This window comes from Suricata suricatta, chromosome 2, assembly GCF_006229205.1.
Source record: "Suricata suricatta isolate VVHF042 chromosome 2, meerkat_22Aug2017_6uvM2_HiC, whole genome shotgun sequence".
Lineage (NCBI taxonomy): Eukaryota > Metazoa > Chordata > Mammalia > Carnivora > Herpestidae > Suricata > Suricata suricatta.
In genome coordinates, this window is record NC_043701.1 from 152,509,490 (window position 1) to 152,645,203 (window position 135,714).

General features: G+C 37.3%; 1 protein-coding gene across 3 annotated transcripts; it reads left to right on the plus strand.

The window, feature by feature from the left end:
* The first annotated feature begins 6,953 nt into the window (after positions 1–6,953).
* BTAF1 (B-TFIID TATA-box binding protein associated factor 1) lies at positions 6,954–116,514 on the plus strand. 3 transcript variants are annotated; one of them, XM_029932224.1, is made up of 38 exons: positions 6,954–7,269; positions 22,079–22,202; positions 27,022–27,136; positions 28,831–28,977; positions 30,710–30,873; positions 33,307–33,443; positions 37,215–37,344; positions 37,595–37,663; positions 38,740–38,829; positions 39,484–39,579; positions 39,677–39,853; positions 41,138–41,278; positions 42,232–42,356; positions 44,854–44,974; positions 62,130–62,234; positions 63,764–63,913; positions 64,220–64,362; positions 64,623–64,797; positions 66,265–66,468; positions 75,643–76,069; positions 77,215–77,405; positions 78,921–79,074; positions 79,155–79,264; positions 80,939–81,140; positions 82,143–82,291; positions 89,663–89,815; positions 90,043–90,164; positions 90,291–90,458; positions 99,259–99,336; positions 99,461–99,590; positions 101,478–101,619; positions 101,700–101,830; positions 103,675–103,800; positions 105,111–105,263; positions 110,916–111,127; positions 112,542–112,701; positions 113,033–113,203; positions 114,970–116,514. In XM_029932224.1, exons 1-38 carry the CDS (start codon positions 7,256–7,258, stop codon positions 115,111–115,113), a joined length of 5,550 nt encoding a protein of 1,849 aa, XP_029788084.1. In that variant the 5' UTR covers positions 6,954–7,255; the 3' UTR covers positions 115,114–116,514. The 3 variants fall into 3 exon arrangements, with proteins under 3 accessions (XP_029788084.1, XP_029788085.1, XP_029788086.1); XM_029932225.1 differs by lacking the exon at positions 22,079–22,202; XM_029932226.1 differs by lacking the exons at positions 80,939–81,140; positions 82,143–82,291.
* The last annotated feature ends 19,200 nt before the right edge of the window (positions 116,515–135,714 follow it).

Sequence of the window (135,714 nt, forward strand, 5' to 3'; positions counted from 1 at the left end):
ACTGTAATAAACTTAAAGTGGAAACAAACTAATTATCCATCAGCAAGTGAGTGGATTAACAAATTGTAATAAGAATCTGTTTAATACTCAGCAATAAAAAGGAATGAATTGCTATAGCATGCAATGATGTGAGATTAATCTCAAAACCATAGTGTCGATTAAATGAAGCCAGACAACAAAAGACAGACACAAAATATATGATTGCATCTATACGAAGTTCCTGAGCAAACAAAACTAATCAATGGTGTGGGAAAAAATCAGAATAGAGCTGCCTCTGGGGCATGAATGGTGGCTTGTACTAGCCAGGAAAGGGTGTAAAGGAACTTTCTAGCGGTTAGGTATTTCTGGGGCAACATATTTTATTTTGGTAAAGGTTACGGTAACACCTATGGTTTACATATTTTATTGTATGTCACTTTTACCTAAAAAAGAAGCCAAACCTGTAAACAATCATTCCACATAAGTTAATGATTCCCAGGTTAAGTGCTTAGGGATATAGTGTATTGATGCTTGCACTTGTTTTTAAATGTATAAAAAATCTGGATGATATGAATAGAGAAAAATGAGTAGTAGATATGTTATAAAGCAAATATAGTAAAATATTAATTGTAGCATCTAGGTGGTAGGTATATGGGTGCTCAATGCATAATTTTGTCAACATTTTTGTACTTTTGAAAAATTTTATAATAAATGTAAAAAACAGAAGAAAACAATTCAAAAATTATATCCTTACAATTAAGAATTAACATATTAATGTCTTGTTATATATGTGTTCCATAATTTTGGAAAGAAAAAAATGTTGCATAACTCTTATACTTTATTATCCCTATAATCCCATTTTCCTCCTACCCCATGCCCAGCCAGGGTAACCAGCATTATTATCATAAGTTGGGTATATTCTTTCAATCCACTTGTAATGTCTTTTTATTTGTTTATGCACATATATGTAAAGTTCATGTCAAATATAGTCATTACTACTTTCTTTATAATAATGCAAAACTGGAAAAACCTAAATATCAGTCAGTAGAGAAATGAATAAATTATGGCTTTTCATATAATGGACTAGATCTTAGAAACATAGTGTTAATTAATTGGTTAGTTAAAAATGAGCTTATAAATGATACTTTTATTGTTGGATACACATATATATAGCAAAATGATAAAAACAGGGACAGGAAGTATACACACAAACTTTCTAACAGTTATTTTTGGGAAGGTAAGGAGGAGAATGGGATAAGAGAGGAATAAAAGACCTTGATTACATCTTTCATTTCTTGAAAACGTATCTGAAGCAAATATGGTAAAATATTAACACATGTTAAAACCAGGGGATAAGTACATTGGTGGATTTTATTCTCTATATTTTTCTGTATGCTTAAAAGAATTCATAATTTAAAATATAGATAGTATTGCTTTGTAAGTATAGTCTTTAGAATTTATAGAAATTTTATGATATTGAACATACTGTTTTGTATCTTGCTTTCTTTACTTATGGTTTTGAGCCTTGCCTATTTTTTATGTTTATTTATCTATTTTTGAGAGAGAGAGCAGGGGAGTGGCAGAGAGAGAGGGAAGGAATCCCAAGCAGGCTTCGTGCTGTCAGAGCAGAGCTCTACATGGGGCTCAATCTCACAAACCATGAAGTCATCATCCCTTGAGCCAAGATCAAGAGTTGGACACTTAACTGACTGAGCCGCCTAGGCACCCCAAGCTTCATCCATATTGCCATATGTAGATCTAGTTAATTCACTTTAATTGCTGCTGTTGGTATGCCACTATATGGCTATATTACGTTTAATTTATCCATCACTCTACTGATGGACATTTAAATCATTTCCAGGTTTTCTAGATGATAAACAATGATGCAGTAAACACCCATGTAGAGATATTCTTGTGTACAAGAGTGGTTCCCTAGAGCAGTGGTCTTTAACTAGAGTATATGGGGGTGCCTGGGTGGCTCAGTCGGTTAAGCGGCCGACTTCGGCTCAGGTCATGATCTCACTGTTTGTCGGTTCGAGCCTTGTGTCGAGTTCTGTGCTGACAGCTCAGAGCCTGAAGCCTGTTCCAGATTCTGTGTCTCCCTCTCTCAGTGCCCCTCCCCATTCATGCTCTCTCTCTGTCTCAAAAATAAATAAAACTAAACTAAACTAAACTAAAAAACAATAAACTAGAGTATATGTACCGCTAAGGATACCTAAAAACTTTTCAAGCAACGTATAGGCCTAAGATTTAAAAAAGTTTTTCAATTTCAAGGGCACCTGGGTGGCTCAGTTGGTTAAGCCTCCGGCTCTTGTTTCCACTAAGATCATGATCTCACGCTTCCTGAGTTTGAGCTCCACATTGGGCTCTGCACTGATGGTGTGGAGCCTGCTTGGGATTCTATCTCTCTCTCTCTTTCTGCCCTTCCCCTGCTCATGCTCTCTCTCAAAATAAATAAATAAACATTAAAAATGTCTTTAAATAAAAGGAAAAGAAAAGAAAAACAGAACTCTAATTTTAATCAGGAAAATATATTGAAGAATTTTTGACCTTGGGGTAGGAAAGGATATCTTAATGCACCTCTTATCATATTTACCATGAGGAAAAAATAGGTAAACTTGAATTCACTAAACCATAAAACTTGTATATTACAAAAGCAAAACACACAAGGAAAGGGGACAGGGTGGGGTAGGAGGAAGATTGATTTCATGAGTCTCTTTTTTAAAGCGGGAAAGGACTTTCTTAGAAGCTGACAGCAAACTTCACAACAAATTAGGTCAACAAATTAGTGCAGAATTAGGTTACACCCTCATAACTAAACTAAGCATTGGCAATGGGAATGGAATTATCCTTAGACCACCCAGACGATGAGAATAGAGTCAACTTCTTCTGAGACAACCTTTTCTGAGAGAGCTGGAACCATGGCTGCTTCACCTCCACACAGCATACAGCCAGGAAAACAAAGGAGAAGAAGTAGTGTTTGTCTCAAAAAAGCAAACAAAATCTTCCCACTAATTCTTAGCAGACTTATATCTCATTGGTCAGAACCATGTCACGTGGCCACTGTAACTGCAGGGGATGCTGAGAAGACCGTGGAATGATACATCCACCAACTTATCCCTCCTTCTCATGTGATCAAAGGACTTTGATATGAACATAAAAATATAGATTAACCAGTTAAGTAATCTAGACTTTCACATCAAAGTTATTAGGACTACAGTTATAGTGTTGCCTCATGCTTAGATTCTTAAAGTAAAAATATAGGGGGGCCTGGCTGGCTCAGTCTGTAGAGCATGTGACTCTTGATCTCAGGGTGTTAAATTCAATCCCCACATTGGGTATGGTGAAAAAAACCTAAAAATAATGAAAATAAATAAAAATATAAAATTTACATGTATTCAATGTTATTATATAAAATCTCAAATGAGATTTGAAATGGATAACTATGCCTTTCTTGGCATAGAACTTTTTCTACATTTAGTAGAAAAGTGTTTCACTTTTAGAACTTTAATCCATCTAAGATTTCTTTTGGAATATGGTAGGAAGTAGGGATTCAATTTTTCCCGGCACACGGAGAGACAATTTTCCAACATTTTTTGTTCAATAGTTTGTTCTTTTTCCATTGGTTTTTGAAATCACCTTTCTGGTGGTAAAAAAAATAATAGCTAATATTTATTTAGCACTTAATATTTTTTGAGTGTATCATGTATCACTCATTTAATCCTTACCATAACTTTACAGAGTACAGGTTCATAATCCATTATATACAATTCTGAAACTGAAAAGGGTCTAAAAATCATACTTTAAAAAATTCATTTGGCAGCAAAACCTGACCTGACCTGGCATAGAGCTATTTACAATCTTTGATTTATTCCTGTTTTTTTTGAAATTTTAATGCTTTTTATTTATTTTTGAGAGATGTAGAGAGACAGTGCGATCAGGGGATGGTCAGAGAGAGAGGGAGATACAGAATCTGAAGCAGGTTCCAGGCTCTGAGCTAGCTGTCAGCACAGAGCCCAACGCGGGGCTTGAACTCATGAACCGTGAGATCATGTCCTGAGCTGAAGCATTAACTGGCTGAGCCACCCAGGTGCCCCTGATTTCCTCCTGTTAATATGGCTATCCATACATTTTGCTGCAGAGCTATGAATGTATTTGATTATAGGGTGCTGCCTTAGGAGCTGTTGGGGTGTGACATAATACAAGGTATATTCATTGCATTCCTAAATCCAATCAGAACCTAAAATCTAAATCTAAATATTAAAAAACCTTTAAATTCAGAAAACCTGTCAGGGACTTCATATATATGTTGTGGATCAGTACAATGATCATTCCCATTTCACAGATGAGGACATTGAGACCTAGAAGTTAAGTCTCTTGCTCAAGGTCACATAGTTAACAGAATAATTAATGTTGTTAATAATACTTTTGCATGCTTACTATGGCAGTCACTTGGGAAAATGCATTTTATTCATTATCTCATTCAATAGAACCACCTATGAGGTTCTATTATTATCCTCATTTCCCAGATGAAAGAATTGAAGATTAGAAAGGTTATGCAACTCCCCTGGACACACAGCTGTTAAGTGTGGTGAAGAAGGATTTAAAATCAAGTCAGTCTGAGATCAATATATTTATTACACCATCCCTTACAAAGCCATGATATTAGTCATTTCCTCTCTTCTAAATGTCATTTAGAACTATATGTCTACTCAGCTCTTGGATATTAAAGAGTTTTATTTTTATTTTGTTTACTTATTTTATTCATTTTTTAAATGTTTATTTATTATTGAGACAGAGAGAAACAGAGCATGAGCAGGGGAGGGGCAGAGAGAGAGGGAGACACAGAATCGGAAGCAGGCTCCAGGCTCTGAGCTGTCAGCACAGAGCCCAATGTAGGGCTCAAACCCACAAACCATGAGATCGTGACCTGAGCTGAAGTCAGACGCTCAACCGACTGAGCCACCCAGGTGCCCCAAGAGTTTTATTTTTAAAATGTGTGTCAGATAATTTTATTCACATGTTAAAACTCTCCTATGACTTTCTACCACATCTAGAGTAAAATCCAAATTCTTTACATTGGCCCCTTTCTATCTCTCCCATTATGTCTCCCAACACAGTAGGCTTCTCTTTGGCTTTTACACTAGCTGCATCTTCTACCTGGAAGGCTCCGCCGGATTTCACACAGCTGGCTCCCACCTGCCATTCATGCCTCAGGTTAAGTGCCTCTTTCGTTTTTGCCTAATTACACAGTCTAGAGTCTAATCACCCTATTTATCCCATCAGTCTGTTTTACATGGAATATAAACATGATGTTTTCTTGTTTATCTGTTTACTCTTTTTCTTTCCATTAGAGTGTAAGTTCAACTAGAGCAGGCACCCTGTCTGTTTTGGTTCCTTTTGAAGCTCCAATCTCTAGTAGAGGTCAGCAAGTGGTAGGTACTTAATTTTGGTTAAACAAATGAATGTAGAACATAATCAGTTAAGTAGGTACCTCTTGTTAGTTTCAGTGGTGGGAAATACATTGAAAAGGCGGGTGTGAAAAGACTATGAAATGTGAAGACATTTGAACATTAGCTTAACCAGATGTTGTCTAACAGTACAAACAGTGCTGAGTGGGGGCGCCTGGGTGGCTCAGTCCGTTAAGCGTCTGGTTTCGGCTCAGGTCATGATCTCACGGTTCATGAGTTCCAGCCCTGTATCGGGCTCTGTGCTGACAGCTAACTCAGAGCCTGGAGCCTGCTTCAGATTCTGTGTCTCCCTCTCTTTCTGACCCTCCTCTGCTCGTGCTGTCTTTCTCTGTCTCTCAAAAATAAATAAAAAACATGAAAACAATTAAAAGAAAAAACAGTGCTGAGTGAAGTGTCTGACACACAGCAGGTGCCAAATGAATATTTGTTGAACGAACAGTAAATATTACTAGCTTGGATCTTGGGAAAATTATTTTAACTTTCTAAAGTTCGTTTCCTCACCTCTAAATTGAAGATTAAAACTTACTTCACAGGATTGGCCTAGGAATTATATGAGATAATGCATGCCAAATGCCTACTGCATAGCAGGTACTTAAGTCAGTTTCATTTCCCTTAATTTACTAATTTATGGTTTACAAATTTCTTGTAAGCTCTCCTAGATACATAACCTCATTTTATTTCCATAACCTTCTACAGTACTTCTCACTAGCTTCATTTCATATAGACTCTTCAGGTAATAAGAAGTCAATTCACATTGACTCTTGTCAATGGACAAGTTTTATATGCAGAGTAACACGGTAAACGCAGTGTTTTTGAATATTCCATCTTTGTGGCCTCTAATATTGGCTCCACTGAGGAAGCTGGAGAAATACTTTGACCACTATCCTAAAAATCAAGTTTAAGCGACAAAAAAAGTTTAAAATCAAAACGAATTAAACAACTGAATAGCCATGTTAGGAAAAAAAAAAAAGAGGGCTGGGAATTTTCACCTCTGGTTGAGAAAATTATGGTAGCTACAACATAAACACGTAAGAAATCAATCTTGGTCTGGCAAAATGGTTGGCGGAACACCTTCCCTACATCAGCTATGCGGAACTTGTGGCAATGTGGGAAACACTGGAGTCGTGTCCTAAGTGCAATGGCAGATCTTTATTGCTTTCACCCCTCCCACTGACATCGCCACCTGGAGTAGAGCATCCTAAGGTCTTTTGAATCCTGCTTTCTCTAGCAGTCTGCAGGGATGACGGTCAGGGCAGTAAAGGAATTAGAAACCAAGTTTTTCAACTTCCAGAACCTTGGCTAAATCGCCCTTTTTCCCTTCTTCAGGAAATAAGGGGACCCTTATTTTTCTTTCCTGCCCCGTTAACGACAGACAGATGACCACAAACATTTCATCGCAGGCGCCCGCAGCCAAACAGAAACTGCTCGTACTCCTCGGCCTCACCCGAGAAGCGGAGGCCGGGGCGGTGAGCTGACGTCACTTCCGGCGCGCTGACGCTCAGTCCGGCGTGCCGACGCCTGCGTCAGCAAAGAGCGGGGCTGGGGGCCCCCGGTTTGAAGTCGTGCGGGTCGGAGGACTGCCGCCTCCGCCGCCGCCTCAGACCCTTGTTCCCCGGCCGCGGCGGAGACGAGTTCGGGCGGGCGGCGGGCAGATGCTCGAGGGCCCGCGACGGGACGCCTCGCGCCGCACCGGCCGCTCCCCTCTGACCGCGGCCTGGGCCTGCGCCGCTCTGCTCTCGGGAAACTAGCGCCTCGGCGGCGCGGCGCGTAGCTCGCGAGGAGCTCCGAAACGCCGGCGCCCGGCCATGGCGGTCTCCAGGTGGGTCTCGCTCCTGACGAGCGGACGGGAAGGTGGCCCAGGCGAGGCACGGTCTCCTCTCGGTGCCTCCACTCCTGGAAAGGGTCGGTTCCCATTGTCACTGGCCGCGGGCGTCTTCTTCCACAGACTTCGGAGTTCGCCCCTCCGTCTGCGAGGGTTTGGGCTTGAGTTACTCCTCGTAAATCGGTTCAAAATGTCTTTTTGCTTGTTGAATAGACCTCGTGCCACGTTAGAGCCAGTGTTTCTCTATCCTCACCATGCTTCTCTTCTCTGGTTTCTCTTCCCTCTTTCAGTTCTAGAGCCTGTTACCTCTCTTAGTGTTCTAAGGCAGACGCCTAACCTCCATTTCATGGGAAAACTTGGTAATTGTCGAAGTCTGGGAAATTTGAACTACTATTGTCTAAATGAACCTCTAATTATGTCAGAAATTATTTATGCCTTTGGAGATATGTTCTTTCCTGAGGACTTTCTTCTTACAGTAGAATTCTTTTGTTTAACAGCAAACGTTCAGTCGTCAGTAATCTTTGGCGAGTTATTCTTTGAGTACCGTCTGAACTAAGGCGTGAAAGTTATCACGATCTTCCTATCACCGGGAAAGACCAGGAAAACTACAGCAAAGCCAATGAGATAGAAGGCTGTGGGAAGAAAGCCCTTTCCTTCCGTGTGACAGAATGGGGGGGGGGGACCACTTTTTGTTAGAGGTTTGGTTTTGGAAGTGTAGGTAGGGATAGACCCTGTGGAAGCAGCCAGGAATCACCACGTTCACCAGAGGTGATGAAGTAAGTTTTCATAAGAACTGCGTCTTGCTACCACTTAGGCTAAAGGAAGCAAGGAGAGTTCAGAAAAGTTTTCATTCCATTTTTTCGCAGTTAATTGAACACATTCCTTGACACCTTAGGTGCTCAAGCTCTGTTTTGCCAGTGAAGAGAAAACCCACCTCTCACAGGCTCCCCAGATAACTGATGAAATCGTGTGTGGGAGGAGTCCATGGGAGTTGGTTTAAGGGGATTGCTAGGCACCCGTAGTGTGGAGCGACTAATTTTTATTTCGTAGCTTCATTGAATCCATTCGGTGTGAGGAAATTCTTATTTTGTGATATATAAAATTGCCTCGGAAGAATAAAATAGCATTTAAAATTTTTGTAAGTACTGGAAGGTGTGTCTTCTAATTTGTTACCTCCCATGTAAATATATATGTTATAAATACATAGATATGTCCACTTGGTATGAGTTTTGTTTATCAGGTGATACAGTGTTTAAGAGAATGAGTAGTTCCTGAAGTTTCTCTCTCTCTCTTTAAAATTTTTTAACATTTATTTTTGAGAGACAGAGACAGATCCTGAGCAGGGTTGGGTCAGAGAGAGAAGGAGACACAGAACCGGAAGCAGGCTCCAGGCTCTGAGCTAGCTGTCAGCACAGAGCCTGATGCGGGGCTCGAACCCACCAACCGTGAGATCATGACCTGAGCTGAAGCCGGATGCTTAACCGACTGAGCCACCCAGGCACCCCCTAAAGTTTCTCTTCGAGCAGACTACATTTTCACAGTATTGGATATAGTTTTATAGAGACAAAATGAAAGTTTTTAAAAAGAGACCAATCTGTTTGGCCTGTGCTAATTTATTTACAGAAGTTTGGGGCACCTGCATTTCAGAATGAATGAATGGGTTTTGAAAGCTGCTGTTGTTTATTCTTGATATTGGATTTCAAAGAGTGGTGCCCTTTTTTTAAATGTAGATTCTTTACCAAAATTCTGTTAAATTCTACTTAAAAAAAACAACAACAAACCTGTCCTAGTTTTATGTAAAAGCGACTCCTGTGTATATTTTGATAATATCATTCAAGGAAGAAACTTTTGAGGCACCTTCTGTTTTGGTAATACTATCTGTTCTTTTTTTATTTGCAGATTCACTTTGAGTAGCAAAATTTAAAAAAAATTTTTAATGTTTATTTATTTTTGAGAGAGAGAGAGAGAAAGAGAGAGAATGAGGGGCAGAGAGAGAGGGAGACACAGAGTCCGAAGCAGGCTCCAGGCTCTCAGCTGTCAGCACAGAGCCCGATGTGGGGCTTGAACTCACAAACTGTGAGATCATGACCTGAGCTGAGGTCAGACGCTCAGCTGACTGAGCCACCCAAGCACCCTGAATAGCAAACTTTAATTTCACGCCGGCCTTCTCTGTACACTAAACACGTTTCTTTACTAATTCAATTTCCTTTTTCCTCTCTTGGTGTGTGCTTGTAGAATACAGACTTATTTTAATACTTTATACAGAATCGGTGGAAGATAGCTCAAGAGATAAAAATGATATTTGCCAGAATCAAATCTAAAATATTTTTGGACTGTAATTTTGTGTGTGTGTTTTTATTTTATTTTTGAGAGAGAGACAGAGAGAGTGTGTGTGAGCAGGGGAGGGGCAGAGAGAGAGGGAGACACAGAATCTGAAGCAGGCTCCAGGCTCTCAGCTGTCAGCACAGAGCCTGAGGCAGGGCGCAAGATCACGAACTGGGCCGAAGTCAAGTGCATAACTGACTGAGCCACCCAGGTGCCCCTGAACTGTAATATTTTTAAGACCTTGTAGATATTTCCAACAGAAGGGAAATGATTAGTTGGTACCATTATTCCCTCTAATTGCTAGTTTTAGGAATCAGGGAATATTCCTTCCTTCATATAACCAGTCACCAAATCCAGTCCTATTAATCTGTCTTTCTAATCTTTCTCTCTCCAGTCTTTTTTCTTTCCATACCAGTTGCCATAATCCTGCTCCGTGCCACCGTCTTTAATCCACCTGCAACAGCAGCCACTTGCTCTTCCTGCCTCCCATGGCATTTATTCTCTTTCTTTTCTTTTAGTTTATTTATTTATTTCTGAGAGGGAGAGAGAGTGAATCCCCAGCAGCCTCCAAGCTGTCAGTGCAGAGCCCGATGCAGGGCTGGATTTCATGAACCATGAGATCATGACCTTAAGCGAAGTCGACGCTTAACTAGCTGAGTCACCCAGGCACCCCTCTAATTTACTCTTCACTTCAGCTATATTATTGCTAATATGCGAATTTTAATGTGGTCATTTTTCTGCTTGAAACCTTTTAGTTGTTTTCTTTTGCCTTAGCATGAAGTACAAAATAGACTCTTTGTGATCTAGTTCCTACTTCACCTTTTTAGCTTCACCTCCTATCAGGTTCTCTGCATCTCTCTCTTGCTCTCTCTCCTCTCCTCACCTCTTTCATTTTGGGTCTGTGTTCTCTCCTCCCATTCTTTGTTTTTTGGAACATTTCTTTCCTTCTCTCCCACTCCTACCCCAGGTCTGGCTAACCTTAGTTTTTGGGTCTAATCTTACATGTCACTTTGTTTGGGAAGCTTTTCCTGGTTTTACTTCATCTGATATACTTGTACCAATATGTACTTCTGTCAGTCATAATATCATCTTTTGTAATTGTTCAATTATTCTCCTCCCTGCTTGGATTTACATGCACTCTGGAGAGAAGTGCTGATCTTTCTATTCCCAGCAGAGTGCCTGGCTCTTAGTAAGTGCCCTATACATTTTTTTTTAAATGAATGAGTGTTTTTGTTTCTTGTTTTAATAGCTATCATGATTTTACCATAGTTTATGTATGTAGTAGATTATTTCCAGTGTTTTTTCAGTGAGTCCTTATAGTTTAGCTATAGTTTTTCTCCAGAAAACAAACTTTCACTATAGCTTTGAATATCATCCGTGATTATAATTTTAGAAACATAATGATATCAGAACTGTTTCTTTTTTGTAATTTTTAAATTTTATTAAAAAAATTTTTTTTAATGTTTTTATTTTTTGAGAGACAGAGAGAGACAGCAGAGAGCAGGGGAGGGTCAGAGAGAGAGGGAGACACAGAATCTGAAGCAGGCTCCAGGCTCTGAGCTAGCTGTCAGCCCAGAGCCCGATGTAGGGCTCGAACCCACAAACCCTGGATCATGACCTGAGCCGAAGTCGGATGCTTAACCAACTGAGCCACCCAGGCGCTTATAATATAGTGCAGTTTTGTGATAGTGTGGCCTTTTATAATGCGAATTCGATGTAATACAACCTTGTGATCACGTTTTTTAGATTTATGTCGGACTTATAGTTTTGTAAAGTCCTCATTTTACTGTACATTGAATTGTAAGTCTGTGGCAAAATTATCAAATACATGGTCAACTCTTGATTTGTGGGAGAGTTAGGCTTTTCATATAAAAAAATTTTTTTTTATGTTTATTTTTGAGAGAGACAGAACACGAGGAGGCTAGGGGCAGAGAGAGAGGGAGACACAATCCAAAGCAGGCTCTGGGCTCTGAGCACGGAGCCCGACGCAGAGCTAGAACTTACAAACCATGAGATCATGACTCAAACCATGAGATCATGACCTGAGCTGAAATTGATCCCTTAAGATCACTTAACCAATGGAGCCACCCAGGCGCCCCAGGAGTTAAGTAAGTCTTACAAACAAGCTCTGAGACTCTAAAAATGGAAATACAATTTATAGTATTTGAAGTTCTCTGTAAAATGCAGTGAAGTATTACTGAAAAATGTGTGACTCCTTTAGACTCTTAAACGTTTTTATTTAGGCAATCTTTACACCCATCTTGGGGCTCGAACTCATGACCCTGACACCCCAAGCTCAAGAGTTGCATGCTCTTCCAACTGAGCCAGTCAGGCATCCCTTCCTTTAGACTTTTAATGTAGGAGTTGAGAACAATGTTGCCCTTAAGATGTGAATGCTGGAATGGCAGCTAAGCTCATTCATGAGCTACTTGCTCCCACAAAACCAACCTCAACCAAAAGACATTAATATACATTACAGCTTTCAGTGTTGCTTGCAAACAGCTGAAATAATAATTGTTAAGTCTTTGAATGTTCCTGTTTTGCCTTGTGAACCTTTCTCCCAGTAACATTTATCACTTGGTTGGGCCATCAATAGTAAAGGCAACCTTAGAGGAATTGTTAAGACTTAGTGTTCATTACTGAAAATGGTGAGCCTTATGAGTGTTAAGTTCCACGGGTTACTACAGGATTTTTTTCTTTAAGGTTGTTTATCATACCTTGGCCAGTTTATGCCACAGTTGGTTGAGCTGACCATTGTACTTTGGCTAGCTAATATGAACATACTTTTCCTTTGGTCATATAAATGTAAAAATATAATTTAGAGAATTTTTTCTCAGTGATCTAAGTTATAAAGGTCATGTCTAAAATGTCTAGACAGTAATTATGATTTGCCTGCATTATTAGAATCTGCAGTATTTGTATCTTAAGTCTGTGGCAAATTTTTACATTTGAAAATGGTACACTATCCAGAAAAGTTTCTGGAAAAAAGGGATCATACCCTCTTAAGAAAATAACAAATTACTACATTTGATCAGAACTTTGCTCAGTTTTGTTAATTCTCTCCTACTGGTGATACTTCAGAGAAACATTGTTTCAATGGTCCTGTTCTGCCAAATAAAAGGAAGTTTCTTGGGGTGCCTGGGTGGCTCAGTTGGTTGAGTGTCCAACTTCAGCTCAGGTCACGATTTCAGTTTGTGGGTTCAAGCCCCGCGTCGGGCTCTGTGCGGACAGCTAGCTCAGAGCCTGGAGCCTGCTTCAGATTTTGTGTCTCCCTCTCTATCTGACCCTCCCCTGCTCGCTCTGTCTCTCTCTCTCAAAAAATAAATGAAAAACAAAACAAAAAAAATTAGATAACATTAAAACATTTGAAAAAGAAAAGTTTCTTAATTTGGAGGAAATTCCAGTGGATCCTTCTTACTGACAGAGAAGATGCTAAAATGATATTCATGATTTCTAGTCCAGCACAGGTTTCTTATATTTGCTAGTCCTGTTCCTCCATTACTGCTAATTTCAATTCATTATAGGATTGACAGAAGGAACTATTGTAAATTGTAATATGTCGCATATTTCATACTTTAATAAAGTTAGGGACAAAAAAGCCAGGAGAGGTAGAACAGGTATAAAGAAGCATTTACATTTCAATACACATGGTTTCTTTGGTTTATTCCTCATTAGTACTTATATATAAAGGGTTTTGTTGTTAAATTGTGATAAAATTCACATAATCTAAAATTCACTGTTTTACCCATTAAAGTGCACAATTTTGTATGAACTTTTAAAAACATATTTCTTCTCAAGAACCTAGATTTTATCTTTAAGATAAAGTCATATAAAAGACCGTAGCCTGATGGGTGGATCAAGAACGGAGGTTAGAAAAAAATGTCCTGAAGAAAATAACTCAGTTTGGTTGTACTTTTTCAGCATTCATATGAGTATTTATGGAATGCATTCTATGTTATAGGTGTTAGATATACAGCAGAGAACAAAAATGGAATCCTCCTTTAAGGAATTTATGTTCTAGTGTGGTAGTGAGGGAATGCAGTTTATTCTGGCATGCACCTGGCCTTGCAGCTGGCTTTGGTTTCACATCTTCATGTTGATTCTCAGTTTTCTCTGTGGTATCTTACACTAATCTTTCTTGTTTTAAAGAACATACCATTAACATAGTTTCAGATTACCCACAATATGATCTAGAAGGTGTATATTTAAAAACAGCAGTCTAGAGAATTTCTTGGAAGTTTATTTTAACCATAACTTTCTTGCTTAATAATAATATGTGAGACTTTATAATACAGTGTTCATGTAAGATACTATTCCCTAAGTCACACAGAAAAGTAAAAAATTCAAATAGCTTGTTTTAAATTTTACAGCACTTTTGTTAAATATAAAAATGCATAACAAAATGGATGAACCTGACTGATCATTCTCTTCTTTAAGGTGAAGTATTCTCGGGGCGCCTGGGTGGCTCAGTCAGCTAAGCATTTGGTTTCAGCTCAGGTCATGATCTCACAGTTCGTGGGTTTGAACCCCGCGTCGGGCTCTGTGCTGACAGCTAGCTCAGAGCCTGGAGCCTGCTTCAGATTTTGTGTCTCCCTCTCTCTGACCCTCCCCTGCTCACAACGTCTTTTTCTGTCTCTCAAAAAAAAAAAAAAAATGGTGAAGTATTCTAGTGGACCTTATACTATTTTTCAAAGATATTAAATTTAAATTCTGAGGATCTTGAGATTGGGAGTAGAATGAAGAAGTTATTTTTATACCTCCCACCTTCCTTTTTTTTTTTTTTTAGTAATCTTTACTCCCAATGTGGGGCTCTAACTCAAAATGCCAGGATCAAGAGTTGCATGCTCTACTGGGTGTTCTGTGTAGGTGATGAATCACTAATTCTACTACTGAAATCATTATTACACTATATGTTAAATAACTTGGATTTAAATTAAAAACAACAAAAAATAGTGTTAAAAAAGATTGATTTGGGCTCAATGTCATGCCCCTAAAGAAACAAACAAATAGACATACTGGAGAAATAATAATTTACTAAAGTCTCTGGAATTGGGGAAGAAACAAAAAGAGTTGCATGCTCTACTGACTGAGCCAGCCAGGCGCCCCCATACCTTTTTTACCCTTTAATCCTCAAATGATCGAAGAGTTGGAAACACAACATATACTTGTTTATTTACTTATTTAAAACAATTTTTTAATGCTTATTATTTGTGAGAGAGACAGAGACAGAGAGTAAGTGGGGGAGGGACAGAGAGAGAGGGAGACAGAAGTGGAAGCAGGCTCCAGGCTCTGAGCTGTCAGCACAGAGCCAGATGCAGGGCTCAAACTCACAGACTTAACCAGCTGAGCCACCCAGGCACCCCAACATATACTTGCTTATTAACGATGAAGTAGTAACTTAGGACATAGTTCAAAATGCCTATGATATTTTCTATATCTTTTTATATCTTTACTTCATGAATTATCATAATGCAAACAGCCGAAGAGAAGAGGGGTTAGGTTGCAGCTGCCTGCATAACCTCTATAAACTTCCATGTACTCTTTTCTTTTTTCTAGGCAGTCTTTAGAGCAGTTACCTGCAGTCACAGGTTGGTCAACAAAACACGAACCATGTCTTGTATAATTCTCTCTGAATTAAAATCCTCATTGACAAGGGCTAGATTTCTTATCAGTAAATCCATAACCAGTAGGTATCGTCAAATATAGTTGCCTTATGTTTTATTTATTCTTCCAGTCTTTGAGACCTTTCATACAGCTTGACATCTATTACCTCTTTCTTCTCCATCTGTCTATCCTTCAAAGAATGAAGAATGGCATTTTCGTCCCCCTACTAGGTATTCTGGTTTAGCCAAAAGAAATATTGTGGGGCTTCTGGGTGGCTCAGTTAGTTAAGCATCAACTTTGGCTTAGGTCATGATCTCACAGTTTGTGAGTTTGCGTCCCGAATCTGGCTCCCAAACAGAAGCTCCACCTCTCCCTCTCCTTCCTTTCTCTCTCTCTTTTATGTCTTTATTTTGAGAGAGACAGAGACTGAGCAGCGTTGGGTCAGAGAGAGAGGGAAATACAGAATCTGAAGCAGGCTCCAGGCTCTGAGCGGTCAGCACAGAGCCCTACACGAGGCTTGAACCCATGGACCATGAGATCATGACCTGAGCTGAAGTCAGATGCTTAACCAACTGAGCCACCCAGGCGCCCTCTTCTCTTTCAAAAAAAAAAAAAAAAAAAAGTATTGTGGTAAATACTGTTTCCTTAAATAGCCCTTCTTTTAACTTCCTTTCTCTTCTGATCACCTAGCTTCCATCACATCTCCCCCTCACCAAGGGCCCTATCTGCTCTCCAAAATAGTACTGACACTGTCTCATGCCCCTTCCCTTTCCCCTACCAGTTCACTATACCAGCCTTTTCCATTGAGTCCTGACCCTGATGCTTACCCTGCTTGCCTCATAGCTGGCTACCCTGGGGTAGCAGGTCAGACTGCCCTCTTTTCAGATCCTGGTCTGCTCATCCCTTTGTTCTTCCTTTTGTGTGGTGTTTATTCTGCTGTTTTGGATAGAGGAAGGGAGAACTCCAAAAACAAACAAAAAATCCCAAGGAGACATTCTTTTATCCTTGGCCCTCTATTCAGGGAGGCAAGTTTGGCTACCACCAAAGTGTAAGATGTAAGAATAAATAGGCCTGGATTAAATGAGAGAGTGAGCTGACCTACTACCCTCTGAACAGTTGGCTGCTGAAAGAGCAGAGGTTACATGATATGGCATTGGGGTAAAAGGCTTCGCAGAAAGGAATAGCTAGAGGAACTGTGTGGTTTTCAGACAGGATCAGCATTAGTTAGAGAGGAATTGAAGGTCTTTGGGCAGGAATGTGGTTGTAATGAAGCTGGGTAGCCCGGGACTAAAGGAAAGTTAGAAAGTGTGGAGATTATTGAGGGAATACAGTACCTATTTCATGGTCTCTTTCAGCTTGCTATTTGATGTTGATGTTCAGAATGCTGAAGTACTCCTGTGCTGATGTTATCACATACTGAAATATTACCTTAGTGTCAGTTCTGTTATTTTTATGATGTATTTTCACATAGTGTAGGTATGTATTACAGATTAAGGGTATTTCTCAAAGGAAGCAAAAAAATTCTAATATAGCACCCCCCCCTTTATTTAGCACATACTTCTTTTTGCTTAAAAATGGTGCCTAAGCTTGGCCCCAAGAAACTTGTACTTTTCTTTATAATTTTAATTTTAGTAAATCCCAACTAAACAAGTATTTGAATACTAAGCAAAGACATTGCAGAGATACTGTGCAGAGCATTGTGGGAGACAAAAAGAATCACCGAAAGAGGTGAAGCCTAAGGAGCATAAGACATCATGTGACAAATTAATGTAAGAGGTGCCATAAATCAGAGCATAATAAATACCGAAATGGCTACTCAAGATGAGAATTCATGTAGATTTCAGAAGAAGAGTTCACTTATGTAATACAGTCTGAAATGGTTTCAAAAGGGTAAAGGATTTTAAATCTTGATGGATGGATCTAGTTCAAGAACTGAACCAAGAAAAGGCATTCCAAATGGAGGAAATGATATAGATGAAACTATGGAAACCAAAAACGCCCATGTTTGGGAAATTCCTTTTTTAAAATTTTGATTACTATCTGATGGGTAAGAGTGAGTCATTGACAGTTCTAGGGTAAGGTAGTAATTTGATCAAAGAGTAGTTTAGGAGGTAAATCTAGCAATAAGATGATGTTACTATTGGGTTATGCTCACCAGGCAGTTGGAAGTGTGGCACTAGAGTTCTTAGATGGACTAGATTTGGGGATTATTTGTACCTTGTTATAGTTTAAGCAAATAACCTAGTTTCCTAAGGGAGAAACTGGTGAGGTACGGAGCCAAGGATTGAGTATGGGAGAGCAGTAAGAGTTAGGGAAACCAGGGGAAAAATTGAGAATTCAGATAAGAACGGGGTAAAATAAAGTATCTTTAAAATGGGGTACTTACTGATGTCAGATATCATAGAAAAGTCAAGAAAATTGGACTTAAAAAATTGGATTTAGAGCTTACATGTTGATTGGTGACCCATCAGGTATGCTGTTTCAGTAGAAGAATAGAAACTTGACTGATAAGGATTAAATTGTGTAGACTGAGGAAAGAAGGGATTTCTTAAAATGTTTTATTTACTTATTTTGAGTTTGTGCGCATGTGAGAGAGTGTGCACACACATGGAAGCATGGGAGGGGCAGAGAATCCCAAGCAGGCTCCTTGCTGTCAGTGCAGAGCCTGAAGTGGGGCTTTAATCTCACCAACTGTGAGATCATGACCTGAGCCAAAATCAAGAGCCAAATGCTAAACTGACTGAGCCTCCCAGTATCTCTAAAAGAAGTGATTTTAAGCACTTGTTCTTTTTTTTTTTTTTTAATTTTTAAATGTTTTTTTATTTATATTTGAGAGACAGAGAGCGTGAGCAGGGAGGGTCAGAGAGAGAGGGAAACACAGACTCCGAAGCAGGCTTCAGGCTCTGAGCTAGCTGTCAGCACAGAGCCCAGTGCGGGACTCAAACCCACAAACTGAGATCATGCCCTGAGCCGAAGCTGGAAGATGGACGCTTAACCGATTGAGCCACCCAGGCGCCCGTAAGCACTTGTTCTTGATGCTTGGCAGGAAAAAAGAAAAAGTATACTAGAAGATGAGGATCAAGCAGTTTATCTTCTCTTTAGAGACACACTTTGGCATATTTAAAGATAGAAGGGAATGGATTAATAAGACGTGATTTAAGGTATTAGAGAAAGGATGATTGAATGAAGCTAGAAGGGGATGGTATCGAGGAAACAGTGGGACAATATCTAAGCCTTGAGGAGAGGTGAGGACTGTCTTTCCATTTGAAATAGGAGTGTAAAGAGCAATCTTTAGAGGTAGTGAGGAGAGAACTTGAGATAGTTTGTGTTCCAAAGTCTAGAGATCTGCTCAGTGAAGTAGTCCATTCCTTTTTAAGGAATGAGGAATGATAAGGGCTTGAGGAAAGTGGAAATGATTCGGGAAAACGTTGCAACTGTCCATTTCCTTTGAACTTTATACACTTGGCTATATAAACAGGGTAGTATTATCACTTTTACAGTGTTCATTTTGCAACCAGCTTTGCTTTTGGTCATAAAAAGCAGACTCCATTATGGAAAGGAATTAATGAAGTAGTTGAAATTTTTTCCAGAAGTTCAATCTAAGGAACTTGGCATCAAATAAGTCAGATATGATGAATATTATGTTACAGAGGGAAAAAAGGGAAAAATGGGAAAAATTCCACAGTGATATGAAACTGTAAAATATGCCTAAATTAGCTAGTTTTACCCTCCAAAATAAAAGGTTAAACTTCCCTGAGTTCCAGCATGTGACAAAACTGGGACTTCTAAAGGTCTCCTACCTTTCAGTCTAGTTTGTTTTCCATTTTACTGCAGTTTTCTACAGGAAAGTCTTGAGTCTACATGTAAGAGCCCAATATTGTTATAGAAAAAGACATGCAGGATGTACAAATATAAGTTCACTTATAGTAGCATAAATTTGACCTAAGACTAATCATTCTTTGTAATAAAACTTACTTAATTGTTGATATTTTACCTGCCATATAATATACAGAGGTTTTTTTTTTTTGTTTGTTTTTTTACAGTAGGCTCCATGCCCAACGTGGGGCTTGAACTCACAACCCTGAGATCAAGAGCCACGTGCTCTACCAACAAAGCTAGCCAGATACCCTTTATTTTTTTTTTTAAATATTTTTATTTATTTTTGATACAGAGAGCATGAGAGGGGGAGGGGCAGAGAGAGGAGACACAGAACCGGAAGCAGACTCCAGGCTCTGAGCTAGCTGTCAGCACAGAGTCTGACATGGGACTCGAACCCACAAACGTGAGATCTGACCTGAGCTGAAGTCGGAGGCTTAACCGACTGAGCCACCCAGGCGCCCCAGCCAGATACCCTTTAATATAGAATATTTAAAATGAATTTTTGTCTTGATAATTACAGAAAGTTGTTCATAGATGTTTAAAATTTCTTTTTGCAAATTTCTTTTTATTGACAAAATCATATGGTAATATCAATATGCAGGTGTTTATTGTGAAGGTTTAGAGATGATTTTCATGAACATTAATATCACAACTTGATTTAAAGGTGAAATTAACTCCATGGGCATCCTGAAAGTTATGTATGTATGGGGAAGGGATTTGGGTCTGATAGTCATAGAACTTTTTGTTAAATTGTTTTTAACGTTTTATTTTGTTTTTGAGAGAGAGAGAGAGAGACAGAGTGTGAGTGGGGGAGGGTCAGAGAGAGAGAGGGAGACACAGAATCAGAGGCAGGCTCCAGGCTCTGAGCTGTCAGCCCAGAGCCTGATGCACGGCTTTAACCCACAAATTGTGAGATCATGACCTGAGGTGAAGTTGGCCGCTCAACCAACTGAGTCACCCAGGCGCCCCATAGAACTTTTTAATAACACTAGCTGTCAGAATTTCCCCCCTCCTATTCTTTTGTCCCACTATTTTTGAGTCACTGTTCACCAAATCCTGTAGCAAAACCTGATGAATGAATGGGTAAGGCAAGTGTTTAGATAGGCTTGAATTAATAAGGAGAATAATGGTGTCATCAGGTGTATTGTGTCTATGCATAGTGTATATAAAAAGTAAATTTTTCTGTGTCTTATAAAAATAAATTTCTTTATAATCCTCTGTGTGCCATTCAGTAGATTGGAAGCAAAAACTGTTGAGTTTCTCTGTTTTTCTGTATGTCGTTGGCTTTTTTATTACCTCACGTTTTTCTTGAAATTTGTCTTACCTACATACCCTTAACTGTAAATTTGAACCTTAGCTCTTAGTGTTTTGTTCTGAAGCAGTTGAAAACTTTTCATAGTACTCCTAGTGTTCTAGACCAAAAAAGATCTGTTTTTTAGTTCTATTTCTTACTAGTTATAATGGTTTTGTGCTTATTAGTTACTGGCTAGTTTGGTAAATACTACCAGAGAAAAAGAAAAGAACAATCCAGCTCATTTCATTTGCCTCTTATAGGTTTATCTTATAAAAGACTTTCAGAGCTTTGTTGTGTAGGTTTTTTTTGTTGTTTTGTTTTTTGTTTTTTTGCTCTTTGTAAAAGAAAACTACCTCTATCCCCAGAAGTAAAATACAAGCTTCACTCTAGTTTATTGATGCTTAGTACTCATGGTTAGCTTTGGGACCTTACTTGCTTTTTCTTCCTCATTAAATAAAATTTGAATATGTATCATTAAATTTCTCTTCATGTGGGATTGGGCAGTTGATATAACTTTGTCATCCTGCCTATTTTTAAAGTACCCATTTATTCTATATGTGAAGTATGAAGCTCTTTTCATTACCTGTGGCATTCACTTTGCCTTATTGAGCCTGATTGGTAGTGTGGTAGAAGAGCTAGACTTATATATGATAGGTGGACAGCTGGTGGTAATTACTTGTAACTTTGCCTTTCTCCTTTCTAAAACCTTAGGGTTTTTCTGTATACCCAAACCACAAGAACATAGTGTTCCACTTCTCACCTGTTCCAGGTATAAGGCATTGTGATATTATTCCAAGCCTTAGTCATTGCTTAAATGGCAGAATTGAAGTTTGAGCTGTGGTGTTGTGACTCTAGAATTTGTGCCAATATTCTGTATGCCTTTGGAAACCCTTTCCTTGGAGATTTTATTTATTGCCGTGTTTGTCACTTCTGCACAGATGACCCCATATACCTATACACCTCTAGTCTCAATTTTTCCTGAACTTCAGGTCTCTAGCCCAACTCTCTATTCTGATCTCTTCTAGCTATCCTGTCCCCACCACTAGTAAGCTTGTCATCTTTTCCCATAATATTTCCTCCACTAGTTTCCATTTTTTAAAGTGACTTCTTTATTTTCTAAGAGTCAGTGTCTATGAGAAACCTTCATTTCCTTGACATTTCCTATTACACCATATATGTTTTACTTCTGCAGTATCTCTCTCAACTTCTTTCTAGGCTTCTTGTCGAGATGGTAGTTTAGGTCTGCACTGTCAGCCTAAAATTCTCTAAAAGTTTTTTTCCATTACATTGCATGCTTTGCACTGCTGCCAGATTAATCTTCCTAAAATAGAGCTCTAGTCCCATCACTTTCTTGAACCAAGACCTTCCTGATTGACTTATGAAGGTCCCTCCCATACACCATTTCTTTTATGAAGCTTTATCAGTATTACACAGTTGGGGATAGATATATAGTATTTGCTCCCTCATTCCCACTCCTCAAAGCACTTTGTACTTCTTTTCTGGCATATATGTTATTGTACCATGTATTCTAATTATTTGTGTACTTACCTTCCTACTCACCTTACCCCCAATTGCAAGTTCCTTGAGAGTAGAGATTCTCCTGCAACCCTAGAATAGGTCTCCTTTCATAAATGCTCAGTACATTTATTTACACCTGTGAGGAAACACATTTCAGAATAATCATTATATTTTTTGTTATTTTAGGCTTGACCGTCTTTTTATCTTACTGGATACTGGCACTACTCCAGTTACAAGAAAAGCTGCTGCACAGCAACTTGGAGAAGTGGTAAAGCTTCATCCCCATGAACTAAATAATCTTTTATCTAAAGTAAGAACCATTTTTTTTTCATTTAGTCTAATGCAATTATAGAAATTTGTGGATAGGAATATAACAATAGAAATTGTCGTATTTTAGTGACAATTGTGGTCTTCAGATTGCATTAAATATCTTACTATTTCTCCAAATATTTTTTTAAATTTCATCTTGTCTCAAGATTTAAAATATTTTGGGGTTTTTTTTTTGTTTTTTGCATCAGGTTTAATAGTCTAAGGGATTTGACAACATAGAACCTTTTGCCTGTGGCATGAATTTGAATCTGACCCAGTTTGGTAATGAACTAAGTTGTTAATCTAGTTCATTAGTGGTCTAACTTGTTTTTAACAGCTAGTAATTATAGTTGTCAGTCTTCAGATGATTGAGTACTCATGACTGAAATATATGAGAAGCGAGTTGACATTACATTTTTAGTTATCACCTGTTTTGAAACTAGGGGCTTTCTGCTTTGGTGGATCACTGTTTTCATAATCCTAGCCCATATTCTTTCCCTAAGCAATGACTGTATTTTTATTGAACTCTATGGACTTGTAGAAGTGTGCCTCTATGATAGCAAGCAATACATTCCACGTGTTTAATAATCTCTGGCATGCAGAGTAAAAACAGGAGTGCTTTGTGTATTGGGGAGCTTGGGTGGGGGAGCAATATGATAGCTCAGACATTAGAAATCCCAAGATAACTCTCTTTCTGCTGTCTTACCCCCTCCTTTATTCTCATCTGCCCCTTCTTGATTCATAGTTCTAAGCTCTTACGAATATACAGATCTGTACTATGTAGTTGCCACCATGAGGGCTGACAGTGCCTGTCTTTTCTAGTATATTTCCCACTTAGATATTATCAGTACTTGCTAAATAAATATGTAGACCAAGAGACAGTGGTTTGACATCCACAGGATCCATGTTCTCAGAATGGAGAAGGATGCATTTAAAAAAATTCTTTTAAATGTCCATTTATTTTGAAAGAGTGTGTGCAAGCAGAGGAAGGGCAGAGAGAGGAGAGAGAGCATCCCAAGCAGGCTCTGCACCATCAGCACAGAGCCCAATGTGGGGCACAGTCTCGCAAACCACATAATCATGACCTGGGCCAATATCAAGAGTCAAGACACTTAACCGACTGAGCCACCCAGGTGTCCCTGGAGAAGGAGGCATATGATATAGTATTATACTCATGTGCAGGCTAGGGGGATAGAGAGGCATACCCATTTCTTCTCATCCCAAGGGAAGAGATTGAGGACTGAATGAGCTGAAACTGGAAACAGTGAGCAAAACCAATTTGTGCTGAGCTGAGAAAAAGGTTTCCAGCCTTCCAGGTGAGTTCTGGTCTTAACTTAGGTCCTGGCTTGTTGGCTGCCAACCAATAATCCAAAAGAGGCAAAGTTTGTCTTTAGTACTTTCTCACCTCCTGTCCTCTTTTTTCTCCCCTCATTGTTTTCCTGTTGCCTTTTGGTTTAGTTTTTTAAACTGCTTGTTGAAATATAATTTATATACCATATGGTTTGCCCATGTAAAGTGCACAATTCAATTATTTTTTTAAAGATTTTTTTCTTTAAGATTTGATTTTTAAGTAACCTCTACACTCAGTATAGGGCTTGAACTTAGAATCCCAAGACCTACAGTCTCAAGATCCACTGACTGAGCCAGCTAGGTGCCCCCTCCATGATTTTAGATATGTGTGATCATCACTACAGTCTAATTTTAAAATATTTTTATTTCCCCCCAAAAGAAACCTCATGCCCATTAGCAGTCACTCTCTATCACTCCTCCCATACCCAGCCCTAGGCAACCCCTAATCTATTTTCTGCCTACAGATTCGCCTATTCTGAATATTTTATATAAATGTGACTGGGTTGTTTCACTTAAAATAATTTTTTTAAGGTTCTTTCATATTGAAGTGTGTCTCATTATTTCATTCCTTTTTATTGTTAAATAATATTCAGTTGTATGAATATGATATGAATATATTATATGGATATAACACATCTTATTTATCTGTCCATCAGTTGATGGACATTTGGGGTTGTTTCCACTTTTTGGCCTTTGATGAATAATGCTGCTATGAAAATCCATGTACAGGTTTTTGTGTGGGTGTATGTTTTCACTTCTCTTGGGTATAAACCTGCAAATAGAATTAGTGGGTCATATAGTAACTACATTTAACTTTATGAGGAACTGCCAGACTATTTTCCAAACTGGCTCCATTGCTTCACATTCCGAACAGAAGTTTATGAGAGATCTGATCTTTCTACATTCTTGCCAGTGTTTGCTATTCACTGACTGTGATTATTTCCATACTAGTGAGTGTGAAATGATACGTCATTATAGTTCTGACTTGCATTTTCCTGGTGACTAACGATGTTGTTTTATTTGTTTATTGACCACTTGTATATCCTTTTTATTCATATCCTTTGCCCATTTTTAAGTGGGATATTTGTTCTTTTAATAATTAATTTATAAGCGTCCTTTATATATTTTGGATAAAAGCTTCTTACCCAGGTATTTGATTTGCAAACATGTTTATTCGTATCCTTTGCCCATTTTTAAGTGGGATATTTGTTCTTTTAATAATTGCGTTATAAGCGTTCTTTATATATTTTGGATAAAAGCTCTTTACCCAGGTATTTGATTTGCAAACATGTTCTTCCAGTCTATGGTTGTCTTTTCACTTTCTTGAAGGTATCCTTTGAAGCACAGAAGTTACTAATTTTGGTGAAGTCATGTTTATCCACCCCCCCCATATCCCTGTGCTTTTGGGAGCATATCTAAGAAACCTTGCCTGATCCAAGGTCCCAAAGATTTACCCTTGTATTTTCTTTTAAGAATTGTATAGTTTTAGCTCTTACTGTTAGACTTATGGCTCATTTTGAATTAATTTTTGTGTATGGGATAAAGTAGGGGGTCACAATCATTATTTTATTGCCCCAGCACCATTTGTAGAAAAACTATTTGTTCCTCATTGAATTGTCTTGGTACCCTTCTTAAAAGTCAGTTGACCATAGACACAGTTTTATTTTTAGACTCTCAACTCATTTCCATTGATCTATATATACCTGTCCTTTTGCCAGTACCAAACTGTCTAGATTACTATCACTTTGTAGTAAGTTTTGAGGTCAAGAGGTATGAATAAACCAACTTTATTATTCTTTTTCAAGATTGTTTTTGGTGATTCTGGGTCCCTTGTGTTTCCTTATAAATTTTAGGATAACTTTCATTTGTGCAAAAAATCAGCTGGGATTTTGATAGGAATTTTGTTAAATAAGTAGATCACTTTAGGGAGTATTACTATCTTAACAATATTAAGTCTTTTTCTTTTTTTAAGTTTGTTTGTTTATTTTGAGGTATGCATAAGCCAGGTAGGGGCAGAGAGAGAGGAAGAGAATCCAGGGTCTGCATTGTCAACCTTGATGTGGGGCTTGAATTCATGAACCATGAGATCATGACCTGAGCCAAAATCAAGAGCCAGATAAGCGCTTAACCAATTGAGCCACCCATGCACCCCAACAATAATAAAAATCTGTATATCCATGAACATGAGGTATCTTTCTGTTTAGATTTTATTTAATTTCTTTCAATGGTATTTTGAAATTTTTTGTAGTGTTCAGCAAATGAGTCTTGCACTTTAAATTTATTTTTAAGTATTTTATACTTCTTAATGCTATTATTGAGATTTTTAGGGGCCTGGGTAGCTCAGTTGGCTGAGCGTCCAACTGTTGATTTTGGCTCAGGTCATTCATGATCTCATGGTGTGGGATAGAGCCCCATGGGTTAGAACTCCCAACAGGGCTCCGTGCTCAGTGTGAAGCCTGCTTAATTAAGTTTCTTTCTCCCTCTGCCCCTTCCCAGTTCGCACGGGTAGACTCTCTCTCTCTCTCAAAAAATGTGGGGGGATTTAAAATTTTTTATTTTCAAATTGTTTATTGAAAGTATATCGCCATACAATTCATTTTTTAAAATGTTTACTTACTTTGGGAGACAAAATGCATGCAGGCGCTAGTGAAGGGAGGGGCAGAAAGATAAGGAACTAGAGAATCCAAAATAGGCTTCCAGCTGTCAGTACAGAGCCAGACTCCTGCTTGATCTAGAAAGTGTGAGATTATGAGCTGTGTGAGATCATGACCTGAGGAACCAAAATCAAGAGTCAGAAGCTCAACTGATTGAGCTACTCTGGTGCCCCAGAATTGATTTTTGTATATTGATTTTATATCTTCCAATCTTGCTGAATTCATTTATTCTTTCTGCTAGTCTTTTTTAAATAGTTTATTATTTTGACAGAGAGAGGGAGAGAGAGGGAGAGAGGGAGGCAGAGAGCATGAGCAGGGGAGGGGCAGAGAGAGAAGGAGAGAGAGAATTCCAAGCAGGCTCTGTCAGAGCAGAGCCCGACACGAGGCTCCATCCCACAAACAGTGATATTATGACCTGAACTGCAATCAAGTGTCAGATGCTTAATTGACTGAGCTACCCAGGTGCCCTTATTCTTTATTGTAGTTTTTAAGTCTTTGGAATAAGTAATGGAACTTCATGAAAATACACATTGTACTTTTTAAAAAGTACGTTAAAATCTAGGTTGTTTTTAAAATATACTTAAGTATTTTTTAAATAAAAGTTTCCTGTTTTCTTTTTTAAGGTGTAGTGATATTTCCTATGAATGATAGAATCTTGTAAATAAAAATAATTCCAAGGTGTTTTGTATAAATTTATATATAAAGTCCAAGGGCTACTAAATTATAAATTAATAACAAGTAAATTTGTATTTCTCTGTTCTAGCTTCCTTGAACAAATTTTTTTTGAATAACTATTTTATCTTATAATTTTTTAAGGTGTTGATATATTTAAGGAGTACAAATTGGGATACCCGGATTGCAGCAGGACAGGCTGTTGAAGCTATAGTGAAAAATGTACCTGAGTGGAATCCAGTACCAAGAACCAAACAAGGTGCTTCAAAAAATTTTATTTTGTTTTTTATTTATTTTTGAGAGACAGAGAGACAGCACAAGCAGGGGAGGGTCAGATAGAGAGGAAGACACAGAATCTGAAACAGGCGCCCCCAAACAAGGTGCTTTTAAGTGGTAAAAGTAGTTTGCAATAAAAATCTAACTGTAGAATTAGTTATACTATATATATATATATATATATATATATATATAATACTATATATAATACTATATATTTTATATTTTAATAATTACAATTTTAATTTAAAGCCTTAATTTTCAGGTACAGCATTGTCAAGAAATGACATTGAATAAGGTGATTTTCACCATGCTTTAAAAAACTATTTGATAAACTGTGTTTTCATATATATTTTTTTAAGTTGTTAACTCTACAGTATGTTTGATTTATAGAGATTATTGCTTCCTTCAAGGAATTTATGTCCTAAAAAAAAAAAAAGAGGAAACTAAACCAATGCAGTATAAATATTTGAAAGTGTTTTATCTTGTTACTGAGGGAATAGTGTAATTATTTTTTAAATTTAAGCACAATTATGTATGGATATTTGGAATGGTTTTTAATTTCTTATGTGTCCTTTAGATATCTTGTAGTGGAAATTTTCTGCTTAAATATTTTGTAATATTTAATAATAGTTAAAAATGAATGTATGCTTTGGGAAATTTGTAAAGGTGCATATTTTAGTTGAGAACTTAATATGGTGCAACCTGATTTCATTTTCAAGTCACTTTGATAACTTCATTTTTTTTTCTTACACTTTATTTTGTCCAAAATTTTTGCTTTATCTGGCACCTATTATTTTGAATGATTATATTAACTTGTCTTTTCTCATTAAGTGAAATACATGACCAGAAGTTATAACTTGTTCTAGAAAAGAGCTTTTTCTTTTCAGCTTATTTCAATGTTTATTTTGGTATACAGAGATACTAGGACTCAGATTCTTTTACAAATAATAAATTAGTTACGCCAGCATTAAAATTTATGATAAGATTGCTTATCATCACTGGAAAACTAAAAGCAGTTATGCTTTAGTTTAATAGATGAATTATATGCAAATACCTGCTAAATAAATTATTAAGTCAGTGAACAATTACAATAGATTTTCAAATTCATAATGGCATAACCTTTTTGGGGAGGAATACAAAACATTTTACAGATACTTTGAGGCCTCAGATGGATATATGATTTTGGCAGTTTACCAGGAGATTATAATTCGCTCATATTAGGAGATCTTTGAATGAATAGTTGCTTTCTGTGATAGATATTCCTCAGGTCTAGGGAGGAATGATGCTTATTAGCTTATTATATATGAATATAGTATGTGAATTGTCTTCCAATTTAGCACTATAATGAACTCAGGGTATTACGTTGGTATTTTCAAACTGTTAAATGGTAAATGGAGACAAGTGTGGCATTTAACATACCTATTTCAGTAAGGGATGCATTTCTTCATATAATAATGTGCTTTTGATTTCAAAAATACCTATACATACACATTAACATTCTGATCGTTTGTAGAAGGGGGGCTGCCAACTAAGTTTATTTGTAAATAAGAGTTGATCATAAATCAATCCACAGAGCTTTTCTTAAAATGTTACCGAACCACCCCAGTAATGCTGTTTCTTTCATTCTACACTTTGGCTTTATAATCATATTAAATATTTTTCAACCTCATATAGAATCTACTTCAGAAAGTGCTATGGAAGATTCACCTGCTACAGATCGATTGAATTTTGACAGATTTGATATATGTAGATTGTTACAGCACGGGGCATCACTTTTGGGATCTGCTGGTGCAGAATTTGAAGTACAAGATGAAAAATCAGGTATGTAGTAGTCCTTTAGAAGAAAGTCTGAAGTGTGCATATTCAGACTAATTTATTTTTTGGCATGCTGTTTATCAGCCATGCAAAATCAAAATAGATGTTATAAAATGTAAATTGACCGATGTTTGCAGTTGGGGAGGTGGAGGCACTATGGGTGGAGAAGATAATAAAAAATATTTGGGTTTAAAACTATACCATCTGAATTTTCTTTCTTTTGTACTATATCTCTGCATTATTAATAGATACATACTAGTATTTGAGCAGGTATTTTATTATGTTATTAGAGAAATCATAAAGTGTGACCCAAGAGCCTCAGTTGAATAGATTTTTTTTTTTTTTTAAAGTTTATTTGTTTTGAGAGAGGGGGAGAGAGGGAAGGAGAGAGAGAGAATCCCTAGCAGGCCCTTTGCTTTTAGCGCAGAGCCCAATGTGGGGCTCAAACTCACGAACCGTTAGATCATGACCAGAGCCAAAATCAAAATGCCTAAAACTGACTGAGCCATCCCAGGTACCCCCAGTTGAGCAGATTTTAAAAGCCAGGATAATTAGTACAGATTGTGATACTGTTTTCACAATTCTGGACATTTGAGAGGCTATATGACAGTGCTCTTTTTTATCATGTGTTTTAAAATTTTAAATAATTGGATCTACTCATGCTGGTAACATTAAAAATGAAAGCAAACATTAAAAATGAAAAATCTTGGGTAGGTAAGCATCCCATTATCTTTGAACTTACAGAATCCATCTGGATATAAAATAATGTTTTGGCCATTCAGGATTTATGCTTTGAGGGGGAAAAACCTTGATGTTTTTTATGGAGTTCTGTAAGTAAATAACTTGCTCTTTTGCCTAAGACCAAAAGAGAATAGTGTTTGTTGCTAATAAAATTAATCATTATTCAAAGCATATCTATCTAGCCAAGTTAATGAAGTGATCTTCATTTGTTCATCTTAAAAAAGGCAAATGGGGTGCCTGGGTGACTGAGTCAGTTAAGCATCTGACTTCGGCTCGGGTCAGTGCATGATCTTGTAGTCTTTGAGTTTTACCTTTGAGCCCCACATCACGCTCTCTGCTGACAGCTCAGAGTCTGGAGCCTGCTTCAGATTCTGTGTCTCCCTCTTTCTCTGCCCTCCCCCAGTCACACACTGTCTCTCTCAAATATAAGTAGATGCCCCTAGAACACTATTTTTCAATCCTAGCTAGGTAACAAGAGTTTATGACACATTCAGAGATTGTGAGTATGGTTTGTTGTATTGTCAGGAGGGGTGGTTTTTGTTTGTTTTTAAATATTTATTTTGAGAGAAAGTGCGTGCATTAGCAGGGGGGTTGGGGGGTAGAGAAAGAGGTAGAACATCCCAAGCAGAGTCTGCACTGTCAGTGCATAGCCTGATGTGGGCCTTGATTCCATAAACTGTGAGGTCATGACCTGAGCTGAAATCAAGAGTTGGATGTTTGGGGCGCCTGAGTGGCTCAGAGCCTGGAGCCTGCTTCTAATTCTGTGTCTCCCTCTCTCTGTCCCTTCCCTGCTCATGCTCTGTCTCTCTCAAAAATCAGTAAACACTAAAAAAAAAAGAGTTGGATGTTTAACTGACTGAGTTACCCAGGCACCCCCAAGAGGGGTATTTTAATAGTTAAAATAAATTTTTTTTTAAATTTTAATCAAGTTAGAGCTTAATTGATGAGGAAACTTCTTACCTGATTTGGAAGAAATGTATTTCTTTTCTGTTTAAAGGTGAAGTGGATCCTAAAGAGAGGATAGCACGCCAACGGAAACTATTACAAAAGAAACTTGGCCTTAATATGGGAGAAGCCATTGGAATGAGTACTGAAGAACTCTTCAACGATGAAGATTTGGATTATACCCCATCTTCAGCAGCCTTTGTAAACAAACAACCTGTAGGTAAAATCTTTGGTTGTTTGACTGCAAGTAATACAAGGATTTTTGCTTCATTTTGCCATGCTATTGTAATGAAAAAACAAAACAGAAGAAAAAGCTGTTCTTAATTCTGCTCATTGCTCTTGTCCTACCATAATTTAGTATTTAGTCTTCATAAATTCGATTTCTGGTAACAGATTCTAAAGAGACAGAAGTTCTGTCTACCTTATAAACTCTGGATTGACTGTTAGATAAAAGCTGTGGTGGGTCTTTTAGGAGCCACTGCTATTGAGAGATGACAGTAGCACTAATCGCTTTTTTTTTGTTCTTTAGTGAAAAAAAAATGAGTAGAAAATAATAAGAGCTAGTGTGATGATATCGGAAATCTTTAGAGCTCTGATTTATTCTTTTATTTGAGAAAGTAACAGACATGATAACAAAACTTTCAAACAGTGCGAAAAGGTATACAGTGTGAAGTAAAAGAAGTTTTTAATAATTGATGGATATGCATGTCCCTGCCCCACAGGCAATCCTTTATGAATTTCTTGTACCTGTAGACACAAGTATTTGTGTATTTTAAGCCATATTTTTTTCTCATTCATGTAGCTGAATGTATCAGTATGTACAGATTGATCACGTATGTTTTTGATAGCTCTCATGCTCTTTTGTTTTATGGATGTACCATAATTTTGCTCTGTATTCCTCCTTTTTCTCTCTTCTTCCAATTCTCATTGGATACTTGCATGCTCCTGCTGCTGCTGCTTTTTCAATCTTCCAAACTGTTCAAGTTTGGAAGTTCACAGTAAAAGCTGTGGTTCTCTCCTTAGAAAACTTCACATGTAACTGAAATATTACCGTTCAAGGGGGTTGGTATTCTTTCCTCTTGCCCCTGCAGTATCTTTTTAGAGTTTCCTGGTCCTTATTAAGAATTTCAGCTTTGCAGTCATGAAATCCTACTCTTTCTTTTGGCCTTTTCTTTGCCTTTATACTAGTTCTCTAAACCATCAGAATTCGCAAACTGATTTTTAGGGTTAATGGAGTATGTGTTGATGAATAACTTTTGCAGACCAAAAAAAAAAAAAAAAAAGCATTCCTGAGGAAAAAAGAGTATAGAGGCAGAAAATATGACAACCATAAAGAAACAGAGAGAAATGGTATGCAAAGTGAAGCATGAGATGTAAATAAAAAAATAAAAATAGAATAAAGGAAAACAAAAATGTGGTAATGTGATCATAGTATGATTATTGTATATGGTATAAGAGAAAATATGGGCCAGGTATATTAGAGAAGATGGGGTATAGACAGAATAGTTGTATGGAGGATGGGAAACAGCCAGCCAATTAGTTTGAGGTTTGCAAGATCCAGGTTGGGTTGGCCTTAAATGTCATGGATCTTTGGGAGGAGTTGCTTAATGTTATTTGTTGCCATAGGTTCATCGTTGCTTATATATGTGCCATTGGTCCCTGGACCAAGACAATATACAAAGGCATCCCTACCACTGACCCAGATTGGTTGTCAAAGTGTGACTTTTAGTCAAATCTTAAATCAGCAGAAAGGATTTTTAGGTTTGAGCTGAACACATTCTATCTCACAGCCTTTATAATGTCTCCCATGAACGGGAAATACAGCAAAAGCAATAGACAGTGATGGCCTAAGAGGGAAGGAGCAATTTGCGTTGACTGTAGGATGCTAGATCACTTATGGCTATGATTTTTTTCAACAGATGATTATTTCTTTTATTAATGTTCTTTATTCTTACAACTTTAGGGTGGTATTACAGCTTTTTAAATTTTAAATCCAATATAGTTAACATACAGTATTATTAGTTTTGGGTGTACAATGTATTGATTCAACAATTCTATACGTTACTTGGAGTTCATCAAGGAAAGTGTACTCTTTATCGTTGTCACCTGTTTCACCCGTTCCCCCACCCACCTCCCCTCTGGTACCATCAGTTCTCTATGATTAAGTTCTGTTTGTTTGTTTGTTTGTTTCTTAAATTCCAGATATGAGTGAAATCATGGTATTTGTCTTTCTCTGACTTATTTTGCACAGTGTTAATCTCTACATCTATCCATGTTGTTGCAAATGGCAAGATTTTTTTTTAATGACTGAGTAATATTCTCTTATATCTGTGTACCACCACATCATTATTACTGTAGTCATTTTGAAGTATCACCTTTTCAAAACGCTCTCTGTGGTTTATGATCATACATCTATGACAAAAAAAGTTAAGAAATACACAAGCATCTGCTGGGAATTGGAAGAATAGTAAAGCAGGAATAAAAGAGTGAACTTATGGTAATAGCCATGCCACAGAAGAGCATGAAGCTGTCAAACTGGTCAGTTTGGATATAGTGAAATTTATAGACTTAGTTCTCTTCTAAGGCTAAGACTGTGGACATTTATTTTAACTTCAAGATTTCAAACTCAGCCTTCTTTTATTCTTTTAGACTCTCCAGGCAGCTGAATTGATTGACTCTGAATTTCGAGCAGGGATGAGCAATAGACAAAAGAACAAAGCTAAAAGAATGGCCAAGTTATTTGCAAAACAGAGATCCAGGGATGCAGTGGAAACTAATGAGAAGAGGTAGTAATTTATTTTTTGCTTACTCATTTAAAACAGTGATGTTTTATAGTTTAAATTTGTGTCTGCTTGATTTTTAAAAACATTTGCTGACATTGTCTTTAGCTGAGGGAGCACCATTTGGATTGACTTGCTCGATTGTCAGAGATTATTTACTATTCCTAGGGACTAGGATAGCTTCCCCTAGATAATCCACATACCCAGATTTTTTTTCTTACTAATTATGACCTTTGAAGGGGGCTGAAGATCTTCCAAGGGAAGTGCATTCCAGGCAGAGGGAACAAGTGTAAATGCCTTAATCATGGACTATTCAAGAAACAGAAAGAAAGGTAGTATGTCTAGGATGAGTAGACAGAGGTGAGGGTAGCACAGAGTAAAGTCAGAGAGATGGTCTAAGGGCCACAAGTTTTTTAAAATTCTTAAATTTTTATTTATAAAATTTTTTTAATTAAAAAAAAAGTTTATTTTGGGGGGGAGGGGCAGAGAGAGGAAGACACAGAATCCAAAGTAGGCTCCAGGTTCTAACCTGTCAGCACAAGTTCTGACATGGTGCTTGAACCCATGAACTGTGAGATCATGACCTGAGCCAAAGTCAGATGTTTAACCACCTGAGTCACCCAGGCACCACTAAGGGCCACATGTTAAGAATATTGATTAGTATAGAACAGCCACAGTATTACATCATCTGTCTTTTAGCCTGGGGGTTAAACTGAATAAGAAACAGTAATCCAAGTTTATTTACCTAATCTTGTAGGAAAGAACTCTGGATAAAATCACTGTCCACATTTTCTTAATGAAATAATAAAAGTGGTATCTGTGTGTGGTTGGGAACAGTAATTCTAAAAGAATAGTTCAAAACAACCTTGTTCAGAAACACTTTGAGGGTTGTGTTAAAATGCAGATGTCGGGGCGCCTGGGTGGCTCAGTCGGTTAAGCCTCCGACTTCGGCTCAGGTCAGATCTCACGTTTGTGGGTTCTAGCCCCGCATCAGGCTCTGCTGACAGCTAGCTCAGAGCCTGGAGCCTGTTTCAGATTCTGTGTCTCCCTCTCTCTCTCACCCTGCCCCTCTCATGCTCTGTCTCTTCTGTATCAAAAATAAATAAAGCATTAAAAAAAATTAAAAAAAAAACAAAAAAATGCAGATGTCAATTAAAATGCAGATTTTCATTTTCATTTAAAATGCCCCACTTGGCTCTGTTAAATCAGAAACTTTTGTGGTGTTCTAGAAATGTTTGAGTAAATGATGAATTAAACACATGAAAACTTATAAGGCCTTTTTTTTTTTTTGCAGATGACAAGATCTTTTGTTTTTTCTATTTATAAATACAAAGCTAAAATGTAAATGTTTATAGTGTGTATTTAAAAACTAGGTGCAAAGGGGAATAAATAATAAACATCTACTTGGTATAAATTTTTACTTGGGGTTAAATTGTTCAGTATGAAATTTTTATTAAGCATCATTAAACTACAGTAAACTAAAGTAAACAACTAGTTAGGATTGTGTACAGTAATGTAATAAGTTTCTTTTGGCTTTATTTGTATAAGGACTTTTACCCAAATATTTGGATTGAAATAATAGACTTTATTTTTCAGAGTTTATAGTTCATTAATTACACAGAAATTTACTGAATACTTTCTGAGTTCTGGATACTGTTCTAAGCCCTTAGGATGCACTGTTGAATAAAATAGACAATTCTGCCTTCATGAAGCTTACATTCTGGAGGGAAAAATAAGGAACAAGATAGATAAGTAGGGGTGCCTGGCTGGCTCAGTTGGTAGAGCATGCAACTCTTGATCTTGGGGTTGTAAATTCAAGTCCCATGTTGGATGTAGAGATTACTTAAGCATAAAACATAAACTCTTTTTTTTTTTTTTTTAAATGTTTTTATTTGTTTTTGAGAGACAGAGACAGCTTGAGCAGGTGAGGGTCAGAGAAAGAGGGAGATATAGAATCCGAAGAAGCCTCCAGGCTCTGAGTTAGCTGTCAGCGCAGAGCCCCATGCAGGGCTGGAACCCATGAACTGTGAGATCATGACCCGAGGCGAAGCCGGATGCTTAACCACCCAGGCGCTGCTGCTGCTGCTGCTGCTGCTGCTGCTGCTGCTGCTGCTGCTTTTTTTTTTTTTTTTTAAAGAAGATAAGTAGGAGCACCTGGGTGGCTCAGTTGGTTAAGCATCTGACTTCAAATCAAGTCATAATCTCACAGTTCATGAATTCTAGCCCCATGTTGGGCCCTATGCTGATAGCTCAGAGCCTGCCCCTCTCTCTGTCTCATGCCTGCTCATATTCTCTCTCTCTCTCAAAAAGAAATAAACATTAAAAAAGATAAGTAAATTTAGTATATTTATATACATACATCCTGTTAACGATAAGAGTTAAGCAAGAAAAAAGATAAAACAAGGAATGTGTGAAATGTGGGGAGGGAGTTTGAAATTTTAGATAATCATAGGGAGGGATTCACAGAGGTGACTTTTCTTTAAAGATCTGAAAGGAGTGAGGATATGAGTCCTATGTATATTTGGAAAATACATTCTAAATAGAGGGAACACCAAGGGCAAATGTCTGGAAGGAGAAAAATGCTTAATAAGTTCAAGGAAAGTAAGGTGGTCAAGCAATGTGTCTAGATTGGGGAGAATTAGGGGAAGAATAATAGAGAATGAGACTGAGGGAGGTCAGATTTCTTCCATCACATACGTTTATTTATTTATTTAAGTTTATTTTGAGAGACACAAAGACAGCATGGTTGGGTGAGGGGCAGAGTGAGAAGGGGGAGAGAATCTCAAGCAGGCTCCGTACTGTCAGTGAAGAGTCAAAGAGCCTGATGTGGGGCTCAGGCTCATGAACTACAAGATCATGACCAGAACTGAAACCAAAAGTTGGAAACTTAATCACCTGAGCCACACAGGCGCCCCTCTTTAATCACCTTTAGAAAAAATGGTTGGCCAAATAAGTCCCATTATTAAGATAGGGCAGATATATAATGCCATATGTAACTCAACTATGCTAATTGTCCTTTCTGTTAATACTGAATAAAGTGGTTTTATTTGTCTTCTCTTTTGTTATGTTTTAACAAAATTTTTTAAAATGTTTTTTTAATTTATTTTTGAGAGACAGAGAGAGACAGTGCCAGCAGGGAGGGTCAGAGAGAGAGACACACACACAGAATCTGAAACAGGCTCCAGGCTCTGAGCTAGGTGTCAGCACAGAGCCTGATGCAGGGCTTGAACCCACGAACCGTGAGATCATGACCTGGGCTGAAGCCGGACGCTCAACTGACTAAGCCACCCAGGCGCCCCATGTTATGTTTTATTATTAAGCTGGCCTCAATATTTTTGTTCTAGTCATAAAGTAACATTTCTTCAGATTTTCTGGACACAGTTTTTATTGGTCAATTATCTCTGTTTTTTAAGAGTTAAGATAGTGTGTCGCTCAGTATTTTAGTCTAGGCCAGATTTAGGTTGTTAGACCAAGGGAGTTTAAAATGAAAAGGAGAAGAGCTGGTTGAAGAGAGGAAGAAAGAAGGTTAAATTTGTGGTTCAGTTTGAAAGCAAGAATTCATGAATCTATTTTACATTCATCAATGAGAGGAGGGGAATATATTTTGCTCAAAACTTTTTAAGTAGTTAATCTTACTTATTTGATGCATGAGATTTTAAGTCAACCATGTAAGTAGAATATGGTAAAACATTTATTCACCTGATGTATTCTCTTATATTCACTGTGGTTCACATTATTCCTTATTCACCTTTTTAAATGGCAACTTTTATTTTTTAGCAATGATAGCACTGATGGGGAACCAGAAGAAAAGAGACGAAAAATAGCAAATGTTGTTATTAATCAGTCTGCAAATGATTCCAAAGTTTTGATTGATAATATTCCAGACAGTTCTTCCTTAATTGAAGAGGTACTATTAAAATGCCCTAAAGTGTCTTTTGAAATTGTTTATAATTCTTTCATACTAATGTGTCAGTAGATAATAATCTATCCATTGAGAGAAATTTTATTGTATCTTTACTTCATTAGTAAAAACTTTAATTATTAAAAAACTTAAAGCCTATTTTTACTACCTACAAATAAATACACTTTATTAAATTACTTAAATTGTTAGTATAAAACAGAACTTTTGAATTAGTAATTCTGTTTTCCTTATTCAGACAAATGAATGGCCTTTAGAAAGCTTTTGTGAAGAACTTTGCAATGACCTTTTTAATCCTTCCTGGGAGGTAAGATTTCTTCATTACAGCTTCTCTCAGCTCTTTTGTTTTTTGCTAATGAAGGGAACCATGTGAAGCATCATCTATTGTTTTGTTTTTTTAGGGTCCCTATTCTTCCAACTGATCTGGACATTTCATATCACTCACCTTCTAAGTGGAAAACTTTAGACTGATTTTCACCTTTCATACCATTTTTGGTCTTATATCTAGTGAAATATTCATTTCTTTTCATTTTTTTTTTAGCTGTGGTATAAAGACTTGCATCTCTCTCCATATAGTAAAAACTTCCTTTTTAAATGGACGATTTGACTAAGAGCAGTAGTTTCCAAATCAGCATTTTAGTCTCAGAAATATTTCTTCAAAGAAAATCTTGACCAGATCCCAACATGTTAAAAGAGATGAAAGTGAGGTTCCTCTGATTGAAGTTGAGGGTTGGTGGTCTCAAAGCATTCTGTCCTACTTCGGTTGGCTTCTGGGTAATTTCAAAAACACTTCTGTGGAATACAGACTTTTAGCAGTCTTTCTGCTCCTTGATGTACATCTGTTTAAAGTTATTCAAGTGTTAACTTGGGTCTTGACTAAGTGGGTAGCTGCAGTGTCAGTGGTCTGTTTCCTCCCTTCCAGATGAGGCTTCAGGATGCTACAGAGTAACAGTGAAGCGTTAGTCATGAGACAGTTGAATTGTCTTCCTTTCACATTTACCCTAGTATCTTTGGAACTTAGTTTTAATATATATTTCTAAAATATTGATGTTGGGGCTATAGGAAACATTTGATTTTTTCCTCATTTCTGCTGTGGATAATGCTAAATACAAGTAATGGGTAGGGAAGTTGTAGTGAGATAGATTAATATTGCAAAGGCTCTTAGAGTAGTTGTTTTCTTAGTTTGATTTTAGAAAAATTTGACATAACCAAAATTGTGAAACTAATAACACTTGTAATTTTTCTTGGATAGTAGAAGAGAAGCACATTTTTTTGAAGTGCCACTTTATTCTGATTTCTTAAAAATATAGTATCCCTTATTCATATTAAAGAAAAGTTTCTTAAGCATTTAACCTTTGACATTTGGATCTTGTTTGTTTTTAGGTTCGGCATGGTGCAGGCACTGGACTTCGGGAAATCCTTAAAGCACATGGAAAAAGTGGTGGTAAAATGGGAGATAGCACTTTAGAAGAGGTAAGTGTAGTAAAGGAGCAGTTATCAACAAATTGCAGTAGTTGGCTTCTTTTTTCAAGACAGGGAAGTTGCAGAGTTTGTGCCATGACATAGAAATGAGAGAGAAATAAATAAATATGGAAAGGTAAAATACGAGGAAAAATATTTAAAGGTTAGGAAGAAGTTTGTCTATTAATGGAAAAAGAATGAGTTCATGGGAAAGACTTGTTCAGAAACACTGGAAAATTATGTAGGAGCAAGATACAAAAAGTTGGGAAGTAGAGTAGGAGGTATGAGAGGATAGTTTAGAGGTCATTGAGCAATATGATTGGTGTAGCATGAGACAGGTAGTAGGATAGATCATAGATACATGACAGATGTAATTGAAATTAGAGCAATCTTGAGTAGTTTCTTAATTTCTCTTAGAGTTCAAGTAACATAATAGAATTCATAAATCTTAAAGATCTTGGTGTAGTGTATTTGAACGTAATTGATCAATAAACGGAATGTGGTTAATATTAAAGGTAGTAATTGGGACTCTTCTATATTTTGGATATTGTTCCTATAGCAAAAACAGTGTGTCCGAGTAGTTTAATCTTGATTTTGGACTTAATGTGTCCCCAGCCTCCAATACAAAGTATGATTTTGGTAATTAAAAAATTATTGTTTTAACAGATGATTCAGCAGCATCAAGAGTGGTTGGAAGACTTAGTTATTAGACTCCTTTGTGTTTTTGCCTTAGACAGATTTGGAGATTTTGTTTCTGATGAAGTAAGTATCACCTAAGGGAGGCTTTGTCTGATCAAATTTCAAATTCAACAAAGTAAGCCTTTTGTAAATATGAGTTTTCTTCCTTTCTTATTCATAGGTTGTGGCACCAGTTCGTGAAACTTGTGCTCAGACATTAGGTGTGGTGTTAAAACACATGAATGAAACAGGAGTTCATAAGACTGTGGATGTGCTGCTTAAGTTACTTAGTCAAGAGCAATGGGAAGTTAGACATGGTGGTCTGCTAGGAATAAAGTATGCTTTGGCAGTTCGTCAGGTAAACACTTCAGTTTTTGAAGCATGTATAAGAGAGTTTTTTCCCCTCTTAGTTTATTTTTATTAATTATATGAAATGGCCTTAGATTCTTAGTGTTACAGATGAATCAGCATTTCAAGACTTGCCTCCTTGGGGCACCTGGGTGGCTCAGTCGGTTAAGCATCCGGCTTTGGCTCAGGTCATGATCTCACAGTTCATGGGTTCGAGCCCTGTATCGGGCTGTGTGCTGACAGCTGGCTAAGAGCCTGGAGCCTGCTTCAGATTCTGTGTCTCCCTCTCTCTCTCTGACCCTCCCCTGCTTGCGCTGTCTCTGTCTCTCAAAAAAAAAAAAAAAAAAGATTTGCCTTCTTGAGGTAGTATCATAGAGATAGGTGGTGCTGTAAGAATTTAAGTACAAAGCAAAAGATGGTTCATTAGGTTTGAATACTTGTTCCTGTTTCATAGACCAATTCTCAGGGTGATTCCTTGTGTATGATCCCAGGAGTAGACTCTGGGGGCTAGCTCTATTGGGGAAATTGAAATGAGAATAGATTGAAGTAAGGAGAGCAGGAAGGGATGGCTTTTCCTGCCCTTTTCTCTCACACCTCTTTTGGTTGTCGGTAGTGTTGAATAAGAAATAGAAGTTGAGGTTCCAGCATAGTGGTATGTATCTTTATGTGTTCACGCAGCGGGTTCATAGTTTTACCTTGAAAACATTCGATGTTTTAAGTCACATTGAATAATAGAGTACTTGGTACTGTTGGGGTTTTTCAAATGGGATTAGTTACAAATAGGCTCCTACTGATATTATTTTTATTTTTGTTTATGTGATTTTTTTTAAAATAAAGATTGGGATTAAAAATGTTTTATTTTTGAGAGAGAGAGAGAGAGAGAGAAACAGACAGACAATGCACAAGCAGGGGAAAGGCAAAGAGAGGGAGACACAATCCGAAGGAGGCTCCAGATTCCGAGCTGTTAGCCCAGAGCCTGACACGGGGCTCAAACTCATGAACCGCTAGATCATGACCTGAGCTGAAATCAGATGCTTAACTGAGCCACCTAGGTGTCCCTAAAGATTGGGATTTTTGGGGCACGTGTCTGGTTCAGTTGGAAGAGCACATGACTCTTGGTCCTGGAGTCATGAGTTCGAGCCCCGTGTTTAGTGTAGAGATTACTTAAATAAATAAACTTAAAAAAAAAGATTGGGACTTATGCTTTCATATGGTAAATTTAATAAAAAAAAACATTTTAAGCACAGTAAGTGCATTACAGAAAATTAATCTATTTTGATGTACTGTTTTACAGGATGTAATTAATACTTTATTGCCTAAAGTTTTAAGTAGAATAATTGAAGGACTTCAGGACCTTGATGATGATGTCAGAGCTGTTGCTGCAGCATCATTAGTACCTGTGGTAGAAAGCCTTGTAGATCTTCAGACACAGAAGGTAAATGAAATATTTTTGCATTTTCTTCTATAGAGCTTGTTTACATTTGGGGTGTGGAGTATGGAAAAACATTGAGTACTTTTTTCTCCTTCATCCTCCAGTTTTTTTAAAGATTTTATTTTTAAGTACTCCTACATTCACTGTGGAGCTCAAACTTAGAACCCAGGATTGAGAGTCACATGCTCCACCAACCTAGCTAGCCAGCCACCCTGTCCTCCCATTTTTCTTATAACAGATAGTCCTCTGATGTGTACAATCTCAATTGTATATTATCCTTGGAGAAATGAATTTTGTCTATTAATCTACTTCCCCTTCATGTACAGAATACATAGGAATTGATTTGAGAAGAAAACATCCATTTCTTCATTATTTTGCTTCTGGTTTTCAGATGTATACTGTGTTTGTTTTGATTTTGGTTTTGGCTTTAAGTTGTTTTAATCTGGTCTCATTTTTTTTGAAATGCCTCTTTCAGAATTTGTCTGACTTTCCTTTTTAGTTTCAAGACCAGAACACGTATACAGCATTTGGAAGTGCAGCAAGCAGTATTTATTTAAAAACTCAAACACTAAATTTATCTTTTCATGATGATTAGTGTTTTAAATATATTACAGTTAGTTTTCAGAGGTTGTGCCTTGTGTGTGTACGCTGTATTGTTTTCCTATTTTAGTTTTTTTTTTTTTTAACATAAAATAAGAGCATTGGCTATCTTATTTCCTGAGTTCTCCCTCCCATTATAAGCCTGGCTATGAAGAGTAGTGCCAAAGTAGAGTTGAGTGACATTTAAGGAGGGGTAGAGAATTACTAAAGGTAAATAATGTCTCCTTAATTTTGCTCAAAACTGGCATTATCCAAGGGCATGGGGATTGTATATGTTTTTGAGTCAGTGACTGCAGTTTTGCATGGCATGTGAATATACTGCATAAATTAACTTTTCTTAATAACTGATCCTATAGGTACCATTCATTATAAATACATTATGGGATGCTCTTCTGGAACTAGATGACCTTACTGCTTCAACAAATAGTATTATGACTCTTCTTTCATCATTATTAACTTATCCTCAGGTCCAACAATGCAGGTAATTATTTGTAGTTAGTAGAATAAAGTAAAAAATGTTTACGTAACATTTCCAGATAATGAAACATAGTCTGGCATCTTTAAGTACAGCATTTAAAGTGAATTGGGAATGCCAAAGACTATTATTTTCAAAGTGGCCTTTTCTTCTTTACTCTCTAGCCACCAGGATAGTTGGGGTAGGAGCTTAAAAAGGTCATATTTACCGGTGGGCTACTTTGGTTATATAATTCTTCATTTTGTTCATCCTGTGATAGTTAACTTCAAAAATTCAATCATTGAATATTATTTTCATCTCCAGCCTGAATATAGAACTTAAGCCTTAGAGACATGTAGCTAATAGAATTATCGTTGAACATCAGCATTACATTTTTCAAAATTTGCTCCTCAGTGAACATTTTCTTTGTAATGTTCATTTCAGCTCTTGCTTTTGATTTCAATAATTACTCATCAGGAAGAGAATACATAATAATGTATTACAATGTCCAATGACAGAGATTGAGTGAAGCCAAAAACATAAAAAGTGTCACCTTTCCCTGTCCTAATATTTGAAATCAAGTTCAGCTAATTAAAGTATTCCCTACCTTTTAGATTGCCTCCTAAATAATACTGTTTCTATTAATAGTATCTTTGGCAATACAGAAGAAGAAACTCACATGCAACTTTAAAAATCACAGATGAGAAAATTAGTTACCATTCTTAGCCTACTGAGGGTGTTTGGTGAATGTTCATATGCTCATTATAAATGATTTCTGGCTATGTGAGTCTGTTTCCACTGAAAATCATAGATGTATTAAAAACATGTTTAGAATGCTTCAAATAACACTGACCCTGCTGAGAGTACTTCAGGGGTAAATTTAGGGCAGTGGGACAGCCTACAATTTGAATTAGCAAAATAAATGCTTATAAAAGCAAATGAAGAAAAAAAGTGGTAGTGCATGTATGGGATTTCCTAATTTTCAGGTACTTTCAATTAATATTGAAATCTATACGGATTACATGAGTTCATCTGTGTGAAAGCCCTTCTCAAGCTGCAGAATGCAAGTTTTTAATTACCCTAAATCAGAAGTTGGTAAACTTTTCTGTGAAAGCCCAGATAGTGGTATTTTTGGTTTTGTGTATCATGATCATTGCCAGAACTACTCAACTCTGCCATTGTAGCACAAAAGCAGCCATAGACAATACATAAGGAATGAACATGGCTGTTTTCCAGTAAAACTTTATTTAAAAAACAGGGTGGAGTGGGTTTCGATTATGAGCCTTTGTTAACAGTTATCCTTGTTAAAGGACTTAGGATTTAAAGAAAAAAGAAAAAAACTATCCTGTTAAAGGACTTAGGATTAAAAAAAAAAGAAAAAAAATCTTTGAGTAGATAATATCAGGAAAGCCAGATAATGTAAGGAAATGAAAGAAGTAGTGAAAATTCTATTAATGTGGAATAATGTAGCTTTACTTTTTTTTCAAAGTTGCCTTATTAAATTTACTTCACATATTATGATATTTGGCAGATACCTTCTAGTTATGTGAGAGGAAATGCAGGATGTCATTTGGAGCATGAACAATTACTCTATTAACAAGACCTTGTTACAATGCTTTTACATGGTTTGAGTTTGTTTTTTGTTTCTGTGTTCATGTGTTTAATAATTTTATAAGTAAGTTTACTAAATGTGTAAATAAATGTAAGAAGTTATGTTCATACAAACCCTCAAGTAATGAAAATACTGTTAAAATATAGACCTCGTAAGGGGAACCACAAAAGAACAGATAGTTAATACCTGCCATCTTGTTTTTTATTCATGCCTTTTTTCTACAGTTACATATTTTAAGTGCTATTTATACATAATTTCCTAATTCAAGGTAGTTTTTATATATGATTTCATGGTTGTGACAGGAATTCTATGGTCCCAAGTTCTTAGCCTAGATGTAGCTTTGCTTGCTTTTCCACTTAAATTCTAATTGTGAGAAGGAAGATAATATAATATGAGTTTTCCAAACTTCAGTAATGCTAAATCGGGATAACAGATTTCAGAGCTACTACCATACCACCTGTTGTTCATTTGATATGTGGCAGAGATGACTCCAAAGGGGAATGTAAGTTATATGCATCTAATGTTCATTCATTGGGGTTAGCCATGGGAAAGAAGAAAAAATTAATCTTGATTTTTGTGTAGCCTACAAGTTAAGACACATGTCCCGTTTTCCTAAGAATAGATTGAAAAAAAGGGTAGCTCTATTAGAAGGTTCTAATTTGACAAAGGTAATTCATGGCATTAGTACCATAGAACTTAATGTTAATATTTATGACTGCATTTGCTCTAGCTATTTCAGTGCTATAATAACAGTTTTGAATGATATTAAATGAACATTCATATGAAAATTATATTATTTTTTTAGAATTTATTCATCAAAAAAGATACGAGGTCTACAGGACATATTTAGATAATGTATCAATAGAATTTCAACTGAAAATGAATAAGACTAATTTGTGTCTTGTTTATTAGTATTCAGCAGTCACTCACAGTTCTAGTTCCACGTGTCTGGCCTTTTTTGCATCACACTATATCATCAGTTCGGAGAGCAGCATTGGAAACTCTATTTACGTTATTATCAACACAGGACCAGGTAAGAACTAATAACTATGTGTAGTGATATTGAAATTACGTAAAATAATTTTATAAAATAAATCTGACCACCAGGTTACCCTTACTACATATCCAAAGATCAGGAGATTGCTGGGCCTAGTGGAAATTGTATGGTGACCATGAAGACATAAAAATATAATCACCATGAGGGCAGAAATATTTTAATATTTTATTCTAGGTCACATTCCCAGCGCTTGGAATAATGTTTAACACATAGGAGGCCTTCAACAAATATTTGTTGAGTGAAAGATCGATTGAATAGTCCCTTTCTCTAAGAGACCTATGATTCAGTCTTCGCTTGCTTTGTGTGGTTGATGGCTAGATGGTTGGCAGAATTCATCCCAGGTTAGAAGGCTACATTTGGAGCTCTCCAGTATGAGTCCTAAAGACGGATGATGAAATTGCTAGGCACTTGCCTTTCTTAAGAATTAATCTTAAAAGAAAAAAAAAGAATCTTAAGCACGTGACGTTTCTAAGGATAGTCTATGTTAGAAGTCACACATGGAAGTGCCTAGAGAGATCATTCAGGTAATATCAGTGTGTAGATGGAGTCTGTGCTGACCTGAGGAGTCTGCCCTGTGTATAAAAGACTTAACATTTCTGTTTTTAAAATAACTATAGGTCAAACAAAATACTAGAATTTAGGAAATACCATAATCCATTTTTAGGACATGCTGTTATTTTTGGGCACTACAGCTTGAGCCAGTCATTTTTAAAAGCAGTGGTTGTGGCTTTGTTTTGTTTTTGTTTTCAGACAGATTATAGTATGGGTTAATGTCTTTCTTCTGTTCACTAACCATGCATTTCTGTGTGAATTAAAAATACTCCATGTAGACTTGCTTTAATCTGCAGCATGGTATTATTGTATTGCACTTCTGTGAATCAGTGTCTGTAAATTTTGTTTTGCTGTATTTTATTTTTTTTAATCTTATCTAATCAGAATCTTCTAGAAAACCTATCAGATCTGTTTTATAATAATCCTCAATTGATGAGGCATGGGCTGATAAGACACACTGGCATGGGTTCTGAATTTTCACTTCATTTTTGTTTTGTGGTTTTTGTCTAAATGTTTTTAGTGTAAGTATTCTTAAATTTGCTTTCATTAATCCTCTTGAAGTTACCAAATATCTTTATTGTGTTATTATTTTTCTAATAGATTTTACTTTTAAGAGCCGTTTTAGGTTTACCAAAATATTGAGCGAGAAGTCTGTAATTCTTATATGCCTCCATATGCCCTCCACCCACAATTTTCCCTATAGGTAACATTTTGCTTTAGTGTAGTACATTTCTTACACTTGGTTAACCAATATTGATCCAGTATTAAATTTACAGTAGGGTTCACTCTTTATTCTGTTTTGTATGGGTTTTGACAAATGCACAGTGGTTTGTAGTACCATTACAGTATCCTACAAAGTAGTTTAACTGCCCTAAAAAAAATGCCTGTGCTCCACCTAAGTACCCCTCTTTTTCTCCTTCTAAATTCTTAACAATCACTTATTTTATGTCTCCACAGTTTTACCTTTGCCAGAATGTCAAATAGTTGAGAGCCATGTAATATGTAGCTTTTTCAGATTGGCTTCGTTCGCTTAGCAGTTAAGGTTTCTTCATGTCTTTTTATGACTTTATAGATCATTACTTTTTATCACTAAATAATATTCCATTGTATGGACATACCACAGTTCATTTACTCACTTATTGAGGGTATCTTGGTTATTTTCTGTTTTGAACAATTATGAATAACGTTTTAAACATTCATATGTAGGTTTTATACGGGCACAAGTTTTCAGTGTTAGGTAAACACCAAAGAGCACTAGGAGATGTTTAATTTTATAAGAAAGTATCTTTCCAAGCGGTTGTACCATTTTGAGTTCACCAGCAGTGAATGAAAGGTCTTGTTGCTCCATCTCCTCATCAACACCGGATGTTGTCAGTGTCATAGATTTTAGCCTTTCTAATAAATGTCTAGTGGTGTCTTACTTAAATTTGCAAATTTCCAGTGCTATATGATGTTGAGCATATTTTCATTTTATTTGCCATCTGTTATCTCTTCTTTGGTGAAATGTTTATTTAGGTCTTTTCCCTTTTTTTTTTTTTTTGATTGTGTTTTCTTATTCTTTTTTTTTTTCTTAAATTTTAACATTTCTTTGTATATTTTGGATACAAGTACTACATTGTTCTTTTAAGCCTTTCTGTTCTTTATTGAGGTGATTAAACCACTTGCAGCCTCTTTTTAGCTTTTGTGGTTTTTAATAATTTACTTGGTAATTTATTTACTAAAGTTAGGTATTTTAGTAACTTATAGTATTAGGAAATAAAAGTGTTATATATAAATTGATTTTCAAAGTAAGTGAAACATACTTTTTAACCAAAAATAGTTAACAGTAAAATGATTGACGCACCTGATCATGATCTTCAACTTAATTTTTTTTAATTTTCTTTTTTTTAATGTTTTGATTTATTTTTTTGAGAAAGAGAGAGAGAGATAGATAGCACGAGCAGGGAAGGATCAGAGAGAGAGGGAGACACAGAATCGGAAGCAACTCCAGGCTCTGAGCTAGCGGTCAGCACAGAGCCTGATGCGGGGCTCGAACCCACGAACCATGAGATCATGACCTGAGCCGAAGTTGGACACTTAACTGACTGAGCCACCTAGGCACCCCTATCTTCAACTATGTTAAACATAAGGATATTTTTTTAATTAATCAGCCAACCAATATTATTTGTTGGTTATTAGTTTTTATATGGTGCTTATTATGGTATAGTGTGGGAGTATTGTGATACATAAGAGCCACTGCTGTCAGTGACTGGACTGTTCTTTTTAAATTGACTTTTCCTAGTTTATTTTCTCTAATCTGTTGATTGTGACTTCTCTTGTTAGTCTTATAATGTGGTGCTTCCTCATATTTCAAAATTTTTACAGTTTAGATAAGATAACAAGATTGTTCTAAATCTTCTGTATTTTTTAGCTCCTAAGTGATTGTTGATATTGGATATTAAAATAACATGGTTGTGATTTATATATTTATTTTTGCATTTTTGGAATGTAAATTTTAGTTAACATACATTGCAATATTGACTTCAGGAGTAGAATTCAGAGTTTCATCACTTCCATACGACACTCAGTGCTCATAACAAGTGCCTTCTTTTAGTATCCATCATATATCTAGCTCGTCTCCCACCTGCCTCCCTCTCTCAAGCCATAGTTTGCTCTCTCTCATCAAGAGTCCCTTGTAGTTTGTTTTCCTCTCTTCTCTTCCCCCCTTCCCATTGTTCATCTGTTATGATTCTTAAATTTGACATATGAGTGAAATCATATGACAAATACTTGTCTTTCTCTGATTGACTTATTTAGGTTAGCATAATGTATTCTAGCTCCTCCATGTCATTGCACATGGCAAGATTTTATTCTTTCTGATGGCTTAGTAATATTCTATTTTTAAAGACAGTTTTTTTAAGTTTATTAATTTTGAGAGAAAGAATGCATGTGCGAGAGCAGGGAGAGGCAGAGAGCAAGGGAGAGAATCCCAAGCAGGTGCCACTTAGAGCCCGATGTGGGGCTTGAACTCATGAACCACCATTGAGATCATTACCTGAGCCAAAACCAGGAGTCGGACGCTGAACTGATTGAGCCACCCAGATGCCCCAACTGTATCTTCTTTATCCGTTCATCAATTGATGGACATTTGGATTTTCTACATAGTTTGGCTGTTGTTGATAATGCTGCTATCAACATTGGGGTACATGTACCCCTTTGAATCTGTATTTTTGTGTTCTTTGGGTAAATACTTTATGTTGCAATTGCTGGATTGTAAGGTAGTCTATTTTTAGTGTGTCGAAGAATCTCCATATTGTTCTCCAAAGAGGCTGCATCAGTTTGCATTCCCACCAGCAGTGCAAGAGGGCTCCCCTTTCTCTACATCCTCTCCAATACCTGTTGTTTCTTGTATTGTTTATATTAGCCATTCTGACAAGGTGTGAGGTAGTATTTTATTGTGGTTCTGATTCACATTTCCTGGATGATGAGTGATGTTGAGCATCTTTCTTGTGTCTTTTAGTCGTGTGGATGTCTTCTTTGGAAAAGTGTCTATTCATGTTTTCTACCCATTTCTTAACTGGGTTAATTGTTTGCTTCTTTGTTCTTTTTAAAAAATGTTTTTAATGTTTTATTTATTTTCGAGAGAGAGAGAGCATGAACAGGGGAGGGTCAGAGAGAGAGGGAGAAACAGAATCCGAATACAGGCTCCAGGCTTTGAGCTAACTATCAGCACAGAGCTCGACGCAAGGCTTGAACCCACCAACTATGAGATCATGACCTGAGCCGAAGTTGGACACTTAACCAACTAAGCCAGCCAGGCACCCCTGGGTTATTTGGTTTTTAGGTGTTATTTGATAAGGTTTTTTTTTTTTTTTGTTTTTGTTTTTTGTTTTTTTTTTTTTGAGAGAGAGAGATGGAGAGACAAAGTATGAGTGGGGGATAGGCAGAGAGGGAGACACAGAATCTGAAGCAGGCTCCTGGCTCTGAGCTGTCAGCCAGAGCCTGATGCAGGGCCTGAACCCATGAACCGTGAGATCATGACCTGAGTTGAATTCGGATGCTTAACTGATAAGCCACTCATGGACCCCTTCTCTAAGTTCTAGAAGTTTTTTATAGATTTTTAATACTAACCCTTTATCGATAGGATAAGTTTGGAAGTTTTCTTTCTATAAGAGACTAGATGCAACCAGATGGACTTAACAGATGTATTCAGAACATTTCATCCTAAAGCAACAGAATACACATTTTTCTCAAGCACACATGGAATATTTTCCAGAATAGATCACATACTGGGTCACAAATCACCCTCAACAAGTACAGAAAGGTTGAGATCATAGTATGCATATTTTCAAGTCACAGTGCTATGAAACTTGAAGTGTACTGCAAGAAAAAAATTTGGAAAGCCCTCAGAAACATGGAGGATACAAAACATCCTACTCAAGAATGAATAGATTAACCAGGAAATTAAAGGAGAAATTTAAAAAATACACGAAAGCACATGAAAATGAAAACATGACAGACCAAACGCTTGGGGATGCAGCAAAGGCAGTTCTGATACACTGCTGCTTTAGGATGAAATATTCTGAATATATCTGTTAAGTCCATCTGGTCCAGTGTGTTGTCCAAAGCCATTGTTTCCTTGTTGATCTTGTTGATTTTCTGCTTAGATGATCTATCCATTGCTGTAAATGGGGTGTTAAAGCCTCCTACTATATTGTATTATTATTAATTATGTTATTAATTGATTTATATATTTGGGTGCTCCCAAGTTGGATGGATAGACTCCTTAATTATATAATACCATTCTTTATCTCTTGTTAAAGGTTTTGTTCTAAAACCTAGACTTTCTTGTATTAGTATGGCTACTGTGGCTTTCTTTTGACATCCATTAGCATGATAGATGGCCCTCCATCCCCTTACTTTCAAACTGCAGTTGTCTTAAAGTCTAAAATAAGTCTCTTGTAGGCAGCATCTAGATGGATCTTGTTTTTTATCCATTCTAATACCCTGTGTCTTTTGTGTGGAGTGTTTAGTCCATTTATATTCAGAGTGATTATTAAAAGATACGAAATAGGGCCATTGTGTTATTTACAGAGTTGGTGTTTCTGATGATGCTCTCTGGTATTTTTTAGTCTTTGTTGCTTTTGGTCTCACTCCCCCTCTCCCCCAACTCAAAGAATTCCCCTTAAAATTTCTTGTAGGGCTGTTTAGTGGTTACAAACTCCTTGAATTTTTGTTTGGGAAACTCTTTATCACTTCTTCTATTTTGAGTGACAGCTCTGCTGGATACAATATTCTTGATTCCATATTTTTCCCATTCAGTATATTGAATATACCTTGCCTCTTCTCTTTGTCCTGCCAAGTTTCTGTGGACAGGTCTCCTTCAAACCTGATCTGTCTTCCCTTGTTAGATTGATGATGTTTTTTCCTTTGCTGCTTTCAGGATTCTTTCCTTGTCTGTGTATTTTATGAATTTGGCTATGATATATCTTGGTGATGCCCGGCTTTTGTTGAATTTAATGGGAGTTCTCTGTGTTCCTTGGATTTTGTGTCCATTCACTTCCCCAGATTAGGGAAGTTTTCAGCTATAATTTGCTCACAAAAACCTTCTGCCCTTTATTCTCTCTCTTCATCTTCTGGGACTCAAATCTTATGAATGTTGTTATTTTTTTTTTATTTATATTTTTAGTGTTTTATTTATTTTTGATACAGAGAGAGACAGAGCATGAGAGGGGGAGGGGCAGAGAGAGAAGGAGACACAGAACCAGAAGCAGGCTCCAGGCTCTGAGCTAGCTGTCAGCACAGAGCCTGACGCGGGGCTCGAACCCACGAACGTGAGATCTGACCTGAGCCGAAGTCGGAGGCTTAACCAACTGAGCCACCCAGGCGCCCCTTGTTATTTTTTAAATGTTCATTTATTTTGAGAGAGCACACAAGATGGGGAAGGCCAGAGAGAGAAAGTAAGAGAGAATCCCAAGCAGGCTCCTTGTTAGTGCAGAGCCTGATGCAGGGCTTGATCCCATGAACTGTGAGATCATGACTTGTGCTGAAATCAAGAGTTGGACACTTAACCAACTGAGCCACTCAGGCGCCCCTGAATGTTATGTTTTAATAAATCACTGAGTTCCCTGTTTGCCTTCATGATCCCTTACCTTTGTTTCCCTCTTCTTTTCAGCTTCTTTATTTTCCTTATTTTATCTTCTATATTGGTAATTTGCTTCTCTGCATTGTCCAGCTTCGTTTTTATCCCTACATTTGGGTTTGCTTCTCATTTATAACATTTTAAATTTTGGCCCAATTAGGTTTTAGTTATTTTCTCTTTGTAGAGGGGGATTCTCTGGTGTCTTCTGTGCTTTTTTCAAGCTCACCTAGTATCCTTATAATTGTTTTAAATTCTAGTTCAGACATGTTACTTATATTTGCATTGGTTACTTATATTTGCATGCCTGGCCATTATTTCTTCCTGTTCTTTCTTTTGAGGTGAATTCCTCCATCTTGTTATTTTGGAGGAAGAAAAAACAATAATAGAATGAAATAAAAAGTTAAAAAATCAAATAAAGGAAGTTAGATCCTAGGTGTGTTTTGGTCTGCTTATTAAGAGAAGCTTGACAGAAAAAAAAGAAAAAGAAAAAATTGTTTTTAAGTAATAAAGTAAACTTTGCTCTTTCTGTATCCAAGAAAACAAAGAAAATAGCAAAACCAAAACAGAAGCAACAATAACAACACAAATGAACAAACAGAAAGCCCAAATGAAGCTAGATCCCCTTTGTCCTGGAATTGGAACTTTGCAGCAGTCTGTGGTCAGTAGACTAAGCTAGTGGAAGGAATTTGTGCTGACCTCTGGGGGAAGGGCCTGCTCCTCTGGTTTTCAGGCCCCTTGCCCTAGTGTGGAGGTGCCTGGAGGGCACAGGGAGGTGGGGCTTGGTGTAATGGCTTTGTTCTTCACTAGGTGGCGCTGCGTAGCTCACTGGGGTCCCTCACATTTGGTGGACTAGTGGTGAAAATGGTGTTTCTAGTCTCCAGAGCAGGGAGTTTACACTCTCACAGACACAGGACCAGTCATCCCTTCTGTGTCCCTCACTTCTGTTAGTTCCCCACCTACTCCCTGTGTCCAAGCTGTTCACCTACCAGCTGGCACCTCTCTCCAGAGTTTTATTTTAGGTACAGCTATGTTTTAAAACCCCACACTAAGAGACCCCTGCAGTTTGAACTTGGCCTGATCTTCTGGGAGAGGGTCTCCCCTGCTGTGGCTAGTGCCCAGTTGTCCCAGGAAACGGTTTGGTCTTGCCACCACACATTGGCAGTGGGTTAGAGTTTATGGTAAATTGCAACACACAGTGGGCGCCAGGGTTTGCCTCCCTGAGCCAGTGTCTTTGTTGCTATACAGGTGAACGTGGCTGTTTGATGGCACCTGCTGGGTCTTTCGCCCAAGGAGAGACCTTATCATCTCTACCAAATCTACTTCAAGGCGGGGAACTTTGTTTCCTTGCAATGCAGTGTATCTTCAGACCAAGCTGCCTGCTCCCAGGGCTGTGCCCTGCTTCTTCCCCAGACCACCACCAGGGTCTGACCTCTGAAACTTCAGACTCTGTGTTCTGCTGTTTATAAAAAAACAGCTGGCAGTATTGAAACCTTCTCGTTCCTTTTCCCCTGGTCAGTGGTTTTTGGGGAACAATTTTCTTGTGCAGTCCTCTCTACTTTTCACTTTCTCTGTAGCTGCTTTCAGGGGGAGTGCTTTCTTTTTTTTCTTTCTTTTTTTTTTTTAAAGATATATATTTTTTAATAGTTTATTGTCAAATTGGTTTCCATATAACACCCAGTGCTTAGGGGGAGTGCTTTCTTGAACATATCTGATGGATTACTCCCTCTCCTCTTTTTCCTCCACAAAAATGGCTCCCTTCCCTCTGCTGCCCCTGCAGCTCTTCTCTCCTCTAGTTCACCTCTCTGCACCACATAACTGCTGTGTTCTCCCCCTCAGATTATGCAGGTTGTTCTGTTAATGCTCAGATCGATTTCCTAGGTGTTGAAAATGGTTTGTTGTTGATTTAGACATGTTCAAGGGATGAGACAAGCTGAGGGTCCCCTTGCTACTCCATCTTAACTTCTCCCCCCTTCTCCTTATTTAATATCTAGTATCTTCAATGTGTACTTTTACAAACATATCATTTTTCTGAATAATATGTCCTTTTCAAATCAGTGCTGTAGAAAATGTTTTGGAACAAAAGAGCTTTTCCAGTCCACTCCCTTTAGGCATTTAAATGTATCTTGTTTGCAGATTTTTCTTCTAGTTATTCTAGTAATTTTTTGGGTTTTAATGTTGGGTTTTCTGTATCCTTTTATGTTAGTTATCTATGCTTCTAGCTTCTTTTTTTCTTCTTAAAAATTTTTTAATGGTATCACTAATGAAATTTCTGATTTCCCTAGCTTCTCTTTTTAGAGTGTCTCTGCTGAAATTTATGCTGTCAGTGAAACTTAATATTGATGCATATAGAATATTTTGTGTTTTGTAACCACCCTAAGCCTTGATCTTCGTATCCTCACTATTGAAGACTAATAGCTATGGAACTTAATACCCATTGGAGTACCTCCCAGTTTTGGCCCTCACATATATCCTTTCCTGTAATTGTTTGGTTTTTATTGTTTTTACAAATAGTAGTATAAAGCCGAACTCTTTCAGAAAACTTTTCTCAAGACCACCACCTATTTTTGGAGGAAATCTTTTAAATAGACAAAAGAGAAGGATATTAGAAAACACCATCTGTATATCTACCATCTAGTTATAATTCTGTTTTATTTTCAAGTTTTTATAATGAAAATATTAAGATTGAGATAAAATCCCCGCAGAACTTCACCTGCTTTCTAGTTTACCCGCATTCTTTTTTCTATATATTTATAAAAAATAAGATCCTACTTTCCTTAGTAGTTTGCTCTTTATGGTTTGGAATCATACTTTGTATCTTTTAGTTTATACATGTTACAGTATTTCAAAAAGGGGAGAGAGTTTGAGTTAAGGATAATTTGGAGGGACTGTTGTTTCAGTTATTTACAAACTGGTTAGTCATCTGTCATTGCCTACTATATTAGAATCAAATTCCTGTCTTTCTCTGTCTTCTGTTGTTTGACTCTTGCTTGTCAACCCTTTCCCCTGCTATTTCCTAATATATAACCTGGAGTCAAGAAAAATTTTCAGGTCCATCCCCCTGTATCCCAACTGTAACCATGTTATATTGTTATATTTATTTGATGAGAGTTTTTGTTTTGTTTTACTGTAACAGTATTATATTTATTTGATAAATCTTTTAAAAAACCAGTGTAGTTAACATACAGTGTTAAATTAGTTCTGGGTGTACAATATAGTGATTCAACAATTGTGTACATTACTCAGTGCTCATCAGGATGTACTCTTAAGCCCCTTCACCTGTCTTACCCATCGCCCCTCTGCTGACCATCAGTTTGTTCTCCGTAGTTCAGTCTGGTTTTTGGTTTGTCTTTTTGTTGTTGTTTGTTTTGTTTCCTAAATGCCATGTATGAGTGAAATCATAAGGTATTTGTCTTTCTCTGACTTACTTCACTTGGCATTATACTCTCTTGATCCATCCATGTTGTTGCAAATGGCAGGATTTCATTCTTTTTTTAATAGGTGAGTAATATTCCATTGTTTATACACCCCTCCCCATCTTCTTTATCCATTCATCTATCAGTGGCCACTGGACTGCTACCATATTTTGACTGTTGTAATGTTGCTGCAGTAAACATTAATGTTTTCATCTTCTTTGGGTTAATACCTAGTAGAGCAATTGCTGGATCACTTGGTAGTGTTTTTTTTAACTTTTTGAGGAAGCTCTATTGTTTTCCACAGTGGCTACACCAGTTTGCATTCCCACTAACAGTGCATAAGGGCTCCTTTCTCTCTACGTCCTTGCCAACACCTGTTGTTTCTTGTCTTGTTGATTTTAGCTATTCTGACAAGTGTGATTTACCTCATTGTAGTTTTGATTTGCATTTCCCTGATGATAAGCAATGTTGAGCATCTTTTCATGTGTGTGTGTTGGTCATCTGTATGTCTTTTTAGGAGAAATGTCTATTCATGTCTTATGCCCATTTTTAAATTGGATTTGGTGTTGGGTTTTTTGTGTGTGTGTGTGTTGAGTTTTAGAAGTTCTGTATATATTTTGGATATTAACCCTTTATCTGATATGTCATTTGCAAATATCTGCTCCCATTCTGAAGGTTGTCTTCTGGTTTTGTTGGTTCTTTGCTGTGCAAAAGCTTTTTATTTTGGTGTACTCCCAGTAGTTTATTTTTTGCTTTTGTTTCCCTTGCCTGAGGAAACATATCTAAAGAAAATGTTGCTGTGGCCAGTGTCAGAGAAATTACTGCCTGTGCTCTCTTCTAAGATTTTTATGGTTTCAGATTCACATTTATGTTCTTAATCCATTTTGAGTTTTATTTTTGTGTATGGTATAAGATGGTAGTGCAATTTCATTCTTTTGCATGTGGCTGTCCAATTTTTCCAACACTATTTGTTGAAGAGACTTGTTCTCATTGCATATTCTTGCCTCCTTTACCAGTGATCAATTAACCATATAATCATGGGGTCATTTCTGGGCTCTCTGTTCTGTTTCATTGATCTATGTGTCTGTGTTCCAGCACCATCCTATTTTGATTACTATAGCTTTGTAGTGTAACTTGAAATCTAGGAATATGATACCTCCAGTTTTGTTCTGTTTTCACAATCATTTTGGCTATTCAGGGTCTTTAGTGCCTCCATACAAATTTTAGGAATGTTTGTTCTAGTTCTGTGGAAAATGCTGTTGGTATTTTTTTTAATGTTTATTTTATTTTTGAGAGAGAGAGTGTGTGAACGGGGGAGAGGCCGAGAGAGAGACAAACACACACAGAATCTGAAGCAGGCTGCAGGCTCTGAGCTGGGGGCTCGAACTCATGAACCACAAGATCATGACCTGAGCCAAAGTTAGATGCTTAACCAACTGAGCCACCCAGGAACACCAATGTTTATTTTGACATTTATTTATTCTGACCATGCAGACAGTGCATATTTGACATAGGGCTTGGGCTCATAAACTGTGAGATTATGAGCTGAGCCAAAACTGAGTCAGGTGCTTAATTGACTGAGTCAGCCAGGCACTCCCTGTTGGCATTTTTACAGGGATTGTATTAAATGTATAGATTGGTTTGGGTGGTATGGGCATTTTCACAATATTTGTTCTTCCAGTCCATGAGCATGGAATATCTTTCCATTTGTGTTATCTTCAGCTTCTTTCATCAGTGTTTTATTTTTTAGGGTATAAGTCTCTCACTTCCTTGTTTAAGTATATTCCTTCGTATTTTAGTATTTTTGCTACAATTGTAAATGGGATTATTTTCTTCTCTTTTTGTTGCTTCATTATTGGTGCATAGAAATCCAGCAAATTTCTGTATATTAATTATATATCCTGCAGCCTTAATAATTCATTTGTCAGTTCTAGTAAGATTTTGGTGAAGTCTTAATAGAGATCTCTATATATAGTATCATGTCATCTGCAAATAGTGAAAGTTTTACTTCTTCCTTACCAATTTGGTTGCCTTTGATTACTTTGATGAGAGTATTTTTGGCACATTGGCTATCCCCTACCCCACACGTATTTACTGTCCTTCCAAAGTATTATCTCCCTTTCTTTGTCTATCTTTTCTTTCCTTTAGGGTATAGGGCAGTTCTCTAGTGCCACAAAACAATTCCAGCTTCTACAGCACACTGTGATTTTTTTGTTGTTGTTATTACCTGAAGTCATGATGCGGTGAAAACTTAATTGTTATTGTTACTCTTACAGCGACATTATTTGCTTTCTGAGAAAATATCAGAGTAAACTGTGTCTGATAGTTGTATCTGTTATTGTATTCTTCTTTACAACATTGCCTGATGGTTACTATTGACTGCTTCATAGCTGCCTGCAAACTGTTTTATAATACAAGTTCATGATCTCTTATTTGCAGTCAAAAAAATTTTTTTTATGTTTATATATTTTTGAGAGAGCATGACCAGAGGAGGGCAGAGAGAGAGAGAGAGAGAGAAAGGGAACATAGAAGCAGGCTCCAGGTTCTGAGCTTTTAGCACAGAGCCTGACATGGGGCTCGAACCCACAAACCATGAGATCCTGACCTGAGCTGAAGTTGGACTCTTAACCGACTGAGCCACCCAGGCTCCTCTCTTATTTGCAGTTTTGAAATCCAAGATTTTTTTTTGTAAAGTGGACCAACTTCTAAAAACTACTCATTTGGTGGAAAAGTCTGCTCATTCTGAAGAGAAACTTTAAGTCTTTATCCTAGCAAATATGCCCATTCACAAATTTTGCTTCAGAAATAAGAATTTTCTTTGGGGACTATTTCAGACCCTGTTGAGGATATTATATAGCATACAGTATATATAACCTCAGTATTGTTATAAAATCTGAAAATTTCTGTATTTCAAAATATTTTTGTCTCCAGGGAATTTGGATGAGAGATGACAGACATATGGTGATAATAAAAATCTATTCTCACTTGGGTACCTGGGTGGCTTAGGTGGTTAAGTGTCTAACTCTTGATTTCAGCTCCGGTCATAATCTCACTATTTGTGACATAAATATACATTAATAAAAAGATCTATTCTCACTCGAGCTTCCCTTTTTCTGAGCTGTTTTCTATCATCATTGTTACTTCAGTGGCTTAATGAAAAGATGTCTTAACTAGAGAATCTGGATCCTAACCTTGGCTCTACTGTTTGTTAAATGTATGATCTTCATCAAGTTTATTTAACTGATCTGGTGATAATCTCCACCCAGTCTTTCTTAGACTTATATGGGCTAAGTAAGATAATGTAAATTCTTTAAAATGTTAATGCTGTACAAATAATTAATAGCACGGATAAAATTAATACTTCAAGTTCTGGGACTTCTTTCCTAATAATGTGGAACTCTTATTTATATACTGAGGTATGAGAATGATATTTGATTATAGTAATAATCCTAGTTATTGAGGCCTTACTTTATGCTGTGAACCCTGGTAAGCATGTAACATTGGTGGTTACTGCCTTTCTGTGTTGCAGATGAAGGAACTGATGACCAAGGATTAAACTTTCCCAAGCTCTTGTAGCTACACTGCTCACAGTAACTGATTTCAGGCTCAGATTCTGTTCCAAGTGTGGCTGACTTTCAGTTTTAAATTTCACATGGGGACAAAATGGTTAAGTGTCTATCGAATTGCTTTCTCAGTTTTGTACATTAAGTCATCTTAAGTACTAAGTGAAAAAATGAACTCATCTTTAAATTACTGGTAGCTATATTTTGCCTTCATTTTCTAACTTCTCAATCCGTTCCTCTCAGTAACTACAGTGTTGAAGCTAAATCTGGCTGTAGCTTAGTGCATCAATATCTCTTTAAGGCTGATGCCTCTATTTCCTTGAAAATATTTTGATTATCTTAGTAATTTTTTTGTTTTGTTTTACTTTTATGAAATCAGAAGACTTTATAACCAAGATGCACTTAATCTTAAGATTTATCCCATTATGACAAGGTATGCAAACATACACATCTCTAAAATATCTTTAAATAAAACAATAGTTAATATAGTTATTTAGGAAATCTTACTACCATTAGACTTTTCTGTGACATACTGTGGCATTGTGACATTAACATGTGTAAGTATTGGCAAGTCTGGATTCTTAGGGAGCATGAAATAATAACTTTTAAGCATCCCAAACTAGTTTAAGGTAAGGACTCAAAATCAAGTGTAACCTTTTTTGTTAAACTAGTAGTTTGGCAATTAAAGTGAAGGAATTTACCACGTGATTTGCCTTTATGTTTTGTACCTTTAGCCTGTGACTGTGTTTGTACATGTAAGAGATCTATGGATCTCTATGTCTCTCAGTGAACTACTTTACTAGAATATCTAGAGTAATTAGTATTGTAACCAGTAAGTGTTGTAGTTAGAACTTACTCCTCAATCTAGAAAAATATGCTGGACATTAATCTTTTGTTCTGCTGACTGGGTCAGCTTTTCTATTGCACTTGTATCACAGCCACTTTATGAGTCATTCCAAAATTTCAGTTACATACAGCATTGACTGGTTTGAAAGGCAAGTTTTAGCATGAAATTCATATTTAGCATGAAGATATATATGAAATTGAGTTGTAATCTGGGGATCCAGGATATAAGAAATTTCACACATGCATATGTAGAAAGACCAAAAGAATACACTTAACTAAGATTGGCATTAGAGAACATTTGCATAATCAGATATTGGCCAGATAATAGAAAAATATTAAAAAGCAAGAGCAAAGGTTAAATATTTAGCTGACTTTCAATAAATATTGATTGGACAGATGAATAGAATAGGGCATTATGAATTGTGTAAGAGTGACATTGTGTGTGTGTGTCTTTTTTTTGGTGGTGGGTCAGAATAGGATTTCAGATCAAATTAGTGGAAGAACTCTGTGATTCATCACTTTGCTATAGCTTCTTTTCAAATCTCCTTCACTACAACCCCAAATCATTTGATATGGTTATAAATGATGATGAATTTGCCTGCAGGCAGGAGTCAGGTGTTCATGGTAGGGATGATCAGATTGCTGCTTTTTTCATATCTATTCATTTTGTTGGCATGCTTGTGGGAAGATAGAAGGGTTGTAGCAAAAGAGTAATGGCAGTATCTTACCCCGTTTGTCAATTTTGCCTGTTAGGGATTTATTACCAACTATATTTGTGGGAAATCTCATACATTACTAACTTCTCTCTGTGACATTGGACCATTTCCTCTAAGCAATATGGATTTATTCAAATATTTTAGTTTGTAATATGTGTTTACAATTCTGTAGATACTGACCAGTAAGAGACAAGGTCTCTCCCCTTCTGTAGAGCTTAAAATAGGAAACTAAACAAGACAGGAGAAACTCACAGACCACTAGACAAGCTCTAATAAAGTAATGAGGTGAGTGGTAGAGGAAGTACACAATGCTGCTCAGTCCTAGCTAGTGAGGTGAATGAAGATCAGTGAAGTCTAAGCTGAGGTCTGAAGGATGAGTAGAATTTAACCAGGTGGAGAGCAGGGAAAGAGGAGGAACAGCAGGTGAAACTCTGGAAGCAGGAGAGAGCATGATGGCGGTAAAGAGAAAGTGAAAGGAAATTGGATGGAGGATAGAGTGTGAGGGAGTATAGATGGATAGAAATTTGACCTTGATTTTCAGGTATGGTGAATTATCTCATTATCTGATTTCTGTGTCATCACTTCTCTTTATTCTGAGTTTCAGGAAGGCAGTACATAGCAGGGAACATCAATCCAAACAAAGCAACTGGGAAGAAACTACCCCATCTGTGGCACACTAAATAACTATCAGTTATTTTCCTCAGTAATTCCCAAGGGTGGATGATGCTCACTACAAAAATGTTGGGGACTACATTTAAGACTAACATGAAGTGCTAATAATTGTTATGTTAATTATTTAACACAAACCAAAACATTTTTTTCAAAAGCCATTCTTAAGCTTGAATTCATATATAACTTCCAGGTTATAGTTAATTTAAACTTGGTGAAGTAAACAAACCATGGCAGGAATTTTTCTGTATTTTACTTTACACTATTCTGGATTAATGCTAAATGGTCATCAAAACTGCAGATTTTCCCTAATAGTAGGGGGGAAATTTTGGATTAGCAGAGTCCTAATTAGTAGCATACTCCAAGTCCATTAACTACTTAAAAAAAGTTCCAGGAGAGGAATTCCAAGGATAATCTCAAAAGGACTGAAAATAATAATGAACTCATCACTGCATCCCGTTCCCCCACCAATCTAATTAAATAAACAGACCTGCAAATACAGAGTAACAGCATTAGATGTCCTGCCTAAATCATTGCCTACTGGAAGACAGGTGCAAAATTAATGAAATACATTGTCCAGCTTTCAGATCTGTAAGAGACAGGTTGGTCCTGGATGGGCCAAATTAGTGTATCTTATGATTTTTTAAGATTATACAAATAGTGATCTAAAGCCATATTGCTTTTTGTAACCATATTGAAAAGGAGATGGTTGCATAATTGTCCGGGTGAAGTGAATTTGGCTTCAAATGTTTTCTCAGCCTTATCTTATATTTTCTACTAAGCAGACTTTATGCTCTGCCACTATAGATTATGCATTTTTAAAGTGCTAGTTCCTTTGATGATATTTAATTCCTCCAAATCATTGGAATAACAATCTGTTGCTCCAAAATCATGTAAAAATTTATCACCCAGTTGAACCTTTTTGATAAAGCCATATCCTCTTTTCATTGTAACACTTGTATTACTTGACTTATAACTTTTTTTTTTAATGTTTATTTTTTAGAAAGACAGAACCAAGCAGGGGAGGGTTAGAGAGAGAGGGAAACATAGACTCCGAAGCAGGCTCTAGGCTCTGAGCTATCAGCACAGAGCTCAACATGGGGCTTGAACCCATGGACTGCGAGATAATGACCTAAGCCAGAGTTAGACACTTAACCTATAGAGCCACCAGGCACCCTGCCTTAAAACTCTTTAAATAAGCTAATACCCAAGAACTATATACTATAGATTTGATGCTGTTTTTGTTTTCAGAACTCTTCATCTTGGCTTATACCTATCCTGCCTGATATGCTGCGACACATTTTTCAGTTTTGTGTATTAGAAAGCAACCAGGAAATTTTGGACCTCATTCACAAGGTACACAGTGAATATAATATACCTGTACTCTCTTCCCTAGTGACTTGGCAGATTTAAAAAACTGTTCATAATCGCTATACTGTTGTTGGTCAGGGATTTTAAGAAATTAGAAATCAAAACATTTGAAAAGTCTGGAGATCTGTAAGATGTGACAAGAAAATCGTCTTATGGAATATAACAGTTGAGTGTACTAGGCGAGTGTGTTAAGCCCTTTCTGATAGCCTCAGTACAGAAAGTAGAATGAAGGAAAGACTTTTCTTTATCACTTATGTTGCTGTTTATCAGTATGCTTATTGATCCTATGAAGTATCTTTTGGAATTCATTGGTAATATTTACAGTCTGATTGTTTTAGTTTAGATTTGTACTTTTACCCCTTATTTGTAAGATGTGTTGGAATCTTTAAAGAAGAGCCATTTGATATATTTAACAGTGTTTATGAAGGGAAATGGTACTGTTTGACCTTTATAATCTGTTAATTCAGTCTTGAATTATTACCTCTGAGATGGCTCATGTTAACAGCCTTGGATTAACAGTCGTGTTATTTCTACATGCCTTTAAAAAAATTTTTTTTAATGTTTTATTTATTATTGACACAGAAAGAAACACAGCATGAGCAGGGGAGGGTCAGAGAGAGAGAGAGGGAGACACAGAATCCAAAGCAGGCTCCGGGCCCTGAGTTGTCAGCACAGAGCCCAATGTGGAGCTCGAACTCAGGAACCATGAGATCATGACCTGAGCTGAAGTTGGCTGCTTACTGAGCCACCCAGGCACCCCTCTACGTGCTTTTAATTACATTAATGTTAGGCATCAAGAAAAGTACCTTATTAAGTAAGATCATGAATCAAGACTTAAATCGTTCTTAATTTATACTAGTATGTTACCACTTCTAACTTTAGCAGAGGATGTCTGTCAGCAGCTGTTAGATGTTGAAATGTATATGTTGAATATAGGACTTCATTAGTATTGAGCTTTATGATATATGTAAAAGATTTCAGCAGCTGAGATTTTGACAACTCTTATTGTTACGGGTAATCATTATTTTATTTTACTTTAAAAATTTATTTTGGGTTTATTTTTGAGAGAAAAAGAGACAGCACAAGCAGGGGAGGGGCAGAGAGAAAGGGAAACACAGAATTCAAAGCAGGCTCCAGGCTCCGAGCTGTCAGCACGGAGCCTGACGTGAGGCTTGAACTCACAAACTGCAAGATCATGACCTGAGCCAAAGTCAGATGCTTAACTGACTGAACCACCCAGGAGCCCCTGGGTATCTTGTATTTTAAATGATTTTCATAAAATACTGCAGAAAACTCCTGTGTTCCTCTTTTTAAAACTTCCTTTTGTGTTTTCTAGTATACAAAACTATCAAAAAGAAGTATTTAAAAAAAGCCTTTCTATTGACTTTTAAAATTGATCTTTGTGCTATTTTCTTTTTTTTTTTTTTTAATTCAGTATCCCTAAAAATAAGTATTAGGTTTTATTAGCCTTACTAGAAAAATTTCACTTTTCGTGTTTCTCTTTCATTCTGTAGGTTTGGATGGAGCTGTTGAGCAAAGCCTCAGTTCAGTATGTGGTAGCAGCTGCTTGCCCATGGATGGGTGCTTGGCTTTGCTTAATGATGCAGCCTTCTCATTTACCTATTGACCTAAATATGTTGCTAGAAGTAAAAGCTAGAGCCAAGGTAAGTGTAAAGGGACATAATGTATTTGTATATTCAGCTCTAAATACTAATACAGTAAACTATGTGAGAAGCTTGTATTGCTTTATTTTAAGTGTGATTTAATTAATTTAATGGAAAGAGAAATTATTGTTTCATGAGGACCTTGACAAAACACATAGTAATTTTTATCCATTAAAATTTTATGAAAAGAACTGTATTTTATTGGGATAACAAGTGAGAGTATTTTTGAGTATAGAGGAGAGTTACCTATTAAATTTTAATGATTAATCTTTAATTATAGTTATTTTCCCCCCTCTTTTCCCCTAGGAAAAAACGGGTGGTAAGGTACGCCAAGGCCAAAGCCAAACTAAAGAAGTCCTTCAGGAGTACATTGCAGGTGCAGAGACTATCATGGAAGACCCCTCCACTAGGGATTTTGTGGTTATGCGGGCCAGGATGATGTCAGCTAAGTGAGTACACAGAAGTTCAGAAGCCTTTTAACCAAAATATTCTTCTCATGTGTTTGTCAATACTTCTCCATCACACTAGTTACAGAGTAAGAAAAAGTGTAATTAAACATTTTTTATTTCTTTGAAGTTTTAAATAAGGTTTATATCTTTTTACAAAGGTAAAATAGGAGTTATGTCTTCGTTGCAAAAAGTTATCGCTTCAATAAGGGAAACTTTACCTCAATTAAGTTCAATAGTAACTTCTTTTTTCTCCCTCATAGGTTGTTAGGAGCACTTTGTTGCTGTATTTGTGATCCAGTTGTAAATGTGGTAACCCAAGAAATTAAACCAGCTGAATCCCTTGGCCAGTTGCTGCTCTTCCATTTGAACTCCAAATCTGCTTTACAGAGAATTAGTGTTGCATTGGTAATCTGTGAGTGGGCTGCTTTACAAAAGGTAAGATTTTGCCCCCAGAGTACTAAAGACAAATTAATTAAACCAATATCCATTAGCTGTTAAGATTATTTTCATTATATTTTATAAACAAAAAAATTTCTCTGTATAAAAATCCAACATTCTTGGAAAAATATTCTAAATTATAGTGAAACATTTCTCTTCCAGTTGCTTTTAATCTTAGACTTTTTTCTTAGGACCCCCAGTTTCATACCTGAGACTATTAGCTATGACCATAGTTAAAGTTTGCTCTTGAGACCACAATCTGTTAAGAAATATCCCTTATAAAAAAATCATGTGTATGTGTGGAAGCCATCCAGAAACTGTTGGTCATTTATTCCTTAATATCTGAAAACTACAAAAGATAAGAGGCTTTGAGTTATAGAGATCCATTTGTATGAGTAGTAGCAAGGGCAGAATTTTCGGTCACAGGAAGAATAAAACCTCCACATTTAAACAAAAATCTTCATGTTTCCAAATAAGCCATTCTCTTGCAGCCCTTTAACTTCTAATAAGATGTGTGATTTTGTGTAAGACTTACTTCTGTAAATCAAAGAAACTTCCTGCTGGCTTTGTTTATTCGAATAAACATTAACTGGAATTCTGGAAATTTAACTGTCTGCACTTGCTGTGAGAGTTTCTTGTTACTGCCTCTTAGCAGTTTGTCAAAGCTATCTCTAAAAGTAATTGAGCCATGCTCCGCTGCATCTGAGACCCTAGCTTTGCCTCTGGAAAGAAGCAAGGCTCATCTGTTTTTAGGCAGGACTCGGTGTACTGGAGAGGCAGTGATGCTGTGTTTTTGTGCCTCTCAGACTCAGCAGCAAGTGTTGACAGTTCGGTTTCTGGACCCTCACAGAGCTTCTCTGGACTTACTCTGTGAAGCCCAGGCTGATCACCCAGATCCCACAGAACCCCTCATGGCTCACCACTAAGGCCATTCCCCCTCTGGTTTGGGCAGGCAACAACCAGAGAGAATGGGAAGGGTTAGTTAAATTTGGGGGCAGGTAAGTAGCTTTTAAATTATATATATCCATTTCTACAGTATGGCATGTGAAGCTATGAGTTCAACTGTTAAGAAATCTAATAATGAGTTTTTAAATAACATTTTTAATGCATGCTAAGTGTTCTTTTCTGACTGATTTCTTTTTACAGTTATATATTCTTACATCTGTGCTATATATATAAAAACTTGGTATAAATTCAGAGTAAAGTAAGAGTAATTAGGTACAAAATTTAATGGAATTAATAGTTCCACGTGCATGTTCTATAGTGATTCATATTACAATTTTATAGTAGTTTGGATGTGATACCTTTGTGCAACTAACGATGTGGTTTCTGGGAGGTAACAATATAGGTTCAAGATGAATAGGAATTTAGAACTTTGTAGTTTGCAAGCGAAGATGTATGTATACATCTCTAGAATTCTGTTTATATATTTGCCCTGAATATTTCTTGTCTGTTATATTTTAGGAGTGTAAAGCTGTTACCCTAGCTGTACAGCCACGTTTACTTGATATCCTTTCAGAACATTTATATTATGATGAAATTGCCGTTCCATTCACACGAATGCAGAATGAATGTAAACAGCTTATTTCATCATTAACTGATGCACATATTGAAGTTGGTAGTAGAGTAAACAACAATGTTTTCACAATAGATCAAGCTAATGACCTGGTGAGTAAAGAAGTAACTTTCTTAATTTTAAATAGATCATGAAATAAAGATAAGAAAGTTGTCACGTGATATTTACCACAAAAACAGTAACTTGTTGCATCTATCCATGGCTTGATAGCCTGTCACTCCTACCCTTCAAGAACAGTTATTTCATTGCATGGACTATTTTTGAAGTTAGAGGATGGGGAAGGAATTTTCTTTTTAAGTTTTTATTTATTTTTCAGAGAGAGAGACACAGAGCATGAGTGGGGGAGGGTCAGAGAGAGAGGGAGACACAGAATCAGAAGCAGGCTCCAGGCTCTGAGCAAATGGTCAGCACAGAGCCCGACACGGGGCTCAAACCTACGAACTGTGAGATCATGACCTGAGCTGAAGTCAGCTGCTTAACCGACTGAGCCACCCAGGTGCCCAGGAATTTTCTTTAAATCACAGATTATAATAAATCAGTATACCTTTATTAGAAAAAGCTGTTCCATTTTTTTGGTCATTTTTCAGTTTTGCTTAAGACTGGCAGAGTATAGAATAAACTGCTTCTATAGAAATTCCTGAGTATATCTCATCCCCTTCTCAATTTACAATGAAAATATTCAAATATAAAGAAAAGGTAAGGGAGGGATACTGGACTGGGTCAGTCAGAGCAGCATGTGACTCTTGAGTCATGAGTTCAATCCCCATATTTGGTGTAGAGATAAATAACTAAAATGTAAAAAAAACAAAAAAAAAACAGAGAAAGGTAAGAGAATTACACAATGAACATTTATATATTCAACTAGATTTCACAGTTAACGTTTTACTAAATTTGCTTTATCACATATATATGCAGCTGTCTATCCAGTCATCAGTCCATCTTATTTTTTGATGCATTTATAAATAAGTAACATATCAGTAAACTTCAGCATGTATCTGTTTCATTAGCTAAAATTCAGTATTTATGGTTTTTGCTCCTTTGTGAGATAAAATACTATGAAGAACACAAATCTTAAACTATTTGATGAATTTTAACCACTGACTATATCTGAAAACTAAACTGCTATCAAGATACAGACAGTACCATCACCACTTTGTAGTCAATCCTTGCCTGTCCCTGCCTCAAGTAACCATTGTTCTGATTTTTCCTCCATCATAGGTTACTTTTGCCAATTCTCGGATTTCATATAATTGGAATCATAAACTCTATGCTGTTCGGTTTAAGGGTTTCTTTCAGCATGATGTTTTTAAAATTCATCCATGTTGTTACATGTGTCAATAATTCATTTTTTATTGATTAGTTTTATTCCATTGTATAAATACACTGCAGTTAAGTCCTTCCATTGATGAACATTTGGGCTTTTCTAAGGTTTTGGCTGTTATGAAAGATGCTATAGACATTCTTGTACCAGTGTCTTTGTAGGCATACATTTTCATTTCTCTTGGGTAAATATGTGTGAGTAGAATTGCTGGGTTTTAGGGTAGGTGTTTATTTACTTTTATTAAAAAATTGGAGGCCTTTGCCCAAAGTGGCTATATCATTTTCCTCTCTTAATCAGCAATATGCGTGAGTTCTGGTTGTTCCACATCATGACCAACATTTGGTGTGGTCACTCCTTTTCACTTAAGCCATTTTGGTCATTGTATGATAGTGTCATTGTGGCTTTTACTTTGTGTTTCCTTGATGGCTTATATGTTCAACACCTTTTTATTTCTTATTGGCCCATTTGAAGACCTTCCTCTTTGAAATGTCTATAGAAATCATTTCCCTGATTTTAATTAGATCGTTTATTTTTGAGTTGTAGGAGTTTTTTATGTATATCCTGAAATACCAATCGTTTGTTAGATGCTTTCTGAATATTTTCTCCCTGTGTGTGACTTGCCTTTTCATTTTCTTAATTGTCTTTAAATGAGCAGATATTTTTAATTTTGATGAAGTCTAATGTATCAGTTGTTTTCTTTTATGGTTATTGTGTTCTGTGATGTAAAATACCTTTTCTTATCTCTAATTTGTGAAGGTATTTACATGTATTTTCTTCTAAAGCTTTGCAGTTTTAGCTTTTATATTTAGATTTATCATCTATATTGAATTAATGTTTATGTTTAGTGTGAAGTACAAATTGAATTTTGTTTTTCATAAAGATCACCATTAAAATTAAAAAAATATATATATTTGGAGAGATAGCCTGAATGGAGAAGGGGGAGAGAGAAAGGGAGAGAGAGAATCCTAAGCAGGCTCTGCATTGTCCACACAGAGCCCAGTGCAGGGCTAGATCCCATGAACCATGAGATCACAACCTGAGTTGAAATCAAGAGTCAGATGCTTAATCAACAGCAACCTAAGCGCCCCAACGATAACCATTTTTTCAAGCATCATTTATGGAAAAGATTTTCTGTTCCCCATTGGATTGCTTTGGCACCTGTGTCAAAAATTTGTTCAAGTGTAAGTGTAGATCTATATCTGTATTCTTTTCAGTACATTTGTCTCTTCTGCCATCACCAGTGTCTTGATTTCTATAGCTTTGTACTTACTAAGTTCTTGAGGTTAGGTGGTATAAATAAGTTCTTCCGTTTTGAAGTTATAGGATCAGAAATGGAATCACATATGTTGGTTCCTGTGAAACAACGGTCTTCAATTCTTATCCCCTTTTCTAATGAGAAAAAAATTATATACTTGAAATTGTTTTTTGTTTTCACCTATGGAGAGAAAGCTAAAATTGCTATTTTTTTCCCCTGAGTTGTTTTTCTGATTATTGTTTTTCTGTAGTTTATCCATTTTGCCTTTGCTTGCCCCCTTCCCTCCCTACTATTTCTTTTTTTTTCTTATGATGAAAACTTTAAGGTTTACTGTCTTAGCAATTTCCTAATATGCAGTGCAGTATTATTGTAGTCATCATACTGTCCATTACATCCCTATAACTTACTTATTTTAGAGCTGGAAGTTTGTACCTCTTGACCTTCCCTACCCATTCCACCTCCCCCCTACCCTTTTCCCCTCTGGCAACTACCAGTTTGCTATTAGTTTTATTTGTTCCTTTGTTTTTCAGATTCTACATGTAAGTAAAATCATAAGGTATTTGTCTCTCTCTGATATAGTTCACTATATTTTCATTATTTCATAATGCCCTCAAGGTCCATCCATGTTGTTGCAGTTGGGAAATTTCATTCTCTTTTATGGCTAAGTAGTATTCCATTGTAGATACATATTGCCTTCGTCCATCCATGGACATTTAGGTTGTTTCTGTATCTTGGCTGTTGTGAATGATGCTATAGTGAACATAAGGGTTCACATATCTTTTCAAATTACTGTTTCATTTTCTTCCGATAAATATTCAGTAGTGGAAGTGCTAGATAATATGGTAATTCTATTTTTAATTTTTTGAGGCACTCCATACTGTTTTCCTTAGTGGCTGCATCAATTTACATCCCTGCTAACAGTGCACAAGCGTTCCCTTTATCCACATCCTTGTCAGCACTAGTTATTTCTTGTCTTTTTGATAATAGTCATTCAGTAGGCATGAAATGATCTCTCATTTTGGTTTTATATGCACTTCCCTGGTGATGAGTGATAGTGAACATCTTTTCATGTACTATTGGCCATCTATATGTATTCTGAAAAAAATCTGTTCAGACCCTCTGCCCATTAAAAAAATTATTTTTTAAACATTTTAATTAATTATTTAATTTACATCCAAATTAGTATATAGTGGAACATTGATTTCAGGAGTAGATTCCTTAATGCCCCTTACCCATTTAGCCCATCCCCCCTCCAGCAGCACTCTGTTCTCTATATTTAAGAGTCTCTCATATTTTGTCCCTTTCTCTGTTTTTATATTATTTTTGCTTCCCTTCCCTTATGTTCATATGTTTGTATCTTAAATTCCTCATATGAGTGAATGAGTGGAGTCGCATGACACTTGTCTTTCTCTGATTTCATTTAGCATAATACCATCTAGTTCCATCTGCATAGTTGCAAATGGCAAGATTTCTTGTTTTTGATTGCAAGTAATACTCCATTCTCTATATACACCACATCTTTTTTATCCATTCATCCATCAGTGGACATTTGGGCTCTTTCCATACTTCAGCTATTGTCGATAGTGTTATGCCCCTTCAAAACAGCACCCTTGTATCCCTTTAATAAATATCTAGTAGTGTAATTGCTTGTTCATCAGGTAGTTCTATTTTTACCTTTTTGAGGAGCCTCCATACTGTTTTCCAGAGTGACTGCACCAGTTAGCATTCGCACCAGTGGTGCAAAAGAGATCCTCTTTCTCCACATCCTCACCAACATCTGTTGATACCTGAGTTTTTAATTTTAGCCATTCTGACAGGTGTAAGGTGGTATCTCATTGTGGTTTTGATTTGTATTTCCTTGATGATGAGTGATGTCGAGCATTTTTTCATGTGTCAGTTGGCCATCTGGATGTCTTCTTTGGAGAAGTGTCAATTCATGTCTTTTACCCATTTTGTCACTGGATTATTTGTTTTTGGGGTGTTGAGTTTGATAAATTCTTTATAGATTTTGGATACTAACCCTTTATCCGATACGTCATTTGCACATATTTTCTCCCATTCCATCAGTTGCCTTGTAGATTTGCTGATTATTTCCTTTACTGTTCAGAAGCTTTTTATTTTGACGAGATCCCAATTCTCCCTTGCCTCTGGAAACCTGTTGAGTAAGAAGTTGCAGTCAAGGTCAGAGAGGTTTTTGCCTGCTTTCTCCTTGAGAATTTTGATGGCTTCCTGACTTATGTTTAAGTCTTTCATTTATTTCAGTTTCTTTTTGTGTGTGGTGTAAGAAAGTGGTCCAGGTTTGTTTTTCTGCATGTTGCTGTCCAGTTTTCCCAGCACCACTTGCTGAAGAGACTATCTTTATTCCATTGGATATTCTTTCCAGCTCTGTCAAAGATTAGTTGGCCATATATTTGTGGGTCCATTTCTGGGTTCTCTATTCGGTTCCATTGATCTGAGAGTCTGTTTTTGTGCCAGTACCACACTGTCTTGATGATTACAGCTTTGTAATACAGCTTGAAGTCTGAGATTGTGATGCCTCCAGTTTTGGGTTGTTTTTTTTTGTTTTTTTTTTTTTCAAGATTGCTTTGGCCATTTGTGGTCTTTTCTGGTTCCATACAAATTTTAGGATTGTTCTAGCTCTGTGAAGAATGCTGGTATTATTTTGATAGGGATTGCTTAAGTTTTCTTTTTAGTTCCAGTTAATGTAGAGTTTTACATTAATTTCGGTTGTACAATATAGTGGTTCAGCAATTCCATGCATCACCTAGGGCTCATCATGACAAGTGTATTCCTTAAAATCTGCATCACCTGTTTCATCCATCTCCCCACCTGGGCAGGGCAATTTTATTTTTTTACTTATATTTTTTGGGAGAAGGGAAATATTAAAAGGTTAGTCTTATTAGCCTTGGCTAAGAGCCACTGCTTTTTAAATCTTTCACTGAATCCCTGTTTTTTTCTCTTACCTGCTGAATATAAGCATTTCCCTAAGATCTTTATCTCTCACCATTCTCACAATTTAGTTCTTACCCATGTGCTTTGCTATCTTCTCTTAATTTCTTGATGTTCTTCTATTAGGCAGTTTTAGTTGGATATCTCACTGTTACTTCAGCCTAACAGCTGAAACTTGAATTTTTTAAACTGTAAAATGCTTTTTTTTAATCCAAACAATAAAATGCCTTTTTTTAAATTCACAGCTGCAAATCTTGTTACCACTTCCTTCCAGAAAGCTTCATATGTTCATCTTTTCTCTGTTTTCATTACCAACCCAGTCATGGGCCATAGTACTTTATGACTAGGTCCTGACTCATCTGTGAGGCCCTGGGCAGTCTCTGATCCATGTCAGATCCGTGTCATCCTGCATGTTGTGCCAGACTTGTAAAGTCCTTTAGTGCCACTATGAAGACCTTCCTCCCCTGCTTAAAAACATTATTTTTGTTTTCCTTGATTAGCTTTATTTCCTTTCTTTTCACACCTTTAAATTCCTCATCTCTTTTCATTATTTCTCACACTTTCTCCACTTAAGTGTAGATTTCTTCTCACAGAAGTATACTATGCTCACTCACTTTCTGTGCCTCACTCATTCTCCCTTCTGAGTCTGAGTTCCTGTTTCTTTTGTCAGGAATTCCCTACCCTCCACCCTTTATGCTTATCCAAAATTCATCTCTTGACATTCCTCTATCTGTACCTTAGACTCAGGCCATGATTAGCTGTGCTTAGTTCCCTGGACAGTGCCTCACTTTTCGTTTCCACTTCAGTCTTATTTGCCAAGATGTCCCTAAAACTCCTGACTTACCCCATTCTTAAAAACCCATCACAAGCGTTAACTTCGGTGGGGCAGGCCTCCACTAATCTTATCACTTGATAAGAGTTAAGTATCCAGTGTGCCTCATAGCAACCTGCACATACCTGTTTTCTTATTACTTATATATCTGTTTCCCATATTAGTCTCTACATGTTTTTAGGTTTATGAAGACATTGAGTCTTACTCATCTTTTAGTACTTCTCAATAAATACTTGAATATTGAGTGAATGAATTAATGAACTTGGGGTTATTAGAAAGCTTTTCCTTAGCTGCTTAGAATCACTGAAAATTGACAAAAGCATAGTATATTTAGGACAATGTTTTCAAACTTTTAGCAGTGAAGTCCTGTTTCCAGTAAATCTTATGCAAAACTTGAATAAATAAAAGAGAACAAAGTGGAAAGGATAAGCTGGAAGTGACATGTGATTGTCTTTCTGTGTAGTGACCAAACTGACAAGGTCAGGCAGACAGAGCTCAACTTAACAGAGTTTCATATTTTATAATGATAAAATCTCGTGACTATTTTGTTTTTTAATTTTTTTTAATGTTTATATATTATTGAGACAGAGAGAAACAGAGCATGAGTGGGGGAGAGTGAGAGAGAGAGGGAGACGCAGAATCCGAAGCAGATTCCAGGCTCTGAGCTGTCAGCACAGAGCCCGATGCAGGGCTCGAACCCATGAACCGTGAGATCGTGACCTGACCGGAAGTCGGCTGCTTAACAGACTGAGCCACCCAGGCGCCCCACCCATTTTATTTTTTATAAGAGGCCAGCATTATCAGTCTTGCCCATAATATAATTGATAATTTCTTTTAAAGTTTATTTATTTTGAGAGAGAGAGAATGAGTGAGCAGGGGAGGGGCAGAGAGAGAGAGAGAGAGGGGGAGAGAGACTCCCAAGCAGCCTCTGCACTGTGAGCATAGAGCCCAACATGGGCCTTGAACTCACAAACCAGGCGTTCATGAGTTGAGCTGAAATCAAGAGTTAGACACTTAACTCACTGAGCCACCAAGGATCCCCAGAATTGATAATTTCTAAGTCTGAAAAATTAGGTTCTCCATTTACAAAAATTGTTTTTCAGTGTTACAGGCCTCTCTGACCAATATTCTTCAGACTGGACCTATTTATAAGGCCTCCTTATGATTATTGTTACCTGACAAACGAGAAGACTGTTTTTGTTATGTAAACCCTCACACAATCTTTAGATGGTAATTTAAAAACATGTCCCTACATGCGGTACTTATATGGCTCAGTTGGTTCAGTGTCTGACTTCAGCTCAAGTGATAATCTCACAGTTCGTGAGTTCAAGCTCTGTGTAGGGCTGGCTCTCTGCTCTCAGCATTGAGCCTGCTTTGGATCCTCTGTTCCCCTGCCCTTACCACTTTCCCGCTCATGCTCTCTCTCTAAAATAAACATACATTTAAAAAATGTCCCCACAAAAACTTGTACATTATTAAAAACTTGTGTATTATTATAACTATTCATAATAGCTAATGGGTGGAAACAACCCAAATATTCATCAGCTAATGAATGGATAAATACAATGTGGTATATATCCATATAGTATAGGATGTTAATTGGCAAGAAAAGGGAAAAAAGTACTACCTTCATTATTACAATACTGATGAACCTTGAAAGCATTGTGCTAAATGAAAGAAACCAGTCACAAAAGATTATATACTGTTTTAGTCCATTCACATGAAATGTCTAGAATAGGGACATATATAAAGGTAAAATATAAATAAATGGTTGCATAGGGCTAGAAGGCAATGAGGAATGATTGCTAATAGGTATGAATTTTATTTTGGGTATGATGAAAATGTTCTAAAATTGTCATAGTTGTACAATTCTGAACAAAATAAAAATCATTGAATTGTATAATTTATTTCTTTTTAATTGTTTAAATGGGTGTTTTGTATGTGAATTATATCTCAGAGTTGTTAAAGATGTATTGAGTAGTCTTTTAATGTGTCTTGTAAAGTAGTCTGATGTCACAAGGTTATAGCTTTAGATAGCTCTTGGTAAGTAAAATAATCCTGACTATCGTACCAATTTCTTTTCCTTTTCTGTATCCTCCTACATGGGCATTTTTCACTAGAAGGGATGTCAAAGAAAGAATGAAAATAATCCAGTTAGCAGTACTTAGCCAGTTATCAGTAACTGCTCCCAAAGTTTTAAATTGAGAAGAATAGTTTTTCCCTGAAAGGAAGTTTGTGAGTTTTGGTACTCATTAAATTAGTTTATATTTGCTGATAGTTTTCTCATTTCACCAAAATACTATGTTGGCATTCTGTGTAATTTTCTCTTAGACTTATCAGATATATGTGAAGGATAGGTGATTTTGTTGCTCTCAATAGACTTTGTGTGTATATAGCTAACACACAATAACACCTAAGTTTCAGGTTTACAGTGTAACATGTGACACTGTGTGACATGGAGACTGTCTTAAAGAATACAATGCTAATGTTAGATTTAGTCAGATTAAAATCCAAGTTTAAAGTTGGGAGGTTTTTTATTGTTTGTTTTTAATTTATTTTTGAGAGACAGAGAGAGACAGTGCGAGCAGGGGAGGGTCAGAGGGAGAGGGAGACACAGAATCTGAAGCAGGCTCCAGGCTCTGAACTATCTGTCAGCACAGAGCCTGATGCGGGGCTCGAACCCACGAACCATGAGATCATGACCTGAGCCGAAGCTGGACGCCTAACTGACTGAGCCACCCAGGCGCCCCGGGCGGTTTTGGACATTTATTTAGTTTACTGAACACTAACATAATACTAGATTTTGTGAAACTTAAAATTGGAAACAGAAAGCTTGCTTTTGCTGTTCGGTTTACAGACTATTTGTGATTGATGTCATTAATGATTTTTAATTTCTCTTTTTCTAATAGGTCACTACTGTTTTTAATGAAGTCACATCATCTTTTGATTTAAAGCCTCAAGTGTTACAGCAGTTAGATAGTAAACGACAGCAGGTCCAAATGACAGTTACAGAGACCAACCAGGAGTGGCAAGTGTTGCAGTTGAGAGTGCATACTTTTGCTGCATGTGCAGTTGTGAGTTTGCAGCAGCTTCCGGAGAAGTTAAATCCTATCATAAAGCCGTTAATGGAAACAATTAAAAAAGAAGAGAATACCCTAGTGCAAAACTATGCAGCTCATTGCATAGCAAAACTCCTTCAGCAGTGCACAACAAGAACACCCTGCCCCAATTCAAAAATTATTAAAAACCTCTGTAGCTCACTTTGTGTGGACCCATATCTAACTCCTTGTGTCACGTGTCCAGTACCAACACAAAGTGGCCAGGACAATTCTAAAGGTATATATCTAACCTTCATTTGGGTTAGAGAATTAACCATTTAAAATTGTTTTCATTTACTTGTAGGTATCATTTAAGCACAAATCCAGTTTATATTAGGGCTTTCCCCCATTTTGTACATATTGGTAATACATATAAGCATATATGTAAATATATATATTTCTCTAAACTCAAATAAAGTATTCATAAAAGACCTAAAAGATCTGATATTTCATATAAGATGACTGAAATGTGTGAGACAGGTGTTAACCCATAACCTTTCTTTCAAGAAATCATTATAGGATTTTACTGTTAATGAGGCTAGAAAACTTAATTGTATCCAATGTTGAATAAAAGTTCTTCCTATTAAACTCTGGTTTCTTTATTTTAATGCATGTTTTGTAAGATAAATGAACTCTATTACCTTTAGCAAATAATGCATAGCCATTCTGATTTCATCTGGAAAATAAGAATTGCTTTCTGTAGGCAGGTATCAAGGACCAGTGTTTCTTTCCATGCCTTAGTCCAATATGATTTACTTATTTATTTTTGTTTGCAAGATTGTGGAAAAGCAAATTATTCAAAAGATAATAAATTTACAACTTTGGAATGGTATATGTTTTGGAAAAATATGTGAACAAACTGGAAGAGGAAAGTGCATTTTGAATGTTAGCATCTTAAAACTGTAATAGTGTGACAGTCTTCCCCAGTCCCATGCCTGTCACCACCTTATGCTATTTGAGCCGGTAATACTTTGCAGTGGTCAGTGTCTCTGAATTTATGATGGCTATGGACATTTCTTTTAGGGAGAACATGCCTGCAATGTTTTTTAGTGTTTCTTTGTTTTGCCTAGAAGCAGTCATTCATTTTTTAAAATTAATATACTTTAAGTAAAGGCTCAAAACCATTTTTGCATGTTATAATTCTTGTTAACATAATTCTACAACTTTGTATTAAGTATAGTCCTATGCAGATATCAAAACATTTAATGTTAAAAATTATTAACTGTTTTGCTTCCATTTCATTGTCTAAAGAAAAATGTCATTGACTTAAAAATTGAGGCTTAAAAGACATAGTTTTAAAAATATGTTGTATCTCTTTTGAAGCAGGAAGCATTTGGTCATCTATATTATCTTTAAGAAGTTATTTAACTTTTTTCCTTTTAGGATCCAACTCTGAAAAAGATGGGATGCACCATACAGTCACCAAGCACAGAGGAATAATTACACTCTACCGGCATCAGAAAGCTGCTTTTGCTATCACAAGTAGGCGGGGTCCTACCCCCAAAGCCTTAAAAGCTCAAATAGCAGATCTTCCTGCAGGAAGTAGTGGAAGTATCCTTGTTGAACTTGATGAGGTAAGTAGTTTTTGTTCTGTTTTTGACTACTCTGGTTTTTAAACAAATATCTTACAGATTGAGAGCTAAATTGTCACAGGGGCTTCCACTATTGTATTTTTATATTTTTAAGGGAAAGAACTGGAATTAATAAACTTTCATAGTACTCCCACAACATGATCCAGAAAAACAGCAAGCTTCTCTACAAATATCTTTTGATACTTAGTTTGTGTCAAATAATTATAGCCCGTATGACTTTTAGTCACCCTGGCATTTATTCAGTGTGTGATGTGAGGTAAAGATCTAAATTTATTTTTTCATATGAACAGCCAGTTATCCCATTATTGAATCCTTCCCTCCCTGATTTATAATGGCACCATTGTTATAGATCATGCTTCATGTATGTATCTGTTTGGGCTTCCTTTTCTATTTGGTTTACTTGTTCCATAGTAGTATCTTCTTTAAAGATAATTTAAAACTTTTTTTTTTAATGTTTTATTTATTTTGATACAACCAGAGACAGAGCTTGAGAGGGGGAGGGGTAGAGAGAAAGAAGGAAACACAGAACCGGAAGCAGGCTCCAGGCTCTGAGCTAGCTGTCAGCACAGAGCCTGATGCGGGGCTCGAACCCACAAACGTGAGATCTAACATGAGCCGAAGTCGGAGGCTTAACCAACTGAGCCACCCAGGCGCCCCAGAGATAATTTAAAAAGTGTTTGGCTTTTGAAATTTTTGCAGTCCCATTGTTAACAGTGGAATGAACGTTCTAGGTAGCTCTTTTGGTTCTTACCTGAGTTCAACAATAAATTATCAAAGCTAAAAGACATGTGTTTAATATATTTCTGTATAATATAGACCTATTTTAAGTTTTTTTTCCAAGTCAAAATCTTATTACCTGTATTTCTTTTAAAATATTCTGAATGGTTTTTCACCCATTCTATTCATTACATAAATTTAATTTAAAAATTTACTCTAATTTTTATATTTATATCTCTATGGCTTACATAGTTCTTCCTTTAGTTGAAAATAATTATAAAAATATATGCATCTTCTGAGGGACAGGGCTTTTTTTATATTAGATTGAAATTATTGCTAACTAAGAGGCAATTAATCATGTTATTAGATTAAACAGATGCTCTTATTGGATCCCTTAAGTGAATATAATATAAGGACAGATCATCTTCTCTCCTTATCTTCTAACTGCTAAATGTCTTTGGGTAGGGAGAAGAACTAAAGAACATGTCACTTGGGACTTTGTCTAGAAATAGCACATATTTTTCTTTATTTCTAGCTCCAAAGAAGTATTTTACTTGGAATATAAAAATCTAGTTTGGGGTTTCGTGTTCATGCAAACTTAATTATTGAAAGGTGTTTATGTGTTAAATATGCTTATAATGATAAATATGTTTAGTTCCTTAATTGGTTAATAGTAACATCATAAATTCTTAGATGGTGACTTTTAAATTCTCTTAATAAAATTTCAAATGCATTATACTTTTTTCTGAAAGTCTTTTTTCAACTAACATTTCATTTTAGGCCCAGAAGCCTTATCTGGTACAGCGGAGAGGAGCTGAATTTGCCTTGACAACTATAGTGAAGCATTTTGGTGGTGAAATGGCAGTGAAGTTGCCACATCTCTGGGATGCTATGGTTGGCCCATTGAAGAATACAATCAACATAAATCATTTTGGTGTGTACATATTTTTCTGAGTTGGACTTTGTAAAATTATTTGCAAGGTGATATACACTTAAATCAATATATTTTATTAGATGGAAAGTCCCTCTTGGAAAAGGGAGATGGTCCTGCTCAAGAATTGGTGAATTCTCTCCAAGTTTTTGAAACCGCAGCAGCATCAATGGATTCTGAACTTCATCCCTTGGTAACTAGTTAATGCAAGTGTAGTTTTCTTCTAATAAAACAGATGTTTTATTAAAAAGCACTAAGGCTTAAAAAGTGTAACTTTGATGTTATCCCTAGTAATTGCATTTTATTTTATGTGTTATAACTAGATTCATTCTTTATTGACAGCATATTTCTTATGCGCTTTGAGGCAGAACTGGGTGCACAAATGTTATAGAAAACCCACTTTGGGAGCCTAGAATACAGAGCAGTGGGGATAGGGCTCTGATAACACAGAAGCCAGGTGTAAACAGGAAAGAAAGTTATTAATTTATGCTGTGTTAATAATCTCGCTCCAGTTAACAGGTGATAAAACTTCTTCCTAAGTGTAAAGGTAGAAGGAAATTACCTGCCTAAGATAAAGCTAGTCATTGGCAAAGAAAGCACACTGGTTTGTGGACTATTATATATTAAAATGAATATTTCTTACAAAAAAACTGTGACAGGGAGGAGAAAAATAGAGAATTAAATGTGTTTTTTTTCCATAGAAGAAAACCGTATTCTTTCCATATAACTGCAGTGGAAAACACTGCAATTTATAGCATTGTTAAGTGTGTTAGCTCCAGCTCTCTATTCATATTAACAGACCAGGGAGAATCTAGGAAAGAAAGAAGAATGAACTTTTTCTGTTTGTTTAGTAATGAACTTCTATCTTTTTCTTGTTAAATTTTGTTGATTTATCATTAGTTGAGAAGGGCAGGATCCGTCTGCATGCTCTCACCCTTCTATGATCAGCCTGACATTCATTAGAACTGTAAAGCTAGTCTCTTGAGCATGTACCTGGCTCTTAGCAACATTAATCCTGGTGTCCCATGCAGTAAGCTTTTATTAATGAGATATGTCATGCTCTTGTGATTATAATGCCTGTAGTAAGCCAGGAAGTTACAGTGGAAAGTACTTACCAAAGGATGGTGCTGAGTTCAGGATCACTCAATCCAGTGAATAGAAAGTATGTATCTAGGGGCACCAGGCTGGCCCAGTTGGTAGAGCATGCAACTCTTGATCTCAGGGTTATGAGTTCAAGCCCCATTTTGGGCATGAAGCTTACTTTAAAAAAAAAAAAATGTACTTAAACCTAAGCCAAAGCTACCAAATTGGGAGGGGACTGGTAATGTGTGGAATCACTTCCCCAACCTCAAGGGGGAGAATCTTAGTGCCTTCTGATGTGAACCCTGGTGCCTTAAGGGAAGATAATGAAGACTGAAGTTCTGCACCTTTTGTTTGTTTGTTTGTTTGTTTGTTTTTTAGAAAGAGCAATTGCGAGCAGGGGAGGGGCAGAGGGAGAGAGGAAGAGAATTTTTTTTTTTAATGTTTATTTTTGAGAAAGAGAGCATGAGTTAGGGAGGGACAGAGAGAGGGAGACAGGATCTGAAGCAGGCTCCATGCTGACAGCAGAGAGCCCGATGTGGTGTTCAAACTCACGAACTGTGAGATCATGACCTGAGCTGAAGCCAGACTTACAACTGACTGAGCTACCCAGGTGTCCCCTGCACCTTGTCCTTTAAAAAGAGCTTTAATACATTAGTTTAGATGTAGATTAATTTTTAAGTGAATCTAGAGCCATTTAGAACATCGAAAACCTCTGAGTATGGGCTATTGTAGTTCAGCATCTCTTAATGAATATTCTGATTGTCTTAAAACTTTTTGTTTTTAGTTGGTACAGCATTTGCCTCATCTTTATATGTGCCTTCAGTACCCCAGCACTGCAGTGAGGCACATGGCTGCTCGTTGTGTAGGTGTCATGAGCAAAATAGCTACCATGGAAACCATGAATATTTTTTTGGAGAAAGTTCTTCCATGGCTGGGGGCAATTGATGACAATATCAAACAAGAGGGTGCAATTGAAGCACTTGCATGTATCCTTTTTTTATTTGACAAACTTTAGAAATTACATTCATTTTACTTAAGAATGACTAAAATAAAATTGATTTACTTAAGTATGTTCATAAATAACCTTTGTTGTTTTCAAAAGAAAACTACTTAGATTTTATATGGAAGTATTTTTATATTACATTATAAATACATTACAAATATATTTACATTGTATTATGAAAGTTTTCCCATGGAATGTTTGAAGAATTACTATTAATTTTAAGAGATCTTTTTAAAAGGCAAAAATAATTTTATATACTTTATGAAACATTTCTAGTGACTGATATATTGGTTTATAATTAGTGTCTTATTAATACTAATCAGGTACTGTATATGTAGTCTGTATATTATAAACATGTTTTCAAAGTTCATTATGTGGGAGGGAAATGACTACCTGTACTAAGTAATAGAAATATACAAGTGAGCTTTTTGCTATGGGTGTAGCATCCATTGATGTTCTTTAACTCAAAGTGTCTGAAAGATATTTCTAAGAGCAAGAAAGATGGATGGAGACCAAGTCAGTAGAAACTCTGGTTCAGAAATGCTGAAGATTGCAGGAGGACTGAACTTACTGGGCCCTACTATGTCCAGTTTATGATTGTCAAGATCCTGGTGGGAAATTTGGCATTAATCTTTGACATTGAATTGTGCTCCCTGGCTGGCAATGTAACTCACTTTATTTTGGTTGGAATTCTAGAAACTTGAAAGAATTTCTCTATGAGAAAAACCTGATTAAAACTTCCTCTAGCATTTCTCAGATGAAAAACCCAATTTTATATCGTAAGAGACAGTTAAATAATGTTTACAAAACAGCAGCAGTGTACAAATTCTGTTACAATTGAATCCTAGATCTTGAGGGAATCTAGTCCCTCATGATATAGATGAGAAAGTGAGGAACCATTTTAGAAGTTACAATCTTGGTGTATCAAATTGTGAAAATAATTACCTAAGAACAGCTTGAAAATTTTCCTTAATAACTTAATCAGGTGTAATGGAACAGCTGGATGTTGGTATTGTTCCATATATTGTTCTTTTAGTTGTGCCTGTGTTGGGAAGAATGAGTGATCAGACAGACAGTGTAAGATTCATGGCTACACAGTGCTTTGCAACACTAATTAGACTCATGCCACTTGAGGTAAGTTGAAGATACTTGGTTTATGAACTTCATGTTTTCTGTATCTTCATCTGTGATAACCCTAAGTCTCTTAAAACAATGTCAGGTTAAGAAAAGACCCCTTGAATATGTTTACGTTACAAGTGTTAAGAATTTTATACTTTAATGGATATTTTTTTAACACAGGGTTTTAAGTAAAACTAGTTTCTAAAAGAATGATTATTCATTGATGCTATTCTAGAAATAGAATTGTTCCTAAGTATCCCTGGTAACAGCCAGGTAAAGATTCTGTGCTGATGTATACATGAAAGATAAGTTTGAGAGGTGATAATTGAAGGTGTAAAAAGCAAATGAAGTCTCCATAGGAGTGTGGAGAAAGCAGACTAGAAGGTCATTTGGAGAATTTTGGAGTATACTCATGGGCTGGAAATTATAAATGTAGCCAGTGTAGGGAAAAAAAGTAGCTCAAAGCAAGGGAAGGCGCAGGACCCTGCTGCCGAGCTGCTTAAAATATTTTGATGGGATATTTGTAATTGAGGAAATAAGTAGATACATAGTTCATCCATGTTGTAGTATATATCACTACTTCTGTTTTATGGCCAAATAGCATTCCATTTTATGGATATACCATGCTTTGTCTATCCATTCACCAGTTGATGGCAGTTGATGGACTTTTGGATTGTTAACCACCTTTGACTATTATAAGTAATGTTAATTGTGAACATGCACTTGCATGTCTTTGTTTGGGTATATGGTTTTATTTATTTATTTTTGTAAATCATTTAAAATGTTATGTTATTTATTTTGAGAGAAAGAGTGCTTAAGTTGGGGAGGGACAAGGAGAAAGAATCCCAAGCAGGTTCTGCACTGTCAGTGCAAAGCCTGATGTGTGCTGACGTGGGGCTGGATCTCATGTGAGATCATGACCTGAGCTGAGATCAGACTTAACCAGCTGAGCCACCCAGGTGCCCCTTTTAAATGTTTGTTTATTTTGAGAGAGAGAGAAAATGTGCCCATGTGAGTGGGGGAGAGATAGTCAAAAGAAAGGGAGAGAGAGAATGCCAAGCAGGCTCTGCTCAATCTCATGAACCTGAGCCAAAATCAAGTGTCAGATGCTTAACTGACTGAGCCACCTAGGTGCCACTATATGCTTTAGTTTCTTCTAAGCAGATATCTAGGAATGGGATTAATAGGTCATGTGATGTTGAAATTCTTAAGAAACTACCAAACTGTTTTCCAGAATAACTATACTATTTGATATTCCTACCAGCAAAGTATGAGCATAAGTTGGGTAACCTCTATGGAAAAAAAAAAAAAAAGGTTTCGCTCTATCTGCTGAAGTTGAAGATTCCCATCCCAGTAACCCAGCAAATCCATCCTAGATGTATAGCCTAGAGAAATTCATACACATGTACTAAGACATAGCTTTAAGAATATTTATCATAGCATCATTTATAGTAGTTTAAGACCACTCAGATGTTCACCATCAATGGAGTAGATATGTTAACTGGATGGTGATGGTGATGATGATACTGCAGACAAATGAACAAGGTAAAGACACAACAATATTAATCTTTAACATAATATTCCATTTTTATGAAGTTCAAAATTAAGTAAAAGTACATGGGATGCATAATTCGGTGATAAAGGTATAAAGAAAAGAAAGAGGTTGCCATGAAAGTTAGTAAAGTGATTATCTCTTGAGGAAAGGAAAATTGGTTATCACTGGAAAGGAGCATATGGGATCTTCTAGGATTATGGCAAGGCTATTTTTATTGATCTGGTAATGGTTACAAAGTTTATTTTATAAAACTGTACATTCATTTATGTATTTGTCTATATGAATGGTTTATTCTACAATAAAAAGTTATTTTTAAAATAAGTACCATGACCCAAAAAAAAAAAAACGAGACTACTATATTGAAAGACACAAGTCATTTCCAGAAAATTTCATTTTCTTCTTGTCTTCATAGGTCTTATCATATTTTTAAATTCTTAGGCCTTGCATCATCTTATTTGTAAACCAAATTGTTAGTCCCCTTGACCCTTTTCCACTTTGGAATCAATGAGTGATAGGAAACCACCATGCATTCTTTGAGCAAAGGAGTAGATGATGAAAAAATGCTTTAGGAACATTAATCTAACAGCTGAAAGCAGTGTAATAGCTGTTAGGAAAATCAGTTTAATAGCTGTTTATGGATTAGAATGGAAGTGACCCAAAACAGACCCTAATCCACTGTGAGGAGATAAAGTCTATTTTTTAAGGGGATACCAACAATATTTGATGAACAGATTGGCAAAGAAAAGAGACTCTGACCATTAAAGGTTGAAGAAAAGATCAAATTCTCTTTGATGTGAAAATGAGAAAAATGTGATCTATATTATACTTTTTGCCATGATAGAAAAACAGGGACCAGGGGCGCCTTGGTGGCTCAGTTGGTACAGCATATGACTTGATCTCAGAGCTATAAATTCAAGCCCCATTTTGGTTGTAGAGATTACTTAAAATTTCTAAAAAAGAAAACCAACAGAACCAGATATATCCTCCTACCTTGAGTAGAAAACTAGACAAAATGAATCAAACAGTGATTTTCACATACTGAACAGGCAACCCAAGATAGTAATTCATGAGAGAAAAGAAACAAAGGAAGTGCCCTCGCTTACTGTCTAAAGTTAGATTCCAGGCCACAGGACAGGAAAGGGAAACCTAAACAGAGTCTCACAGTTTTACCAATTTGAATAGTCCAGAGTTTAGAGTGAGGTAAAATAGGATTGCTAGAATTTGCAAGTACCCAAGAAGTAGCTGCAGAGAGGAAGCTCGAGATGTCCACACCAGGGCTGAGTATTCATCTGGGCATATGTGTGAGTATGTTTGAAACTGGGAGAAAAAATTATTGAAAGGAGTAGGTGGAACAATTCCCAGAGCTCACACATGGTCGGGAATAGTTTGTGTTTCCACCAAACTGAATCAGAAGACTTCCTACCATTTAGAGCATTAAGCACAGTTCTTAGAAGTATATTGCCTGAGTAGTAAGATCAAATTAGCCCTTGACAGAAGGCTGATTTGGATTTATCTTAACAAAGCTTAAAAATAAGCCTTAAAATAAGGAGGCGCCTGGTGGCTCAGTTGAGTAAGCATCCAGCTTCAGCTCAGGTCATGATCTTGCAGTTTGTGAGTTTGAGCCTCACATTGGGCTCTGTGCAGACAGCTTAGAGCCTGGAGCCTGCTTTAGATTCTGTGTCTTCCTTTCTCCGCCTCTCCCCTGCTCACACTCTTTGTCTGTCTCCCTCTCTCTCAAATAAATGTTAAAAAAAAAAAAAAAAAAAAGCCTTAAAAGGAGGATCGAATTGATTTCAGGTATCTTTAAACCACATTCCAGCAAATAACTCTTAAAAAATATTGAAACCAAAGAAGGGGTGCATGGGTGTCTCAGCTGGTTGAGTGTTTGACTTCAGCTCAGGTCATGATCTCGCAGTTTGTGAGTTCGAGCCCCCATGTCAGGCTTGCTGCTGTCAGCGCAGCATCCCCTGCTTGTGTGTGCATGCTCTCAAAAATAAATAAAAATATTAAACACCTAAAAATCCACCCAACAACATAAATGATGTTTAGCACCCACCAGAACATGGCCAGGTATGAAAATATATCCAACAACCAGCAGAAAAGTCAATCAATAGAAACAGACCCCGAAATGGCCCAGATAATAGAATTAGTAGACAAGGACATTAAAATATTCCCCATATGTTCAAGAAGATAGAGGAAAGCATGAATGTAATGAGTAAAGTGGAAGAAAGAAGAATAAACCAAATTCAACTTCTCGAGATGAAAAATATAATTACAAATAAAATCACACTGATTGAGATTAATGGGAGAAAGGACACTACAAAAGAAAAGATTACTGAATTTGAAGATGTAGCAATAGAAACAAGAATATCATCCAAGTATATTCCTGTTCTACTCTATCTTGATTTCCTGTTACATCTTCATAGGAAGAACATGTACTTTTTTGAAATATATATATATTGAGGATTCGAGTAATTTTGACAGAAGCTCTTTTAGTAACTATACCTGATTGAATACGAATTGGAATGAGGAATGTACACACAGGAAGAGCTCCTGGCACTGAATAATACTTAAGACTTTTCAGCTTAGAGTTTCATTGTTAGGAAATGGACCTCCTAATATGACCTTATGGCTGGTTGTCATTTATTAAAAATTCCATGAAGATAGATGTTTATAGTTTTGTTATTTCTTTGTAAAGCATTGTGCAGACAGAAAGGCCTCATTTCGATGACCATCAGAATGCTATTAGATGTGCTAAAGTGTTTTTATTTTATTAGATACAGTTGTTAATTCCTAAACCTTTTGAAAATATAATAGTCATTTTTAAGACTCAATGTGCATACCTCATTCCTCTAGTACTATTTCTCATGTGATATGGAATATATATATTTTAATTGACTTTTTAAAAAAATGTTTATTTTTGAGACCAAGAGAGCATGAGCAGAGGAGGGGCAGAGAGACAGGGGTAGAGGATCTGAAGCAGGCTCCACACTGATAGCAGCAAGTCCAGTGTGGGACTTGAACTCAAGAACCATGAGATCAGGACCTGAGCCGAAGTCGGCTGTTCAACTAACTGAGCCATCCAGGCACCCCTGTATTTTAATTAACCTTAATTGATACTCTGTTTCCCAGAATTTTACATCTCTTAACTTTAGATATACCAAATGGCAGTAGTTCTCAAACTTTTTGGTATGAGGATCTCATTACATTCTTTTTTTTTTTAATCTTTATTTTTGAGAGGGAGAGACAGAGTGCTAGTGAGGAAGGAGCAGAGAAGGAGGGAGATACAGAATCCAGTGCAGGTGCCAGGCTCTCAGCTGTCAGCACAGAGTCTGACATGAAGCTCGAATTCACAAACTGCAAGATTGTGACCTGAGCTGAAGTCAGACACTTAACCAACTGAGCCACCTACATGCTCCTCATTACATTCTTAAAAATTGAAAACCCCAGGGGCGCCTGGGTGGCTCAGCTGGTTAAGTGTCCAGCTTCAGCCCAGGTCATGATCTCATGGTTTGTGGGTTCGAGCCCTGCGTCAGAATCTGTGCTGACAGATAGCTCAGAGCCTGGAGCCTGCTTCAGATTCTGTGTCTCCTTCTCTCTCTGACCCTCCCCTGCTCATGCTGTCTCTCTCTGCCTCCCAAAAAATTAAATAAAAGACATTTAAAAAATTAAAAAAAAAATTGAAAACCCCAAAGAGCTTTTACCATATTTTCTGTAATAGAAATTAAAACTGAGAAGTGCAAAAAAGATTTATTATTTCATTTAATAAATCCATTAGATGTTACCATAAATAACATTTTTAAATGAAAAATAATTTTTTTTCTAAAACTTAAAATAGTAAGAAGAGTGACATTGTTTGACACATATGCACATTCCTTTTATGCCTGGCCTAATAGTAGGTAGCAGGATTGTTAAATTTGCTTTAGCATTCAGGCTGTTGGAACATGTTTCTTGGGTTGAGGTATGTGAAGAAAGTCAAGCCTCATAGAGATAGGTATTTGGAAAAGTGAGCAGTATTTTGACAGCCTTTTTAAATAATTGTGGATATTCTTTTATCTGATAACATACCAAAACTGAAAAAGAGAAAGGTTATTACATTTATGTGCAATGTGGGATCTAAAAATATTATCATTGAATATAAAATCTCTCTACATGAAAAAAAAACTGGTTTTTTAAAATGTTTACTTTTGAGAGATAGAGCGCCCAGTAGGTAGGAGGAGAGAGACACACACACACACAGATACAGAATCCGAAGCAGCTCCAGGTTCGGAGCTGTCAGCACAGAGCCCAATGCGGGGCTCAAACTCATGAGCCATGAGATTATGACCCAAGCCAAAGCTAGACACTTAACTGACTTAGCCACCCAGGCACCCCTCTCTCCCTTCAAATTTATTAGTTTATCTTACACTTAAGAGTAGATCTTTTATCCATACATGTTTTTTAACATAAGCATTGGTCATTTAGAAAATACTGAATCAGTGAATTATGTGTATCTTTTAAAGTTTGATAATGTTTTGTCATAAAATAGCAAAAACTAAGATTCATTAGGTCACCAACAGAAAATTCTTTTTGAGTATTGGGAAACTTATACTTAAGTTCAAACTCACAGTGCTGTTTCTCTTGGAAGGTTGAGTTTTATCATTGGCAGCAGGTTTATGTCAGTTGTTTTCTTTGAAGTGACAAATTTTTAAGAAAATATGTCAGCCAGACAGCCAAGTCAGAATAACAGTTTGTCAGTCCATTCAAGTAAAATGCTGTTCTGTGAAAAATGGCTCACTCAAGTCACGATTTAAACAATCTCACAAGTGCTTTCCCTCAACATACTGTATTTTGATATGCAACAAAAGTGCTTTATGTGTACTTCACATTTTTTTGCACAGAATGTTAAAAAGATGTGCATTCACGGGTTGAGGTCTAATGAAGTTATCTTTACCACTTTAAGGACATTGTTTTTTTAATGTTTATTTTTGAGAGAGAGAAAAAAGCTCAAGCCGGGAGGGGCAGAGTGAGGGGGACGGAGGATCCGAAGTGGTCTCTGCACTGAGAGCAGCGAGCCCAGTAAGGGGGAGGGCATCAGGGGGCTCGAACTCACAAACTGTGAGGTCATGACTTTCAGCCAAAGTTGCACATGCAACCGACACACCACCCAGGTCCCCCTACTGGCTTCAATAAGGACATTCTTAAGTGAAACTGGTTTTTTCAAAAACTGCTGGTGCATGGCTGTAGCACAGTGACTTATGTTGGTACATTTAGTGATATTGCCTTGATTCTTTTTGAGGCACAAGCAGTTTTGCCCACCATTACTTTTGGAGCCTCAGTACAAATGTCAGCAAAGTGAAAAAAAGCAAACACTGTTTTTCTTTTATTATGAAATAGTTTTGACCTCAATGATCCTTTGAAAAAATCTTGAGGATCCTGAGGGGTCTGCAGACTACATATTGAGACTAATACCCTAGGGCATCATAACACTGAAAGTAAGACGCTCCAGTAACAGCCTTTTATTTAAAATAAGCTGTACAATTTTATGTACCTCTTTATCAAGTAATGCCTGGTGTGGGGAAAATAAGTTGTAGGTGTATTCTTTAAAATACCTTACGTGTGCTTATTTAGTAGTCTCATGCTTTTAATACCTGTCAAATTTAAACTCTACTTGTTGTCCAGTCTTTAAAATTATTTATTATTACTTATTACTTATTTTAACTATTAGTATTTCTTGGTTATTTTTCTCCATATTTACATTTTGATAAGACTTGCAGTTGTTTCAGAATCTTGAGTATGAACACATTAACTGTGGTAAATAGTTTTAATAACTTAAAAAAAAATCACTTCAGGCAGGCATTCCAGACCCTCCAAATATGTCAGAAGAACTAATCCAATTGAAAGCCAAGGAACGACACTTTTTGGAGCAGTTACTAGATGGGAAAAAATTAGAAAATTACAAAATACCAGTACCAATTAATGCTGAACTCAGAAAATATCAACAGGTAAAGTTTTATACTTAATCTAATGAATAGTGACTATTCCTTTCAATGTACCTTGAAGCGTTTTTAAAATTTATTTAGTAAAATCTTATGTTTATTGTGTTTTACCCATTTACTATCCCCTTACCTATAAAAACACATATTTTTGGTCTGTGCATATGTGTTTAACAGGAAAATTTTTTTTATGATCTGTTCACATTTATAATTTTTCTTCTTTTTTCTAACCTCAGGATGGTGTGAACTGGTTAGCATTTCTTAATAAGTATAAACTTCATGGAATTCTCTGTGATGACATGGGTTTAGGAAAAACTTTACAGTCCATCTGCATTCTAGCAGGAGATCACTGTCACCGGTAATTTAAAATGTTAATTTTTTTGGAAAAGGGGTTTTAGATGCTGAAAAATGTAAAAAAACAACAACTCCGAAACAACAACAACAAAAAAAACTGGTTAACTATTTGTGTTTTATTGTTGTAAAGGGCCCAAGAATATGCAAGATCAAAATTGGCAGAATGTATGCCTCTTCCTTCCTTGGTAGTTTGTCCACCAACATTAACTGGTCATTGGGTGGATGAAGTGGGTAAATTTTGCTCCAAAGAGTATCTCAATCCACTACACTATACTGGACCTCCTACTGAAAGAATAAGGTAAGAACTCTACAACAAAAATACTTAATCTTCTGTTTTAAGAACTGTAGAAGAATAAAATTTATTTAAAATGATTTCTAGTTCTATTTGGTTGTCAGAACCTCCCTTGACTTATTTAACGAAAATGAATACATGTTATGAAGATACAATCAGTGAGACACTCGGAGTTTAGCGACATTAGCCATTGTTAATAGTCAATTAGATTTTCTAAGTATTAGACCTAGGAACCAAAGCCATTCACTGTTTTCTTCTTGGGAGCCTTATAATCACAGCATCTCTTTTTCTAAGAGCTTCTTCATCCCCAAAATGCTCTTGCTCCACAAGGGCTGCTCTGGCTGCCCTGAGACCATAGCAGTGCTAGAGTTCAATAAGCTTTGCCGTTTCTCTCTTAAACTAGTATACCCCTCATGTTCTTAAATACAGTTTTTAAAAAATGTTTATTTTTGAGAGAGCACAAATGTAGAAGGGGCAGAGAGAAGGAGGCACAGAATCTGAAGCAGGCTCCAGGCTTTGAGCTGTCAGCACAGAGCCTGCCACAGGTCTCAAACTCAACCATGAGATCTGACCTGAGCCAAAGTTGGATGCTTAACTGACTGAGCCACCCAGGCCCCCCCTAAATAACAAATTTTGAATAGCAGAGTTTCACTGATTTCAGTTTATCTTTTTTTTTTTTTAACAAATTTTTATTTATATTCTAGTTAGTTAACATTCAGTGTAATATTGATTTTAGGAATGGAATTTAGTGGCTTCTCAGTTACATATAACACCCAGTGCTCTCATAACAAGTGCCTTCCTTAATACCCGTCACCCATTTAGATATCCCCCGCCCATGTCCCTCCATCAACTCTGTTTTCTATTGTTAAGAGTCTTTTACGGTTTGCTTCCCTCTCTCTTATTTTTCCTTTCCCATGTGTTCCGTCTATTTGTTTCTTAAATTACACATGAGTGAAATCATGTGGTAATTTTCTCTGACTTATTTCGCTTAGCATAATACACTCTGGCTACATCCATGTCATTGCATATGCCATTCTTTTTGATGGCTCAGTAATAGTCCATTGTATTATATACCACTTCTTTATCCATGTATCATTTGATGGACACTTGGGCTTTTCTCCATCATTTGGCTATTTTTTTTTTAATTTTTTAAATTTATTTTTGAGAGACAGCGTGAGTAGGGGAGGGTCAGAGAGAGGGAGACACAGAACCAGAAGCAGGCTCCAGGCTCTGAGCTGTCAGCATAGAGCCTGACACAGGGCTCGGACCTACAAACCATGAGATCATGACCTGAGCCGAAGCCTGACACAACCAACTGAGCCACCCAGGCACCCCAATTTGGCTATTGTTGATAATGGTGCTGTAAACATTGGGGTCCATGTACCCCTTTGAATCTGTATTTTTGTATTCTTTGGATAAATACCTAATAGTGCAATTGCCAGGTTATAGGGTAGTTCTAATTTTAGTTTTTTGAACAACCAGTGTCCTGTTTTCCAGAGTGGCTGTACCAGTTTGCATTCTCACCCTTTCTCTACATCCTTGCCAACATCTGCTGTTGTCTGTTTTAGCTGTTTTGACAGGTGTGAGTTGGTATCTTATCCTGGTTTTGTTTTATATTTCCCTCAGGATGAGTAATGTTGAGCATCTTTTCATGTGTCTATTAGCCATCCAGATCTTCTTTAAAAAAAATCTTCTGCCCATTTTTTAAACTGGATTATTTTTTTTGGGTGTTGAGTTCGATGAGTTATCAACAGGTCTTGGATACTAACCCTTTATCACATACGTCATTTGCAAATATCTTCTCCCATTCTGTAGGCTGCCTTTTACTTTTGTTTTGATGAAGCCCCAGTAGTTCATGTTTGCTTTTGCTTCCCTTGCCTTTGGTGATGGGTCTAGTAAGAAGCTGCTCTTGCTGAGGTCAAAGAGGTTGCTGCATGTTTTACTCCTGTAGGATTTTAATGGTTTCCTGACTCATATTTAGGTCTTGCATTCATTTTGAATATATTTTCGTGTGTGGTGTAAGTAGGTGGTCCAGTTTCATTCTTCTGCATGTTGCTGTCCAGTTTTCCCAGCACCATTTGTGGAAGAGACTTTTCCATTGGATATTCTTTCCTGTCTCACCGAAGATTAGTTGACCATATATAGTTTTGGTCCACTTCTGAGTTTTCTGTTAAAATCCACTGATATGTAGGCTTGTTTTTCTGCTACTACCATATTGTCTTGATGACTAGCTTTGTAATGTAGCTTGAAAGTCTGGAACTATGATGCCTCCAGCTTTGCTTTTCTTTTTCAAGATTGCTTTGGCTGTTCGTGTGTCTTGATGTTCCATACTAATTTTACTATTGTTTATGATAGCTCTACTTTAAAAAATGCTGTTGATATTTTGCTAGAGATTGTATTAAATGTGTAGATTGCTTTGGATATTATAGACATTTTAACAATGTTTGTTCTTCCAATCTATGAGCATGGAATGCTTTTCCACTTCTTTATGTGCTCTTCAATTTCTTTTAAAAATGTTCTATAGTTTTCAGAGTACAGGTATAGGTTTATTACTAGGTATGTTATGGTTTTTGGTGCAGTTGTAAATGGGATCTATTCTTTGGTTTCTTTTTCTGCTCCTTCGTCATTGCTGTATAGAAATGCAACAGATTTGTATCTATTGGTTTTACATCCTGCAACTTTGCTGAATTCATGTATTCTAGCAATTTTTTGGTGAAGTCTTTTGGGCTTTATACCTTAAGTATCATGATGTCATCTCCAAATAGTGAAAGTTTGATTATTTGGATGCCTTTTATTTCTATTTGTTTTCCGATTGCTGAGGCTAAGACTTCCAGTACTATGTTAAATAGTAATGAGAGTGGAAATCCCTGTCATGTTCCTGACCATATCACTGAGGATGATGTGAGCTGTGGGTCTTTTGTATATGGCCTTTATGATGTTGAGGTATGTTCTGCCTGTTATTTCTGCTCTGTTGAGGGCTTTATGAAGAATGGATGCAATATTTTGTCACATGCCTTTTCTGCGTCTATTGACAGGATCACATGGTTCTTTTATTAATGTGTATCACACTGACTTGCAAATATTGAACTAGCCCTGCAGCCAAGGAATAAATCCCACCTGATCGTGGTGAATAATTCTTTTAATGTGCTGTTAGATTTTATTTGCTAGTGTCTTGAGAAATTTTTCATCTGTGCTCATCAGGGATATTGGCCTGTAATTCTTCTCTTTAGTGGACTCTTTGGTTTTGGAATCAAGGTAATGCTGGCCTTATAGAATGAGTTTGGAAATTTTCCTTCCATTTCTATTTTCAATATTGTGAAAAGAATATGTATTAACTCTTATTTATTATTTTAAAAAGTTTTCTTTTTTATTAGTGTGGCTAGGAAATTATCAATTTTATTAATTCTTTCGAAGATCCAGCTCTTAGTTTCGTTGATCAGCTCTATTGGTCTTTTTTTTTTTTTTTTTAATGTTTATTTTTGAAAGACAGAGCAGGAGCAGGGGAAGTACAGAGAGAGAGAGGGAGACACAGAATCCAAAGCAGGCTCCAGGCTCCGAACTTTCAGCACAGAGCCTGACATGGGACTCAGTCCCATAAACTGTGAGATCATGACCTGACTGAAGTTGGATGCCCAACCAACGGAGCCACCCAGGTGCTCCAGATTTTGTTTCTCTATTGTTTATTTCTGCTTTAATCTTTATTATTTTCCTTCTTTTGGTGGTTTTAGGCTTTATTTGCTGTTCCTTTTCTAGCTCCTTTAGGTGTAAGATTAGGTTGTGTATTTGTGACTTTTCTTATTTCTTGAGGTGGGTGTGTATTGCAATATACTTCCCTGTTCAAACTGCCTTTGCTGCATCCCAGTGGTTTTGGACTGTCACATTTTCATTTTCATTTGCTCCCATGTATTTTTAAATATTTTCTTTACTTTCTTATTTAACATTCATTCTTTAGTAGGATGTTCCTTAATCTCCATGTTTTGGAGGGCTTTCCAGTTTTTTTCTTGTGGTTGAGTTCAAGCTCCGTAACCCTATGGTCTGAAAATATGTGTGCTATGATCTCAGTCTTTTTGTACTTGTTGAGGGCTGATTGGTGATTGAGTATGTGATCTCTTCTGGAGAATGTTCTATGTGCATTCAAGAAGAATGTGTATTCTGCTGCTTTAGGATGAAACATTCTGAATATATCTGTTAAGTCCATCTGATCCACTGTGTCATTCAAAGCCATTGTTTCCTTGTTGATGTTCTGCTTAGATGATCTACTCATTGCTATAAATGGGGTGTCAGGGTCCTCAACTATAATTGTAGTATTATCAATAAGTTTTTTTATGTTTGTTATTGATTTATATATTAGGGCAATTCCAAGGGGGAGGCACAAATATTTACAATTGTTAGATATTCTTGATGCATAGACCCCTTAATTATTATATAATGCTTTTCTTTATCTCTTGTTAAAATCTTTGTTTTAAAATCTATTTGTCTGATACATATATATGGCTACTTTGGCTTTCTTTTGACATCCATTAGCATAATAGATGGTCCTCCATCCCCTCACTTTCGATCTGCAGGTGTCTTTAGGTCTAAAATGAATTTCCTGTAGCAGCATATAGATAGATCTGCTTTTTTATACATTTTGATGCCCTGTGTCATTTGATTGGAGCATTTAGTCCATTTACATTGAGTGATTATTGATAGATATGAATTTATTACCATTGTGTTGTTTCCTGTTAGGTTGATGTTTCCAGTGATTTTCTCTGTTCCTTTGTAATCTTTGTTGTTTTTGGTTTTCCACTCAAAGAGTCTCTCTTAAAACTTCTTGCAGGGCTAGTTTAGTGGTCACAGACTCCTAGTTTTTGTCTTTGAAACTCTAGCTCTCTTTCTATTATGAATGACAGCCTTGCTGGATAAAGTATTCTTAGCTGCATATTTTTCCTGTTCAGCATGTTGAATATATCAGGCCACTTCCTTCCCGCCTGACAGAACAGATTTGGTGCAAACCTGATCTGTCTTCCCTTGTAGGTTAATGATATATTCCCCCTTGCTGCTTTCAGGATTCTTTGCTTTTATGAGTATTTTGTGTATTTGTCTATATTTTTTTTATTGTGGGCCAGCTTTTGTTGAATTTAATGGGAGTTCTCTGTACCTCTTGAATTGTGATGCTGTGGCCTTCCCCAGATAAGGGAACTTTTTAGCTATATTTTGCTCCAGTAAACCTCTCTCTTCCCTCTCTTCTTCTGAAACTCCTATGATACGAATGTTATTTTGCCTTAAAGCATTGCCTGAAGTCTATATTCATGATCCAGTATTTTTCTCTTCCTCTCTTTTCAGCTTCGTTATCTTCCATATGTTTTCTTTTATACCACGGATTCATTCCCCTACTTCATCTGACCTTGTCATCATGCAGCCAGTTTTGCATCTCACTTCGAGCATTTTTTTTTTAATGTTTATTCTTGAGAGAGAGGGAGACTGAGCATGAGGAGGGTAGGGTCAGAGGGAGGGAGACACAGAATCTAAAGCAGGCTCCAGGCTCTAAGCTGTGAGCACAGAGCCTGACATGGGACTCAAACTCATGAACCATGAGATCATGACCTGAACTAAAGTCGTATACTCAACTGACTGAGCCATACAGGTGCCCCTCAGTTATACCATTTTAAATTTCAGCCTGACTAGCTTGGGGATTGTCTGGTATCTTCTATGATTTTTCTCAAGCCCAACCAATGTCCTTACTACTGTTATTTTAAATTCTGGTTCAGGCATTTAACCTATATCTCTTTTGATTAATTCCCTGGCCATTACTTCTTTCTGTTCTTTCTTTTGGGGTGAATTCCTCAGTCTTCTCATCTTCTCTAGATCACTGTGTGTGTGTGTGTGTGTGTGTGTGTGTGTGTGTGTGTGTGTGAGAGATAGAGAGAGAGAGAGAGATTATTGGGAAAGCCTGAAGTATTCGTGTGTGTGTGTGTGTGTGTGTGTGTGTGTGTGTGTGAGAGAGAGAGAGAGAGAGAGAGAGATTGATTGATTGATTATTGGGAAAGCCTGAAGTATTCCTGCTCCTGAGAGTAATGGCTATATTAAGAAAAGATCTTATACTGTTTTGGGCCTGGTGCTTCAGGAGGTATTTTAGAGTGTACACTCTACTGTTGTATTTTGGCTGCTCCTTTCCTCAGTTCAGTCCTCTACAGAGTTTCTCCTTGCCTGTAGTTGGTGGGTTTGGACCTTGTCTGCTGTGTGGCAAGTTTTAACTAGGTGTGTTTTGGTCTCCCTGTTAAAAGAAGCTAGATCTGTTTCCTCGAGAACTGAGGTTTTGCAGCACTGTGTGATCAGTAGACTTGGTCTATATGAGGCGTTTGTGCTGGTCTTCTGGGTGAGGGACCTGCTGTGCTGATTCTGAGGCAGACTTGCCCAAATGGAGATGCACCTGCAGGGCGCAGGGGGGTGTGCTTGGTGTAAGCAGCTCCAGCCTCTACTTGGGGGTGCTATATAGCTCACTGAAGTGGGTCAGTGCTGATGGGCAGGAGTGAAATGGCGTCATCCTGCTCTCTCGTCCCCTCAGCATGGAGTTCATGTCTGCCACTCTTCAGGAAGCCCTCCAGCAGAGCAAACAGTCACCCCTCTTACGTCCCCAGCTTCTGTCAAATCCCTGCCTTCACCCTGTGTTCATGCTATCTGCCTGCCAGTGGCACAGTACTCCTGTGTTTTATCTCAGGTGTGTGCTGAGTTTCACACCTCCAAATTTTAGAGACCTGCACCGATGCTCTGGGGGAGGGTCTTACCATGCTGTGGCCAGAGCCGGTTTATAAAGCAGTTGCATGACTGTGCAGTGGTTTATGGTTCATGGTTTATGATAAAGCACATCAAAAAGCTGGCACCAAGTTTGCTGCTCTTAGCAGGTGTCTCTGTTCCTATGCTTCTGAACGGGGCAGCACATCAGCACAGCCAGTTCTTTGTCCCCTGAGAGACTGTGCCATCATTTTCTTCCCCCCCCTTTTTTTTTTAGAAATTCAGTTTTTTAAATTTATTTATTATTTTTATTTTTGAGAGACAGAGAGAGACAGCGCGAGCAGGGGAGGGTCAGAGAGAGAGGGAGATACAGAATCTGATATAGGCTCCAGGCTCTGAGCTAGCTGTCAGCACACAGCCCGATGTAGGGCTAGAACCCACGAACCGTGGGATCATGACCTGAGCCAAAGCCAGACACTCAACCGACTGAGCCACCCAGGTGCTCCTGTGCCATCATTTTCAAATGCACTTCAAGAAGAACTGTTTTTCCCTGTGTGACCTGGGGCATCCCCAGACCACACTGCCCACTCCCAGGCCTCTAACTTCGCTCCCCACCAGAGCACTGCTAAGCTTCCCCAGGGACAACTCTGGTAATGGTGGGGACTTCTAAAAGTAGTCAGGCCCTTTCCTTTTCTACATTCAGTGGTTTGGGGGCGAATTTTTTGTGCAATCCCCTGTGCACTGCTTGCATCCTCTCTCTGTCTTCCTCTCTCCCCCTCCCCCTCTCCCTCTCATCTCTCCCAACCACTCCCCCCTTGGTGTTCAGGGCTACCTCCCCTCTGCAACACCTGCAGCAGTTTTCTCCTCCAGATCAATTCTCAGTAGCTCCTACCTTCCACAGTATGGCCATTTTTCTACCTGTAGATGTGCAGTTTGTTTCTCTGCCCTAGGATTGATTTCTTGGGTGTTCAGAATAGATTTGATACTTATCCAGCTGTGTTTGAGGGACAAGGCAAGCTTAGGGCCCCCTGCTTTTCCACCATCTTAACTCTAGTCCTTCAGTTTATCTTTTAAAGCATGGATAGTCATAGGTTGCTGACTAGTCCATAAGTTTGCTGCCACTCTGTATTCAAAATAGGTAACATATATTGAGCAGTTATTAGCCAGGCATTATTCTTAGTAGTTGTACATTTATGTAAAATTGTGTATTGTGTGTTTGCACAATTATTGCACGGAGTGTGGTTATTTATTTTGTTCCCTGTTTGCAGACAAGAGTCTAATAAGACATGGGCCTGGGTCTAAGGTCACTCAGCCAATTAAATAGATGAGGATTTGAACATAGGCAAATCAACAGCTTGCACTCTTAAATAATTTAGCATCTTTAGTTATAATTTATTCATTTATAAACTTAAGCAAATAGGAAGTCTATTAATTCACTAACTTGGGAATTTTAGGGGTAAATTCTTGCTTTAGGCACATCTGAATTGCTCTCGTTTGCCCTTCCTCCCCATACGTAACTTGTTTTATTGGTCTGTGCATTCAATGAATAAGACGACTACATAAACAGTCCAAGGCCCACATTCACCTAGCTTGACCACTGTGGTGCACAGAGATCTTCCCTCTCCCATCATGAATCTATCAATACTCGAAATGATTAACTGGCTTTGGGTCATGCCCCCAAACTAGTCTTTATGGTTAGGGGATAAAATATTGTGAATGGCTCAGTTTGATCCAGTGTTTCATTTCCTTGGTGATTATAGGGACATGTAATTGATGACTTCTCCTCACCCCCCAGCACAATATAGTACCTTTAAGGAAGAGGTGTTAGCAAATAAAGTTACAACATCCACTACATTTTGAATCAGGTACCCATCTCTTTTCTAGTCACACTGAGTTAAGCTAACAAAGCCAAGTCAAAAGAAGAATGGTCTTCAGGTATCAGGATCATAGATGTAGAATAAGCAGAAAAGAATTCTGGACTTAGTAGGCACATTGAAAACACCTTGTAAGATAGTAGCTGTAGTTTCACTCTTTGAAATTCTATTACAGACTTTGCAGGTTCCTCATTTTCCAATCTTATTTTTAAATACAGGTTACAGCATCAAGTAAAAAGGCACAATCTGATAGTGGCTTCATATGATGTTGTGAGGAATGACATAGATTTCTTTAGGTAAGAATTAAAATTTTTTTCTTTAGAAAAACTTAATACTGTTAATATTTTTCTGCCTGAAAGATTTTATAAAGTTCCTGCCATATACTAAAAGGTGCTAAATTTTTTGTTTATTCTCCCTTAGAAATATTAAATTTAACTACTGTATTCTTGATGAAGGCCACGTCATCAAAAATGGAAAAACAAAACTGTCAAAAGCTGTAAAACAACTGACTGCTAATTATAGGATTATTCTTTCTGGAACACCAATCCAGGTAATATTCTCCCCTACAGTTTGCCATGTGGAAAGAAGGTTTGACATTTGGCAGTGAATTAAAGACCTGTTTTTCCTTCTTTCCATCCTCCTTTCTTTCCTTTCTTCCTTCCTTCTATAGGAATAAATTCCATAATTGTGTTCATTTGGTTCATAATGGTTCCTTAGGTATGTAATAGCATCTGAGCAAACCAGGTTTTAAAATGAAGAGCACTGGATGGTGTATGGAATTTTTGAATCACTATATTGTACACCTGATATTAATAAAACACCATATGTTAACTATACTAGAATTAAAATAAAATAGTAAAATGTGGTTTTAGGCTATGTAAATAGAAGTCTTGTGTCCAAAGTATTGGAAACTAGTAAGACTTTATTCCATACTGGCCATTCTCCTTCTGTGGTATTACACCATAATCTGATTTAACGTTGAAAACTTAGAGCTGATTCAGAAGGGAATCATCATATAGTAGAGGTGCGAGTACCTGGAGTTAGGAGGAAATTGGAAAAGATTGTAGAAGGTTGTGTTGGAAAAGGAAATAGGTGGGTAAATTAATAGAAGTGTTCTGATACTTTTGAGAGATTCTATTATCTTCCAGGGGAACTGGTTGCAAATGTTCATACCTAGTGTGGATAGTCCATTCTGGTGGGAAGATACCCTTCATCATTCTCCAGTTAGTGGAATGGTGAATATCAAGTGACCTCTAAGATTTTTGATGCTAAACAAATCAACAGTTGTTTACTTACATACATCTTTGTTACTTTTCTTTAAACTTATTTTTGTTACTGGACTAATAATTCTAAGTATTAGGGTTTTGATCATTAAGTGAATGCTTAATTGTTCACAATATTACTTTCACAACAAGTTTGGTTTTTTGTTTCCTTAAAGGCCCTCTTTCTTTCTCCCTTTCCAACCTGAACATTTTAGCTCTGAAGCTATAAGGGTTTCTGCACTGAAGACCCATAGTAGCCTGGAGTTAGGAGGCAGAGCCTAAGTGGGATTAGAAGGGTGTCCATATGGCAAGGCAGCCCACCATGATGAGCCATAGCCTGAGCAGGGTGAAGAGGGCTTGTGGACGTGGGCAAGGCAGGGGGCTGGTACATTAGGATCCACACATATTGGGAATGCATCCAAAATGACAAATGAAAAAGTGCTATTTCTTTGTAAATTTTTTTTTTTTTTTTTAACAAATGAAACCAGTAGTAGAATTGGAAAGAACCTGTGCCTGTTCCTCATTACTTTGAATACTGTATAGACTTGACCTATAAACAAATTCTTCTAGGTTTTCCTTAAGAAATGGTGATATTGGGGGCGTTAAGTGTCTGATTTCTGCTAAGGTCATAATCCCCTGGTTTGTGAGCTCGAGCTCTGTGCTGACAGCTCAGAGCCTGGAGCCTGCTTCGGATTCTGTGTCTCCCTCTCTCTCTCCCCTTCCCTCACTTGCTCGCTCGCTCTCTCTCAAAAATAAATTTTTTTTAATGTTTACTTTTTTTTTAAATAAAAGAAATGGTGATGTTGGCCAAATTCTTTAAATCTTGATGTTAAGTTTAGTGTCGAAGTAAAAGAATCAGAAACATATTCATCTTTCTGCTTTTCTATTTACTGCTTGATAGATACCATCAATAGGATTTAAACACTATAGATCAAAGCTTATCCTGGTGAAGGAGACATCAAAATTCTCCCCAAATAGGATAGAATATTTCCTCCAGGGATACTGATGTGAATTTTATACATTAAAATACAGACTTAGACCATATATGTAAAAATGTAGTTGATTACCCCTCACATATGTACTCATAATTGGCTTTCATTAATATTCCATTGTTTCAAGTGTAAAGAAATAATCCCAGTCCAAAAGATTAACTAGTGTTCCTTTTTTATATTCAGAATAACGTTTTGGAGCTGTGGTCATTATTTGATTTCCTCATGCCAGGATTTTTGGGAACTGAACGTCAATTTGCTGCTCGATATGGTAAACCTATATTAGCAAGTAGGGATGCTCGAAGCTCTAGTCGAGAGCAAGAAGCAGGTATGAAAATGATATAGTATATACTATATAAGTGAATATAGCTTATTCCTATCTTTTTTGAAGCTATCGTCTCTTAACAGGTGTTCTTGCAATGGATGCACTCCACCGCCAGGTCCTGCCGTTTCTTTTGAGAAGAATGAAAGAAGATGTTTTGCAGGATCTTCCACCCAAAATTATTCAAGACTACTACTGTACTCTTAGTCCTCTCCAGGTTAGAAATGCAGTGATTGTGGTTGTTGGTGGTATGTTTATTGAGAGAGTGCTTTGAATAAGCCACAAAAGTATTGAATAAAAGGGATTAGACTTTGTCTTTTATCATTCCAATCTAGCTTCTACTTTCATAGATTTTTAGGAATATTCTATTCCAAAGAGATAGAGAGAGGACCTGAATGAATCAATGTGGACATGTGGATGTACATTTGGATAAGTGCATTTGAGTATAGCATTAAAATAAAAGCAAGTATCATATATCATAGTTGCTTTCTTATATCTCAGAATAAAAAATTTTTAAGTGTTTTATTTATTTTTGAGAGAGAGCAGGAGCAGGGGAGGGTCAGAGAAAGAGGGAGATACAGAATCTGAAGCAGGCTCCAGGCTCTGAGCTAGCTGTCAGCACAGAGCCCGACGCGGGGCTCAAACCCACAAACCGTGAGATCATGACCTGAGCCGAAGCCAGACACTTAACTGACTGAGCCACCCAGGCGCCCCTTATATCTCAAATTAATCAGAAAAGTTGCAAGGTTAATCTGGTGATGAAATGAGCTGGTGTTTATAAGGGCCAAAAATCTGCCTGTAATGTCATATCTTCACAACAGCATTATAGGTTTTCTCAATCCCCATTTTTGCAAATAAGGTAAGAGAAACTCAAAAAAATTAAGCTGCACAAGATTATATAGCTAATATATATCAGGACTGAGTTTCAAACCTGGGAAGTTGGACCATATCCCTTTAAAAGTATTAACTGCATTGCCAATAAATTTTTGAAATAAGACTTGGCTTTTGTAACAGAGACCATTATCAAAGCAATTTATTGGTTTCTGTGACTTTCCTTATGTAGTGTATTTGTAAGGGGAAACTCTCTCTTGTATTAAACATGGCCTATGCAATCAGAATTTTGTTTTAACTTTATGTTCTGGGTTAGTATGCATCAATTCATTTCAGTATTTTGAGTTGATTTAGTATGGTAAAATGAATAAAAGATATACAGATATACCCAGAACCTTTTTTTCCTCTCCTATCTATTATAATTTGAGTTTAGAGCATAGCAGGACACTAATCTAGATGCTGAGAACTCTGGGGTCACTTAAATTACCTATGTCATATGTCTGGGTCTCCATTTCTCATGGAGAAGTTTGAATTAGTATTTTTTTGAAAGGAATATTTTAGGAGCAATGAGATGAAGACTTTTTGAAGTAAATACAATAAAGAATAGGTGCCAATGAAAAAAATCCATGGTAGGGGGACCGGGCTGGCTCAAACAGTAGAGCATGCAACTGTTGATCTCAGGGTTGTGAGTTCACACCCCATGTTGGATGTAAAGATTAAAATAAAATCTTTAAAAAAGAAAATCCATGGTATTTATTTAACTTGGGGCTTGAACCCGTGACCCTGAGATTAAGAGTTGCATGCTCTACTGATTGAGCCAACCAGGCATCCCAGCAGTAGTATTCTTTTAAAACTTGGTCTCTTGGAATGTACCTCTAGGGTACCACATAACTTCACTGAGAGAAGATTCTCTCATTTATTTGTAAGGATTCAGATTCTCTTTTATTGGAATGTATTTATCTTTCTCAACAGAGTGGAAAAGTTGAGTCTGGGACTATTTGACTAGTTTTAATATTTTAGCATTCAAGCTTAATGTGTTACATTTGTTTTCTACATGTAATTTTAAAGGAATTTACCAAGATGCAGTGGATAATTTGTAATTATTAGTAAAGCACAAGTATCATAATTTCTTTAATGAGGGCTGGTGTAAATTATTGCTCTGTCATTTGGTAGCTGTGTTTTTGAACAATTGAAAATAAATACACTTCTTTTGCTGGGGCTATCTTACAGGTTCAGCTCTATGAGGATTTTGCTAAGTCTCGTGCTAAGTGTGATGTTGATGAAACTGTTTCTTCAGCTGCACTCTCTGAAGAAACTGAAAAACCAAAGCTTAAAGCCACAGGCCATGTATTCCAGGTATAGATTATAATCTTTTTAATTCTTGAAGAATCATGTTCCTCAGTGCATCAGTTTTTACATGGAGTACTAAAGTATGGGCTTATTTAAATTTTTTTCAGTATTGTGTATACATTCTTGAAAATCGAGAAGAGTGTTAATTTATCTTCATATTTATAATAAGTAACTTAATACTAAAATATACAAAATGCAATATTTTTTGTATATTGCATGTAAAGAAGAGTTTTAAAGAATACTTTGCTTTACATTAAAAAATATTGGAATGCCTGCTGTAGGGCAGTAACTGTTGTAAGCTCAGGGGTTAACTACAGCAGTGGAAAAAACTTCTTCCCTAGATATGGGGTGATACAGTATAGGAGTTGGGTAGATTGTGGTTTCTAGTAAAGAGATCAGCGCAGCCTCACTGAGAAGGTGACACATAAGCAGAGATCTGAAGGAGGATTGAGGCAGGCACATATGTAGGTGGGAAGCGGCTCCGGCAGAGGAGACCAGAAGTACAGAAGTCATGAGACATAGTGCCTCCTGTGCTCAAGGGAAAGCAGATGAAAAAGATAAAGTGTCAACTTAGGCTTTCTGTCCCTTTTGGAATATTCCACCTCCCAAACCCCCTTGCCACCAATAAATTAAATACCGTAACATTTTTAAAGATAGAAGAGGGGAAAGGGCTTATACCTCTCCCACAGTTTCTGTCACCGTGTCCAGCTGTTTCTTTAGCCTTGTTATTGGAGGCTTTCTAATATGATTCAAAACCCAAATTATAAGCCAAGTAAAAGGCAAGAGAGAAAGAATGTGGCAAAATTAGAGAAAAGAAAGAAGGATCCTATAGGGTTCTGATTCTTAAACACAACCACTTGGAATAACCACCTGGGCTCTGCCTTCCCCTCTCCCTGACTTGCTAAATTAGAATACTGTGTAGGGGAGAGATTTGCAGATTTATAAGGTCCTCAAGAAATTATACCCACTGAAGTTTGAGAAACCCTCAGGAAATCTTTAGGAAATGTTGCCTTATTCGAGAAGCATCTGTAAGCATTACCCCACTTTGGGCAGGAAAGAGGTCTTTTTGCCATGCGAAGTTGATTGTCTAGTGAGGGAGAGAGACATAAACTACAGTTTATACAAGCAATACACTGCACAAGAAGCACAGGTGAAGGCATCACAGAGGAGACATTTGAACTGATTCTTGAAGAATGAGTAGGAGCAGCAAGGAGAGGACAAAGGGCATCTATGGAAAGGGTAGAAACAGGAAAAGATACTGAGACACAGACATTTGTGGCATGTATGGACTTGCATATACTTTCCCCCCCTTAAAGGCATTACAGTACTTACGTAAACTGTGCAACCATCCAGCATTAGTCTTGACACCTCAACATCCAGAGTTCAAGAGTACTACTGAAAAACTGGCAGTTCAGAATTCTTCTCTTCATGATATTCAACATGCCCCTAAACTCTCAGCTTTGAAACAAGTAAGTAGCTTTCATGAATGTTAGATGTGTGTTACACATTCTTGATAATGTAACACTGTATAAATTTGCTTTTCCAAATTATTACTGATGTGTATGCCATTTCTTTTAATTTGGTTTGTTCAATTTTTGGTATAGCTTTTTTATTTAAAGAAATTTGTTTATATTTATTTATTAGTGAGACAGAAACAGCTTGAGTGGGGGAGGGGCAGAAAGAGAGGGAGACACAGAATCTGAAGCAGGCTCCAGGCTCTGAGCTGTCAGCACAGAGCCTGATGCAGGGCTCGAACCCACGAACCATGAGAGCATGACCTGAGCCGAAGTCGGACGCTTAACTGACTGAGCCACCCAGGTGCCCTGGTATAGCTTTTTTTAAAAACTGGTAAATGTGTACGGTGTAATATATACAATTTTAACCATTTTTAAGTTGTTTAATTTGTGGCATTAATTACATTCACAGTGTTGTACAGCTATCACTACTATTTGTTTCCAAAAATTTTCCATCACCCAAACAGAAACTCTCTTCCCATTAAGCAGTGACAACTTCCTATTCTCATACTTTCTTCCAACCCCTGGTAGTATCTAGTCCACTTTATATTTGTATGAATTTAGCTGTTCTAAATAATGTAAGTGGAATCATACAATATTTGCACTTTTGTAACTGGCTTATTTCACTTGGTTTTCTTTTTCTTTTGTTTTAAGTTTATTTCAGTTTATTTTGAGAGGGTGAGTGCCTGTACACACATGAGCAGGGGCAGAGAGAGAATCCCAAGCAGGAACCATGCTATCAGCATAGAGCCTGACACAGGGATCAATCTCATAAACCATGAGATCATGACCTGAGCAAAAATCAAGAGTTAGACGCTTAACTGAGCCACCCAGGCACCCCTCACTTGGTTTTCATGGTTCATTTGTGTTGTACCATGTATCAGTACCTTATTTTTATAGCTAAATAACATTTCATTATTTATTATCTAGTCATGTGTTTGTTTTTTTAAGTTTTTCGTTTTGAGACAGAGAGAGTGCAAGCGCGCAAGCCCAAGCAGGGGAGAGACAGAGAAATGGAGAGACCATTCCAAGCAGGCTGTATGCCATCAGTGCAGATCTCCATGCAGGGCTTGAAATCATGACCTGAACCCAGATCAAGAGTGGGACACTGAACTGACCCAGCCACGCAGATGTCCCAGATCTTGTCATGTGTTGATAGACACATAGTTGTTCCCACCTTTTTGGCTATTGTGAATAATACTGCAGCATACATTGGCTTCTAAGTATCAGTATAAGCCCCTCTTTGGGCATAAGCCATTCCTTTGGATGTATACCTAGGAGTGGAATTGCTGGATCATCTGCCAGTTCTGTTTAACTCTTTTAGGAACTGCCAGACTGTTTTCCACAGTGGCAGTACCATTTATGTTTCCATCAGCAATGTGCCATGATTCCAGTTTCCCCACATCCTAGCTAATGCTTACTTTATGATTATTATTTTTTTAATTGTAGCCATCCCAGTAGGTATGAAATGCTAGCTTACTGTTGAAAATGCCATTTAAGTTTAGATCATTTTTAAATTGTATTGTCTATCTTTTGGTTGAATTTAAGAGGTGGGGGTTTTTTTGTTTTGTTTTTTTTTTAGGTTTATTTATTTATTTTGAGAGAGAAAGCCCATGAGCAGGTAGGGACAGAGAGAGAGGGAGAGAGAATCCCAAGCAGGCTCTGCACTTGTCAGCACGAAGTCCCATGTGGGCTCAAGCTCAGGAACCGTGAGATGATGACCTGAGCCGAAACCAAGAGTTGGACACTCAGCTGACTGAGCCTCCCAGGCGCCTCTAAGAGTTCTTCTATATTCTAGATATTAAGCCTTTATCAGATACATGATCTTGCAAATATTTTCTCCCATTCTGTAGATTGTTACTTGACTTTCTTCAGTAGGTTTCTGATGAGAAATCCGATGTTGGTGTAAAGGATCCCTTTTACCTGATGAATTCACTTTTTTTCTTGCTGCTTTCGAGATTCTCTTTCAGTGGTTTGATTATAATATTTGTCAATGTGGATCTCTCAGTTTTATTGGGAGCTGCCTACTCTGCCATTTTCCTCATGTTGCTCTCTTGGTATAGGTTTCAAAAACAGAATTTTTGAAAATTCTAAGGTTTAAGAAATAATTGGTTTTTAAAAACAAATTGTTAGCACCAAAATATTAAAACTAATACTATTTAGTTCTAACTAGTCTTTAAAATTAAGAGCTTACTGTAAAATCTGGACTTTAGTAATTGTTTCTGCTTTCTGTAGTTATTCTGGCCCAAATTTCGTTAAGAATAACTACTGAATGAAGATTTTAGATTTTACATGGGTTAGTATAGAAAATGTTATATAAAGATGTATAAGACATCCAGGTATGTATCCTTATATCACTAAGTGCAAAAGAATGGATTTTTACCATTAAATGATAGAATGCGTATTACTTTTAGGATTGTTTATATATGGAATAGTTTTATTTGGCCAAACTAATTTTGTACATAAAATGTTCATGATTTTCTTAACATAGCTGATACATTAGATAGAGCTATAAGATATATTTTGCCAAGGAATCAGCTAATTAGATTTCCAAAAAATATTTGCATTTCAGTCACACTTTAGTTATGCTATAGGCTTTAAATTATTCTTAGCTTATCTTTTTGCATATTTTTCTCTGCAGTTATTATTTAAACTGATCTCCCATTTTAGAATACTTATTGTCACTCTGAAGGGTCTGGAATTAAGATGCTTAGAAACCGTGTGCAACTGAGGTCCAGATTGTTTCTGGCCATACTTCTGGAAAACTCTTCTAGAATCCTTCTTTTCTATATCTCAGTTCTTTTCAGCCATTCAGAGCAAAAGTTCTATCTTAGGGGAGAGAGAACTAGCTTGCTTTTATCTAAAATATGTATATTCTCTGAATTCGGGGCAGAAGTCTTATTTGCTTTTTAAAAATCTGGCACTAGAAAAATAGAAACATGTATATCAGCAAGTAATAGTCTCAGAATTATCTAATATTGCCAGAATTTTTGAATTTCAGGAGACTGAAATAATGAACTCAAATTGTAGGTGAAATTCAATGGAGATAAGCAAAGTCAATTTTAAAAAGACTTAAATACAGGGGCACCTGGATGGCTCAGTCAGATCAGCATCTGACTTTGACTCAGGACATGGTCTCCTGGTTCGTGAGATTGAGCCCCAGTGGCAGAGCCCACTTAGCATCCTCTGTGTCCCTCTTTCTCTGCCCCTTCCCTGCTCACATGCACATGTGCAAAAATAAAGACATTGGTGAACATTTCATAGGGTAAAGTTGAGTTTGATGGTAGGTTCATTGTAAACCTACTGTATGAATTAGTTGCTGGTAAATAAATCTCCTACGATCTTGGGTGGGATTAACAACAGTGTAATAATGGCCAAAATGAGGGCACCATAGATTCACTGTCTTTTATACCAGAGACACCAAATTTTGAGTATCATTTAGAGTTCTGGGCACTATAAGTTGAAGACCTAAAAAAGAATCTAGAAACTGCTTTATATGAGGAAAAGCTGGAAAAACCTGGGGTAATTTAGCTTATGCTGAAGTTAGGGCAAGATAAAATTAAATTGCTCTCTAGGGAGGCAGCTGGCCTCTCAGATACCCATACCAAGTGGCCCTGGTAACCATTTTCTAGAGAATCGTAATCAACTTTTCAAAGCTGCAATCTAGATCTTGTCAGAATACTTGGGGAGTTCATCAGTCTTTCAGGGCAAAGTCAAGTTATAAGAGATTATGGGGAAAGCCAGAGTGCCAGTTCTGTTGCCAGACAAGAATATTTATGTCAAATGATATATCCATATGTCCAGTAGGATAGCTACACTGGAAGAGAAGATACTAGGAAGACTGTATGCTAAATGGACTTGGAGAGAAAGTCTTAGGTGGACATTGTTAAAGCGACTGGTTGTAAGGTTTGATATTGTTGCCTAAGGAACTAAAGATAATTGAATGTGAGTGACACAGACATTCTGATAAATTCTCACTCTCCAGAACTTTTTAGAAGAAACTATGTAGAATGATCCACTGATGGTATCACATTTCTTTATACTAGGTACCACCCAGTTATACTCTCTTAAAACACCCCGGATATTTAAAAGAAACTTAGCTTAGAAAGGAATCTAATTACAGATTTAGGGGCAATCGATAGAAATAACTAGATTTATCAGATTTCTTTATTCTGTCTGGAGAGGTCCCTTAATAGGGTACCATATCTGTACTCTAGATCAAGGAGGGGGGAAAAGCTTAGGGCAGTCTAATTAAAATTTACAATTTAAGGGCTACTAAGGTAGAAGAGAAAGAACATTTGTTCTTCTCACAGGGTCAAATTATGACAATACATATAAAGTGTTGCCTACCAGTTAAGCTCCTTAGAGACTCAATGCCCAAAGTTTTTATTGGAGCTGATCATATAGACTCCCTCTGCCTAGTATGTACCAAAATTCTAGAGTCCCAGAAAGAAAGCAGGTCTCCGCATAATCCTATTGTTTGCCTAACAGTTTAACCACAGTAAGCTGCCCTTATCAGGTAGAAAACAGTGGGCAGACTCTCATCAAAACCCATTTCAAGACTTGTTTCAGCCAAGGACAGACCTTGCAAGCTGGGCTTTCTAAGAAAAGTATTTCCGGTCTGCTGTGTTAACTTTTTTTTCTGCATAATACTCTGAGAGCTTTACATGGAACTTGGAGTTTGATTGGATTTTGGTTATCTTTCCCATCTGAGCTTTCGGTTTTCTAAGTAAGTTTCATTAGTAGAAAGGAGAAAGCATCCTGCAGTGAAGTCTTATATTTTGGACAGAATTCACTATCTTAAGGTCCTTAGGGATGAAGATTAATACTGGGTACTTCAGTTTCACAAACAGATATAAACGTGGTTCTCTTGGATTTTGTTTACTCACATATTTATTTTTGAGAGAGAGTACGCTCAAGTTGGGGAGAGGCATAGAAAGAACCCAAAGCTGCCAGTACGGAGCCCAACACAGGGCTAAAACTCACAAACTGAGATCAAGACCTGAGCCATATTCCCAGGTTGGATGCTTAACCAGCTGAGCCACCCAGGCTCATTTATTTATTGTAGCTGTCCTGTGCCGGGCACTGAACCATTTAAGTAGGCAGGAAGTACAAAAGAACAGCAGCATGGTTCTTGCTGCTCAAGATCTTGGTTAATAGCTGTAGTAGGAAGCTCAGGAATCCAGGAGATGTAGCTAGACGCTTTCAGTTCTATTCTTTTTTATAATTTTTATTTTTGTAAGATTTAGCTGCATTGTTTTCTTTATACTCTGTTCTTCTATAACTTTTCATGAACCGTTTTGCCTAGGCATCATCTTTTTCTGTAAACACTTACTGAGACTCTAATGACCCTCAAGTAACTCAGGAAAGGGGAAAGGACCTACTATAGAACCTCCTGAAGAGGTAGCCAGGAGATTTTATGCCTGAGCGCCTCAGAACTAGTTCCAGAGGCTTCAGGGTGACAGATCACAGCTCAGAATCCTAATTTGCTTTCCATATGACAGATAAGTTTAACCTTTTCTTAGCACAAGGGGTAGTATTTGTCACGGTGAGATTGATTGTGTACTTTATTCAACACCTGTGTAACAACTGATTCTTTCTTTCAAGTTGCTGTTGGACTGTGGTTTGGGAAATGGCAGCACTTCAGAGAGTGGCACAGAGTCTGTTGTGGCCCAGCACAGGATACTGATCTTCTGTCAGCTTAAAAGCATGCTTGATATAGTAGAACATGATCTTCTCAAACCTCACTTGCCCTCTGTCACTTATCTGAGATTAGATGGCAGCATACCTCCTGGTCAGAGGCATTCCATTGTTTCACGGTAAGTGGCTTCTAAAACTTAGCAGTCGAGCTGTATTCCGTTATCACTTACATAGAAGTTTGCCTCATGAAATATTTTGTTTGGCTAAGTATCTGCACATGTGTTTTGTTATTATTGTAATTCAACCCAAGTGAATCACTTTTAAAATATAGAACTCCAAAAATATAATTGAATAGTTTTAGTTAAAAAAAAAAACGGGGGGGGTGTGACAGTATTAGGCACTATGAAGGGCCTGAGGAAATTTAAGACATCAGCAAAAAGGAGGAACAACTACTTTCCTCCTTACGTTTTTGGGGAGTTAGGGCAGGAAAAAGCAAGCAAATGGCTTAGCTAAGCTCTCTGATCCCTGTGTGTCTCTGTTGAGAACAAGTTGGAAGCTGGCCCAGGTAGGAAGCAGAACTGGTGAGTGTGTATTTCTTTAATTTTTTAAGTAGGCTCCATGCTGGGCTCCAATACTGGGCTTAAACTCAACAACCCTGAAATGAGGACCTGAGCTGAGATCAGGAGTCAGACACTTAAACACCACACTGGGGATGACCGAGTGGCTCAGTTGGTTAAGTGGGGTCTGCATTCTGTGCTTTTGAGAAACCTCAGGGGTTGGGTTTTTTTAATGCAGGTTCCTAGGTTGTGCCCCAGACCTGCTGACTTTTAAGAGTGAGCATTTTTTAAAGCATCCTTCAGAGATTGTTAGGCACAGTAGTATTAGAAACCTACTAAAGGGGCTCTGGAGGTAGACAGACACAGGTTTGACTCCTGATTCTAGACATGTTCTCTTGGGCCTGTTGATCAAAAATAAGGACAGTAATAATATCTTTACAGAGCTTTAAAAAAAAAAAACAATGTACATAAAGTACAAAGCCCATCATTTGATTCATAGTGAGAATGTAATAAGCAGTACCTTGGTGGTAATGTTAGGTTTCAAAACCTCTATCAGTATATTCTAGGACTAGCATGATTGTAGCAAACACCCCATTCTCTAATTTTCCTAACTAATCTAGCCTTTTCCCCAGTTCTTCTGTCTCCACAGGTTAAATTTCATAGTTGAGTTTTGTCTTCGTTGGTGTTTAATTACATTTTTGCAGTTTCCTCTGTCTGGCATCCTAAAATACAACCCAGTTGGACTTCTGTTTGTGAAGTATCTGAAATGTTCTAGAATATATTCTTTCTACTATTGAAGATGTTATATATAATACATCATATTTTATGTAAGCTCTACACCCAGTGTGGGGCTTGAACGCAACAATCTTGAGGTCAGGAGTCACTTGTTCTGCCAACTGAGCCAGCCAGGCGTGCCTGTATCATAGATTTTTAAAGCAGTGTTCTCATTTTTATGCTATTTGTTATTTCACAGTCCAGTTTGTTATAGAAACCTTAGAAACGTGTTAATTTTATTTTTTAATATCTATACCTTTAGGTTTAACAACGATCCATCCATAGACGTTCTTTTACTTACAACTCATGTTGGTGGCCTAGGGCTTAACTTAACCGGCGCTGACACGGTAGTATTTGTGGAGCACGACTGGAATCCTATGCGTGATCTACAAGCCATGGACCGGGCCCATCGCATCGGGCAGGTAAGAGTCGTCCCTCACCAGCATTCACTTCTGCACTGGGAAGTACACCCACCCCAAAAAAGACAGGAAGCCTCTGATGCTACTGAGTGTTGTGACCTTAGGCAGGTCACCTAATACTATGCCACTGTTCCGTCATGCATTACATAAGGTACTTGGGCTGAGGAAACCTTGGATACTGTCAAGATTTTAAGCTCATTAGGCCAGATAAATAAAGAAAATCCAACTCTACTTAGATAGAAGTACTTAGTCCAGGTATGCAAGACCCCTGACTTAGTGAACCTCAAAATTTATCAATTTATTTGTGCTGCAGTTACTTTTTTTTGTCATTCAGAAACGTGTGGTTAACGTGTACCGATTGATAACCAGAGGAACGTTGGAAGAGAAAATCATGGGTTTGCAAAAATTTAAGATGAACATCGCAAATACTGTGATTAGCCAGGAGAACTCTAGTCTGCAGAGCATGGGGACAGATCAACTTCTTGATCTGTTTACTCTTGATAAGGTAAAGAATTTATACAAACTAGACCATTTGCTTTATCTTTAAGGTGTTCACAGAGTTCCGGGACTGCTTGGTGAAAGTATTAAAGTGAGCAGCAAAAGGCTTTCACTTTAGTATTAAGTAGGCAGCGCTTTGAGGGAATTTTTGATGTCCAGATAAAATTCTCCAGGATAGTAGGGGATGTTTGAAGTTTGGACTTTCTGATTGTTGTCTTTAGTGGTTTAGCCCTTTCCTGCTAAAAAACAACTATCACTGGAGTCAGCTAGATCTGGGTCTGTGTTTCTTGCCCAGGTTCCTATTAACTAGTGACCTCAGACAAACTAACTTCTTCTCTCAGAGACGTCTCTGCTCTTGGGAGGATGAAGATGCCTATATCACTGCATGGTTGTGAAGAGAAAATGAAATAGTATATGTAAGCACTTAGGGTGCCTAGTATCAATTCTTAAAAAAAATCATAGCCGTTATTGTTATTGTGGATGATGCAACTAATACATCAGATAACAATCCATAATCAAAGGATGTAGCACCCAGAAATATTCAGTCTAATGTTAAACTTTAATAGGGTTGGATTTAAAGTCCTGCATAGGTTCAGGAAGTCAAATGTACACACAGTATAAATTATGGTGAGAAATGGCCTTATATAATTAAACCAGTTATAGTAGAATTGTAATGTCCAAATATGAGAGAAAGTAGTTCCATTATAACTCACATTTAGAATATTATGTCTGGTGCTGGGTGCTGCATTTTAAACAGTAATTAATTAGTAAGTCCTCAAGACTCAAGAGATAGCCAGATGGAAGAAGGCTTTTTAGTCATGTCTTATAAGTAAGGTTGAACAAGATATGTGTAACCTAGAAAAAAGAAAGTTCAAAGAAACTTAGATTGCCTTTTTTTTTTTTCATGTTTGTTTGTTTTTGAGAGAGAGAAAGGGAGAAAGGACCTGAAGCCGTCTCTGTGCTGTCACTGCAGGGCCCCATGCAGCTCGGACTCACCAACAGTGAGATCATGACCTGAGCCAAAGTCAGATGCTTAACCGAGGAGTCACCCAGGTGCCCCTGGATTGCTGTTTTCAAATAGTTTTTATTCTGTTTGAAAGAATATCCTTATGGGTGACTTTCAGCTAGTAGAACTGTGCTCAGGGGATGTTCTAGGGAAGCAAAAGCTGTTACCATAAAGGATCCATTGTGACAGTTTTCAGAATTTGAATATGGACTGTATATCAGATGGGTATTTGTTTCCTTAATTTGATCATTATACTTTGGTTCTGTAAGAGAACATCCTTGTTCCTAAGCATACAGGTTGATTTTCGGGTGTCTGGGTGACTGACTTCCGCTCAGGTTATGATCTCGTAGTCAGCCACCAGGCACCCCCATGATCTCACAGGTCTTGAGTTTGAGCCTCACATCAGGCTCTGTGCTGACAGCTCAGAGCCTGTTTCAGATTCTGTGTCTCCCCGTCTCTCACAAAAATAAACAAACATTAAAAAGAAAGAAGAACAAAAAAGAATACAAGCTGATTCCTATCTAGGGATAAAAAGGCATAATACCCATAACTTACTTTCAAATGCTGATAATTTATATATCTAATAAACAATTAGCGAGTTATTTGTAATGTTCTTATAATTTTTCTATAATCTTGAAATTCTTCCTAAATAAAAGCCTTAAACTAAATTGTTAGGAGATCATGATTAATGAATGAGTGTGATGTTAGGAACTATAATTTCTGAAGTTCATAATCTTTCATTTTATCTTTATGCCAATTTTTTAAAGGATGGTAAAGCAGAAAAGGCCGACACCTCAACTTCTGGAAAAGCAAGTATGAAATCAATCCTTGAAAACCTGAGTGATCTTTGGGATCAAGAGCAGTATGATTCAGAGTACAGCCTGGAAAATTTTATGCATTCTCTCAAGTAATTATCAAACATTGCAAATGCAGTTGCTGCTAGTTCAGTTACATTTCTGCTGATATTCAGCAAATTTCAAAGTTATGGTGAACTTTTAGCTCAATGTGTAAATAGATCGGAAGAATATTCAGCATAGCGCTGGTTCTTGTTTCACTGGGGGGAACAAGTTATTCTCAAATATTTGCACTGTATTAAATTTAAATGTCAATGTGAAATGGTTTAAATTTTATGTGCTGAATAGCTGCAGAGGAACCAATCCAGGTTTACGTGTGCTACCATGAGGTGTTCTCACTGGGAACGCGCCTCCTGTCTTTACATAGTCCCTTTGTGCAGGATGATACCCACGAGTACTTTAGTGTTCATGTACATTTTTTCTTTTAAATAGAACTTGTTTTTATAAATGATTAAAAATTGGGCTTTTTTTTGTATAAAAGCCTTAATGAGCCATAATTTTAAGAAAAACGACAACAATATTGGTCACTCTTGGAACATGAAAATCTTAGACAATGAATTGAACCTGGCCTTTGGTGGAAACCTTTATATATTTAATGCAGATGCATAGTGTTTTTCAAATCTTTAACATCATTTGTCAACTTTTAAAATATATCAACTATTCTAACTACAGGTAATGGTCTATTTAAGGCTATTATAACATCCTATTAAGAGGGTGTTTTTTTAATTTATCTAATGGCTAGGATATAGCCCGATTCAGAGAACGTATGTACTCAATAGGTTTCAATCATATATATATATAATATATTTTTTGTAACTATGAACATATACAGTTTTCCAGAAGTAGATTTTACACTGTTTAGAATTCCAAACCTATGGTGAAAAGACTGTTTATTGTAGTAATGCATGACTGAAGCATAAAAGGGAGAAATAATTCGTTTATATACACAAACATACATAAATACACATATCTATATGCACAGATGTACCTATCCTGTATCCTACAAGGTGCTTGGACTTGGCACTAAAATCATGTAGTTACAATGGGCAGCAATAATAACTGGGCATGAAATTGGTTAGTGTTAGAAAAGTGAGCTCAGTAGTGAGGGTGGGTATATGTATATAGATATGCATGTATGTGTATGTATATAATTTTATAAATTTCACATAAATTAATACATGCCTGTGTGCATATGTATGTATGGGATATATTTGTATATACTTGTACAGGTAATAAACATCCCCAAGATTTGTGGCTGGCCATACACATAGGCATCGGTTTAAAAACCATCAGACCTCAGCTGTAAAGTAACAACTTTTTTGTTTAAAATCATTAAAGTTATACTGTTCTGCAACATTTAGACATGGACATTTGTCACATTTCAGTAGCCTTGACAACCATACTGTAACATTAAACCTAGCATTCCATGGAGAATAAAAAATAAGATTGAAACTAAAATATATGCACTGTGTTATTTGTAGGAAATACACTAGAAAAAGCAAAAGACAGAAATTACTAGTTCACATACAAAGGTTCTAAAAAAGCTCAACACCTTGCTTACTAAATGGTTATGTAATTGTTTAGGATTTATATTCAAATTGTAGAGGAGCAAAAGGAAGCTCTTATCTAGAACATCCATTGTACCGAGCACTGGGTAGCTTGAACAACTGTACCTAAGTTTTTATTATTTGTCATTTCCATAAGCCAGCTATTTCACATAGCTCATAGTGACTGGTGTTTTCTAAGACTATATAGGCAACAAAATGTAAACGGGACGGGACACACCATAAAAGTTAAAGGTCTTTTTCCAAGTTAAAGGTCAGACAGGCTGGAAGGTACAATTTTGAAAGAGTAAATGATTTTGTTTTGAGTTTGGTGGGGTTTATTTTTTCCCATCATTTTCATCTTTAAATGAAGCGAGCACACACGCAAGTGGAAGAGGGACACAGAGAGAGGGGACCCCAGGCGGGCCCCACGCTGTCCGTGCAGGGCCCGGTGTAGGGCTCCACCTCAGTAGCTGTGGGATCGTGACCCAAGATCAAGCAGACGCTTAACCAACTGAGCCACACAGGTGCCCCAAGAGTAAAATGTTTCTAGAAGCACAGACAGGGAAATGATAAATGATTGCCTCTCGTGGAAAAGGAAGGGTCGGAGGTGAGAGGAAGACTTAGTGGGACTATAACATTAAGAAATTATAACCATTTGAATTAAATCCTACATTCCTGCTTTCCAAATAAAAACAAACAGGTAAGAAAGGAAGTGCTCCATTCACGGTCACAGTAGTGTAGCTGACCTGAGCAGTGAGCAATTAAAGATAGTTAGAGCTGTAAATCCTGTGGAGTGACACGGACGTGGTGGTGAGCGTTTTTTAAGAAGTGTGCATGTGGGAAATAAGCATAAGAGAATGAATATTTTAAGATGAGTAATGGGTTCATGGATAGCCATTGTACTGGCTCCCTGTTTGTGTTTATTTTTAACTTGAAATTTTTAATAATTATCATCAGTTTTTCCTTTAGGAAAATACTACATGTTTGCACTAAAGAAACATTAAAATTTGGGGTTTGGGGTATAATTTTTATCTATCTATAAACATTTCTCCAAAAATTATTCTAGTATTTCAACAAGCGCTTATTATAATGGTAACAAGAGGGGCGCCTGGGTGGCTCAGTCGGCTAAGCATCTGACTTTGACTCGGGTCATGATCTCGCAGCCCGTGAGTTCGAGCCCCACATCAGGCTCTGTGCTGACCACTCAGAGCCTGGAGCCTGCTTTGGGTTCTGTGTCTCCCTCTCTCTGCCCCTCCCCTGCTCACACTCTGTCTCTCTCTCAAAATAAAGACATTAAAAAAAATTTATAATGGTAACACAAGTGAAAGTCTTTGATGTTGAGACTGAAGGAACCAGTAAAGTATAGCCTTACTAATCTTTCTGGATCGTCATATAAGTGTATTTGAAAGTAAACACTTAACACCTTATGAAATATATAAAGTATTATATTCTAAAAGGTGAAGCTGAGAACATGACCACTTAGAGGCAAAAGGGTAACTAATAGTGTGATAGAAATTCTAGAAAAGCAGCTAGTGTTCCATTACACATCTGTTACAAATATTTAATCCTAATACAATTGTATATGTCCTGATTAAAGATAGACCTCAATTTCCTAGAATACACACAGGCATTGGTGGAATCTAAAGTGAAACCGATGGCAGGAACATCTGTTACCAACTGCCCGAGTGCTTAGTGTGAATCTATAAAGCAAAAGAGTTGAGTTTTGCCAGTTAATACAAAATGTTTGCTATTCACACAAATCAGTGTCAGGCCTCATCTCTAAGATGACAGAAATTGCTTCCTACTTCAAGAAAGGCTTCCTACACAGATTCAGACCGCACTGAGACACCACCTCGCACCCGTCAGGATGGCTAACGTTACAACTCAGGCAACAACAGATGTTGGCGAGGATGCGGAGAGAGAGGATCTCTTCTGCACTGCGGGTGGGAACGCAAACTGGTGCAGCCACTGTGGAAGACAGTATGGAGGCTCCTCCAGAAATTAAAAACCGAACTACCCTATAACCCAGCACGACCAGGTATTTATCCAAGGGACACAGGTGTGCTGTCTCAAAGGGGCACATGCACCCCGATGTTTATAGCAGTGCTATCGACAATAGCCAAAGTATGGAAAGAGCCCAAATGTCCACTGACCAACGAGTGGATAAAGAAGATGGGGGGGGGGGGGGGAGTGTATTCTCTCTCTCTCTCTCACACACACACACACACACACACACACACACACGGAGTATTACTTGGCAATCAGAAGGAATGAAGTCTTGCCATTTGCAACTATGTGGATGGAACTAGAAGGTATTATGCTAAGCAAAATTAGCCAGAAAAAGAAATATCATATGACTTTATGAGGAATTTAAGATAGAAAACTGATGAACTAAAAGGAAGCAAAGAATAATAAAAACAGGGAGGGGGACAAAACATGAGAGACTCTCAAACACAGAGAACAAACAGGGTTGCTGGAGGGGCTCTGCGTTGGGGGATGGGCTAAATGGGTAAGGGGCACCCGGGAAGACACTTGTTGGGGTGAGCACTGGGTGTGATGCGTAAGGGACGAATCACTGGAATCTGCTCCTGAAATCACCAGAGCACGATACACTAACCTGGATGCAAATTAAAAAATAAAAAAGTTGAAAGAAAAAAGGCTTCCTACAAGTCTGTGGTAAATTCCCTCAAACCAGTGAGGTTCTGTGGAAGAATGCAAGGGCTGAGATTTTGATGTCTGTGTAGGAACAAGAAACTTGGTTTCAGGCTTTAGGAGAATATGGAGCTGTAACTTAACCCCCTTTATAAAGAAAACCTCCTAGAGCTCACGTATTCAAACAGGACTAGCACAACTACCCGTCAGCCAGGAAGCACCGTCTATGAGAAACCAGGTCCTAGATTTGTACCACACAGAAGCTTAAGGTCTGGGTTTATGCTAAGTGTATACTATTGGAACCACAGAGCAAGAAGAGAACAGTTCTGGGACTCTCGCAGAAGCAAATACAAAATTGCCGTTTAGGGAGAGTTTCATATTAGGGTCCCATAGAAGTACTGAAGGGAGAAAGATTCTAAAATTAATTTTACACATCTCCAGGAGGCAGTGAACGACCAGGAAAGACAGGAGATGCAAATAGAATAGCTATTAAAATAGTTATTTTTCATTTAAAAATGTTACTTATGGTAACATCTAGTGGGTTTCTTAAATTTTTACATTTCTCAGTTTTAATCTCTATTACAGAAAATATGATAAAAGTTCTTTGGGGTTTTCAGTTTTTAAGAATGTATGAGGGGTGCTTGTGTGGTTCAGTTGGCTAAGTGACTTGGGCTCAGGTCACGGTCTTGTGGCCCGTGAGTTGGAGCCCCACGTCAGGCTCCGTGGTGACCGCTGAGAGCCTGGAGCCTGCTTCGGATTCTGTGTCTCCCTCTCTCTGTTCCTCCCCTGCTCACACTCTGTCTCTGTCTCTCTCAAAAATAAAGATTAAAAAGAAAAAAAGAATGTAATGAGATCCTCAGACCAAAAAGTCTGAGAACTGCTGCCATACGGCATATCTAAAGTTAAGAAATGTAAAATTCTAGAAACAATTTCAATTAAGGGCAGTTAAAATATAGGGGCACCCCGGTGGCTGACTTGCTTGAGCATCCAGCTTTGGCTAATTATCTCATGGTTTGTGGGTTCAAGCTCCACTGTGGGCTCTTTGCTGCCAGTGGGGAGCCTGCTTCAGATTCTCTGTCTCTCCTCCCCCCCCTTTCTCTCGCTCTCGCTCTCTGCCCCTTCCCCATTCATGCTCTCAAAAAAATAAGCCTGAAAAGAAAAGTTTAATCATTCTGCACACAAGGGGCAGAGAGGGGAACAGAGGATCCAGAGTGGGCTCTGTGCTGACAGCATAGAGCCCAACGTGGAGCTCAAACTCATGGCCGGAGCCGAAGTTCATGCTTAATGACTGGACACCCAGGTGCCCCCCCACGCCCCAACATTTTTAAAGACTAATCTCAACAACCATAAAGCAATATGATTAAGATAATATAAAAAGGGCAAATTTGAAAAAGATCCAATAAATGAAAAATAGTTATTAGGGTGCCTGGCTGGCTCAGGCGGAAGCACATACGACTCGACCTCAGGGTTGAGAGTTCGAACCCCAACCTGGGTGTAGAGATTACTTTAAAAAAATTTTTTTTTTAATGTTTACTTCTGAAAGAGAGCATGAGCGGGGGAGGGGCAGAGAGAGAGAGGGAGACACAGAATCCGAAGCAGGTTTGTCTCCCGAAGCAGGATCCAGGTGTCAGCACAGAGCCCGGTGAAGGCCTCGGACTCATGAACTGTGAATCATGACCTGAGCTGAAGTGGAACACTTAACTGACTGAGCCACCCAGGTGCCCCAAAATAAAACTGAAGAAAAATTTTTTGATAGTTTTCAAAGCAGATTTGATACAACTGGAGAGACTCTGAACTGGGAGATCTTAGAAAATCACATACAATGCAATACAGAGATGAACAGAAAATATTAAAGAGTATCCCGAGAGAGGGAATGAAAGCATCTAAGATACACTTAATAGGAGGTCTAGAAGGAAAGGGACATTATGGGATAAGAGATGTCACCTTTGATCTATTTCTTGCACCAATTGATTGATGCATCTAATGCATCAGCAAATTGTACCATTTCTAGCTCTAAGACATATTCCAAATCTGTTCACCTTTCTCTACTGCTACTCCTGTGGTTTCCATCATCTTGACTCTTGAATGCCTGTATTTTAACTGGTCTTCCTTGCTTGCCAAATCCTCCAGTGGCCACCTGACCGCTCAGACTGACTGTGAACTCCGTATCACAGTCTACCAGCCCTACAGGTTCTGGCCCCTGCCCATCTCTTTCTCTAGTTGTTCCCACCGTCTGTACCTCAGTCCAGCAAATCTGTCCTTCCGCCTGTACCTCAGCATAAAACGAAAGTGTTTCCATCTCAATTTGGTTCTTGCACAGCACTGATGTAATGGGAAGTTCTAGAAAACTAAAAGAGGGAAGAAATTTGGGAGAGAAAAAGTAGGAAATCAAGAATTGTCTTTTGGTCATTAAATTTGAGATGTGTTATATATCAAAGTAGAGATGTTGAGTAAGCAGGTGATTACAGAAGTCTAGAGCTCAAAAGAAAGGTCAAGACTAGAAACAAATTTGGAAGATAATATTTGAAGGCATGAGGAGGGTATTTGTATAATGAAATACTATGCAGCACTGAAAAATCAATGTGTAAGGAAACATGGAAAGTCTCCAAAACAAGAGTAATAAATGTGTAGCTCGAATCCATTTATATAAAGACTAAAAACAGGCAAAAATGGACCACTGTTTGGAGAAATACGAATCACCTATACAGTTATCTCACATTTGAAAAACAGAAAATTTGGGATGCCTACATAGCTCAGTCAGGTCTTGATCTCATGAGTTCAAGGCCCATATCGGGCTCTGGGCTGATAGCGTGAGCTTGCTTGGGATTCTCTCTCTCTCAAAATAAATAAACTTTTAAAAAATAATACAAAATGAAATGCCAGTCATTTGCACAGCATTTATTTGTCATTTTCTACTCTGTACCATACACAATGGTAGAAGCTCACAGACCAGTGAGGAGGAAGGATACTAAAGTCAACAGCTGGTATAGTTGCATTAATTTCAGAAAAAGTGGCCTTTGGGGGCCACCTGGGTGGCTCAGTCAGTTAAGCCACTGACCAATTTTGGCTCAGGCCAGGATCTCATGGTTCGTGAGTTTGAGACCCTCTTCAGGCCCTGCATTAGTGGTGAAGAGTCTCAGATTCTCTCTCTCTGCCCCTCCCCTGTGTGTGCTGTCTCACTCAAAATAAATAAATAAACTTAAAAAAAAATTTTGTTAAGAAAAAGGTAGCCTTCAGGGGAAATGATATAATTTGCAATAAAGGAGTATCTCCTAATGATGAGATTCAGTTAACCTCGTAGAACTCCAAACCGATACCTCAAAATCTGTAATGCAAAAACACACAAAACCGCCAAAAAAAAAAAAAAAAGGAAAACTCCAAAGTCACAGTGGGATTTTTAACACACCCTCTTTCAGTAGACAAGCAGGCCAGAAAAACAATGCAACAGGATACAAATTATTATTATACAATTAACAAACGTGACTTGATTGACATATATACAGAGATATCTACCCCAAAACTACGTTGTTTGGAAGCCTTTGAGGAACATTTACCAAACTGACCATATGCTAAGCCATAATGCAAGTCCTGGCCAATTTCAAGAAATCACACATTGTATCTATTTCCTTCAAGAGAGTGACATAAAGATAGATCAAAGATATACTTGAGGTCCTACCCAGTGCAATGAGGCCATAAAAGGAAAGCATACAGATAAGAAAATAAAACTATTTACAATTAACATCTATGTATAAAATTCCAGAGAATCTATAAAAAAACAACAACTACTAGAAGGCAAGGACTTTACCAAGTTCATAGGATACAAGGTCAATATACAAAAATTTGTTTGTCCATATGCTAGCTATATAAAATTTAAAATTCTAAACAAATTTTATATAATAGCACCAAAACCCATAAAATAGATGTCTTAAAATTTTTGTTAAAAAAATAATCTGTGTGCTGAAAACTACAAAATGATGGTGGGGAAAAACCAAAAAGACCTTGAAAACACCATGTACATGGATTGAAAACTCAATATTGTTAAGATTGCAGTTGTCCCTAGATTGATCTGTAGACACAAAGCAATTCCCATAAAAATTCCAGCAGGATATTTTGCAGAAAGAAAGCAATAAATAGATTTTAAAATTTCTATGGAAAGGCAAAAGAACCAAAGTAATAAAAAACAACTACGAAAACGAACAGTTGGACACTTACAATGCCAGATTTTAAAGTTTATTATAAACGTGTAGTAATCAAGGGAGTAGAGTACATTAAAGATAGATCAATGGGACAGAATTGATTACCTACAAATATACACACACTATATAGTCAATCGTTTCTCTACAAATGTACCAAGGCAAATCAATGGAGAAAGATCATCTTTTCAAATAGTGGGTATCCATATGCTTAAAAAATGAAAACCCAACAACTCCAAACATACCTTATATCTTATGCAAAATTTAATTCAAAATTAATCATATACACGATAAACCAAAAACTCTAATTCTTAAGAGGAAACATCAGAAAATTTCTCTGATGTTGCATTGGGCAAAAGATTTTATAGATACAATACCAAAAACATGATCAAGAAAAATTATAAATTACACTTGTTTAAAAAATCAAGGACTTATAGCGACACCTGGATGGCTCAATTGGTTAAGCCTCCAACTTCAGCTCAGGTCATGATCTCACGGTTTGTGAGTTCGAGCCCCATATCAGGCTCTGTGCTGACAGCTTAGAAGCTCAGAGCCTGGACCCTGCTTCAGATGCTGTGCCTCCCTCTTTCTCTGTCCCCCAACCCCACTCATGCTCGGTCTCTCTCTCTCTCTCTCTCTCTCTCTCTCTCTCTCTCTCTCTCTCTCTCTCTCTCTCTCTCTCTCTCTCTCTCTCTCTCTCTCTCTCTCTCTCTCTCTCAAAATAAACATTAAAAAAAAAAAAGAACTTCCAGTATTTGTAAAACACTTTAGAAAGAAGAGGCAAAGAGAGAAAATATTTCCAAATAACACCTTATAAAAGGCTTATATCTTGAATGAATCAAGAATATAAAATGAACGCCCCAAACTCAGTAAACAACCCAAGTTTTTTTTTAATGTTTGAGAGAGAGCGCATGCGCACAAGTGGCAGTGGGACAGAGAGGGAGAGAATCTCAAGCAGGATTTACGCTGCCAGCAGAGACCCTGATGCATGAAACCACGAGATCACGACCTGAGCTGAAACCAAGAGTCAGACGCTCAACCAACTGAGCCAGCCAAGCGCCTCTGTTTCTGTTTTTTATAAGTAATCTCTGCACCTACTTAGCTTGAACTCATTATCCCAAAATCCAGGGTCACATGCTCTAACAACTGAGCCAGCCAGGTACCCCTAAACAACCCAATTTAAAAACAAGCAAAGATCTGAACAGAACATCACCAAAGAAGATCTCTGGAAGGCAATAAGCACATGAAAAGACGTGCAACATCTTTTCCAATAGTGTCGTGGTAGGTCACCACCATTACCGACCTATGAGAATAGTTCAAAAATTTTAAAACTGACAACACAAACTGTTGACAATGATGCAGAGCAAGCGGAACTCTTGTAAACTGCTGTTTGGTGGACAAAATGGTACAGCCCCCTTGTGATGCAGTTTGGCAGTTTCTTATAAAGTTAAGCACGCACTTATCAGACGACCCATCAATCCCATTCTCCAGAATTTACACAAGTGTTATAAACACATATGTTCCTATAAAAACGTGTATACAAATGTTTATGGCAACATTATTCACAATAGGCAAAGAATACAAACAACCCAAACATTCATTAACTGACAAACAGATAAACAAAATATGGTATATCCATACAATGGACTATTTGGCCACAAAAATTAATGGAGTACTGATTTAGGATACAACATGGGTGAACCTTGAAGACATCATGCTACATCCAAGACCTCACAGAAGACCACATGTTATATGATTACGTTCATATGACACATCGTAACAGGGAAATCTACAGAGATAAAAACTAATGATTCCAGGTTGGGAGGGAGGCATAGGCGGGTGAGAGGGAATCTGAGGTGATGAGTGTAATCTAAAATTAGCTGTAGTGATAGTTGCATATATCTGAATATCTAAAAAAACAAAACCAGTGAATTGTGCACTTAAACATCGGTGAATTGTATGGTATCTGAATTATATCTCAATAATTATCTGTTGAACAAAAAAGAGTTTCTTAGGGAAACCCAAAGACAAGAAAAAAGACAAAAAAAAAAAAAACCCACTAGAGGAAATTGAAGCCCCCAACATCCACACTAGAGCAAACATTAAACAGAACCTAACTCGGCCTAAATATAAAATCTCACACTAAAGGCTCACTGACAATCTATCATGTCCAACTTTCAACAAAAAAAATTACAAAACATGCAAAGGTGAGAAAGACACAACATGAAGAGACAAAGCAAACAACACTACCAAACTCATATGGTTAAGATTTTGGAATCATCAAAAATTTAAAATAACTATGATTAATGTGCCATGGGCTTTCATGGAACAAGAGAAAAACATAACAAGAATAGATGAGTAATATAAACCAAGAGACTAAAACTCACAAAAATTAAAAGGAAGCACTAACAGAAATGAAAATACCTTTGATGGGCTCATCAACAGACCAACAGACTTGTCAATGAATCAGTGAACTTGAAAATATGTCCACAGAAACTTCACAAACAGAAATGCAAAGAAAGAAAAAAAAGAAAAAAAAAACAATAACACCCAAGAATTACGAACAGTGTACCATATGTGTAATGCGGTATCAGAAGGAGAGAAAGCAAAAGAAATATTTTAAGTAATAATGACTGAGAATGTTTTAAAATTAATGCAGGAAGCTAACAACAGATCCAGGAAACTCAGAGAACAGCAAGCAAAATAAATACCAAAAAATTTTATACCTAGGCATATCATATTTAAACTGCAGAAAACCAAAGGCAAAAATTTTTGAAAGAACCCTAAGTGGGAAAACTCCTTACGTAGAAGGAAAAAACGATAAAAATTCATCAGACTTCTCTTCACACACCCTGCAAGCAAGAAATGGGTGGAGTGAATATATAAAGTGGTAAAAGTAAAAAACTCCACCAACGTACAATTCTGTAACAAGCAAAATTACCCTTTAAAAGTGAAGGAGAGAGGTGCCATGGTGGCTCAGTCTGTGAAATGGCCGACCTCTGTTCAGGCCATGATCTCCCGGTTCGTGGGTTTGAGCCTCATACTGGGCTCCGTGATCACAGCTCAGAGCCTGGAGCCTGCTTCAGATTCTGTCTCCTTTTCTCTCTCTCTCTGCTCTTTCCCTACTCACACTCTGTCTCTGTCTCTGTCTCTCTCTCTCAAAAAATGAATAAACATTAAAAAAAAATTTTAAGTGAAGGAGAAACAGGGGAGCCTAGTTGGCTCAGTCGATTAAGCGTCTGACTTCAGCTCAGGTCATGATCTCTCGGTTCATGGGTTTGAACCCTGCATCAGGCTCTGCGCTGACAGAGCCTGCTTCAGATCCTGTCTCCTTCTCTCTGCCCCTCCCCAGCTCATCCTCCCTCCCTCCTCCCTCTCTCAAAAATAAACATTAAAATAAAAAGTGAAGGAGAAATAAAGACAAACAATAGTTCTCAGACAAAAATTCTAATCTCCATACAGAAAGGAAGAACATGAGAAGGAATAAATAAAGGTAAAATAACACCTTTAACGTTTTTTGTGCTTAATTGATATAACAGAAAACTTTTCAAAATAATAGCAACAACACAAAAGCTAAGTCAAAGGGATAAATAAGCCCCTATGTTTATTGCAGGATTACTTATGATAGCCTAACTATGGAAGGAGCCCAAGTGTTCATCAACAGATGAATGGATAAAGAAGATGTGGTGTGTGTTCACACAATGAAATATTATTCAGCCATAAAAAATGAAGTAATTGCCATTTGCAATGACATGGATCGACCTAGAGACTATAATTATAATGTTAAGCAAAATAAGTCAGAGAAAGACAAATACCATATGATATGTGGAATAAAAGAAACAATGAAAGGAGGGGGGAAAAAAAGACAAGCAAACCAAGAAACAGACTCAACTATAGAGCACATAAGTCACATGAGTAATGGCCATGTAGTAGGGACAAGAGGAAGGAATTGGAAATCCTCTCCTATGAGGGATCTGCATTACTCAGGAAGCAAGAATAGTGTTATTTAAAGGTGGACTCAGTAGTGTGAACGTAAACTGCATACCTTAAGGCCACCAGTAAAAATTCTGTAAAATAAGACTGACATTCTGTGAGAGAAAACGGGATTTATAATTTGCTCAAAAGAACCCGGAGGCAGAAAAACAGTTTGGAAATTTTTAAAGAAACAAAAAATGAAAACAATGAATAAAAGCAGCTAAAATGTGGTAGATATTAGTAATTCAACTATATCACTAATCACTTTATGTATAAATGATCTAAATACACCAAGGCAGAGACAGAGAGTAGATTTAGAAAATAAGACCCAACTGCATGATATCTACGAGAAACCCACTTTATCGTTTGTTTGTTTTCCCAACGCACTTTAAATATAAAGACACAGATTAAAAGTACAGGCATGGGATCACTTCTTACCAACTAGGACAGTTACTATCAAAACAAACAACAAACAGAAAATCACAAGTGCTGGGAAGAATGTGAGAAACTGGAGCCCTTGTACAGCACGGTGGGAGCATAAAACGGTGCCGCCCCTCTGGAAAACAGTACGGTGGTCCCTCAGAAAATTAACATATAATTACAATATGATCTGGCAGTTCTATATCTGAGTATCCAACAGAATTGAAAGCAGGATAGTGAAGAGATATTTGCTAAACCCATTTTGATAGCAGCATAATTCACAAAACCCAAGAGGCAGAAGCACCCAAAGTACATCAGAGGATGAATGGATAAAAACGTGGCACAGACTAACAATAAAATATTACCTTTAAAAAGGAGGGAAATTCAGAGGTGCCTGGGTGGCTCAGTCAGCTAAGTGTCCAACTCTTTCTTGATTTCGACTCAGGTCATGATCTCACAGTTCATGAGACCAAGCCCCATGTCAGGCTCTGTGCTGACATGATCCACTTGACCTAGCCAGCCAGGCACTCCTGAACAACACATTTTTTAAAAACAGTGGTCAAAGAAAAAAAAAATCTCAAGAAAAATTAAAATAGTATTTTGAATGAAATGACAATACAACCTCAATTTGTTGGATGCAATGAAAGCAGCACACAGAAGGAACTTAATAGCATTGAGTGTGTACATTACAAATGAAGATTTAAAATCAAAACCTAAGCTTCCGCTTCAGTAAACTATAGACAGAAAAGTAATATAAACCGAGCCCAAGCAAAAAAATAAAAAATTAAGCAAAAACTCAGTGACATTGAAAACAGGAAAATGAGAAAAAGTTCAGTGAACCCAAAAATGTTGTTTCTTTGAAAAGATGAATAAAACCGATAAAGCTTTGTCTAGCTAGGAAACAAAGAGGAAACATTGAGAGGCAGTGGAGGCCACCACGACTGAGCTCACGGACAGCAAAACAATAATAAGGGCCGATAAACAATTCTATCCCCACAGATTTGATAATTTACATGAAACAGATAAATTCCTTAAAAAGGTATAATCCACCAAAACTCAAAGAGAAAGATACTCTGAATAGATGGAAATATATTAAACAAATTGAATTAACAGAAAGCACCAGACCCAGATGGTTTCACTGATGAATTCTACCAAACATTGAAGGAAAAAAATGGTACTGATTTTTTACAATGAGAATAAAAGCAGAATGGACATATTCCAATTCATTCTGTGAGGAGAGCATTATGCTCACAGCAAACCAGATGAAGATATTACAAGAAAGGAAACTAGAGATCAGTATCTCTCACAGATGCAAAACACAGATGCGAAAATCCTCGAAATATTAGCAAATTAAATCTAGCAATGTATATATAGAATTGTATACTATGCCAAGTGGGTGGGATTTGTTGCAGGCATAAAAGGCTAATTCAACATTCAAAAATCAATTAATACAAAAATGCTGATTCAAAGGGGCACATACACCCCAAGGTTTATAGCAGCACTGTCAACAATAGCCAAGTTATGGAATGAGCCCAAATGTCCATCAATGGATATGATGAATGGATAAAGGAGGTGTGGCATATGTATATACACAATAGAATATTACTCGGCAATCAAAAAGAATGAAATCTTGCCATTTGCAACAATGTGGATGGAACTAGAGGGTATTATGCTAAGAGAAATAAGTCAGAGAAACACAAATACATGATTTCATTCATCTATGAGATTTAAGAAACAAAACAGTTGAGCACAGGGGAAGGGAAGGAAAATTAAGATAAAAACAGAAAGGGAGGCAAACCATAAGAGACTCTTAAATAAAGAGAATTGAGGGATGCTGGAGGGAGGTGGGGAGGTGGGTGGGCTACATGGGTGATGGGCATCAAGGCGGGCACTTGTTGGGATGAACACTGGGTGTTGTATGTAAGTGACGAGTCACTGGATTCTACTCCTGAAACCAATACTACACTGTATGTTAACAAGCTTGAATTTAAATAAAAATTTAAAATCATTTAATTTCTATTACATTAACAGGATAATGAAGAAAAATCATATGACCAATAGATATAGGAAAGCATTAGACAAAACCCAACACCGATTCATTATAAAAACTGGCAAACCAGGACTAGACAGGAACTTCAACTTGATAAGGAACAACTAAAAAAACATAGCTAATACCATACTTAATGCTCCTGATCTAGATGTTTTCCCCCTAAGATTAGAAATAAGGCAAGGATGTCTTTCCTCTCATCATTCACCCCTATTTGGTATTAAACTAGAGGTCTCCCTAATACACTAAAAAAAGGACATAAAAGACAAAGATTGGAAGGAAGACAAACTCTTCATTCGCAGATGATACAGGCTTGTTTGCAGACAAGCCCAGGGAATCGGCAGACAACCCCTCCTGGAAGTGATTACAGCAAGGTCGCAGGATGTAAGACTAAAAAGTTCATTGCTTTTGTATCCACCAGTATTAGCCCCAAAAATGAAATGCTTAGTTATAAATCTTAAAAATACAGGCAGAATCTATATGAGGAAAACTATGAAATTCTAATGAAATAACAGGTATGCCATATAGCCATGAAAAAAGACTCAGTGTTGTTAAGAAGTCAGTTCTTCCCAATCTGACCTATACATTCAACGCAATCCCAATCTCAGCACGTTATTCTGTAGATATTAACAAGCCACTTCTAAAATTTCTATATAAAAGAAAAAAAAAAGCTTATAATAGCCAACAATACTAAAAAAGAACAAAATTGTGAGATTCACATTACCTGACTTTAAGACAATAAAAAGTACAGTAATCAAGATAGGGTGGTACTCGGGGCATCTGGGTGGCTCAGTCGGTTAAGCATCTGACTTTTGGTTTTGGCTCAGGTCATGATCTCACCATTTGTGAGTTTGAACCTGACATCAAGGTCCACGCTGTTAGTGCAGAACCTGCTTGGGATTCTCTCTCCTCTTCCCTCTCTGCCCCTTCCCTGCTTGTGCCCACTCTCTCTCACATGGTACTCTTTCTTCCTCTCTTTCTCAAAGTAAATAAACATTAAAAAAAAAAAAAGATGGGATGGTACTGGCAAAAGAACAGATCATGTAACAATATAAAAAGCTCAGAAATAGACCCTCACAAATATAGTCAACTGGATCTTAACAAAGGAGCAAAGACCACGCCCTGGAGAAAAGACAGTCTTCTCAACAAGTGCTGGAACTGGACATCCACGTGCAAAGAAGTGAATCAAGACAGATACTTTACACCTTTCACAAAAATTAGCTCAAAATACATCTTAGACCTAAATGTTAAATGCCAAACTATAATACCTCTGAGATAACAAAGAAGAAAATCTAGATGACCTTGGGTTTGGTGATGAGTTTTTAGACACAACATGAATAGCATGATCCATGAGAGAAGAAAATGATTAGGTTGAACTTCATTAAACTTAAAAACTTCTGCCCTGCCCAAAACACTGTTTTTTTTTAATGCTTATTTTGAGGAGCAGAGAGAGAATCCCAAGCAGCCTTTGGCTGTCAGCACAGAACACAACATGGGGCTTCATCTCACAAACTGTGAGATCATGTCCTGAGCTAAAACTGTGTCATACTTAACCGACTAAGCCACTCAGGCACCCTAGCAAAAGATTCTGTTAAGAGGAGAAGACAAGCCATAAACTAGGAGAAAATAGCTACCAAATACATAGAGGACCTATATCCAAAATATATAAAGAACTCTTAAAACAACAATAAGAAAACAACCAACCCAATGTAAAATATGGGCAGAAGATCTGAACATACTTCTCCCTACAGATAATGTGGATAGCAAATAAGAATGTGAAAAGATGCTTAACATTATATATCACTAGAGAATTGCAAATTAAAACAGTGAGAGGCCACTCCGCACCTATCAGAATAGCGAAATCCCAGGCACTGAAGACACCAGATGCTGATGAGACTGTGGAGGAACAGAAATCTCATTCATTGCTGGTAAGAATGCAAAATGATACAACCACTTTGGCATCCTCTTACGAAGCTAAACATCGTCTTATCCTGTGATCCAGCAATCATGCTCATAGGTATTTACCCAGACGAGTTGAAGGCTATGTTCACCAAAAAAGCTGCACATAGATGTTTATAGCAGCTTCATCCATAGTTGCCAAAAGCAAGAAGGAATGAAGATGTCCTTCAGTTGGTGAGCGGGTAAACTGAGGTCCATCAGACAAATGGATAATTATTCAGCATTAAAAAGTAATGAGCTCAAAAGCCATGAAAAGACAAGGGAAAACCTTAAATGCATATAGCTTAGTGAAAGAAGTCAGTCTGAAAAGGCTTCATACTATGTGATTCCAAGTATATGACATTTTCCAAAAGGCTCACACTAGATGGTTATAAAGATCAATTGTTGCTGGGGGCAGGGGTGGGGGTGAACAGCTGGAACACAAGGGAATTTTAGTTAAACTATCCTGGATGATGTGTAATGATGGCTACGTGACATGAATGCATTCACCCACGGAAATGTACAATACAGAGAATGAACCCTAATGTAAACTATGGACTTCAGTTAATTTGTCAAAACTGACTGATCACTTACAACAAATGCATGACACTAATGCAAGATTTTAATCAGGGAAACTTGGAAGGGGTCTGAATGGGACACCTGGGAACTCTGTCTTATTTGTTCAGTTTCCTGGGAACTTAAAATGGTTCTATAAAATGAAATGATTGCAAAAATAGGAACATGACCCAAAAAACTCCAACTATAAGATGGTCAAAAACACAGACATCTCACTGAAGAGGATGTAGAGTGACAAAGATGCAAATGCACACAAAGAGATGCGTGACATTACTGGCCATCAGGGAAATGCATATTGAAGCCACAGCGGGATATGACTGCACACCCATCAGAAGGGCCAACCTTGAAAGTCGTGACAAAACCAAATGCTGGAGACGGTACAGACCGGATCACCCACACATTTTGGTGTGTATGTAAAAAGGCACACCCACTCTAGAAAACAGCTTGGTAGTTCCTTTAAAAACTACACACGGCACTCCCATATGACCTTGCAACTGCACTCGTGGGCATTTATCCCAGAAAAACTGAAGACACGTTTGCACAAACACTTGTACACAAATGTTCATATAGAAGCTTTATTTCTAACAGCCCCAAGCTAGAGACCATCTAGATGTTCTTCAAAAGTCAATGGTTAAGCAATCTCTGTGGATTGCTTAATGGAATACCACCAGGCGATCAAAACCACCACCGAGGAGAATCTCTAGAAATTGTGCTGACTGAAAAAAGCCAACCAGGTTATAAATTGTACGTTTCCATCTATATACCATTCTTTAAATTTTTTTAATGTTTACTCTTCAAGAAGAGAGAGACAGAGCGTGAGTGGGGGAGGGGCAGAGAGAGGGGGAGACACAGAATCCGAAATGGGCTCCAGGCTCTGAGCTGTCAGCACAGAGCCTGACATGGGGCTTGAACTCACAAACCACAATATCATGACTTGAGCTGAAGTCTGGCACTTAATGGACCGAACCACCCAGGCACCCCTCCATCTACATGCCATTCTTAAAAAGAGAAAGTCCTAGAACTGGACAATAGGCGAGTCATTGCTTGGATTAAGGGGGTTCGTGGAAATGGGAGAAAAGTGGGTGCAACATGAGTGTTATTCCTTGTGGTGATGGAAATGCTTTTGTATCAATGTCAATATTCTTTTTTTGATATTTAATCTAATTTTGCAAGATGTTAAGGGGAAACTGGGTAAAAAATACATGGGGTCTCCGTCATTTCTTACAACAGTCTCTGAATCTACAGATATTTCAAAATGAAGTTTTAATGTTAAAAAAAAATCAACCCAACTTAAAAAAAATCAGACTATTTGGAAGTAGGGCCAACAGATCTTGGATGTTAAACAAGACTTTTTTAAAGTTTATTTATTTATTTTGAGAGAGAAAGAGAGCCATGAGCAGAGAAGGGGGAGAGAGAGAAAGTGAGAGAGAATCCCAAGCAGGCCCTACACCATAAGCCCAGAGCCCAATGTGGGGCTTGAATTTACGAACCAGGAGATCATGACCTGAACCAAAATCAAGAGCTGGACACATAACTGACCGAGTCACCCAGGTGACCCAAGACTTTTTAAGTATTTATTTTTGAGAGAGAGAGAGAGAGAGAGAGAGGCAGAGAGGGAGAGGCAGAGAGAGAGGGAGACACAGAATCCGAAGCAGGCTCCAAGCTCTGGGCTGTTGGCACAGAGCCCAACGTTTGGCTTGAACTCACAAACCGCAAAATCATGACCTGAGCTGAAGTTGGACACTTAACTGACTGAGTCACTCAGGTGCCCCAAACCAGACTTTCTAGAAGCCAAGCAGCACATGCACCAATAGAATAACTGGTTTTCAGTGTGTGATGCTCAACCGTCAGCTGCAGAGATCAATGGGTGAATTTTAACTTTATTTCTCTACCTCTCCCTGCAAAATGAGAAAAATGAAATGAAAAATGAAAAAATAAAATAAAATAAAATAAAATAAAATAAAATCCCTCCTGGATGTTGGTAGGCTTAAGGAAGGGCAGAAAGGAGCCTGGAGATGGGAAGAGGGGCGTTGGGAGCCAGGAAATTGAGGTCTGGGGGTCCTGGGAAAGCAGGCCAGTCCAGAGGGGCACCCACTGGCAAAAAGCACTGGAAATCTAATCTGGTTTTTTGGGAGTCTGAAAAGTGGATTTTACAGAGGTTGTGTGCAAAGAATGCCATGTTGTCCGAGCATCAGTTTTCCCCTTCTCGGAGCCATTTTTTAAAAAAATGTTCCATTGAAAAGTGCACAGACTGCAGTGTAGAGCTCAATGAATTCTCATGAACTGAAAGCTACCAGCATCCCAAAAGCTGCTTTCATGCCCCCTTTCAGTAACCCCGGTGCCCATTTATATAAATGGGGGTCCCATGTTATGTACTTTTATGTGTCTGGCTTATTTTGATCAACATTAGGTTTGTGAGATCCTTCCGTGATGCTGAACAGACCTGAAGGCTCCTAGTCTTCCTATTGCTCTAGAGCATTCCATTTGCGGATATGATGCAATCATCCGTTGCAGTGTCGCAGGCCTGTGGACAGCTTACAGTCTGGGCTATGTGAGTAATGCTATGATCATGTCTTTGGGGAACATGCTACATATTTCTGTTGGGCACAGGTGTGAAAACCCTGAGTCAGAGGTTACATACACATTTAGCTCTCATAAAACAGTGTCCTAAAATGGTGGCACCATTTTAGAAAATTCCTACCTGCGTTTATCTAGACACTCCCTAACACGTGGTATTTTCATTTTTATTCATTCTTACGGAACTGTAGTGTTTTTTTTAATGTTTATTATTTTTGAGAGAGCCTGAGCGGGGGAGGGGCAGAGAGAGAGGGGGAACAGAGGAACCCAAGTGGACTCTGTGCTGACAGCCAGGCTCAAACTCCTAAACAGTGAGATCATGACCTGCGCTGAAGTCGGACGTTCAACGGACAGAGCCACCCAGGCGCCCCAAACTGTTCTGGTTTTGAAGATAAGTAATGAGATTGAGCAAAAGGGCCCTGTTTTTGAAAGGGGAGGCCTGGCACCCAAGTCAGCACCGGAGGGGTCCAAACTGCCTCGGGAGGTTTTCTTCCATTTACAAAGAGTCTCATTAGTTTAGGCCTGCACTGAAGGTAGGAAATTGGAATGTTTGCAATATACTGAACAAATCAGTTGAGCTTTTTTTTTTCCTTAAGGGAGCACAGACATGGGAGGAGAGAGAGGAGAGGGAGAGGGGAGAGGGGAGAGGGGAGAGGGGACAGGGGAGAGGGGAGAGGGGACAGGGGAGAGGGGAGAGAGAGAGAGAGAGAGAGAGGGAGAGAGAGGGAGGGAG

Bases quoted from the DNA above. Each gene is read 5' to 3' on its own strand.
- BTAF1 (XM_029932224.1), top strand. The intron at 89,816-90,042 runs GTAAAGTTTTAT...TTCTAACCTCAG, and splicing joins AACTCAGAAAATATCAACAG to GATGGTGTGAACTGGTTAGC. The intron at 111,128-112,541 runs GTAAGTGGCTTC...CTATACCTTTAG, and splicing joins AGGCATTCCATTGTTTCACG to GTTTAACAACGATCCATCCA.